Source organism: Macaca mulatta, chromosome 15, assembly GCF_049350105.2.
Source record: "Macaca mulatta isolate MMU2019108-1 chromosome 15, T2T-MMU8v2.0, whole genome shotgun sequence".
In the NCBI taxonomy this organism is placed as follows: Eukaryota; Metazoa; Chordata; class Mammalia; order Primates; family Cercopithecidae; genus Macaca; species Macaca mulatta.
This window is the reverse complement of record NC_133420.1, coordinates 23,715,373-23,858,873: the sequence shown is the minus strand read 5'-3', so window position 1 is coordinate 23,858,873 and position 143,501 is coordinate 23,715,373. Positions and strand designations below refer to the sequence as shown.

Here is a 143,501-nt window from a genome sequence, read left to right as displayed (position 1 = left end):
GAACGTAGTGGAGGATAGATATTGCAAGACACCCAGCAGGCTCAGCCATGCTTGGCTATTTGGTTTTGAGCAAGCCACAGATTTAACCAAAATAAGAGAATCAGGCCAGGTGACCTCCTTCCAAAGTCCTTTTGGGTTCTAAAGTTCTATAATTCAGTGGCTTATCGATTTTATAATTCCTTTAAACCTAGGTGAATCTGATGTCATTCAAATGAAATGAGACCTCTGTGCCAAGTACGCCCATAATCAATTGTTGGAATGTAAACCTTCTGGTGAAAAGGAAGGATTTAGGAACTTTGCCTTCTCGACTGTTGTCAAAATAGGCTAAGCAGATCTAGCAGATAAAAGTCCAACCGTAGAGGTGATACCACCTGCATTGACACTTTGATGCTCCTCAGTTTCCAAGCTTGCTCTTGCTCTTTTATACCTGTTTGTTTTTTCTGCTTGGAATTTTAGGGAGCTGTGTTTATCAGGGGAAAAACAGCAACCCCAGGGAGCTCTATTGCCCCCCAATTATACAGTGTGAAATGGCAGAACAAACGATCTGTGTGTCAGGATTCAGTGGTCTGTTGTTCCTGATACATTAAATTGTGTACATTTAAGTGGTTTTAGCTGATGGACATTTGGATTTTCTTTTTTTTTTTTTGTTTTTTTTTTGAGTCTAGCTCTGTTACCAGGCTGGAGTGCTGTGGTGTGATCTCGGCTCACTGCAGCCTCTGCCTACTGGGTTCAAGCGATTGTCTTGCCTCAGTCTCACGAGTAGCTGGGACAACAGGCATGTGCCACCACACCCAGCTAATTTTTGCATTTTTAATAGAGACAGGGTTTCACCATGTTGGCCAGGATGGTCTCGATCTCTTGACCTTGTGATCCGCCCACCTCGGCCTCCCAAAGCGCTGGGATTACAGGCGTGAGCCACCGCGCCCAGCCTGGATTGTTTTCTTTTTTTTTTTTTTTTTTTTGAGACGGAGTCTCGCTCTGTCGCCCAGGCTGGAGTGCAGTGGCGCGATCTCGGCTCACTGCAAGCTCCGCCTCCCGGGTTCACGCCATTCTCCTGCCTCAGCCTCCCGAGTAGCTGGGACTACAGGCGCCCACAACCGCGCCCGGCTAATTTTTTGTATTTTTAGTAGAGACGGGGTTTCACCGTGGTCTCGATCTCCTGACCTTGTGATCCGCCCGCCTCGGCCTCCCAAAGTGCTGGGATTACAGGCGTGAGCCACTGCGCCCGGCCTGTTTTCTCCTTTTGGTTATTGTGACTCTGGAGCCAGATGGACCTAGGTTGCTAATTGAGTGAACTTGGAGAATGTTATTTAAATTTTCTGAGCCTTGGTTTCCTCTTCTTTAATAAGAGGATAATAATACCCACCTTACAAAGATAAAATAAAATGAAGAATGTAAGGTTCTTGCTCTATGTTTGATTTTCAATGATTGGGAATATTATTCTGCTAAATTGTCCAACTGATAAAGACAGGAACCACACCAGGTTTGTCCATACCTAGTTCTCAACATCTAGTACAGAGCCTAGCATGCAGACAGTGACCAGTAAATATATTTTGAAAAAATAACTAAACAACCACAAAACCCTTATTCTGAGGCACATTCCTCAAGAATAATAAGCCACGGAACAAGATTTGGGAAGTGCTTGCTTAAATTTGAACTTAGTATATTCAGCTGGTGCATTTGCTCACCTTCTATTTTTTATACATTTTTAAAAATTGTGGTAAAACGTGCATAACAGAAAGTTGACCACTGTAACCAGTTTTAAAGTGTACATTTCAATGGCATTAAGTACATTCACATTGTTATACATCCATCACCACCATCCTCCTCCAGAACTTTTTTCTTTTTTTTTTTCTTTTTTTTTTTTGAGATGGAGTCTTGCTCTGTCACCCAGGCTGGAGTGCAGTGGCCGGATCTCAGCTCACTGCAAGCTCTCCCTCCCAGGTTTACGCCATTCTCCTGCCTCAGCCTCCCAAGTAGCTGGGACTACAGGCGCCCACCACCTCGCCCGGCTAGTTTTTTGTATTTTTAGTAGAGATGGGGTTTCACCATGTTAGCCAGGATGGTCTCGATCTCCTGACCTCGTGATCCGCCCGTCTCGGCCTCCCAAAGTGCTGGGATTACAGGCTTGAGCCACCACGCCCGGCCTCAGAACTTTTTTCATCTTCCCAAATTGAAGCTTTGTATCCATTAAACAGCACAAAAACTCCCCCTCCCATTCTCCCTTCCCCTCCACTTTATCCCTGGCAACCACTATTCTAGTTTCAGCCTGCCTGTGAATTTGACCACTCTCATATGACCTCATATAAGTGGAATCGTACATTATTTGTTTGTGACTGGCTTATTTCACTTAGCATAATGTCTTCAATGTCCATTCAAGTTGAAGTGTATGTCAGAATTTCCTTCTTTTTTTTTTTTTGAGACGGGGTCTTGCTCTGCCCAGGCTGGAGTGCAGTGGCACCATCTCGGCTCACTGCAAGCTCCACCTCCCGAGTTCATGCCATTCTCCTGCCTCAGCCTCCCGAGTAGCTGGGACTACAGGCGCCCGCCACCACGCCTGGCTAATTTTTTGTCTTTTTAGTAGAGATGGGGTTTCACTCTGTTAGCCAGGATGGTCTCCATCTCCTGACCTAGTGATCCGCCCGCCTCGGCCTCCCAAAGTGCTGGGATTACAGGCATGAGCCACCACGCCCGGCCCCTTTTTAAGGAATAGTAGTCGATGGTATGTGTATATCGCGCTGTGTTTCTCCATTCATCTGCCAATGGACACTTGGGTTGTTTCTACCTTTTGGCTCTTGTGAATAAAGCTGCTATGAATGTGAGTGTACAAATATCTTTTCAAGACCCTGCTTTCAGTTCTTTTGGATAGTACTCATAAGTGCAATTGCTGGATCATGTGGCAATTCTTTTCAAATTTTCCAAGGAACTATTCTACTGTTTTCCATAGCAGTTGCCCCATTTTACATTTCCATCAGCAGTGCACCAGGGTTTCAGTTTCTCTACTTCCTCATCAACACTTGTTATTTTGGGGGTTGGAGTTTCTTTTTTCTTTTTTCCTAATAGCTATCCTAATGGGTGTGAGGTGGTATCTCACTGTGGTTTTAATTTGCATTTCTCTAATGATTAGTGATTTGAGCATCGTTTTGTGTGCTTGTTGTCCACTTGTGTATCTTCTGTGGGGAAATGTCTATTCAAATCTTTTGCCCATTTTGCAATCAGATTGGGTTTTTTGTTGTTAAGTTGTAGGAGTTATTGATATATTTTGGATGTTAATTCCTTATCAGATATATGATTTGTAATATTTTCTCCCATTCAGTGTATTGGTTTTTCACTCTATTGATAGTGTTCTTTGGTGCAGAAAGCCTTTTAATTTTGATGTAGTTCAGCTTATTTTTTCTTTTGTTGCTGTTGCCTTTGGTGTCATATCCAAGAAATCACTGCCAAATCCAATGTCATGAAGTCTCTTCCTTTTCTCCTAAGAGATTTTATCATTTTAACTCTTACATTTAGGTATTTCCATTTTGAGTAAATTTTTTTGTGTATGGGATAAGGTAAGAATCATTATCTCTTTTTGAGAACTAAGTATGAGTACCTGAGCCTTTCCTCATTTGTGATCAGTAATCCCAGCCTGGACACTCACCTGTTCTCTGGATAGATGTTCATTATTTTATTATTGTTAATAATACTGTTGTATTAGGCTGTTCTCATACTGCTGATAAAGACATGTCCAAGACTGGGCAATTTACAACAGAAAGAGGTTTAATGGACTTACAGTTCCACGTGACTGGGGAAGCCTCACAACTATAGTGGAAGGCAAGGAGGAGCGAGTCACATCTTACATGGATGGCAGCAGGCAAAAAGAGAGAGCTCATGCAGGGAAATTCCCCTTTATAAAACCATCAGATCTCATGAGACTTATTCACTATCATGAGAACACCAGGGGAAAGACCTGCCCCCATGGTTCAATTACCTCCCACCAGGTCCCTCCCACAACACATGGGAATTCAAGATGAGATTTGGGTGGGGACACAGTCAAACCATATCAACTACCTTGCAAATACTTAATAGTTTATATTTTCCCAACTACTCAATAATCAGGGATTGCTATTGTCCTTGCTTTAAAAGTGAAAAATGCCGGCCAGAAATGCTGGCTCATGCCTATAATCCCAGTGCTTTGGGAGGCCAAGGTGGAAGGATCACTCTAGGCCAGGAGTTTGAAACCAGCCTGGGCAACATAGCCAGACCTCATTTTTTTTTTTTTTTTGAGACGGAGTCTTGCTCTGTCGCCCAGGCTGGAGTGCAGTGGCCAGATCTCAGCTCACTGCAAGCTCCGCCTCCCGGGTTCACGCCATTCTCCTGCCTCAGCCTCCCGAGTAGCTGGAACTACAGGCGCCCGCCACCTCGCCCGGCTAGTTTTTTGTATTTTTTTAGTAGAGACTGGGTTTCACCATGTTAGCTAGGATGGTCTTGATCTTGTGACCTCTTGATCCGCCCGTCTCGGACTCCCAAAGTGCTGGGATTACAGGCTTGAGCCACCGCGCCCGGCCAACAAGACCTCATTTTTACAAAACATAATTAAAAATAAAATTAGCCGGGCATGGTGGTGCACACCTTTCATCCCAGCTACTCTGAAGACTGAGGTGGAAGGATCACTTGAGCCCAGGAGTTCAAGGTTACAGTGAGCTATGATCCTGCCACTGCTCCCTAGCTTGGACAACAGGCTAAATAAAATAAAACAAAATGATTCCGATACACAGCAGGCTTGAATGACTTACCTGAGATCTAATGGCCAGCAAGACACCAAAACTTAGCTCAGATGGCCTAACTCCCGATTCTGGGATCATTGGTTAGTTCCCTAAGATACAATGTTTTATCTTGCTGTGATTTTCCTTTACTGATTTATTCATTAATTCATCAAACATTATTTTTCTTAGTAATAACTATATTGTTAGTATAACTAGTACTATATTGTTAAAAAAAATACAAAACAAGAATAAATAGCACATGTAATTTCTTTGCAGTCCCCTCTTCTCCTGACTATACATGGACTTATTTTGGGGTTTTTTTTTTATTGTTTTTTTTGAGACAGAGTCTCACTCTGTCACCCAGGCTGGAGTGCAGTGGCATGCTCTCAGCTCACTGCAACCTCCGCCTCCCAGGCTCAAGCAATTCTTGTGCCTCAGCCTCCCTGATAGCTGGGATTACAGGTGCATAACACCACGCCCAGCTAATTTTTGTATTTTTAGTAGAGATGGGATTTCCCCATGTTGGCCAGGCTGGTCTTGAACTCCTGACCTCAGGTGATCTGCCCACCTCAGCCTCCCAAATTGCTGGGATTACAGGCGTGAGCCACCACACTTGGCCTATACATGGATTTAAAGTGATATACTTAAGTCTCTTCTCATGGAAGCTAAGAGAATGGGCTCTGGAGCCAGACTGCCTGGCTGTGTGTGTGACCTTGGGAAAATTATTAACCTCTCTCAGACTGAGTTTTCTTATTTGTAAAATGGAAAGAATCGTCCCTTCCTCATAGAATCATTATGAAAGTTAAATGTGTTAACGCATGGGAAGTACATGATTAATCTTATTACAATGGCTCAATGTTAACTATTATATATTTATCTTCTTACCAACCAACCAACCAACCAATAAAAGCCGAATTCTAAGAATGGCCAGAGAGAATTCATGGTTTAAAGCCTTGGTTTCCCTATTTAGCTGTGTGTACCAGTATCATCTGTGATGCTTATCTGTAACATGGAGTCTAGAGTCCTGGTCTTAGAAATTCTACTTCAGAAGGGAGATCAGAAGCACTGTGTTTTAACAAGTTCCACAAGTGATACAGACCCACAAACAGGTGTGAAACCACTGACTTAAGCCTGACCCAGATGCCAGTATGAATGGCATTCCCATGAGTACCCACAGGGCCTCAGCAGCCTGCTTGCTTCTCCCCCGCATTCCACCAGCCTTCAGCTCTGAATCCTGCATCCCACTGGCTTAGGCTGGCTTCCTGAGGGGCAGTCAGTGGACCTTAGGTTGCATTTGGTTGGCTGAACTAGGAAACCCAAGCAAGGTGTCATGAACAATTCATTCACCCTTTTTCCAAGTCCCTCCTGTGTGCCAGGTCCTGTGATTAGAACTCTTTCTTGCTCCCAATGGTGGCACATTTCTCTTTCCAGCCTGGCAGCGTAGCATTCAGCAGACATTTCCAATGGGCTCACTCTGCGCTTGGTGCCTCATGCTCGGTGTTGGGGACACAGTTCAGCCACAGTTCAGAACCTGGCCTGGTGTAGCCTCTTCAGCCACCTTGCTTACCTACTATGGCTCAGGCTGGACACCCTGTAAAAGGACCTCTGTGTGCTTGAACTTGCTTCTGTGCCTCCTACCTTGCCATTCCTTCTCCCCTCATCTCTAGGATTTGATACATGCCTTGTTTTCCCAGCCCTGACCTTGAATCTTCCCAACTCACTTTGGGTATTAATTCTACTTGTCAGGACTTCTAGGACCCCCTCCCCTGGGGCTGTTCCCATTTCCACCTGTTTGGCTCAGTCTTTTAGGCAAGACCCAAGTCTAAACTCCAGAGACCCTGTTCTCTTCCATTTTGAAAATAGTCACCATATGGCTCTAACATTTTGGAAGTGAGTTGGACTTTGGACTCTCTGCTAAAGTTTTTCTTTATACTTTTTTCATGGACTCACGCATGCACACACGCACGTATATCTTATTTATTTTAATGACCCCTTCTAGACAGATACCTCACATAACAATTTTTGTGTTTTAATTGTTAGTAGAAATTTTAGTTGTCTGAATTCTAAAGCTTTTTTTTTTTTTTTTGAGATGGAGTCTTGCTCTGTCACCCAGGCTGGGGTGCAGTGGTATGGTCTTGGCTACTGCAACCTTCGTATCCCAGGTTCAAGCGATACTCCTGCCTCAGCCTACTGAGTAGCTGGGATTATAGGCACCTGCCACCATGCCCGGCTAATTCTTGTATTTTCAGTAGAGATGGAGTTTTGCCATGTTGGCCAGGCTGGTCTCGAACTCCTGACCTCAGGTGATCCACCCACCTCAGCCTCCCAAAGTGCTGGGATTATAGGCATGAGCCACCATGCCCAGTGAATTCTAAAGCTTTTATGCCAGTATTTCTCCTATGTCGCAAATCAAGGCACACAAAATGAATGACAGTGATTGACTTACCTTAGCATCTGAGTGGAGAGTAAGAGTCTATGACTTTTAATGGCAAAAACTGCAATTACCTTTGCACCAACCTAGTACTTCATGGGATGGCGGTGAGGATAAAATGCTTATATCTGTAAACACTGAGGGCCCAGCAATAATAAATATTTGATAAATGAATAATTATCATAGGTACAGCTGGTGACTACTATGTGTTTTACTCACAGTATCTTCAATCTTGACAATGCTCCTGGAAGGTTGGTACTATGATACACACTTCCAGAGAAGAGAGATGATCCCTGCTATCAACCCCACTTCATGTCACCCAACCAAAAGTGGTAAGAGCTGAGACTTGTGCTAAGACCTGATTCCCAAGCTGTCTCTCCTCTTCTTCCAAAACAAGTTCTACCAAGCTCCCGTCTCTCTCTCTCTCCACTCAGCTAAAAATATCCTGAACAGCATCCTCATTAGCTAATATGCATAAATTATTTTTTGCTTTTTGCAAATAATTGGCTCATTCTAAGGCAGGCACAGTGGCTCACACCTGTAATCCCAGCACTTTGGGAAGCTGAGGTGGGTGGATCACCTGAGGTCAGGAGTTCGAGACCAGCCTGACCAACATGGTGAAACCCCGTCTCCAAAAAAAAAAAAATTAGCCGGGCATGGTGGCAGGCGCCTGTAATCCCAGCTACTCGGGAGGCTGAGGCAGGAGAATCACTTGTCCCCAGGAGGCAGAGGTTGCAGTGAGCCAAGATTATGCCATTGCACTCCAGCCTGGGTAACAAAAGCAAGACTCTGTCTCAAAAAAGAAAACAAAAAAACACCTTGCTGAAAATAATTGGCTCATTTCGAGATCATAGAAGTGCTTGCCTTATAGGGTTGTGGTGAGGATTAAATGAGATCATCCATGGGGCCTGACATGTAGTATGTGGCCCCTCAAAAGCTGGGAGCTCCCATGATGTTGGGTATGAAGTAAACCACTCACATTTGCAGGTGAGGCAGGATAGCCTAGTGGTTAAGAGCATAAGGTTTGGAGCTGGAAAGTTCTTGGCTCACCCCAGCAGGTACCATGTTCTGGTTCTGTGACAGCCTCCTTCTCTCTCTAAGACTCTGGTAGTAAAAAAGATATAATACATATAAGGAACTCTGGAATGAACAGTGGCTGCATTCACAGCAAGCCTCCCCAACCAGATCATCCCTCTAATAGCCGTCGGAGTAATTGATTTCTGCTTCTAGGGCAAATGCACGCAGACACCATCGAGTGTTTTTCTTGGGGTAGAGCACGTGTGCTCCAGGGCAGCTAAAGCCAAACTGTCTGCCCCAACTTCTCCTGCTGGTTATGTGGCCAATGACAGCTTAATGGACTCTTTACCCTTGAATGCTAAGGGGAAAATAACTCACGGCCTTATAACATATGAATATGATGTGGGTTTTTTTTCTTGAGCAATGCAGAGAGAGAGCCAGAAACATATGTAGACTTGAACCTCCCTTTTCCTGGCCCTGTCTGTATGGGAGACAGATTTAGCCATTGTAATTACCCATATCATTCATGGTTGTAAAATATAGCCACATCCGTGTGTGTGTGTGTGTGTGTGTGTGTTTTCCTGAATGATCTGAGGCTAACAAAACAGAGTATGTAGTCAGCTTATTATGTGAGGACTGCGAATGCATCTAAATTATTGATTTTCCAGAGACAAGCCATTCCTCTTGGAATAAATGGATGGATGTGCACACACACACACATACACATGCACGCACACACACACACACAGACTTCGTTGTTAAGAGGAAGCTAGTCAAAGATCGACCTGTGCAACTTTTAGAAAGCTGTACAGGCACAGTGGCTCACACCTGTAATCCCAGCATTTTGGGAGGCTGAGGCAGGTGGATCACTTAAGGTCAGAAGTTCGAGACCAGCCTGGCCAACATGGGGAAACCCTGTCTCTACCAAAAATACAAAGAAAGTTGGCCAGACGTGGTGGTGTGTGCCTGTGGTCCCAGATACTCAGGAGGCTAAAGCACAAGAATCTCTTGAGCCCGGGAGACAGAGGTTGCAGTGAGCCAAGACTGCACCACTGCGCTCCAGCCTGGGCAATAAAGGGAGACTCTCTCTCAAAAAAAAAAAAAAAAAAAAAAAAAAAGAAGAAGAAGCAGCAAGAAAGCTGTGCTTTCCTGACCAGACAAGCAGGGAATCTCCTCTGTGGGAAGCTAAAAATGTCCTCAGCTGCACAGTCTGAGGGAGGAGACAGTGAGTGGCAGCCACGGAGGCCTCCTTGAGGCTAAGACGGGAGGACGAGGCAGGGGATGAGGGCAAAGGGGGTGGGTGGGACATTGGTGAGACCATAGACTTGAGAAGTCAGGCTGGACTGACCTGGGTTCAAATCCACCATCCTGACTTGGGGCAAGCCTCTTCCTCATCTTGGAGCCTCAGTTTCCCCAGCTGTGACATGTACCTTGTATGGTGCTATGAGGACTGATGATAAACCAGGCTCAGGCCAGGCAAGACGTGAGGCACAGTGCCAGGCCCAGGGCGGTGCTGGGTACAAAGTGGCTCTTCTCCCTTGGGAGGAGATTCAGGCCAGGCAGGAGGTGTGCAGCATCCCAGGTTCCAGGCAGTGCCAGGAATGTCCGCTGCAGCCACCCAGAGCCTCACGGAGTAGGAAGTGTGCGGAAGCCCGTGGCTCTCCATCTGGTTAATGTTCGCTTGTGTTTCCTAGTGGAGAGCATCACTTTTTTCACCTCACCTGGTTTGTTTACCCAAACAAGCTGCTCATTAACAACATGAATTGCATTTTCTGCAATTCTGTTGACAGCACAAACGTCTGCAGTCAGCTTGGGAGTTTGGTGGGAACTGTCGCTGGATAGCGCGGCCCAGCCAACACAGCTTTTGAAGAAAGAAATCAAGGCTGCGCTGGGGTCTGGGGGAGGTGCATGGTGGCCTGGCTGAGGTCTGCTGGCAAGTCTGGCCCCAGGTCTCCAGCCTCTGAATGGAGACAGGGCCCTGGGCCCTCCCAGGAGAGGTTAGGGACTTGGCAAAAAACAAAAACAGACAGGAGATTTTCAAGTGTGGGACATAGGGGTGGGGATGGATACAGATGTGACAGAGATGAAACCCTAGACAGAGGTGCAGACCTGGGGAGGCCTAGCCTCCAGCAGAGAGACCCTGAGGGTCTTCCCTCATGGGCCTGGCAAAGCCTACGTTCAGCTGCCTTCAGCACCCCCCAGCAACAAGAAGTGGATGAGACAAATAATTATTCCAACTGGGTGCAGTGGCTCATGCCTGTAATTCCAACATTTTGGGAGGCTGAGGCAGGCAGCAGATGGCTTGAGCTCAGGAGTTTGAGACCAGCCTGGGCAAAATGGCAATACCCCATTTCCACCAAAAAAAAAAAAAAAAAAAACCACAAAAAAAATTAGCCAAGCATAGGGATGCACACCTGTGGTCCCAGCTACTCAGGATGCTGAGGTGGGAGGATTGCTTGAGCCCAGGAGGTCAAGGCTCCAATGAACTGAGATCACACTACTGCATTCCAGCCTAGGTGACTGGATAATAAGTTATTATTATTAATAATAATATTATTACTTTCCTTGGTTTTGCCCCAAAAGATTGAGCTCAATCTGATTTGCCAAAGCCCTGCCATCTCATCTCAGCTGCTCAAAAAGAAAAACAAGGCCTGGTGCAATGGCTCATACTTGTAGTTCCAACGCTTTGGGAGACCAAGGCGGGAGGATTGCTTGAGGGCAGGAATTCGAGACCAATGTGGGCAACATAGCAAGACCTTGTCTCTACAAACACACACACGCGCACACACAAAATATTGTTTTAATTAGCTGGGCGTGGTGTTGCATACCTGCAGTCCTAGCTACTGGGGAGGCTGAGGTCGGGGGATGGCTTGAGCCCAGGAGTTTGAGGCTGCAGCAAGCTATGATTGTGCTACTGCACTCCAGCCTGGGCAACAGAGCAAGACTCTGTCAGAAGGAAGGGAAGGGGAGGGGAGGAGAGGGGAGGGGAGGGGAGGGGACGGGAGATGAGGTTTTGAATGCATGTGTTTGTTTATTTTACATTATTGCCCTCAGAATGCTTTCTCTTCTGCCTGTTTCCTCATTCAATACATTTCTATTGAAGGCTAATTGCACAGCAATGGGAGCTGAGGGATATTAAAGTGAAAAAACACACACCCTCCCCTCATGGCATTTACAGTCTAGCAAAGGGATGATATTAAATAGCATAACATTCACAATAGCAAAGACTTAGAACCAACCCAAATGTCCATCAATGATAGACTGGATTAAGAAAATGTGGCACATATATACCATGGAATACTATGCAGCCATAAAAAAGGATGAGTTCATGTCCTTTGTAGGGACATGGATGAAGCTGGAAATCATCATTCTGAGCAAACTATGGCAAGGACAGAAAACCAAACACGGCATGTCCTCACTCATAAGTGGGAACTGAACAATGAGAACACTTGGACACAGGGTGGGGAACATCACACACTGGGGCCTGTCATGGGGTGGGGGGAGGGATAGCATTAGGAGGAATACCAAATGTAAATGATGAGTTAATGGGTGCAGCACACAAATATGGCACATGTATACATATGTAACAAACCTGCACGTCTATATACCTTAGAACTTAAAGTGTAATAAAATAAAAAATAAATAAATAAACTAATTAAATAGTGTAACAAATAATCACAGTTGCAAGTCCTGATGAATCAGAGAAGAGAGAAATCCAGGATGTGAAGGAAACTCGTAACTGGGGACCTGACTTCTGGCAGTGATTGTCAATGGTGTTGGAGAGAAAAGAAATATCTTTCCTTCCCATCACCGAGTTCATAACTGAGGCACCTATAACAAAAGACAGATTAACTACAGAAAATCACACAAATGTATTTAACATATTTTATATGGGCTGGGCACGGTGGCTCACGCCTGTAATCCCAGCACTTTAGGAGGCCGAGGCGGGTGGATCACGAAGTCAGGAGATCCAGACCATCCTGGCTAACACGGTGAAACCCTGTCTCTACTAAAAACACAAAAAATTAGCCTGGTGTGGTGGCGGGCGCCTATAGTCCCAGCTACTCGGGAGGCCGAGGCAGGAGAATGGCGTGAACCCGGGAGGCGGAGCTTGCAGTGAGCTGAGATTGCGCCACTGCACTCCAGCCTGGGTGACAGAGCCAGACTCCTCAAAAAAAAAAAAAAAAAAAAAATTAGCCGGGCATGGTGGTGGGCGCCTGTAATCCCAGCTACTTGGGAGGCTGAGAAAGGAGAATCGCTTGAACCCAAGAGGCAGAGGTTGCAGCGAGCCAAGATTGCCCCACTACATTCCAGCCTGGCGACAGAGCGAGACTCTGTCTAAAAAAAAAAAAAAAAAAAAAAAAAAATATATATATATATATATATATATATATATGTTTTATGTGACACAGAGGCCTTCATAACAAAACAGAGACCCAAAGAAACAGACTTGTATCTGTACACTTAGTTTTGACAAAGAGTAGACAGTTGAGAAGAAGCACGGTTAGAGAACAAGCATATGATCTCATGGTAGTCACTGGAGGAATCTGAGCAAGGCCTGTTTGTTCAGATTTTTCTTGGTATCTCTGTGTCTTTAGAGATAAACACGTTCCTTTCCTCCCGTTGCAGGGAGGGCACTCTCGGATGACGTTTTTATGGCCTGCTTCAGGGAAAAGGGCGAGGGGAACGGCGGAGTGATCTTCCTGCTTTTGCTGTTTTCTCGAATGCCAAGGTTTGGGGTAGCGTGTCCTGAAACCCCATCAGTGTCTTCTAGAAAAGGTGAGGTTTACGCTGACATCCTAATGAAGAGAAGTCATCTCGCTGAAGAGCAGCAAAGGAAAATGGATCCATGTGTTTGGTTTCAGATTTCATAAAGACACCAGAGAAAGTCTGTGTCCCTCTTCTGTCTGGGGGCGCAGCTTGTGTGGTACCGGGAAAATAGATAGTACCTACCTTTTTGTTTGCTCCAGGAGGCAGGGACCCAGCCACGTGCCTGGTGTATGGTAAATGTTCAATAGATAAACATACTTGTTCATTGAAAATGAAAAAAGCAGGAGTTGGGGTGGGGATTCCATGGAGAGAACAGCATATGGAAAAATGAAATACGCACCCACCCCTCCCCTCCTCTGTGCCTGAATATTAACAATCAACCAACAAATAATACTATTTAACATGTACCTACGATGGTTCTCTCTCTCTCCATCTCTCTCTATACACACACACATACATAAAATATACACACACACCCCCCACATATATATACACATACACTTTTCTTCAGAGTTCAGACTCACAGCTAGGAAGAACTAAATTCTGAATTCTTCTGCTCTTCCATGAGGTTAATTCACAATGTGCTCATGTCCCACCCCCAGCCCTGGCAGGCCAGGTTCTTAACTCAGCTCTTATCTCAAGAATGAGAAGAGCGAGGTCCCTCATGCCTGTAATCCCAGTACTTTGGGAGGCCAGAGCAGGGGAACTGCTTGAGGCCAGGAGTTCCAGACCAGTGTGAGCAACATGGAAAAACCCTGTCTCTACAAAAAATACAAAGAAATTAGCCTGGTGTGATGGCACACACATGTAGTCCCTGTAGCTCGGGAGGCTGAGGCGGGAGGATCACCTGAGCCCAGGGAGGTTGAGGCTGCAGTGAGCTGTGATCGTGCCACTGCACTCCAGCCTGAGGGACAGACTGTATCGAAAAAAAAAAAAGAATAAGTGATGCCAGTCATTAGATTTTTTTTTTTTTTTTTTTTTTTTTGAGATGGAGTCTCACTCTGTCACCCAGGCTGGCATGCAGTGGCGCGATCTTGGCTCACTGCAACCTCTGTCTCCTGGGTTCAAGCGATTCTCGTACCTCAGCCTCCAGAGTAGCTGGGATTATAGGCGCACGCCACCATGCCCATGTAATTTTTTTTTTATTTTTAGTAGAGACTGGGTTTCACCATGTTGGCCAGGCTGGTCTTGAGCTCCTGACCTCAGGTGATCCACCTGCCTTGGCCTCTCAAAGTGCTGGGATTACAGGTGTGAGCCACCTCACCCAGCCCAGTTGTCAGATTTTATTAACTTGTTTAATCTTCACACCCAGCCCTTGAGGAAGATACTTGATCATCTCCCTTTTACAGATGAGGAAACTGAGGCACCAAGCTATTAGGTGACTAGTGGACAACAGTACCCATCAAACCTCCTTCACTCTTGACCCTCCTCAATTATTTCTGGTTGATACCTTCTATGCACCAGACACTGTGTACACGTTGTTTCACTTAATACTCACATGGACCACCAGGTGGGAAGTGGTTCTTATACCCATTTTACAGAGGAGAAAACTGAGGCTGAGAGAGAGAAGTGATTCATTCCAGGCTTCTGGGTTAGAGAAGATTTTGAACCCAGGTCTACTTGATTACAAAGCCCATGTGCTCACCCCGGCTGCCAAGTCAGACAAGATTCTAGTGCAAAGAACACAGAATTCAGGGAAAAAAATTGCCAGCTCCTTCTTTCTTGTCTCCCATTTGCCCATTCTGCTATCTCTTGCAATCCTTACCCAGGTATATATGCATATATATTATATCTATAGTTGTATTATCACCCTCCATACAGCTGGGAAATGCTAAGAAAATTGGACAAAGAGCATTCAGCCTAGCCTCAATCTCCTCACTAGAAAAATGGAGATAAAATACTCCAAATCCCAGGATTAGGCCAGGCACAGTGGCTCATGCCTGTATCCCAGCACTTTGGGAGGCTGAGGCAGGCAGATCACTTGAGGTCAGGAGTTCGAGACCAGCCAACATGGTAAAACTCTGTCTGTACTAAGAATACAAAAAGATGAGCTGGGGGTGCTGGTGCATGCCTATAATCCTAGCTACTCGGGAGGCTGAGTTGGGAGGATCGCTTGAACCTGGGAGGTAGAGGTTACAGTGAGCCGAGATTGTGCCACTGCACTCCAGCCTGGGTGACAGAGCAAGACTCCGCTACAAAAAAAAAAAAACCTCCTATTATTATTTTGCAGATTAAATGAGATCATGTCTGTGTAATACTGGGCACATGGAGGCACTTTGAAAATCCTCCTTCTCTCCCTTTTCCCAACTCATTCTTTCCAGCCAGTCAGACCTTCTTGGTTTGTGTGAGTGAGTCTTTATGGTTTTGATGGGCACTAATTCCCATCAGCAGTCAATGCAGGATGCCCCTGGAAGGTCGAAACACTGCCCTCTGTTCCAGCTATCTCCTGGCATTGTAAGGTGCTGTGTACACCTATGGCCTTGTACAAATAATCACTAATAGCAGTAATCAACTCTCCAGCCTTCGCTTGCCGCCAAACATGACATATTCTGACATGTCTCCCTAGAAAGGCAAGCCTGTGGCTGCACAGACACGGGAAGTCATTTTCCAAATGGGTATTTTCTTCAGAAGAAACTGATTTAGCCTCATTTCCAGTAGGCTGCATTCCTGAGGTCTCTAAGCACAGAGGGGCCGACTGGCTGGGGTTTATCCTGGACTCAAGTGGGGTCAATGTCCAAGAGAAAGGAGACCCTCAACTCCAAGAAGCATGCGTTCTACTCCAATGAAGCAAGAATATCATCATCCTAACTACCTAGCTAGAGACACCTTACCTAGCTAGAGATGACGGCAGAGGTATTTTTGGAAGAAAGTCTCCTAAAACAGGAAGCAATCAGCCACCAGTTAAAACAAGCTAAGTAAGCCCAAACATTCTCAAGTCTGATAATGAACATTTTGCAGCCTTTTCAGAAAGCAATACATTATATGTGTCAAAAGCCTTTAAAAAGTGCATGCCCTTTGACATAGCCATTTCCCCTCCAGAATCTATCTGACGTTAACAATCAACAATGTGAACAAAATAAATGCATAGAGATGGCCACTGCAGCACTACTTATATATGACAATTTTTTCTTGAACACCTACTGTGTGCCAGCCAGTTGTCCATGGCACTGTCCCGAGATAGTTTAGACCTTAGCATGCCCAGGGCTGTTCAATTCCTTTTCTTTCTTGGGGAAGTGATATGGCAGGATAAAATAAGCCTAACAATGGAAAACACCTGGATGTTTAAATCATTTATTCTTTCTTTTACTCACTCACCATTCATTTTGCAAATATTTATTTTTTTAATTAATTTTTTTTTTTTTTTTGAGACGGAGTTTCGCTCTTGTTGCCCAGGCTGGAGTGCAGTGGCACGATCTCGGCGCACTGCAACCTTTGCTTCCTGGGTTCAAGCAATTCTCCTGCCTCAGCCTCCCAAGTAGCTGGAATTACAGGCATGCGCCACCACGCCCAGTTAATTTTTTGTATTTTTAGTAGAGACGGGGTTTTGCCATTTTAGGCAGGCTGGTCTCGAACTCCTGTGCCCGGCCTCCACAAATATTTATTAAAAGCCCCTATATTGGTCAGGCACCATGGCTCATGCCTGTAATCCCAGCACTTTGGGAAGCTGAGGTAGAAGGATCCTTGAGGTCAGGAATTTGAGACCAGCCTGGGTGACATAGTGAGACCCTACAAAAATAAAAAAATAGCTGGACATGGTGGTATGCACCTGTAGTTCCAGCTACTCATGAGGCTGAGGCAGGAGAATAGATTGAGCCCAGGGTTCAAGGTTGCAGTGAGCCATGATTGTGCCACTGCATTCCAGCCTGGGTGACACAGTAAGAACCTGTCTGTCAAAAAATAATAATAATAAAATAAGTGTTCTCAAAAAATAATAATAAAACAAATGTTTCATTATTATATTATTTGTTTGATTCTGTGTTCTATATGTAGACATAGAATTACCGTTGACCACACAAGTCTACTCCTGGATATATACCCAAAGTAATTCAAAGCAGGTATTCAAACAAATATTTATACACTTTTTTTTTTTTTTGAGATTAGGAGCAGAGGTCTAATAGGCAGAAGAAGAGAGAAAGAAAAAGAAAGGAAAACAGCTCTCTCTCTAGTGAGAGAGAGGGGACTTTCAAGAGGAAAAGGCCCAAATACTTATACACGTATGTTCATATCAGCATTATTTATAATAGCTAAAAAGTGGAAATATCATATCCATCAACAGATGAAGTGGCTGGGCTTGATGGCTCACACCCATAATTCCAGTACTTTGGAGGGCTGAAGCAGGTGGATTGCTTGAGCTCAGGAGTTCGAGATCAGCCTGGGCAACATGGCACAAACCCCATCTCTACATAAAATGCAAAAATTCACCGGGTGTGGTAATGTGCAACTATAGTCCCAGCTACTCGGGAGGCTGAGGTGGGAGGATCACTTGAGCCTGGGAGGTCGAGGCTACAGTGAGCCGAGATGGCACCACTGCCCTCCAGCCTGGGCGACAGAGTGAGACCCTGCCTCAAAACAAAAACAACAACAAAACAGATGAATGGATAAACAAAATGTGGTACGTGTGTATGAAAACATTATCCAGCCATAAAAAGGAATGAAGGCTGGGCGCGGTGGCTCAAGTCTGTAGTCCCAGCACTTTGGGAGGCCGAGACAGGTGGATCACGAGGTCAGGAGATCGAGACCATCCTGGCTAACATGGTGAAACCCCGTCTCTACTAAAAAATACAAAAAACTAGCCGGGCGAGGTGGCGGGCGCCTGTAGCCCCAGCTACTCGGGAGGCTGAGACAGGAGAATGGCATAAACCCGGGAGGTGGAGCTTGCAGTGAGCTGAGATCTGGCCACTGCACTCCAGCCTGGGCGACTGAGCGAGACTCCGTCTCAAAAAAAAAAAAAAAAAAAAAGGAATGAAGTACTGATCTATGCTCCAATGTGGATGAGCCTGAAAACATGCTAAGTGAAAGAAGCCAGACACAAAAGGTCACATAATGTATGCTTCCATTCACAGGGAACGTCCAGAAAAGGTAAATCCATAGAGGAAGAAAGCACATTGGTGATGACCAGGGGCTGAGGGAGGAGGGAATGAGGAGTGACTACTTAATGGGGACAGGGTTTCCTTTTGGGTGGTAAAAATGTTTTGGAACCAGATAGAGGTGATAATTGAACAACATTGCGAATGTACTAAATGTCACTGCGTCGTACACTTTAAAATGGTTAATTTTATGTTAGGTGAATCTCGTCTCAGTTTGTAAAAAATTTCCATGTGCTAGGAATATGTTCTAAGATCGAGACAAAATCTCTGCCTCCACGGAGCCTGGGCAGGCAGTCAATAAGTAAGTAAACAAACAATTAAAAAAAAAAAAAGATAATTTCAGCTTGTGATGAGGATAACACAGGGTAAGGAACTAGAAAAGGCTGGGCGCTCCGGGGAGGGCTTTCTGAAGAGGTGGCATTTAACAAAGATCTAAATGAGGAGAGAAATGGAATGATGCAGATATCTAGTGGGGAGAACATTCCAGGCAGGGGGAAGAGCAGGCACAAAGGTGCTGGCGCAAGGATGAGCTTGGCAAGTTCTAGCTAAGCAAAGAAACTGGAGCAGCTGTGGTGGGAGCAGAGGGAATGAGGGAGGTCCTGGAAAGGAAAAGTGTTTCTAGTCCACCTGGGATGCTTTCTCTGAACAGAATCCCCATTTGTAAAAACGGTACCAGACTCTCCACCTTGAAGGTCAGTTGCAAGGATAAGAAAAGGTCCCAGACTTCACTTCTTGTGAGAACAAGTACATTGCTACCCAAAATCTGATGGGTTTGAGTCTTCTCTTTCTTGATTCCAAAAGCCCAGACTTCCACAGTCCTGAGCAATTCTGGGGTTCTCAGGGGTTGCTTACATGTGTCCCCATCACAGACCTGGGCATTGCTGACTCCTCATAGGGCCCCACACCTGCATAGAGAGGCACTTCAGATGGGCCCCTGGGCCTGCTGCTTGGGCCACCATCTAGGGGCCAGGGGTCTAGGCGTCAGGGCATCTGGAAAGCTGGAAGCCCCGCTTGTCACCCTTGTGAGGTGGCAGTACTTCTCCTGTGCTGTGCTGGGTTGGTGGGGATGGCGCCCCACAGAAAGGCAGTTTGAGCCCTGGATTTCACATAATTCAGTGATGTACTTATGTTCTTTCTTTTTGTTGTTGTTGTTTTATTTTTTAAAGACAGTCTCTTTCTGTTGCCTAGGCTGGAGTACAGTGGCACGATCTCAGCTCACTGCAACCTCCGTCTCCCAGGTTCCAGAGATTCTCCCGCCTCAGCCTCCCGAGTAGCTGGGATTACAGGCGTGCACCACCACAACTGGCTAATTTTTTTGGATTTTTTGTAAGGATAAGGCTTCACCATATTGTCCAGGCTGGTCTGGAACTCCTGACCTCAAGTGACCTACTTACCTTGACCTCCCAAAGTGCTAGGATTACAGGCGTGAGCCACCATGCCTGCCTTACTTAGGTTCTTTCAGAGCCCTTTGCTCCCTGGGGCACACAACCCACTCCCCTACCATGGTGGTGGGGTCCCAGGATGAATTTCACTAGTGCCTTATTGTGGGATCTAAAACCACGGATCCCCTCACAGCTCACCCTCCTTGTCAGGTCTCCCTCATGATGCCGGCAGCTTGATGGTAAATCCCTTCAGGGCCTTTCTCCTTAATCCTGCAGTGCAGCTCTTGCAGGGTCTCCACCACCTGTGCCTATCTTGCCGGGGTGTGTCCAGACATCAGTGGTGGCCAGGCTTCAGTGTGAGATAGATGTTCCCCATTTACTCCCAGGGGGCCAGGCTCCGTGACTGCTGGCTGAGCACAGTCAATGCGTAGGACCACCAGAAGACCACAGGGCTGTTGGTGGGGGAGAGGGGACGTAAATCCCTGCTCACTGTGGCTTGGCAGAGGCTGCCTTCTCCCTGTGGCCACAGCTCCCATTGGTGGCACCTGTTCTCAGCTACGACTCTCATCAAATTCCAGTATCCTCCCCCTCTTCTTGCCTTTTCACATCTAAGAATAGTAACGGTTCCCTGCTGTTGCTCATTCTTGGGTGCTTCGCCATCCCTTAACCCTGCCCACTCTTGGAAATTGTGCTTCATGAAACTCTTTAAGTGTCTTCTTTGGAACGTGTTCCCTCTCTTCCCTGGACCCTGACTAAAACAAAAGATTGTTCCCAGGAGCTCCTCAGCTCCTGTGCAATCAGTGACTGTAAGCAAACAACTCACCAACTCAAGCCCCATTTTCAGTCCAGACAAGCCGCCTTGCTACTTGCAGAAATGAAGAGTGAGTGCTTTTGGAACCAGGTTAGAGATGAAGAAAGGCTAAGAATAAGCACTTGGAAAGACATCTGAGGATGAGCTCCTTTCACAGCAAGCAAGGCTTTGGAATGATAGTGAATTTTGTTATGACTGGGGAATGCAGGGCTGCAGCACAGCTCACAGACATCTCAGCCTGGTTTCTTGGTCCTCTAGTTCCAACTTGCACAGACGTTCTGTGCAAGAGGAAAGGCTAGAATGACTGCAGCTAAAATCCCAGATCTGATTGGGGAAAATATGACAGAATACTAGCAAGTTGGAAAGGCCCAAGTTAAATAGTTTGATTTCTCTCAGCTTTTCAGAGAGAAAAAAGAAGCAAAGGTGAGATGTTTATTTTCAAAGCAAGCAACATATTTCTTATGACAATATCTCCATTTAATGGCCCTATCATGTCTAATAACTTAAGAGATAAAATACGTTTCTTTGATCTTAGCTAGTCAAGAAGAGTGACAGCTGGCACTCTGCAAAAAATTTAGTGCCTTGTCTAATTGTGTTGATTTCTCATTATTGGAAAGTCTCACAACCAGTAAAGGATTTGTTTATCAAACTGTTAACCATTTCCTAGCTCCTCCCCCTCACACCCACGTGGAACTGAAAAACTTTCCGGACTAGAGTCAAAGTTGAGCATGACTTGGCTGTAGTCTGCAACTTACATCAGGGGCTCTAGGGAGCTTTGCTGAGCAAGAAGTGAGTCCTCTGCATCACTGCATGCATCTCCTCTTCCAGCTTGGGGTGGTAATGCCCATTTGATGAGAGCATTCACTGGACTGATTTTTAATTGATGTTTGTGGTTTATATTTAGCCAGCAGAGGTCACAGAGTATTTGTTGCATATCAGGCTCGATACTAAAGTCTGAACAACAGAAATGCATCAGTCTTGTTCCCTGCTGAGAAGGACTCACTATCTAGTAGGAGGGACAGGCACAAAAACAATTGCAGTGCTATGCGATTAGAATCCTAACTCAGTCGGCGGGGCGTGGTGCCTCACGCCTTAATCCCAGCACTTTGGGAGGCTGAGGCAGGTGGATCATCTGAAGTCAGGAGTTTGAGACCAGCCTGACCAACATAGTGAAACCCCGTCTCTACTAAAAATACAAAAATTAGCTGGGCGTGGCGGCAGCTGCTGTAATCCCAGCTAATTGGGAGGCTGAGGCAGGAGAATCACGTGAACCCAGGTGGTGGAGTCTGCAGTGAGCCGAGATCGTGCCATTGCATTCCAGCCTAGGCGACAGAGCGAGACTCTGTCTCAAAAAAAAAAAAAAAAAGAAAAAGAAAAAGAAAAAAGAATTCTAACTCAGTCATTTCCTCCCTGGGTGACCTTGGGGGTGTCACTTTCTTTCCCAGTGCCTCAGTTTCCCCAAAGCAAAATCAGTCTCCTCACACAGCAATAGTTTGTAAACTTTAGGTTACATTAGAATCACCTGGAGGCCTTTGTGAAAACACAGGTTGCAGAGCCACAGAGTCTGGGATTCAGTAGGTCTGGGGCGAAGCCTGAGAATATGCATTTCAAACGAGCTCCCAGAAGATGCTGATGCTGGTGGGAGGATCACACTTTGAGAACCATGCTCGTAGGCTGATGAGGAGGACTCTGTGTGCTAAGGTGAGAAAAAGGCCCAGGGCAGCACCTGCCTGGATTCTGCTCAGTACATTTTCTCTAGAAACCACAGACCTACAGGGCACAGTGGGAGCCCACAGGGCTCAGGGAGAAGAGGTCTTCTTAGGGAGGTGATTTGGCAACAGAAGCCTGAGGGAAGAAGTGGACAGCACAGTTCATCTGGGGGCCAGCCAGCCTTCTGCTGAGGAAGACTGTTTAGCATTTGTCTCTTGAGGCAGTGGCTCTCAACATCTTTACTGTGAACCCTCGGAAGAAACATGTTTTACATCATGACCCTGAACACACACATGCCTATGGGTTACAACGGAAACACAAAACAGGACTTTTCCTTTCTCTGAGATACACTCTAAGACTGTCTGTGTTATTTGACTTTAAAAATATTGATTGCGCAACTCAGCGAGATTAGCTAGCTTAAATTCTGTGATAGATGACACGAAGGGTGCATCTCAGTCGGGTTCAGAGAGGCGTTTAAATCAGAATTGGGGCTGGGGTAGGAGGAGGCAGGGAAGATTTCTTGTAATAACTAACCCTGTGAAATGCTCACTGTGAGTTGGGCTCAGTTATAAAGTCAATCTAAGTTCCAGATGAATAGACACACACACACACACACACACACACACACACGTGCATTTATTCATTTATGCCTCACACCAACTCTCTGAGATAGAAATTATCACAGCCCAGGCGCGGTGCCTCACGCCTGTAATCCCAGCACTTTGGGAGGCCAAGGCAGGTAGATCACCTGAGGTCAGGAGATTGAGACCATCCTGGCTAACACGGTGAAATCCCGTCTCTACTAAAAATACAAAAAAATTAGCCGTGCATGGTGGCGGGCACCTATAGTCCCAGCTACTCGGGAGGCTGAGGCAGGAGAATGGTGTGAACCTGGGAGGCGGAGCTTGCAGTGAGCCAAGATTGTGCCACTGCACTCCAGCCTGGGCGACTGAGCAAGACTCCGTCTCAAAAAAAAAAAGAAATTATCATTATCTCTAGCCCCATTTTACAGAGGAAGTTAAGTGACCTGCTCAAGGTCATACAGTCAGTAGGTGGCAGAGCTTTGACTATATAACTTAAGAACCCCAGCCCAGGTTCTGTGCTCTCAGCCACTATGGTGCACTGACACTCTGCTAATAGATTGCGACCCACAGACTAGAAATCTTTCCGTAGAGAATCTACTCATGGCCCATCTGTTGGGTCAACAAACATTTAGAGAGTTTCCAAGTGCCAAAGTCCTCCATGTTGGCCCAGAGCTAAATAAATTGATTAATTTCTGGCCAGGCATAGTGTCTCAAGTCTGTAATTCCAACACTTTGGGAGGCCAAAGCAGGAGGATTGCTTGAGGCCTCAGGAGTTTGAGACCAGCCTGGGCAACATAGAGAGACCCTGTTTCTAAAAAAAAGAAAAAAAAAATTAGACAGGCGTGGTGGCACATACCTGTAGTCCCAGCTACTCAGGAAGCTGAAGTGGGAGGATCACTTGAGCCCAGGAGGTCAAGGCTGCAGTGAGCTATGATCATGCCACTGCACTCCAGCCTGGGTGACAGAACGAGACCCTGTCTCTAAATAAATAAATAAATAAATAAATTCTTTTTAAACATTTTATTTATTTTTGAGACAGAGTCTCGCTCTGTCACCCAGGCTAGAGTGCAGTGGCACAACCTTGGCTTACTGCAACCTCCACCTCCTGGGTTCAGGTGATTCTCCTGCCTCAGCCTCTGAGTAGCTGGGATTACAGGCATGCACCACCATGCCTGGCTAATTTTTGTTATTTTCAGTAGAGACGGTGTTTCACCATGTTGGCCAGGCTGGTCTCGAACTCCTGACCTTGCGTGATCCACCCACCTCAGCCTCCCAAAGTGCTGGGATTCCAGGCATGAGCTACCATGCCCAACTCTCCTTCTCTCTCTCTCTCTCTCTCTCTTTTTTTTTTTTTTTTTTGAGATGGATTCTTACTTTGTCACCCAGGGTAGAGTGCAGTGACACCGATCTCGGCTCAATGCAACCTCTGCCTCCTGGGTTCAAGCTATTCTCCTGCCTCAGCCTCCTGAGTAGCTGGGACTACAGGTGTGCACCACCACACTTGGATAATTTTTGTGTTTTTAGTAGAGATGGAGTTTCGCCATATTGCCCAGGCTGGTCTCGAACTCCTGACCTCAAGTGATCCACCTGCCTCCGCCTTCCAAAGTGCTGGGATTACAGGCGTGAGCCATCATGCCAAGCCAAATTAATTAATTTCTTACTAGAGTACATGCAAATTAGTTAAATTCGTTAATTCACTTGGTCACACACTCAACATATGGTCACCAGCACCTGCTCTGTGGCTGACCCTGGGCTGCATCAGCCATACCTGAACTTGACATCCAGAGTTTGAGGGTCTAGGCAGGATCAGGGGCACTCTTTATGTTTTGCATGTATGAACTGGCTGATCTGTCTAGATACTTTCTTTTTTCCCCAAAGAAACAGAACACCAGGACCCCCTCTACTTGTTTCTCCCTCCCTGGAGCTTGGACACATAAAATGCTGGGCAAGCAGAGATGATGTATGTGGTGGATCATTTGGGTGATTGGTTTGGTCGCAGCTGCCTCACTGTGTTCTCTGGCCAGAGGAAGTCACCAAGAAACATCTGTTAGGTGACTTATGTGGTCCTGTCTTTGGCCCCCATCCTGCTGACTCCTCACCTCTCTAAGGATGCTCTGCCACAAGCTTTGCTGCCAGGGAGTAGGCACTCTAGTCTGACCATGTGGAGAATCCCCTCTGCCAGCATCTAAGCCAGAGCTTAGCTTGATCCCTTCACAAGACTCCCAAGTTGCACACACAGCAGCCTGAGTCTCTTCCTCATGGAACTGATTGCCTGGACTTTGACTGTGGTTCGAGTGGATCATTCCGAGTTAGTATTCTGCAGCTGTAAAGCCACTTCTCCATGCTTTAGTCGTTTCCCGCCCTGAGCTCCTTATTCACTGCATGCTGATCTGACTCAGAACACTGGATTTCTTTCTGATGATTTCTTTATGAATGGTAAAGACTTGGGCTTTGGGTCAGACAGACCTGGAGTTGAATTCTAACTCTACCACCTACTGACTGTGTGACCTTAATCACGTGAGCCTCAGTTTCCTCAACAGAAAATAAAGATGAAAGAGTGGGTGTAAAGATCAACAGATGCTAAGGAGACATGATGACTAAATGCAACGCTGCATCCTGGATTGAATCGTGGAAAAGAAAAAAGACTTTGGTGAGAAAAGGGACAAGATATGAATGAAGACTGTAGTTTAGTTACTAGTATCATACCAATATTAATTTTTTAGTTTTGACCAATGTACTTTGCTTATGCCAGATGTTAACCTTAGGAGAAGCTGGCTGTAGGGTATACAAGAGCTCTCTGTGCTATCTTTCCAATTTTTTTGTAGATCTAAAATTATTTCAAAATGAAAAGTAAAAATGAAATTAGGCCAGGTATGGTGACTCACGCCTGTAGTCCCAGCATTTTGGGAGGCAGAGGCGGGCAAATTGTTTGAGCTCAGGAGTTCGAGACCAACTTGGGCAACATAACAAGACCCCTTCTCTACAAAAAGAACCCAACCAACCAACGAAACAAAAATTAGTGGGGTGTGGTGGTGTGCACCTGTAGCCATAGCTACTCAGGAGGCTGAGGTGGGAGGATTGCTTGAACCTGGGAGGCAGAGATTGCAGTGAGCTGTGATGGTGCCACTGCATCCCAGCCTGGGTGACAGAGTGAGATCCTGTCTCAAAAAGAAAGAAAGAGGTTGGGGGAACAAGGATGCATATAAACTTCTGAGCTTAGCTCAATATCTGGACCAAGTATATTCTTTAAAAATGTGAGTTATTATTATGGTGATGATGATCTCATTTATTCCTCAAAACAACCGTATGAAGGAGGCTCCATGTTGCAGATTTGGAAATGAAGGCACAGAGAGGTGAAATACTCACCCAAGCTCACACAGCTAGGAAGTGGCAGCTCCCAGATTCAAACCCAGCTACAATCGAGTTCTGCCAGCCACGCTGTTACCCCTCTGCCTTCCTCTCTGCAGTGCTATTGTTATAATAAACGAGGATAAGTCTAACAAACGAGGATAAGTCGTGAGGGGGAGAGGGACAGCAGGGTTTGAAACAAATAGAGTTTAGACCCAGAAAGACCTGGGTTCAAGAGCTACCTCTGCTGTGAACCGTGGGCAAGTTCTCTAACCTCTCTGAACCCCAGATCCTTCATCATCATCAACATAGAAATCAACTCTGAGGTATAACTGAGATGGTAGAAAAGGGGCCAATACACAGAAGGAGCTCAGTTAATACTAGTTCCTGTTCTGCGTATTTGATCACCTCATTTGCACAGCTCAGGGAAATGAAGAGGGGTTCTCACCTGGCTATCAGACCCTGTCACTTACTCACAGCCTTGGGCAAGTGGCTTCACATCTCTGACTGCCAGGTTGCTCAAGTATAAACTGAAGATAAAAGCCCCGGCTTCAGAGGATTTTTGAGGGCATAAGGGATCTATCAGAAAAGCCCTCCGTACGATCCCTGACACTGTACTGCTAAGTGCTCAGTGAATGGCAGACACCACTCGACACTACACATATTTCTGAATCTCCCTCCTCCTATGCTCACAGTAGGGTTGTCCTTCTTGGCCCCCAGGTGGTTGGGAGGAGTCATGTGACATTTTCTGGCCCATGAATTGTAAGCAAAAAGTGACATGTATCGCTTCCAAGCCAGAGCACATAATTATCACTGGGAAGCCATCCAAATTCCTCTTTCCCATTGGATACAGTGATCAGAAACAAGATGGTGGCTGTTCCCTCAGTCTGGGCCCCTGTGTGACAACAGTGAAAAGCATCTCTTTGTTAACCCATGATGGACCTGGAACAGGAGTGAGAAGTCAACATTTTTATGTGTTAAGCCACTGAAGTTATAGGTTGCTTATTGTTAGAGCAAAACCTTGCTTATTCTGACCCATTTAACAGTTATATTTTATAACTATTATCATTTTTACTTCCTAGAATTCTAAAAAAGAGGTAAGAAAGTAACACGTTTTATCATCTCAACAAGCCTGTGGTTTATCTCCATTTTACAAATGCAGACATGACGTCAAAGACACTTGTCCAAGGTCACATAGCTGGAAAGAAACTGGGTCTGGACTTGAACCTGGCTTCAAATCTTCAAATCTGCGTATTTATAGCTGAGTTTCTTGCCACAAGCTGTACCATTCAAGATGATGTTAGGTTAGAAACTTGGACCCTTGAGAGGTTTCTGGGAAGGGAACTGTGGTAAAGAGAGGTGATGACAAGGTTGAACTTTACTTTGTTCTCTTTCCATCTCTGCCTCTCACATCTTGCATGGCTCTTTCATAATTTTAATATCTGAAACCTCACACCGACCATGGAAGTGATGTTAATGTTTTCGGGAAACATGTGCTGGACATATGATTTCAGTTTAAACTCGGGTGCTTTGTAATATCCTTATTTTTTCAACCAGACAGACGCTTCTCTGCCCTGCAGCTCCATCGGGTGTTGTGTCTTCACTGTGAGTTTATTTTATCCAAAGCCTCTTACTCTTTCCATGGCCCCAGATAAGTTAATCACCTCTGCAAACTTTGTCTGTGAAGTGGGTTCACAAAACCTACCTCCCAAGTGTAATGCGAAAGATGGGCATCAGTGGAAAGCATTTTGCAATTTCTGTGGAGCACTGTACATGGGTTGGTGATTACCTAGCACATTACTTATTTATTCAATGGCAAACATTTATTGAGCATCTACTGTATATTGTACTGGGGGACTAAAGATAAGAAATGTATGAGATTCTGTGCATGTCCTCAAGGAGGCAGTGTGTTGTCATCGTTAAGAGTACAGGTGATGGAGTCAGAAAAACCTGGGTTCCATTTCTTACTCTGGCACCGCTCGTGCCCTGAGTCTTTTTTCTTCAACGGCAAAATGGTGATGATGTTAATATTTACTCAAAGCACTGCTGTAAAGTTCAAATGAGATGATGCATGGAAGTGTAGTTTCTGATGGGTGGTGAACATCAAATAGGGCCATTGTAATTAATCTATGACTGAGGACATAGTAGGAGCTCTATGAATATTTGTGAAGGAAAAAATGGAAAGATGCAAATGAATGAGCAAAAGTCTTGGCTTCCATTGAGAGATCTGGCCAAGCTGACCTTGAAATGAGCCAAAGTGAGGCCCCTGGGCCTAGACCCAAAGGAAGGCTTTGCAGCCTTGAGCCTCTCCAACTACCGAAGTACCCCTCAGGTGTCAGGAGTCCTGAAGCTTCCAGGATGTTTTTGGCTCTACCTAATGTGTAAGAAAACGCACTGTAGACAGCATTCCCCATTTGGGCAAGCAAGTGTTAACATCACCAGGAAATGAGAAGCAAACAAGAGGATGCCAATGTCATGCAGAAATGTGGGGTTAAACAACTCCATGGCATGAGACCTCCACTTTCCAGCTCCTGTTAGAAGGAGCTGCCTCTTTCTTTCTGTGCTTAGGTTGAGTATGACTGCAACTTCTGGTTTTAGAAGACAAGCTTCTGGCTGGGCGTGATGGCTCATGCCTGTAATCCCAGCACTTTGGGAGGCCGAGGCAAGTGGATCATTTGAGGTCAGGAGTTCGAGACCAGCCTGGTCAACATGGTGAAACCCCGTCTTTACTAAAAATAAAAAAATTAGCTGTGCATGGTGTCGGTGTTGCGTGCCTGCAATCCCAGCTACTCGGGAGGCTGAGGCAGGAGAATTGCTTGAACCCAGGAGGCAGAGCTTGCAGTGAGTCAAGATCGCACCACTGCACTCCAGCCCGGGTGATAGAGTGAGACTCAGTCTCAAAAAAAAGGAAAAGAAAACAAGCTTCTATCCAGGGGGAGATGGCACATGTAGGTGACCAGGGATTTGGGGGCATGCAGATCCAGGTTTGAATCCTGGCACACTACTTTCCTTCTGAAAGATCATGGCAGGACACACCGGCCCTCTGAGGCTTGGACCCCTTTGTCAAGCGACAATGATACTACCTCTTTCACTGAGTTTGGTCGTGTTGTTATTGATAGCTAACATTTATCGAGTACTTTTAATGTGCATTTCCTGCATCCCTGACAGTAACCCTGACAGGGGTTATGATTATCCTTGGTTGGCAGATTGGGAAACTGAGGCTCAAAGAAGTTACATAACTTGCCCATAGCCAGAAAGGGGCTGAGCTGGCATCTGAACTCAGGTCCGTCTGACACTAACGCTAATACTTTCTCCATTGAACACGCTTAGCTCATATTTCTTCCACTTTGAATATCTCGAAATCTGAGAAGACGTGGGGGGAAGAAACCCAATTTTTTAAACCAATTTGAATAATTAAATTTGGCAGCAAAAATCTCAGTACCGGAAGTACATTCACCATGCCATTGCTGAATCTGTTTAATGTATTTTAAACCAGCTGAGCTCCGTGAGTTGGGAAATGGAGCTGGCATTTAAATTTTAAAACTAGCAATGAGGAGTCCATCTCTATGGTGTTAGAGGAAGTCTGCACTAAACCTTTGCTTCCCACGAGAGTTGTGGTGAGGTCACCCTCACCTCTGAACTCATCTGGGGCCCTTGGAAGACAACAACATCCAGAGAGAAGACACGAAGGCAGAAAAGACTTCGCGTCTCAAGCCATTTTATTTCCATAACAAGAATGTTTCATCTTCAAAGCCCTTTACAAGCCATAATTAATCTTCACAACACCTGAGTGAGCTGGGTGCATATCATTACCTGGGTTTTATAGGCCCAGGTGGCCTAAGGGAGGCCTTTGGACAGTAAGTGACTCGTGGATACCAGCCTCAAGAGGAACGATTGGGCCACCCCACCTTAGCCTGGCAGGCCCACTCCTGCATTGCCCAATTGCACTCCATCTCTGGATGTTTCCTGATGTGAAGGAAGATGGGTAGGATGGGGAAGAGGCAGAAGAACTGGGAACACACGCAAAATGTAAAGCCTGGTGTTAGTGCCACTTAATGCATTTGATTTTACTGGAATTATGAATTAAGTTTATTTAAATAACCGTTAATAATAACTCATATTTATATATGCATATTGAGCATTTTCAAGGCCCTTTTACATGTGGTAATCCTTTGCAATAGTCATTTTGTTCTCTCTCTCTCTCTACATATATATATATTTTGTTTGTTTGTTTGTTTGTTTGTTTGTTTGTTTTATGAGACACAGTTTCACTCTGTCATCCAGGCTGGAGTGCAGTGGCACAATCTTGGCCCACTGCAACCTCTACCTCTCGGGTTCAAGCGATTCTCGTGCCTCAGCCTCTTGAGTAGCTGGGATTACAGGCGTGTACCACCATGCCAGGCACATTTTTGTATTTTCAGTAGAGACAGAGTTTCACCATGTTGGCCAGGCTGGTCTCGAACTCCTGACGTCAAGTGATCCACCTGCCTTGGCCTTGGCCTCCCAAAATGGTGGGTTTACAGGTGTTAGCCACCGTTCCCAGCCTCCATGTATATATGAGCACCTACTTTGTGCCAGGGTGGGTGTGAGGGCTGAGGATGGAGAATGAAGAAGGCAGACAAGGGCCTACTCTCACTGGCCCTTCTAGTGTGAGAAGCCTCCACCTATAAGATAGGGTCCTTATTCCCTGCCCACCCCTCTTTCCTTCCTTCCTTCCTTCCTTCCTTCCTTCCTTCCTTCCTTCCTTCCTTCCTTCCTTCCTTCCTTCCTTCCTTCCTTCCTTCTTTCCTTCTTTCTTTCTTTCTCTCTCTCTTTCTCTTTCTTTCTTTCTTTCTTTCCTTTTTTTTAGATGGAGTCTCACTGTGTAGCCCAGGCTGGAGTGCAGTGGCGTGATCTCAGCTCACTGCAAGCTCCACCTCCCGGGTTCACGCCATTCTCCTGTTTCAGCCTCCTGAGTCCCGAGTAGCTGAACTATAGGCGCCCACCACCATGCCCGGCTAATTTTTTGTATTTTTAGTAGAGACGGGGTTTCACCGTGTTAGCCAGGATGGTCTCGATCTCCTGACCTCATGATCCGCCCGCCTCGGCCTCCCAAAGTGCTGGGATTACAGGCGTGAGCCACTGCACCCAGCCCCCCCCTTTCTTTTAACAGACGACAGAACAGAGGTTTAAGGTCACACAGTGAACAGGTGATGGAAGCTGAACTCAATTCCAGGTTCAGTTGATTGTGAAGTTTGGGTTCTAGCCAAGTAAAAATATGTTCATTGCAATATTATTTAAAATGACCAAATGTATCCATTGGTAGGGACATCGATAAATGAAATGTGGGAAAGGCATGAAATGAAATATTGTGCCAGTCAAAGGGAATGACTTACGTCTACTTACAGATAATGCCAAAGCTCAAAAGTGGAATTAGATGAATAACATGATCTCACTTCCATAGATTTTAAAATGCACACTCAAAGTGATGCTATATATTTACATATATAAGGATATTTGGCCGGCGTGGTGGCTCATGCCTGTAATCCCAGCGCTTTGGGAGGCTGAGGCAGGTGGATCACTTGAGATCAGGAGTTCAAGACCAGCCTGACCATCATGGTGAAGCCCTGTTTCTTCTAAAAATACAAAAAAGTATCCGGGCATGGTGGTGTAGGCCTGTAATCCCAGTTATTCAGGAGGCTGAGGCAGGAGAATAGCGTGAACCTGGGAGGTAGAGGTTGTAGTGAGCCAAGATCATGCCATTGCCCTCCAGCCTGGGTGACAGAGGGAGACTCCATCTCAAAAAAAAAAAAAAAAAATTACATATGTAAGGATATAGAAGATGGATTGAGCCGGGTACAGTGGCTCTCACCTGTAATCCCAGACCTTTGGGAGGCCAAGGCAGGCAGATCACCTGAGGTCAGGAGTTCGAGACCAGCCTGACCAACATGGAGAAACCCGTCTCTACTAAAAATACAAAATTAGCCAGGCATGGTGGCACATACCTGTAATCCCAGCCACTTGGGAGGCTGAGGCCAGAGAATTGCTTGAACCTGGGAGGCAGAGGTTGAAGTAAGCTGAGATTACAACACTGTACTCCAGCCTGGGCAACAAGAGCGAAACTCTGTCTCAAAAAAAAAAAAAAAAAAAAAAAAGAAGAAGAAGATGGATTGCAAGGCCACACATTAGGTACATAAAAGTAGATGGCTTGGGGGTAGAGACAGGGTTATGAATTAAGAGCAGGAGGCCGTTAATTTGGTGCGGGGGTAGGGGGCTCATGCTAGATGAAGACAATGAGGCGCCACAAACCAAGGACCTGGCTGGCGGACTCAATTCGTGTATGCGCCTTCCCAAGGCCCCTCTAAAACTAATAACAACACAAAGCACACACATCCTTTGCTCTTTTACAGGCTACATTCTCTCCCTTCAATCTCAGTGTTGAAATTGCCTGTCGAACTTGAACCAGCCAAAAAATCTAAATGAAAAACAGGAACAAAAAGAGCAAAATTTGAAACCAACTTGAGAAGTGAACAGTGTCTGTTTGGGCTGCACATGGGTGCTGTCGAGTGTGCATGACAGACGTAGTGGAGCGGAGATCGGGAGCAGCTGAGCTGTGAGCCCTTCCGTGGCCTGGCCTGCCTCATGGACCAGGTCAGCCACGATGCCTTAGAGGCCGCAGGGCAGTGGTGGAAATCGTGGTTGGAGGTTGTCCACAGAACCTTGCTTCCTGACTTCTCAAAGCCACACTTGCCTGCGTCTTTGTTGGTTTCCTGCCACGACATGATCGATTACAGATACATTTTTCTAGAAGTTGAGTTGTGCCAGGCAAACTATGCCAAAGCAGCCTCATTTCCATGTGTGGTCTGGGTGGATTGGGGGAGGCTGCAGGCAGAGCAACGCCGGATTTCAGCGAGGCACTTAGAGGAGCATCTCGTGTTGAAGGTCTCCCTAAAACGCAAAGCTGACCTGGTCCTTCCCTTGCTAAAACCGACAGCTTCATCTTGCCTGCCAGATAGACTGGGAACTCCTTAGCTATGCATGCAAGTCCGTCAGTGTACCTGATCTCTGCCAAACCTCCCAGCTCCCCACCCTGTTGCTCTCCCAGTAGCCTCTCTGTCTGCCAGCTAGGCAGAACCACTGCAGACCCACAATATAGTCCCCCCAACCTTTTTTTTTTCTTTTTTTGAGACAGTCTCGATCTGTTGCCAGGCTAGAGTGCAACGGCGTGACCTTGGCTCACTGCAACCTCCGACTCCCTGGTTCAAGCGATTCTCCTGACTCAGCCTCCCGAGCAGCTGGGACTACAGGCATGCGCCACCATGCCCAGCTAATTTTTGTATTTTTGGTAGAGATGGGGTTTCACCATGTTGGCCAGGATGGTCTTGATCTCCTGACCTCGTGATCTGCCCGCTTCAGCCTCCCAAAGTGCTGAGATTACAGGCGTGAGCCACGGCACCCAGCCCTACAGTTCCCATTTTTATTCCTCTGAGTTCTGCGTAGGCTGCCACTGCCAGCCAGAATGCCCTTCCTTGCCTTGGTCCCACAGTTACTCTTTACTCAGCTTCCAGACTCAGCTGAACTGTCACCTCCCCATGAAGCTTCCCAGACCTTTCCCCTTCTTCCGCCCCACCCAACCAGGAAGAACTGACACATGGACTGAATAAGTTACGACATGCCAAGTGCTTAGCACAGTAGCTTGGGGTTAGATGTGGCTTGAAAGTCAGAATTTTTCAGATTTTATAAAAGATAGAAAGTTCATATAGCATGTGTTGTGAAAGAGCTCGAGCAGACTATGGAGCAGGTCTCCAGAACAAAGCTCATCAATGCTGCTGCAGGAAATACATGAATAGTCGCACACTAGATGAAGACTATAAATAGTTTCAGTCAGGTCAGGGAGGGGTTTGCCACTGAATTTGTGAAAGAAAATGTTGGCGTTGTTTTCCAGGGCATTTAGAATTTTGGAATTGTGGGTCCGTACTATCAATATTATTAAGTCCATCCTTTGTTCTACTAATGTAAAAATAATTCTTAGGACTAATGTAAGCACTTAACATTCACTAAGCATTATGCAAAGCAATTGGCATGAATGATCTCATCCTTTTTTTTTTTTTTAAAGATAGGGTCTTGCTCTGTCACACAGGCTGGAGTGCAGTGGAACAGATGATCATGGCTCACTGTAGCCTCTACCTCCTGGGCTCAAGCAATGCTCCTGCCTCAGCCCTCTGGAGTAGCTGGGACTACAGGTGCACCCCACCACATCTGACTAACTTTTGTATTTTCTATAGAGATAGGGTTTCACCATATTGCCCAGGCTGGTTTCAAACTCCTGGACTCAAGAGATATGCCCTTCTTGGTCTCCCAAAGTGCTGGGATTACAGGCGTGAGCCACCTCACCCGGCCTCTGATCTCATTCTTATGCCATTGTGAGGTGCAAAGTGATAACCTGCAGAAGTAAGTGGGAGAACTGGGACTTGAACTCACAGCTTTTCTGATGCCAAAGTCCACACTTGTAGCCACAACCCTATACTGCAGTCCCTCATTGTGCTTTATACATCTTGGCACTTACCTCCTTTGGCTGTGATTCATTCTTTATGAGTTTGTTTCCCCAACTTGGTGGTGAGTTCCTCAACTGTGGGGACCCGAGCTGATCCATCTCTACCTGTGAATGAATCAATGAAGTTCATTTGCACAGGATGGTGAATCGTTGTGTGCCTAATAGGACTGTCACAGCCATGCATCGCGTGTTAATGAGTAGACTGATACCAACACATGTTGATTCACCAACATTAATTGCACAACTGCCTACTAACCGCCCTAGAGGCAGACAGAGAAATCAAGCTAGATTCCCTGTCCTCAAGGGCTCCACAGTCTAGGAGGAGAGATAGTAGACATCTCCATACCACAGTAACATGAGGCTAAGGTAAGCAAAAGAACTGGCTACATAATGCTTGGAAACTGAAGAGAGGTGAGCCAGTCCTTCAGGGGATCACAGAAGGTTTCCTAGATACAGTCATTCGTTCTTGCTGTAGAATACCATCCCAAGATGTAGTGGCTTAAAATAACAAGTTCTTTAACTCCTAAATCTCCAGGTTAGCTAGGCAGTTCTGCTGACTCAAGCCAAGCTTGGCTGATCTTTTCTGGGTTCACTCAGGCATCCATGGTCAGTTCATGAATGGGCTGGGGCTGGCTGGTCTAGGATGGACTTGGCCGGACAACTCAGTAATCCTCCATAGGTTTCTCCTCCAGAGGGCTAGTCCCAGCTATGCACATGGCAGAAGCAGGGGAGGAGGAAACAATAGAGATTGAAGAACTATGCAGAGCTCCTTGAGGCCCAAATTCCTACCTTGGGCCAGTTGGGAGGACTAACTGAGATGATGCAGGAAGGGTGTCAGGCACAGACAGAATCAACTCTCAGTGGGCACAATGGTCACTATAAGCCCTGGCAATGAGGTTAGGTTTTTTTCTTTTTTGGAGAAATATAACAAGTGCATGGATTAGAAGATTCAATATTATATTAATTTTCCCCAAATTAATCATCTATTGACTCAATAGAATCACAGATAAAAATATAGTAGTTTAAGTTGTTGTTGAACTTGGCAAAGTGATTCTAAAGTTTAAAAGGAACTGGAAAGGTCCAAGAAAGTTCAGACCCCCTTTTTAAAAAAATTGTGATAAGGCCAGGCACCGTGGCTCATGCCTATAATCCCAGCACTTTGGGAGGTCAAGGTGGGCAGATCACTTGAGATCAGGAGTTCGAGACCAGCCTGGCTAACACGGCGAAAACCCCGTCTCTTCCAAAAATACAAAAATTAGTCGGCCATGTGGTGGTGCATGCCTGTAGTCCCAGCTACTCAGGAGGCTAAAGCAGGAAAATCGCTTGAACCCCAGAGGTAGCAGTTGCAGTGAGCCAAGATCAGGCCGCTGCACTCCAGCCTGGATGATAGAGCAAGACTCTGTCTAAAAAAAAATAATTGGCCGGGCGCGGTGGCTCAAGCCTGTAATCCCAGCACTTTGGGAGGCCGAGACGGGCGGATCACGAGGTCAGGAGATCGAGACCATCCTGGCTAACACAATGAAACCCCGTCTCCACTAAAAATACAAAAAAATTAGCCGGGCGTGGTGGCGGCGCCTGTAGTCCCAGCTACTCCGGAGGCTGAGGCAGGAGAATGGCGGGAACCCGGGAGGCGGAGCTTGCAGTGAGCCGAGATCGCGCCACTGCACTCCAACCTGGGCGACAGAGCGAGACTCCGCCTCAAAAAAAAAAAAAAAAAAAAAAAAAAATTGTGATAAAATACACATAACATAAAATTTGCTAGTTTAACAGTTTTTAAGTGTACAGTTCAATGTCATTAAGTACATTCACATTGTTGTATAACCAGAACTCTCTAGAATTCTTTTCATCTTGCAAAACTAAAACTCTGTCCCCGTTAAACAATAACCCACCATTCCCCCCTCCCTTCAGCTCCTGGCAACCACCATTCTGCTTTCTCTCTATGGATTTGACTACTCCAGGTATCTCATGTATTTGAATACAGTATTTGTTTTTTTGTGCCTGGCTTATTTCATTTAGCATAATGCCCTCAAGGTTCATTGATGTTGAGGCATGTGTCAGAATTGCCTTCCTTTTTAGAACTGAATAACTTTCTATTGTGGGTATAGACCACATTTTATTTATCTATTCATCACTCTATGGCCACTTGTTTTTTTTTCTACCTTTTGGTTATTGTGAATAATGCTGTTGTAAACGTGGGTGTACAAATAGCTTTTTCCTTATTTCATTTTATTTATTAATTTTTTGGAATGGAGTCTCACTCTGTCACCCAGGCTAGAGTGCAGTGGCACGATCTCAGCTCACTGCAACCTCTGCCTCCGGGGTTCAAGCCATTCTCCTGCCTTAGCCTCCGTAGTAGCTGGGGTTACAGATGTGTGCCACCATGCCAGCTAAGTTTTGTATTTTCAGTAGAGACGGGGTTTTACCATGTTAACCAGGCTGGTCTCGAACTCCTGACCTCAAGTGATCCGCCAGCCTCTGCCTCCCAAAGTGCTGGGATTCCAGACTTGAGCCACTGTGACCAGCCTCTTCCCTCCCTCCCTCCCTCCCTCCCTTCCTCCCTTCTTCCTTCCTTCCTTCCTTCCTTCCTTCCTTCCTTCCTCTTTCTCTATTTTTTTCTCTCTTGCTTTCTTTTTGTGACAGTCTCGCTCTGTTGCCCAGGCTGGAGTGCAGTGATGTGATCTCGGCTCATTGTAACCTCTGCCTCCCGGGTTCAAGCAATTCTTGTGCCTCAGCCTCCTGAGTATCTGGGACTACAGATGCATGCCACCACATCTGACTAATTTTGGTATTTTTAGTAGAGATGGGGTTTCATCATATTGGCCAGGCTGGTCTTGAACTCCTGGCCTCAACTGATCCACCCACCTTGGCCTCCCAAAGTGCTGGGATTACAGGCATGAGCCATCGCACCTGGCCCAAATATCTTTTCAAGACTCTGCTTTCAATTCTTTTGGATATACGGTGTACTCGAAAGTGGAATTGCTGGAGCATATGGTAATTCTATGATTAATTTTTTGAGGAACTGCCATACTATTTTCCATAGCAGCCGCACCATTTTACATTCTTAAGAGCAGGGCGCAAGGGTTACAATTTCTCCACATCCTCACCAACACTTGTTATTTTCTGTTTTTCTGAAAGTACTGATCCTAATGGGCGTGAGGTGGTATTTCATCGTGGTTTTGATTTGTATTTCCCTAATGATTAGTGACATTGAGCATCTTCTCATGTGCTTCTCTGCCGTTTGTATATCTTGTTGGAGAACCATCTATTCAAGTCCTTTGACATTTTTCAATCTGGTTGTTTTTTACTTTTCTAACTAAATTTTTCATTGAAGTGTCACATACCTACAGAAAAATGCACAAATCCCAAGTCATTAGCCTTGTGAATTTTCTCCGGGTGAACATACTCAGGTAACCATCACCCACGTCAAGATTACCAGCATGCAGCCAGGCATGGAGGTTCATGCCTGTAATCCCAGCACTTTGGGAGGCCAAGGCTGGCGGATCACCTGAGGTCAGGAGTTTGAGATCAGCCTGGCTAACTTGGTGAAACCCCGAGCCACCACGCTGGGCCCAAACATCTTTTCAAGACCTTGCTCTACTAAAAATACAAAATTAGCCAGGCATGGTGGTGTACACCTGTAATCCCAGCTACTCGGGAGGCTGAGGCAAGAGATTGGGAGGCAGAGGTTGCAGTGAGCTGCGATTGTGCCACTGCACTCCAGTCTGGGCAACAGATTGAAACACCATCTCAAAAAAATAAATAAATAAATAAAAGAAGAAGAAAGAAAGAAAGAAAGATTGCAACATGCCAAAGCACTCTTTGCTGCCCTTTGCTTCCTCCTCCAAGGCCACCACTTTTCTGACCTGTAACATCATAGACTCATAGACTCATTTTGTTTCTCAATTTTATATAAATGGAATCAAACAGCATTACATCTGGCATCTTTTACTCAACATTATAGTCGTAAGATTTATTTATGTTGTTGCTTGCAGCAATGATTTATTCTTTCTCATTGTTATATGACAGTGCATTACATAAATTTATTATAATTTATTTATCCATTCTACTCTTAATGAATATTTGGATCACTTCCATTTGTGCAAATACAAAAAAAGTTGCCATGAACATTGTTTTTCTTTTATTGTGGCAAAACATATGTGAGATAAAATTATCATTTCAGCCATTTTAAAGTGTACAGTTCAGTTGCATTAAGTACATTCCCATTGTGCTATCCTCACCATTATCCATCTCCAGAAAGTGTCACCATTCCAAATTGAAACTCTGTACCCATTAAATAATATTAATAACTCCCCATTCTCATCTTCTTCAACCCCTGGTAACCACTATTCTACTTTCTGTCTCTATGAGTCTTTGAACATTCTTGTCCACACCCTTTGGTGCGTATGTGCCCAATTTTCTTTCTTTCTTTTTTTTTGAGATGGAGTCGCCCAGGCTGGAGTGCAATGTTGCAATCTCAGCTCACTGCAGCCTCTGCCTCCCAGGTTCAAGTGATTCTCCCGCCTCAGCCTCCCAAGTAGCTGGGATTACAGGCACATGCCACCAGGCCCAGCTAATTTTTGTATTTTTAGTAGAGATGGGTTTTCACCACGTTGACCAGGCTGGTCTTGAACTCCTGACCTCAGGAGATCCGCCTGCCTTGGCCTCCTGAAGCGCTGGGATTACGGGCATGAGCCACCGCACCTGGCCTGCCCACTTTTCTTTTGGGTGAATAATTAGTAATTAAATGGCTAATTCAAGTATGCATATAATCAGCTTTTGAAGATAATACCAAATAGTTTTCTAGAACAGTTGTACTAATTTACTCTCCCACCAGCAAAACATGAGTTCCATTGGTTCACATCCTCACCAAGACTTGGTATTGCCAGATTTTTAAATCTTAGCCATTCAGGTGGATGTGAGGTGATATCTTACTGTGGGTGTGACTTTCATCTCCATGATTTCTAATAATGTTGAGTACTTTTCAGATGTGTATTGTCCATTTGGATTTCTGCTTTTATCAAGTGCCAGTCAAGATTTTGGCCCAGCTTTTAATTAGATTTTCTGTCTTTTTCTTTTTCTTTCTTTCTTTTTTTTTTAATGGAGTTTCACTCTTGTTGCCCAGGTTGGAGTGCAATGGAGCGATCTTGGCTCACTGGAACCCTGCCTCTCAGGTTCAAGCAATTCTCCTGTCTCAGCCTCCTGAGTAACTAGCATTACAGGTGCCCGCCAGTATGCCTGGCTAAGTTTTGGTATTTTGAGTAGAGATAGGGGTTCAACCATGTCGGCCAGGCTGGTCTCGAACTCCTGACCTCAGGTGATCTGCCTGCCTTGGCCTCCCAAAAAGCTGGGATTACAGGCATGAGCCACCATGCCCGGCCGATTTTCTGTCTTTTTCTTATTGATTTGTAGAGTTCTTTATATATACTGGCTATAAAGCCTTTCTTGGATAAATACATTGCACACACTCTCTAGATTTGCAGTTTACTTTTTGTTTGTTTGTTTTGTTTTGTTTGTTTTTTCGAGATGGAGTCTCGCTCTGTCATCCAGGCTGGAGTGCAGTGGCACCATCTCGGCTCACTGCAAGCTCCACCTCCCAGGTTCACGCCATTCTCCTGCCTCAGCCTCCCAAGTAACTGGGACTACAAGTGGCCGCCCCCACGCCTGGCTAATTTTTTGTATTTTTAGTAGAGATGGGGTTTCACCACGTTAGCCAGGATGGTCTCGATCTCCTGACCTCATGATCCACCCACCTCGGCCTCCCAAAGTGTTGAAATTACAGGCCTGAGCCACTGAGCCTGGCCGGTTTGCGGTTTACTTTTTTATTCTTTGCGATATCTCTTTTTGTTGTTTTCTCTGTTTTTTGTTTTTTGAGACAGGGTTACATTGTGTTGCCCAGGCTGAAGTGCAGTGGTGCCATCATTGCTCACTGCAGCCTTGAACTCCCGGGCTCAAGTGATCCTCCTGCCTCAGCCTCCCAAGTAGCTGGGACTACAGGCATGTGCTACCTCACTGAGTTATTTTTTTATTTGTAGAGATGGGGTCTCCCTATGTTGCCCAGGCTGGTCTCAAACGCCTGGGCTCAAGCAGTCCTCCCGCCTCAGCCTCCTAGAGTGCTGGGCCTGCAGGTGTGAGCCACCATATCTGGACTGTGTTATCTTTTAATTAACAGAAGTTCTTCGTTTTGATAAAGTTTCATCAATCAATATTTTTCTTTATGGTTAAAGTTTTTGGGTCCTGTTTAAGAACCCAAAATCTTGGCCTTCCTCATGGCCTCCTGGCCCTGTTTTCTTATAGATGTTTCACTGAGGGTTTTTTTGTTTGTTTGTTTTTGAGATGGAGCCTCGCTCTGTCACCCAGGCTGGAGTGCAGTGGCACAGTCTCGGCTCACTGCAGCCTCCGCCTCCTGGGTTCAAGCGATTCTCCTGTCTCAGCCTCCCGAGTAGCTGGGATTACAGGCACACACCACCACGCCCGGCTAATTTTTGAATTAGAATAGTAGAGAATAGTAGAGACGGGGTTTACCATGTTGACCAGGTTGGTCTCAAACTCCTGACCTCAGGTGAACCGCCAGCCTCAGCCTCCCAAAGTGCTGGGATTCAGGTGTGAGCCACTGTGCCCGGCCCAATGTTTCACTGTTTTATCTTCTAGATCTGAGTGAAGTATCTTCCCCTGTGAATTTGCTGACACCCTCTGAGCCCAGCCCCACTCTTTCTCATATACAAAGCACTGTGATGCCCATCACCTTTCTTCCGTATGCTGTGCAGCTGGTGAGGAAGAAAGTCCATCTTCCTCTCAGAACTCAGGATTGTAGGCAAAGTGAGCAGGGAGGCACTGGCTGCACGTGTAGCCCGTTCGGGGCTGGGATCCTCTCAAGGGAGAGCCCGAGGCTGGTTTTCCTCAAAGGCACACCCTGTCCCCACTCCAACATGGCTTATCCAAGGGAGTGGTCAGGGCTCCTCCTAGGACGTGCAGGGCCTGCGTAGATGCAAGTCTTGAAGCTCCTCGGGGCATTTGGTTAAGGGGATAAATGGATGCTAAAGTCCATGCAGATCAAGCCTTAGTTCTGTGTCCCACCTAGATGGCACAGGCAGCCTGGCCAGTCCCAGCCAGGGGAGGGGGCTTAGGAAATTTCCAGGCACTCCAAAGCATGGGGCTCCACTGAGGAGCAGGGTCTAAGCGTGGTTCTGGCTATGGTCATGCCAGGGTGTGATCAGGGTGTCAGGGTGCCCTGAGAGGCCTTCCCTGATCTAGCCTCACACTCCAGTTCCCTGTCTTGTCTCCTTCTTCTGCTCTCCTTCCTGTAGGTTCTGTGTTAAACCTGCAAGTTCCCCTGTCTGGCTGAATTCTCGGTCTATCGGCTTTCTAGCTTCTAGCTGTGCTGCAGAGTCACAGCCTCATTTCCATTCCTCCTCTGGATGAATGGTACCTCCTCTCTTCCCCTCCCCTGCCTTCCCCTCTACTCCCCGCCCCTCCCTCTCCATCTCCATCTCACGTTCTTCTCATGACTCCTCTTTCATTCTCCCTCCCTTTCACCTTCCTTCTTTCCTCCCTCATTCATCTCTCTTCTTTTCCCACTGTTCTCCTCCCTCTCTGCCCCACCAGATGCACGCACACATATGCACGTGAACCTGCACTCACACACTCATACACACCCTTTGAGCCCTGAAGCCCCCAGAACCCTCTCAGCTCAGTCCCTCTCCCAGGCAGGCAGGGGGGCGTGCAGACCATATGTGGTGCCAGGAATGAGTAGGAGCCAGGCGGATGTGGCGTGGCAGCCTGGTAACCATTCGTTTCCACCTGGTCCTCATGCTGCTAACATGTTGGAGCATCTCGACGCTTTAACCCTCTTGCTGCCAGCTGCACGGTCCTGAAGGAAGAGATGGGAGGAGAAGAGTAAGGGAGAAGCTTCGGGGTCCCATTGTTTGTTTGCCCAGTCACTCAGTCACCATTGACTGTGCCCTTACCTGTCCTCCGCAGGGCTGGGCGGGGTGCCGGGGAGGTAGAGGTGAGGTAGCCTTGGTCAGCCTGAGAGGAGAAGCTCACAGTCCAGCGAGGGAGATGCACAGCAACACAGTTCCAATCCAGCCTGATAGAGCAGCGATGGGGGGAGGAGGTGGAGCTGCAACGCCAAGGAGGGCACCTAGTCCAGCATCGGGGCAGGCGAGGCTTGGCCAGGAAGTGTTGCCAGAGCTGAGCTGTGAAGTAAACATGAAGGTCAGGTAGGAGCTAGGTGGGCAAAGCAGGGGGGCAGAACATTCTAAGCAAAGGGAGCAGCAGGTGGAAAGACAGACGCTTAAGAGAGCCTGCTGTAGCCAGGAAACTGCGTTCAAGTGGCTGTGGCAGTGTGTGTGAATGTGAGTGTGTGTGAGTGCAACTGCACGTGTGTGAGAGAATGTGTGAGTGTGTGTGAAAGAATGTGTGAGTGCATGCAAGTGAAAGAAGGTGAGTGTGTGTGAGTGTGCGTGAGAAAATGTGTGAGTGAATGAGTGTGAGTGCATGTGAGTGTGTGTGAGCGTGTGTGAGAACGTGAGAGTGCATGTGAGTGAATGTGTGTGAGTGCCTGTGAGTGAATGTGAGTGCGAGTGAGAGAATGTGAGTGTGAGTACATGTTAGAGAATGTGACTGTGTGAGTACATGTGAGAGAATGTGACTGTGTGAGTGCATGTGAGAGAATGTGAATGGGTGTGTGGGTGTGTGAGAGAATGTGAGTGTGTGAGTGCATGTGTGAGAGAATGTGAGTGTGTGAGAGAATGTGAATGTGTGAGTGCATGAGAATGTGTGTGTGAGTGAATGTGTGAATGTGTGTGAGTGCATGTGAGAATGTGTGAGTGCATGTGAGAGAATGAGTGCAAGTGAGAGAATGTGAATGTGTGAATGTGCATGTGAGAGAATGTGAGTGTGAGTGTGTGAGAGAGAATGTGCGCGTGTGTGAGTGCAAATGCATGTCTGTGTGTGAATGTGTGACTGTGACTGTGAATGTGTGTCAGTGTGTGTGTTAGTGTGTGAGAATGTGTGTCTGCGAGTGAATGTGAGTGCATGTGTGTGACCCCCAATGTGTGTGACCCCCCCAATGTGAGTGTGTGACACTCCCAATGTGTGTGTGAGTGCAAGTGAGTGTGTATGGGTGTGCAAGTGTGTGTGAGTGTGACTCTGTGTGTGTGCGAGTGTGTGAGTGTGCGTGTGTGAATGCACAAGTGCATGTGTGCGAGTGTGTGTGAATGTGTGAGTGCACGTGTGTGCATAAGTGTGAATGCATGTGTGTGTGTACGAGTGTGAGTCTGTGAATGCGTGAGTGCATGTGTGTGAGTGTGCAAGTGTGTGTGACTATGTGAATGGGCGAGTGCGTTGAGTGTGTGTGGGTGTGTGTGTTTGGAGTAGGGGTGGAGGATATGATAGGAAACGAGACTAGAGAGGAAGCCAAGGGCCAGGTGACACTCAGGACCTTGAATGCAGGCTAAATAGCCAGAACTTTATCCCTGAAGGTGATGAGGAGCTATTAAAGGCCATTAACCAGAGAATGATAGAGTCAGGTTTGTGCTCAGAAAAAGCCCATGACTTCAGGGTAAAAGAGGAATGGGAAGGGGAGGGGTGAGTGGCAGGGGACCAGAAAGGAGTCCCTGTCTCTCTCTAACGTCCCTCCCCTCTCCAGCGGGGACCATGGGAGCCCCTCCCATTAGCCTCTACCTGCGCTCAGGCTTGATGTGCCCGAGGCCAGCTAATTACTGGGTACCTACATTTCCTTCTCCTTGAAGACCATCAGAGCAAGCCCAGAGGGGCGGCCCCAAGCTGGGCTTTTCTGGCCGGTAACTGCAGCCTCCACCTGCTAGGTTTCTGGGCCTGTCCTGACCAGGGTGGGCGGCGCAGGAAATGGGCAGCGGTCCCACACCTTGGGCAGGTGGGGCCCAGAAATCGTTTTGCAGTCACCCATCTGGTACCCGCGTGTCTGGGGGAAGCTTTAGCGCCCCAGGTCCCTGCTATGCTCAGCTTGGGAGCTGCTGACTGAGACTGACCTTGGGAAGATTCAGAGGGACAGCAGGACCTGACTCCTGTCTTACACCGTCAGCTTCTCCTGCGTGGGCTTAGGCAAACCGCTGCACCTCTGGGCCGCTTTTCTTCTCTGTAAAATTAGATTCTAGTGTTTACCTTGAAGACTTGGGAGGTTCACAGGAGAGGACTTAAGCATTTTGCACAAAGCCAGTCACCTGTGGGCACTAAATGAATGGGGCTATGACTGTCATCCTCATTTTCCCTGGTGGCCCTGGTTGGAGTCCTTACAAGTTGTGTGACCTTGGGTAAGTTACCCTCAGTGGGACTCAGTTTCTTCACTTGTAAAATGGCCATATAACGCCAGCATGTATTGTGGGGAATTGTGAGTTAATTCAGGTAAAGGGCTTACAACAGTGCCTGATGTATGGTAAACACACAATCATAGATTTTTACTTGAGTTTCTCATAAGAATTGTTTTTTCTCTGATTTGGAATTCACCACGGAAGCCAGAAACCCTTAAGTAGTGCCCTGAGAACTAGCTTAGGCCCAAGAAACCCTGGGCCTCCATGTAACACAACAATTTTAGTGATACAAAGTGCTAGCGTATGCCGGGTGTGATGGTTTATGTAATCCCAGCACTTTGGGAGGCCGAGGTGGGAGGATCGCTTGAGCTCAGGAGCTCGAGATGAGCCCGAACAACATGGCAAAACCCCATCTCTACAAAAAATTAGCCAGGCACGGCAGCACATGCCTGTAGTCCTAGCTACTCAGGAGGCTGACGAAGGATCACTTGAGCCTGGGAGGTCAAAGCTGCAGTGAGCTGTGGTGGCGCGCCTGCACTCCAGCCTGAGCAGCAGAGGGAGACCCTGTCTTGCAAAAAAAAAAAAAAAAAAAAAGAAAAGAAAAAAGAAAAAAACCTAGCAACTATCGGTTGAAGACTTACTGTGTGTTGATCCTAAGCTTTACAGATTAGCTGGGGCTCTGCTGTGGATAAACTGGCCACGTCATTTCCTGCTTCCATAGCTGGCCAACTTCAGTGAGTGCTGCTGCCCCTTCCTCTCCCAAAAATTGATGACAGATTGAACCAAGCTGAAATCCAGCACACAGCTCTGGGCAGTGGGCATTGGTACGCAGGATATGTCCTTGGAGGGCTGGAGAGCCCTCTTGCCTTCCCACTATCCTAGTCCTGAGGTCCCAGCACGGCTTGACACAAATCCCCAGTGTGTGTTGGAAAGTCCTAGAAAGTGTCTGAGGACTGAGGTCAGCTGTGCCCACTGAATTTTCCCCTTTCTGCACCTCAAGGCCAGGGCTTTCTCCAGCTTTCACTTCCCACCCTTTTCTTCAAGCCAGAGCCCTGGACATTATCTCAAGTGGTTTTAACTGGTCCATAGCTTAAGCCAGCCTCACTGCCTTTTCCCTTACCACAAGGCATTAGACGGGGAAGTGTGCCTGGTGGATTTCACAGTCAATTATACCAAGATGATTTGGGAAGTGAGACGTGGATTTTGTTCAGTGAATTGTTCAGCTGAGCTTCACACCTGGTGACAGCCATAAGCCACTTTTTGGTAGGAGGAGGCCGTTCATGTATTCAGTTGCCAAACTCTGATACCTTCTCCATGCCAGAGGGGGATGCTGAGGGAAGCACACTGAAATTACTGCTTCTTATTGACGAGCAGACATGTTACTGAATTTTCTTAGGTAGATGATGTAAGCAAACTTCATTTCTCTGCAGGAAGAGCCAAGAGCAAAATTATTTCTCCTGTTCCAACAATTCCATATGATGCTTCCAGGTCTGGCAAAAGCACTCCCTCTGTTTAGAACCCACCGAGTAGTTGCTTTCCAAGAGAATTCTAATGTCGCATTTCATTGAATCAGCAAACACTCCTATCAGAAAGAGATCATTATGTCTGTCCTACAGGTGAGAAAACTGAGGCCCACGGACCTACCCAGATCACCAGCCAGAGAATGGCAGAGCTGGGATTGGGCCCACCTTTTCCCAGCGTTGAAGTTCACGCTCCATTCACTGCTCCATGCTGACCTCCAAGAACCTGCCATTCTCTAATTACTGTGATTCTTTCCCGTTTGAGAGTCTAGCCCCCAGTGGAAGAAACTTCGTCTTCAAGAAGGAAGGTCTGGCTCTTTGAACAGCCCTGATTCCAGATGGCTGAAGAGTCTCAAAAATAATCAGCATTAGTTTTTTCCCCCCAAATCTTTACTTTTTTTCTTTTTGCTAAGGTAATGCATGTCTATTTTTAACAATTCAAACATTATTTGAATGTTTTTAAAATGAGAGTCGCAGGTATTCCCCTCCCCCCAAATAGCAGCTGTTGACAATATGAGACATATTCTTCCAGTCTTCTCCCATGCAAATATTAATAACGCACATAAAAATCATAATAATTGTTCGGATGACTAAATCAAATATGCTATACACCTTTCTAAAAATTGAACACTGGCCAGGTGCAGCGGTTCACACTTGTAATCCCAATACTTTGGGACGTCCAGGCGAGTGGATTGCTTGAACCCAGGAATTTGAGACCAGCCTGGCCAATATGGTGAAACCCTGCCTCTACAAAAAATGAGAAGGACTTGTTGATGCATGCCTGTAGTCCTAGCTACTCTGGAGGCTCAGGTAGGGGGATTGCTTGAGCCTGGAAAATCAAAGCTGCCATGAGCTGTGATTGCACCACTGCACTCCAGCCTGGGCGACAGAGCAAGACCCTATTTCAAAAATAAACACAAATGCAAATAAAAATGTAACACCATACTGAGGATATCTTTCACTGTTGATTCATATAATCTTCCTTCTTTTTCTTCTTCCTGTTTTGAGACAGGATCTCCCTCTGTCACCCAGGCAGGAGTGCAGTGGTGCGACCTTGGCTCACTTCAAACTCTGCCTCCCAGATTCAAGCTATCCTCTGATCTCAGCCTCTCAAGTAGCTGGGACTACAGGCACATGCCACCACACCTGGCTAATTTTTGTAATTTTTTGTAGAGATGGCGTTTTGCCATGTTGCCCAGGCTGGTCTCGAACTCCTGAGCTCGAGCGATCTGCCTGCCTCAGCCTCCCAAAGTGCTGAGACTACAGGTGTGAGCCACTGTGCCTGGCCTGCCTTCTTTTAAATAAGTACATGGTAAATCAAAGTATGAATGCACCACAATTTTCCTTGCTACTCTCCTGGGGATGGATATTTGGGCTGCTGCCTTTTTTTCACTTGCAAAAAACATTGCTAGAAGAATTTGTGAGCCCTGTCCCACCCTACCCCGTGCTCCTCACTTGAGGTACTTTGAGTCATTTCAACTAAGGATTTCCATTAATGCCCGTTCAATGTCTCTCTCCTCTATGAAGTTCTGTCATTTCTAAGGGAGCCCAAGGGAGCATGTCTGTGTGTTCAGGGAAATATCTCAGGACCTGGTTCGGTCCCTGGCACTCAGTAGATCTCAAGAGATCATTCTGCATGAACAACTGAAAGAACCATTTACTGAATGGATGTGTGTGTGCTCATGTTCGTGTCTGCCCGGCATGTGCCTATAAAGAGAAACACCGGACCAAAAGGTATGCATAATTGGAAGTGTTTTTTCCAGCCTGCAAAGTTGCCTCCTGAAAAGAGCGAAGAGACGTGAGGGAATGAGAGGGCACGGAAGACATTTTTAGGGGACGTGAGAGCGCCGAGTCGTATTCCATTTGGTCTCATCAAGGTTGTGGGGGCCCCGTGGGAAATGTTCCCACTCTGCCCTTGAGGAGTTCCCACCTGCTACAGGACAGAAGAGAAAAAAGAGAGACGAACTTGCTTTACCCCAGCAGGGGTGACAGCTCCACCCCAATCCCAGTAGGTGCCGGCTGTTCCCGGCTAGGCCCCACCCCACCTCCAGCCCCTTGGCTTCCCAGCTGCCAGTCTTCTCCCATGCAAATATTAATAACACACATAAAAATCATAAGAATTGTTAGAATTACTAAATCAAATATGCTATACATCTTCCTAAAAATTTAACACTGGCCAGGCGCAGTGGCTCACACTTGTAATCCCAACACTTTGGGAGGCCAAGGGGGGTAGATCACTTGAACCCAGGAGTCTGAGACCAGCCCGGCCAATATGGTGAAACCCTGCCCCTACAAAACATTTTGTAACAGCAAAACGGCAGTCAAAGACAAAGCCTTTGAAGTCTGTGTCTGCTCTGCCAGCCTTCGGATGGCCGCCGCATGCCCTCTCCTCAAAGGCAGAACAGAAGCAACACCCAGGCCGGCTTTTAAAACTGTTGATTACGCCATAGCTGCCCAGGGCTGGAAGCTCGGGCATTGAACAGGGGTTAGGTGCCTGGAGCCAACAGTCAGCTGAGCAAAGAGATGGCCCTGTAGGCCCCCTCTGCTGTCATAGCGAGTGCTGTCTTCTGACCTAAAGGTGGCTCCATGGGGTTCCACGTGCATTTGTGCATTGAGAACAGAAGTGTCCCAGAGGTATGGCTGTCTCACACCCTGCTCTACAGATGTCCACCCCTAACCTTCAGAGAAGCCATGAGAAGGGCAGGAAGCTCGAGGTCTATGGCTTGGTCGGTGGACAGGAAACAGCTGAATCTCCCCTCATTTAGGCTGCACTCCTCTTAGGTGATAGTCACATCTTACCTTTCACTCATTCATTCAACAGCTATGCACTGAGCATCTGCTATGTGCCAGGGTTCCAGCAGGCCACGTGGGGTCTGTGTATGAAGCTCTCGTGAACTTGACATTTTAGAAGAGGCAGACTATCGGCACATAAGCAAATACACGAGTTAAGTAACGTCAGATGGAAAGTGCTTTGAACAGAATCAAACAGACAGTGCAATAAAGAGGTCAGTACAGAGCTCCTTCTGACTGGAAGGCCTCCCCAAGGAGGTAGCATTTGAGCTGGGGCTAGAATGAGGAGAGGAAGCCAGCCCAGGGATGAACTGGAAACAGAATGTTCCCGGAGGAGGGCATGACAGGTGCAAAGGCCCTGACGCAAGAATGGACTTGGTGCCTTTGATGAACTGAACGATGGTCAGAACTGGAACACAATGGGTACGGGCCAGATCAGGCAGGGCCATGTAGACTGTGGGAAACAGTTTGGACTTTTTTTTTTTTTTTTTTTTTTTTTTTTTTGAGACAGTGTCTCGGTCTGTCGCCTAGGCTGGAGTGCAGTGGCGCAATCTCGGCTCACTGCAAACTCTGCCTTGCAGGTTCAAGAGATTCTCATGCCTCAGCTTCCCAAGTAGCTTGGGATTGCAGGCATGCACTACCACGCCCGACTAATTTTTTGTATTTTTAGTAGAGACACGGTTTTGCCATGTTGCCCAGGCTGGTCTCGAACTCCTGACCTCAGGCAATCTGCCTGCCTTGGCCTATCAAAGTGCTGGGATTACAGACATGAGCCACTAGGTCCGACCAAGAGTTTGGACTTTGAAGTACAGCAGGAGACCATTGGCTACACGGTGTGCCAGTTATTGTGAGACATCCATTCATTTATTTGCTCACTCAGTCTCAGTCAGTCAGTCAGCCCATCAGTTAACGATCCTTTTCTGAGCACAAGTGCAGGTACTGGGGACATAGAGATAAATGAGACACAGTCCCCAGTCCTCAAAAAGCTCATAGTCGAGTGGCCAAAGTTAGTGTGGACACACACTTAAAGGCCAAAGTGACAAGTAGAGGGTCATTCAAGGTGCTGGGAATCAGAGCAGGGAGCATTTGTTTCTAAGTGGGAGGACCAGGAAAGGTCTTCAAGAATACGTTATATTTGTGCTGGATCTTGAAACACCAAGCACTGTGCTGGCACATCGAGGTGCTTAGTAAATATTTGTTAAATGAAAGAAGTAAGGGAGGGAGGAAGAGAAGGAAGAAGGAAAGATGGGAATTTGCCAAGTGCTGAAGAGTTTTGGTGACGTGAGACAGTGTGGAGAAGGAGTAACTGATCCTATCTGGAGTCACAGGAGGCTTCTCCGAGGTGTCATGTGAGCAGAACACAACCCACCTCCTGCTCTGGAACTCCTACTGTGCGAGGCACATAGTAGCTGCATAGTAAATATCAACAGGTGTGGTGGTATTTAATGCTATTTGCTCGTTTTCATCTCTCTGCTTTCCAGGCACTTGCTAGGATTGCACTTCTCTGCCACTTGTAAAGTTAGGTGTAGTCACATGACTTGCCTTGGCCAGTGACATATGAGCAAAAGTGACATGGGTAACCTCTGAACATGTTTTGAGAACTAGTGAGTAATTTATCATGTCCTGTTTGGAGGCCAGTATAGAGAAGATGTCCCCTGCCAGTCTTTGATGGGCATACAGTAGGAGCCATTGACATTCTGGGGTGGTTGTTACTGCAGCAGTATCTGTCCTATCCTGACTTATGGAACGAGTGAGTCAGTGGAGCCCAGGGAGGATTTTTGAGTTAAGGTAGGGGCATGAGGCCCCTTTGGAAGTCACAGGTGTGGTGAGGCTGCCACGGAATGAATCATCCTGAAGCCTATTAAAAATATTTCTTGAGAAAAGAATCTTGGGGCCCTAGTCTTTGTTCAGCCAAAGGGAGCTGGAGTGTGCCTCTGGCATGCTGACCTTTCCCACAGGCCCTTGCCTTCTTCTTTCCCAGTGGCAGCATTTTGAACCTCCTGTTATCACGTCTGTAGCTCTTGTTCATTCCACTGGGTCATTCATTCGTTCCCAAATATTTCTCATAACCTGCTCTGTGCTGGACCTTGTGCTTGGGGCTGGGGAGACCAAGGTGGATGAAACTGGGCACCAGGTGTCAGGAAGCTCAGAGCCTAGAGAACAACACAGACATAGAAACAAATGCACTGCAATACAAATGGGTGGGCGCATGCACACACACACATGTGCACATACACACACACACACACACACACACACACACACAGAGGTGCCCCAAGTAGGAGAGATTGAGTTGGCGTGTCTGATACTTGAGCTAGCTGCTGGAGTTCATCAAATGGGAAAGGCAGGAAGGATGTCCCAGGCAGCTGTCTAGGGTTATGAAAGAGAAGTGGGGCCGGGTGCAGTGGCTCAGGCCTGTAATCCCAGCATTTTGGGAGGCTGAGGTAGGTGGATCACTTGAGGTCACGAGTTCGAGACCAGCCTGGGCAACAAGGTGAAACCCCATCTCTACCAAAAAATACAAAAATTAGCCAGGCATGGTGGAATGCACCTGTAATTCCAGCTACTTGGAAGGCAGAGATTTCAGTGAGCTGAGATTGTACCACTGCACTCTAGCCTGGGTGACAGAGTGAGACCTTGTCTCAAAAAAAAAAAGAGAGAAGTGATTCTCTCAGGTGGACTGAGTGGCAAGGGTAGAGCTAGGGGATTAGGTGTGGAGATCTCATGAAGGACCTAGGATGCCAGGCTGAGGGATCTGGACTTTGTCCTAATGTCAGCAGGGAGCCAGCAAATGTCTTTGGGTAGAGGAGGGCCCGGGTGAGAGCTGAGTTTTGGCCGTGGGAAATACCAGGTTGCCAGTCTCCAGCTGGATGACTTGGCAAGTGATGTAACTTCTGTGTGCCTCAGTTTCTTCATCTGTAAAATCTCATAATGTAGGAAAGGGGAATATGTCAAGGAAAGCATTTGGCAAGGTGCCTAGCACCAGCGTAAGGGTCGGCAAATGGTAGCTGTGATTATTATTAGCAAAATGTAACATCATGGGGAACAAGAGTGGTGTTGAAGGGCACTGGGAAGGAAGGGATGTCACATTTATCCAGACACCTTGCAAACTCTTTGGGCCCTTCAGCTTGCATCCTATATGCCTCGAATCTTTGCAAAAGTCAGCACCTCTCTGTGTCCTGAAGGGTAGACTAGCCAGGCGGATGGAAGGTTCGCAGCAGGCACATCTTCATGAGCACAAGGTCATGGGTCTGTGTCACTGTGGTGATAAACCCCGGGACCAGGGATGGGCAGCTTTGATGTGCAGCTACAAAGGCCCAGCTGCCCCTGCAGAGATGCCAGGTCTTCACAGGTGATGACACCCCACCCATTTTGAAGGATGTGTTTAATAAGGGCTGTTGGAGAGGCCACGCTGTGCTCTGGAAAGTCTCGAAGGCCGCCTCTGGAGTAGGTCTGGTTAATATGGGTACAGAATAGACAGAGCACTACTCACACCCAAATCCTTCAGATAATTGGGATAAATTTTCCTTTAGGCAAAGAGGAAGGACGTTAGCTTTGGTTGTGTGCCTACTATGTGCTGAGACTTGCACACCTAGAATCTCACCAAATCCTCCCAGCGCCCTTGTAGGTTGGTCTTACTGTGCGTGACCTGCAGGTGAGCACTGGACGCTCTGAAGGGCCAGCCACTCGTCACATGGTCTAAGGAGAGGGCTCAGGTGGCAAGCAAGTTCCACCTGACCCTGAAATCCAATGACTCTTGTTTCTATGGACTTAGGGGGAACATGTGTTGTGTTTATTTTTTTTTCTTTATGTTTTTATTAAGAGGCAGCATCTCACCCTGTCCTGCAGGATTCTCCCCTCTACCCAAATCTCTGCCTGCGAAATGCTTACTTTTCCTGCTTGGCAAACCTCAAGCATCACCTCTCTGAGAAGCCACCCTCGGGTCTCCCCACCTGGCCACTGTCTGCTGTGGCCCATTTGGTGCCTTTCCCTCCCATTGGACTGTAAAGTCCTTGAAGACAAAAGTGCTTCTGCGCCTCAAACTTCTAGTTCTGGAGGCTCACAGATTTCCTAAGCAGATGCTAATCTCCGCACATGGTATTTTCCTCAGTAGGAGGGGCTTGAGGGGTAAGGTCAGGGCACAGGCCTCCAGGCAGTAATAGGACCTGACTAAGGCCCACTCAAGCCCCCGTCATGACCCAGGTGCAGTGCCAGGCACGTGACATAGACTCTCTCATGCACTCCAAACACCTTGTGAGGAAGGTTCTTCTGTGATATCTACTTTGCCCAGGAGAAATCTGAGTCTTGGGGAGCCCAAGGCCTTTCCAGCTGCTTAATGGCAAATCCCTGATTGCTAACTGAATCTGAATATATTTTTACAGATTTATTTAATCACTCAATATGTCCTCAGGGTCTGCCCTGTGCCAGGTTCTGTTTTAGGCACTGGAAACACAGCCATGAATAGTAGGTGAGTCCTGTGTGAGCGTGTGGGTGTGAGTTTGAGTGTGCGTGAGTGTCAGTGTGTGTGTGTGAGTGTGGTAGAGGGGGCCGGAGGTGAACAGGCTGAGGATCAGGAAAGGCTTCCAGGAGAAAGTTAAGCTGAGACCCAAGAAATGAGTCGGGGTTAGGTCAGCAAAGTTGGGCGGGGTTAGAAAGGCCAGAGGAGGGGAGCAGCAGAGACCAAGGCCTGAGTGGGAGTGAGCACAGGGACTGGGAAGAGTTGGAGGGGATTGGGCAGAGGATGTCGAGAGATGGGGCTGGAGGCATGCTCAGATCAGATCCCAAAGCCCTTCCTGAGAAGAGTCACCTACACAGGTTGTTAATGACCCAGCAATCCAGGGCAGGAAAAAAAGGTTTTCTTCATATTTGATAACATGGAGATTTCCTGTGCCCACAGCCCTGCCAAGTATATCTCCACGAGAAGACAGAGAAGGGGTCCCCTAAGGCAGGGAGGGAGGCAATCCTGGCTCTCAGAGAGCTCTGCGGTGGAGTATCTGCTGGGTTCTCAGCCAGAAGTCAGACACCCTGGGTTTTTTTAGACCTTGGGTGCCAATCTGCTGTGTGGGCCTGGGCAAGTTGCTTTGCCTCTCTGAGCCAAAGATTATTCTGTGTGAAATGAAGAGACAAATCCCTATGTAAGTGTCCCAGAAAAACCTGCCCCTTCATTTCCTCCTGGAAAAAGGAGTTTATTTTTGCCCAAGAGGGCCAACTCAGGGTAGAATAAAACATTTATTGGATGTGCTTGGATTCCTTGCAACTCCCAGCAGGCAGTTAAATGCAGGGCGGAGAAGCTGTCCCAGGAACTTACAAGATGAAAGGGTGTCCTCTGTAAGGACGGCTCCCCACTGGCCCTCTTTGCCAGCCTCCAGGCTGCCTCTCCACTCTGCATAGAGGTCAAGCATGCCAAGGGCTTCGGTTTTTTTCCCACTTCTTCACTCTGCCTGTGTGCCAAGGAGAGTCTAACAAGCCCGGTGCCGCCTGCCCATCTCTAGATGTATGTTTCTGAGCCAGTCTGATCCCTGGCTGAGCACAGCGGTTAAGGGCATGGATTCGAGCTACTTCCTAGCTGTAAGGCTTGCGGGGAGTATCTGTGAGACTCAGTTTCCTCATCTGGAAAAGGGAGAAATAATGACCACTGTGACTGTTGCAAAAGACTAAACAGATGACAAATGGAACGTGTTCAGTAAGTTGCCTGACACATGGGGAGCACGCAAATAAAGATTAAAAAAAATAAAGTTTAAAAAATGTAGCATGGTTTTTTGTTTTTGTTTTTTTAGTCTAGGAAGAATTTTTATTAGAAGTAGGAAAAAACATCAGGTTCTTTTATTGTGGGAAAAATACACATAACATGGAAATAACCAGCTTAACCATTTTTAAATGTACATTTCAGTGACGTTAAGTACATTCACATGTGCAACCATCACCACCGTCCATCTCTAAAACTTTTTCATCTTCCCAACTGAACCTCTAAACCCAATAAACAATAACTTCTTGCCCCTCCCTTCCCTCTAGTCTATGTCAACCACCATTCTTTTTTTTTTTTTTTTTTTTTTGAGACGGAGTCTTGCTCTGTCTCTCAGGCTGGAGTGCAGTGGCACAATCTCGGCTCACTGCAAGCTCTGCCTCCCGGGTTCACGCCATTCTCCTGGCTCAGCCTCCCCAGTAGCTGGAACTACAGGCGCCCGCCACCACACCCGGCTAATTTTTTGTATTTTTGGTAGAGATGGGGTTTCACCGTGTTAGCCAGAATGGTCTCGATCTCCTGACCTCGTGATCCGCCCGCCTCGGCCTCCCAAAGTGCTGGGATTACAGGTGTGAGCCACCGTGCCTGGCCTTCAACCACCATTCTTTCTTCTGTTTCTATGAATTTGGCTATTCTAGGTATCTCGCATAAGTGAAATCATACAGTATTTGCCTTCTTGTGACTAGCTTATTTTACTTAGCGTGATGTCCTCAGGGTTAACCCATGATGTAGCATCTGTCAGAATTTCCTTCCTTTGTAAGGCCAAATAATATTCCCTTGTATGTACAGACCACATCATGTTTCTCCATTCATCCATCAATGGACACTTGTATTGCTTCCACTTTTGGGCTACTGTGAATAATGCTACTACTATGAATATAAGTATGCAAATATCTGTTTGAGCCTCTGCTTTCTGTCCTTTTGCATAAATGTCTAAGAGTGAAACTGCTGGTTCATATGGTGAATCTGGGTTTAATTTTTATATTACTCATATAGTAAATGTTAAAGCCTCCATTTCTTCAGCTTAAACAGGGGCCCATGGCAAATGGGGACTTCTCCTCCATCCCTCCTCCCTTGTCCAGCACGGAGTCAATACAGGCTCTGTCCACCTCTAGACTCTGGTGCCTAACCCAAGGCTCCTCTGAGCTGTGCTGGCCTCCATGGCGGTGGGTGTAGTTGGTGTGTTCCTGGCCCAGTGCAGACACACAGCATCCAGCCATCCCTAGTGGGGCAGTTCCTGCCTCTGGTTCCCCCTTCGAAAAAGAATCCAGGTACTACCTCCTGTTTCATGGAGCTGTCTGGATGAAGCACCACTTCCAGGGAGCACCACTACCTTGGAGTAGCACCACTACCTTGGAGTAGCACCACTACCTTGGAGTAGCACCACATGGAAGAATTACCTCTGCCTGCTGCCAGCCCGGGGACCCCAGCCCTAGGGCACCATTGTCTTCACAGCTTCACTGGTCCTTCACAGTCTGCACCCAGGCAGGTTGGTGTCCTGGTTACAACATCTTTGGGATCAGATAGATCTGGACTTGAGACCAGGCTCTGGCAGTTGCCAGCTGTGTGAGTTTGAGAAAGCCACATCTCTCCTCTATGCCTGCTTCCTGATCTACAGAAGGGGATAATAGCTGACTCTGTGAATAGGAAAATTAAGCGAATGCATGGAAATCCCTGAGCCCTCTGTCTGGCACAGAGCAGACAGTCAGTGATTAGAGTTTTCAAGACCATGTCATTACCTGGTTAGGCACAAGAGTGAAGGAGGCAGAGCTTCCAGGACTGAGGGTGGAAAGGAGTTGAGATGGTGAGGTACTTCTAAGCAGGGTTTTCAGGGTCCTAGCTGAGGACACTTGAGAGAGGATTCTGGGTCGGCCAAGCCAAACCCTTCCCCTCCCCATGGCTCTATCTTCATTGAAATTTCCTTTCCTTACTATGAGTTGAAGGTAGGGAAGGAAGCACACATTTGTGAAATATCACTGTGTGCCTTATGGGAAAAAAATGTCAGCCATTACAGCTTAGTTAATCCTTTCATAATCGAATAGAAGAGTGTTTATGAGAAAATTGTTTTCTCATAATGTTTTTAGCCACTAAACTATTACTAAAGGGCACTTCCAGAAAGCAGTAATATGGAGGTTGCTTCTTATATCTTCCTTTAAATCCTTGTATTTGAACAGGGCTTTAATGCTCACACAATTTTTTCACATGGTGCATTGATCATCTCGACCCACTTTACAGATGGGGAAACAGAGGCTCTGAGAAGTGAGAAGGGTGCCACAGAGAACTGGAGTTGGAAATAGCTCTTTCTCTTTTAGGCAGTCCTCACTGAGCACCGGTCATGTGCCAGGCACTGAGCTAGGGACAGGGTCTGGGAGATGGTGATGATGTGGGCTCACAGTCCTCCTCCTTCTTATATGATATGGTTTGGCTGTGTGTCCCCACCCAAATCTCACCTTGACTTGTAGAAATACCCACGTGTCAAGGGCAGGACCAGGTGGAGATACGTGAATCATGGGGGCAGTTTCCCCCATGTTGTTCTCGTGATAGTGACTGAGTTCTCACGAGATCTGATGGTTTTATAAGGGGCTTTCCGCCTTTGCTCGGCACTTCTCCTTCCTGCCACCATGTAAAGAAAGACATGTTTGCTTCCCCTTCTGCCATGATTGTAAGTTTCCTGAGGCCTCCCCAGCCATGAGGAACTGTGAGTCAATTAAAACTCTTTCCTTTGTAAATTACCCAGTCTCGGGCAGTTCTTCGTAGCAACATGAGAATTGACTAAGACACTACACTTGTAGGATTTCTTCTGTCCTTGGGCTAGGAGTAGATAACTTTCCCAGCAAGGTCAGATGCACTGCATCCCATACACTCTCTACCCCACATGCTGCTCTAGAGTGATTCCTAGGGCTCCTAAGTCACAGTCAGCTGCAGCTTGGCCTGGGGCGAGGCTGGTGGGTACTTTACTGCCTCCCTCAGAGCCATCCCCACTGCAACCCTTGGCTTTCTGGTTGTCACCTTGTAAAACAGGACGATTCCAAAACTCTTTCTATTTCTGCCTCTAATTGTCCCTAGCATTGTCATCACCTGCTACCCTACTATCGAATCCTCCCCCTTGCTGCTCTGTATGGCTGAAAGGCTACATGTGAAATTCGAGTGTAGATCAGCCCTCCAAACTTGGCAGGGCACATGTCCCCTCACACATCACTGCCCTCTCCACTTCATTCCAACCACTACTGACCCAGGTCTCCCTTCTCCTGAGGTGACACTGTTGGTTTTTTAGAACCAGGGACAGGTGTTTCTATTTTTCCATGTCTCCTCTCATCTTGGAAACCCATCCTGCCACAGTCATTTGGGATACTTATTACACTAAATGTGCTTGTCTGATTCCCCTACAGAACAGTAAGTTCCATGAGAGTAGCTATACCTCTCTGTCTCTCTCTGTCTTATCCACTATCATTCTGCCTGAGCCAAACTCAGTGCCTGGCAAAGTAGGCGCTCAAAGAAAAAGGAGCTGTATTTCCCAACATAACGTGTGGCTCTTCCTCCCTCAAACCATCTGCCAACTGGACAGGTGGGCCTTCCACTGTTTACCATTGTCTCATGTAACTTGGAATAGGCAGAACAGGACCTAACAGAGGACCTCAGGCACCTCACTACAGGAGACAGAGACCTATCAGTTAATTCCCTTCCCTTATGGGCAGTCAATTTCCTAATCATCTTTGAATCCATCACACATTTTCTCTGTCCTGTTTACAAGAAGACCATCACAAGCTGGCCTCATTCTGATCACTCGTCATGCCATTCCTAAGTCTACCCATCCAGTGACCCTAACAAAGAAAGAAATGAGGCTGATCTGGCATGACATGTTCTTAAGGAATCAGTGTGGGGTCCCGGGAATTACTTTCCTTTCTAGGTGCTCTGCAAGCCCCGAGTTTGCTGGAAGCTTGCCCAGAGTGATGTTAAGCTCACCACCCCATGTGTTTGCAGAATCTCTTGGCTTCCAGATTTTGAAAATGCAAAGCACCCTTGTCCATTCCTTAGGCTCTTGGCTATCTCTGGTTCGCCTAGATTCCCTAGGGAATCCTGTGCACAAGTTCTCTTGATGCCCTAAAATGGACTGTTCCCAGCCCAGAGGTTTCCATTTCTGTGCCTCCCAGTGCCCTCTCAGAATTGCCTCACCTTCCCTGGCCTCCTGTTCCCTTTCCTAATGTTCACTCTAGTCTTGTGGTCTGGTGGTCATTTTCCTTGCTAGTTGTGGTGGGTTGAATGGTGACCCCCAAAAAGAGATATCCGTGTCCTGGAATCTGTGAATGTAACTTCATTTAGAAAAAAAGAGTCTTTGCAGAAGTAATTAAGGATCTTGAAATGAGATCCTCCTAGATTACACAGGCAGGCCCAAAATCGAATAACAAGTGGTCTTATAAGAGACCGACAAGGAGAAGACACAGATACAGAGGAGAAGAAAGCCACATGAAGATGGAAGCAGAAATTAGAGGGTTGCAGCTACAAGCCAGTGAACACGTGGAGCCACCAGAAGTTGGAGGAGGAATTCTTTGTTGAGAATTCTCTCTTACAAGGCCAGGTGTGGTGGCTCATGCCTGTAATCCCAGCACTTCGGGAGGCCAAGGCGGGAGGATCACTTGAGCTCAGGAGTTCGAGACCAGCCTTGGCAACATGGTGAAACTCTGTCTCTACTCAAAGTACAAAAATAAAAATTAGGCAGGTGTGGTGGTAGGTGCCTGTAATCCCAGCTACTCAGGAGGCTGAGGCAGGAGAATCACGTGAACCGGGGAGGTGGAGGTTGCAGCGAGCTGAGATCACACCACTGCACTTCAGCCCGGGCAATAAGAGTAAGGCTCTGTCTCAGAAAGAAAGGAAAAAAAAAAAAAAAGAATTCTCCTTCACAGCCTTCAGAAGTAAGGCTCTACTGACACCCTGACTTTGGACTCCTGGCCTCCAGAACCATGAGAAAATAAATTTCTCTTGTTTTCAACCACCCGATTTATGGCGATTTGTTATGAAATCCTACGGAAGTGAATCCAGCGGTGGAGAGGGGAGCTCCTAGCTCTGCCTCCTCTTGGTCACAAGCCTTCTTTGGGATGACCATGTCGGCCTCCCCACTGGCTTGGCTGCCTCCAACCTCACTCCCTCCAGTCCCTCTGCTGCACCACGGCTGCCAGAGTGACATTGCTAAAACACATGACGGCGTTGCATTCCTGTTTGAAACCTGTATCAGCTAGAACGCTTTCTGTTCCAAGTGACAGAAAACCCAACCTAAACTGGCTTAAACAAAAAGGAATTTATTGGATCACAAATCCAAAAAGGCCAGAGACTAGGGCTGGCTTCATCTCGGTTGGATTTGGGGCTCAAAAGATGTCACTGGAATTCATTTCACTCCACTGTGCTGCCTTCTGCTGTGTTGGCTTCGGTCTCAGAAGCCCCATGGTTGTGAGGTGGTGACAGCGGCCCCAGCCCCTACATCCTGTCAGATTAGAGACCAGCAGAATGGATCAAAGACCTCTCCCAGGTCCTCAAGCCAAAGCCCAGATGGGCTCCCATTGGGCCAGATTGCCAGTCCCTCAGCCAATCACTGTGGCCACAGCAGTGGAAAGCATGGATTGGCTTAGGTTTGGGTCACATGTCACTTCTCCTGGAGTCCTAGGGGAACTGCCTCTACCAGAACCGCTGGACTGGGAGGAAAGAAGAGGAGGAAAGGAGTAGGACACAATCCCCAAAGTCCCACCCTAAATATAGTAAACGCATGCAGAGCAGCCAGGAAAAAAACCCAGCATGTCCCTCAAATGCTCTTCCATCATCCCTGCCAAGGTTCATCAAGATCTAAGTCCCTGGTCTTCAGCCTCACCTCCAACTTGCTTGACAGCCCCAGGCATATCCTGTCTTTTCCTGCCTATGTGCCTTTGCATGGTCACCTTTGCCTGGACCACTCTTTTCCCCTCCCCGAGCCCTGATCTGACTAGTTTCTACTCCTGCTTCACTGGACGCTTTCTCTCCACTTTGGGCCCAGAGCATCCTTCACCCCTTCGACAGAACTTGACTGCTAACGAGTCTGGCTCCTCCACTGAACTCTGCACTTCGTAAGGGCAGAGACTTACTTTATTTTTATTTTTAACAAACACATAAAGCCCTTTCCAAGGGTCAACCACCATTTAAGCTCTTTACAAGCATTAACTCATTTAATCCTCATCATAAATATATGAAGTAGGTTCTATTATTAACCCTACTTGTAAAGATGGGGAAACTGAGGTACAGAAAGGTCATATCTGATTTATCTGTATATTTCTTTTTTATTTTATTTTATTTTTTTGACAGAGTCTCTTGCTGTATCACCCAGGCTTGAGTGGAGTGTAGTAGTGTGATCACAGCTCACTGTAACCTCAAACTCCTGGGCTCGAGTGATCCTCTCGCCTCAGCCTCCCCAGTAGCTGGGACTACAGGGTCGTCTTTGTATTTCCCAGATCCAGCCCAGGGCTAAGCACCTGGTAGGTACTCAAAAAATACTTATCTTTCAGATTGTCTCTCCTGGTCTCTGCCCCTAGTCCTACCAGGATGGCTGCATCTTCCAATCTCCCCATTTCCCACAGTTGCCCAGATTCTGGATCTTCCCAGACTGGTAAGGGAGTGTTGCTAAGGCCACCTCAACCGGAGCAACTCTGGCACAGCATCTGGTGTCCAGGCCAGCAACCCAAAGGCTGGCACAGAGGCCTGTGACATGAGGAAGGAGCCCCATCTGGACCCTTTAGGCCTATGAAAGCCCTGTTGTGGGAGGATGAGCCCAGGAGCCCTCCAGGTGGCCCTCTGCCTCAGTACTCATGATCACTCCCCCTGTGTTGCTGAGCCCAGTCCAGGGATCCCGTTCTGACAGTCAATTACCTGCAGACTGCTGAGGACCGCTATGTCCTCAGAATCCTAACCTGAAAGCTCCCAAGCTTTAACTGGTTCCAGATGAAAATGTCCATGTATAGTCCTCACAGGAGCGATGATTGAATGACGACTACTCACAGCCTCCGCTTCTGCAGATTGGCCTGACTCTCTCTTCTGCCTCCCTCTCCTCACTCAGCTGGTTTCCTGTCCCTCCTCCATCACTATCAGAGCTGCCTCGCTTTCCCTCCCTCAGCAGCTCCTTTCTCTGTCTGTCCCTGTCTGACTGTCCATCTCTGGCCTTAGCCAGATTCCTCTCCCTCACTTCTCTTCTGCCTGTCTCTTTTCTTTCTTCTTTTCTATTTTCTTTTCTCTTTTCTTTTCTTTTCTCTTTTCTTTTCTTTTCTCTTTTCTTTTCTTTCTTTCTTCTTTTTCTTTCTTTCCTTTCTTCTTTCTTTCTTTTTTTTTTTTTTTTTTTTGAGACGGAGTCTCGCTCTGTTGCCCAGCCTGGAGTGCAGTGGCGCGATCTCAGCTCACTGCAAGCTCCGCCTCCCGGGTCCACGCCATTCTCCTGCCTCAGCCTCCCGAGTAGCTGGGACTACAGGCCCCCGCCACCTCGCCCGGCTAATTTTTTGTATTTTTAGTAGAGACGGGGTTTCACTGTGGTCTCGATCTCCTGACCTTGTGATCCGCCCGCCTCGGCCTCCCAAAGTGCTGAGATTACAGGCGTGAGCCACCGCGCCCGGCCCTTTCTTTCTTTTTCTTTCTTTCCTTTCTTCCTTTCTTTTCTTCTATTTTGAGATAGAGTCTTGTTCTGTTGCCCAGGCTGGAGTGCAATGGCGCGATCTTGGCTCACTGCAACCTCCGCCTCCTGGGTTCAAGCAATTCTCCTGCCTCAGTCTCCCGAGTAGCTGGGATTATAGGCGTGTGCTATCACACCCAGCTAATTTTTGTATTTTTAGTAGACACGCGGTTTCACCATGTTAGCCAGGCTGTTCTCGAACTCCTAACCTCAAGTGTTTCACCTGCCTTGGCCTCCCAAAGTGCTGGGATTATAGGTGTGAGCCACTGTGCCCAACTCTCCTTCTCTCTCTCTCTCTCTCTCTCTTTTTTGAGATGGAGTCTCACTTTGTTACACAGGCAGTGCAGTGGTACCGATCTTGGCTCACTGCAACCTCTGCCTCCTAGGTTCAAGCGATTCTCCTGCCTCAGCCTCTTGAGTAGCTGGTACTACAGGTGTGCGCCACCATGCCCGGCTAATTCTTTTGTATTTTTAATAGAGACAGCGTTTCACCATGTTAGCCAGGCTGATCTCAAACTCCTGACCTCAGGTTATCCACCCTTCTCAGCCTCCTTAAGTGCTGGGATTACAGGCGTGAGCCACTACACCCAGCTCTCGTTGTCTCTTAATGCTTGACTGTTCTCTACTGTGCCCCCTGCAGTGCATCTGCCTGTTTATGTTCCCTGGATATCGGGCTGTCTGTCTGTCTTCCAGCTGCCTTCACCCCCATCCTTGGTTACCTGGGCTGTCCAGTAACGAGCCTGGGACCTCTTTCCCATCAGAGTGAGAGGACCCCTCCGTAGCAGGGCAGCCTCAGAGACCCCCATCCATGACTCTCTTCCATTCTCTGAGCCTCCTCCTGGATCCCTTTACTCCTTGGGGTCCCTCTGCCCAGCCCAGGAGGCAGGAACCCTCAGAGCCACATGGGCAGGGTGGCTGTTTGCTGCCCCGAGGACCAGGTCTCGGCAGCCTCCGTTAATGAGCGTGCCTTTGGTGACACATTCATTATTCCTGTTCGGTCGCTTCGAGTCAAAACTGATTAGTTACACTTACCGCCGCAAAGATGTAATGATTTTATTGTTTATCTTCAATTTATTTTGATTAACATCTCCGTTCTTTTCATTGCAAGTGCAATTAGGTGCAATCTAACAGCGACTACTTTAATTTTGTTGAAATTAAGATGAATAAGTGACGGCTTATGGTGCTTTGTTTAACAAATAAATCATAGTTAAGAGGAGTGTATTAGTAATAAATGAAAAAAGACAGCTTAATTAAAATGCATGGAGCCAGCCTCTTGATGTACATCCAAAATCCAAATCTGAATTCCAAAAATCAGAGGGAGCTGAGGGTTAGGAAGACCCTTGCTGCCTCTCGAAACGGTGAACAGAGGAGACAGACAGTGTGGCTTAGTTTTGAGACTGCTGTGCAGAGAAGAGCAAGGAGTACATCATGATCCTCATGAGATGGTCGCATCTTATCCACAAAAGCCACCCGGAACCCAGGTAGAAGCAGATTTGGGAGGATACAGGAAGAGAGGCCTTATCCCCCCTGGGGCCGGGGGGTGGGGGGGACTGGCTGCCAAGCCCACATCCTGAATTCTTCCTGGGAACCCGTTTCGGGCAGGGGACAGGGCCCCCCACCCCTACATCGGGGGATCAGCCCATTTGCCCTATTGAGGAGCTCAGTGCCAAGCCCAAAACCCTAGGGCAAGTCTCGCAGTGCGATCTCCTCCCCGCTGGGCTGAGAGGGACTTCCCCATCTCTTGATTTGGAAACAAAGTGCAAAAAGTCAGCCCTGGAAAGTTTCCCGTGTGAAGTTTAAAAGCGCCTGTGCTGAAGAGGCCGACTTTGAAGCAGCTTGCCGGGGCCCCTCGGCAGGCTCCTGCGAGTCAGAGGGCCGGCCTCGCCTCAGATCCGTTGCGCCTGCCTCTGCAGGGCTGGGAAATGGGAATTGTTTTTAAGTTGAAAAATTACTCATGGAGCTCACTCCTTTGCCACTGCTCTTCTTTTGTTCTCAGTCATCGCCTTCCTCTGCCTTCTCCTCCTCTTTTGCTCCCTCCTTTTAGCAAAGAGGAGCAGGCGGACCGGGGTTCAAATCCGGGAGCAGGCTCTTACTGGCTGTGTGACCTAAAGCCAGTGACGCAACCCCTCTGGACCCTAGCGCTTTAACAGAAAAGCGGGGTCAATGGTGCCCTTGAGGCGGAGCGCTGTGGAGGCTGGCCCAGGGAACTGCACAAAAGTGCCCAGCACCCGCCTGGCCCCAGGAGGAGGAACCCCAGAAGCATCAGCTCCCTCCCACTACAGAGCCCTTTGCCTCCTCCTCACAGAGCTTCAGAGGCAGGTCTCCTCCCCCTTTCCTGTGGCTCTCTGAGCTACTGAGTCTTCATCCTTCTGTGTTTAAACTCCGCTTTTCTTTTTCATCCTCCAAATACATGTTTCCGAGTGTCCACCTTGGTGCCACACACACAGTGCCACACCCTAATGATGGTGCCAGGTGAGAAAACACACGACACACCTGCCCTCAAAGAGCTTCCAGCCTCATGCCTCAGGTCCCCCGTGGGACTTCTTCATCATGGTTATTGCAGCCCTGTGTGCTCAAAAGTGTCTTCCCAGAAAAAGGAGTGCTTTGTGAGGACAGGGCCATGCCCAGCACAGGGCCTGGCACACAGCAGGGGCTCAGTGGCCAAGGATGATGCCTCCTGTGGGCCTGATTTAAGGGCACAGAGAGAAACCAAGCCTGAGCATGTGCTGCCAGGGAGGCCACCCTCGGGTGGGGGCATGGATGCCATAGTAGACATGGGTGCACAGTGCTGGGACATAGCAGAGGAGGGAAGAAGAGATGGCAGCCCCCAGGAATAACCAAAAGCAAAGAATGAGTCTGCATATTGGCCTGGCTTCTTCCTTCCAGCTCAGAAATCGGGACTCATGTGACTGAGAGTTCACAAGAGCAGTTTCTATGCGCTGAGGCAGGGACTTCCCAGCACAGCCTACAAGACACTGCGTGCCCACGCCTGGCCCCGCCCACCTATGCAGCCTCATCCGGCTCCCCACCCCACACCAGCCACTCAGGCTTTCCCACTGGCCTTGCTCCCTCACGCCAGGAACGCTCTCCCTCCACCACCTGTTTTAGCATCCCCTGCCCACTTCCTACCAACCTTGATCCTGGTGCCCCAACTGACTTCAGGTCTCAGTTTTGATGTCATCACACTTTGGGAAAGGCCTTCCTGAGCCCCAGACCAGGTTAGTTTCCCTGGATAGCTGGTCTCATCGTACTCTCTATATTCCATGGCACTTGTATAACTGTCATAAAATTGTGTAATTGCTGTCCACAGTCTGTCTGCCACCTAGAATGAAAGTTGCCTGAAGGCAGAGGCCATGCCTGCCTCGTGAATTGCTGTCTCCTCAGTGCCAAGCAAAAAGCTTGAATAAAAGCTGGATAGAATAAATAACTTATGGACTGGGCACTTTATGGATTCCACAAATGACCCCAGTGGCAATCCTGAAAAGGAGGTAGTTATTGCTCCCATTTCACAGATGAAGAAGCTGAAACTTGGAGCAGTGTGACTTACGCAAGCAAGTGGTCTTGAACTCACATCTCTCTGACTCTGAAGTCCAGGGAAACATCCTTGAAGCTTAAAAGTCAATCATGGTGTGATGGGGAATGGGGAGGGAAGGAGGGAGGATAGATTTTACTCCTGCTTGGGTCTAAGGACAGGGAGAGAGCATTGCCCCTCTGCTTGGTGTCAACCAGGAAGGAACCAGCAAGTGACAGGGCCTATCAGATCCAACTCAGGTTGTGCCCAGTCAAAACCTGAGGACAGGGGAAGAGCAACCACGGTCACTTTTCAGGAGGGGCTTTAGGGATCCTGGAGGAAACCACTATTGACTATTCCCGCGGAACTGGCCTCTGATACTGGCCTCTGATACTTGTCCTCGAGGTTGAGGAAAGGTGTTTTGTGGGGCATATATGGCACCCAGCGAGCCCTGGGTGGCCGCTGCATTTGAGGAGGCGTGAACTTCAACAGGGGACCAGAGGCATGGGGCACCTTCCGCGTCCCCCATCGCCACCCCACCTAGAGCTGCTCAGCAACTCCTTTTAGAGATAGGAAACTGCAGCCCCGGCGGGGAGTGACTTGAAGCCGGGAAATGGCTTCAGTTGCATTCTGGGGGCCGCTGTTCCAAGGAGAGACAGAGAAAGAGATAGCAAGTCCCCCAGAGCAAGGCGAGAAAGGGGGGAGAGTGAGGGGAGGTAGAAGGAAGCCGGAGAGGGAGGGAGGAAGTGGTGAGAGCAGCCGAGGAGAGAGGGGTAAGAGAAAAAGAGAGAGTCAGTGAGGAAGAGAGCCAGGGACAGCCAGAGAGGCCGGGAAAGGCGAGGAAGGAGGCAGAGAAACGCCGCGGAGACCGGGAGATGGAGAGAGACAGGGGGAGGCGGGCGGGGACGGCTGGGGGTACCGGTCGCCGGAGCTGGTGACAGCCACGGAGCAGGGGGCGGGGGACGCCGAGCGCTAGCGGGCGCGGGACGGCGGCGGGAGGGGCGGGGGGGCCGGGGACGCGGGGGACGCCGCGCCGCCCCCTCCCGGCGCTCACCGCCTCCCCCGCCACCGCCCCCGGCCGCACGCGCCCGCAGCCTAATGACCGCAGCCAGCCCGCGCCGCGGCCCGCGCCCACTGCAGGCGGCCGGCAGCTGGCAGCGCGGGGCGAGCGGGGAGCCGCGCGCCGCAGCCCGGGTGGCAGCTCCCGGCTCCCGGCCGGCCCTGATTGATTTGTCAGCCGAGGCGAGAAAACGGCCCCTCTGATCCGCGCGCCCCGTCCTCGGCTCCCCGGGCGCCGGGCCTCCCTCCTGCGCGCCTCGCCCGGCTCCCGGCCGGCCCCGCAGGCTGGAGCACCCCGCCGGCCCCAGGAGGGAGCCCTCCACCCCCCAGCCCGGGCCCCGGCGCCCCTCCCCGGCCCTGCCCTCCGCGCACCTCCTCAGGCTCGGCCCGGCCCGCCCGAGGGCCCTGGGGCTGCCGACGGCCCCCTCACCCCCACTGGGCACCGTGCCCGCGCCCCCAGCCCTCACCCTGCCGCTCCCCCCAAGCCCGGCACCTCCACCCCCCGCCCCCCGGCCCTGGCCCGGGGCCGCCCGCAGAGCCGGCCACACCCGCTGCGGAGGACTCGCCAAGGTAAGGAAGCGCCTCGGCGCGCCCCGGGGGCCTGGAGGGCTGCGCGGGATGCCGGCAGGGCCACTGCAGGCACCCGCGGACCCGGACCGGGAACCACCGCTGCCACCAAGCCGGGAGCACGCTAGGGCCCCGTCTGGGCCGGGAGGGCTTTGGGCGAGTTGGGCTTGTCAAAGGGAGGACCCGGTGGGAAGTGGCTGGCAGTTGCCGCTCTGTCTGGAGCGTGGGGGAATGTCACTCTCAGGTACAGAGATCTTCTGTCCAGGTCTTTTTCTCTTTTAAGGAATTCTCTTCCTCTGTCACTATCCTCTTCGAATCCCTAACATTTTATAGACATTATTTTCCTGTGTCTCTTTTGAGGAATCACCTCTTTGCCTCCCTTCTTTTCAAGCAGGAGTCTTTTCATTCCTCTTTCCCAGTTAAGCACATCGTCTCCCTCCCCCAATTTAGAAAGATTTTCTTCCTCTTTCTCACTCCCCAGTTTCAAAGGAAATTCTCTGTCCCCACAATTTGCAAGCACCTTCTGTGGCTCACTTTCCCATTTCCAAGGCTAGACCCATTCCTGTGCTGCCCTTCACCCCCCCAATCCTGGCTGTGCAGATCAATTTGTCTTCAGCTGGAGGGATCTACCTTGTGTTTTTCTAGTGCACGGGCCAGCTATGGGGACTCCTCACCCAAAGCAAGGCACCAGCAATCCCTGGCAGCCCGCAGGAAAGGGGCAGCTGCCCAGCCGAAGCCCAGGTGCATGGGGCATTTGTTTCCACGGGGCAAAGAAGGAAGACTTTACCCTGAAACAAAGAATTGAGACCAACCGAGACTGTCCCAGCCTCTTCGTTGGCAGAGGAATCTCAGCTTCTGGACTGAGGGGCTACATCTATCCCCCTCCCCCACCTCTTTAACTTTAAAATAGTTTAATGAACACAGAGAGAGAAATCATTTTTTTTTTCTGCGTGGTGAGCAGTCTACAAAGAGAAATGGGAAAGGAGGGAGAGAGCCTTAACTCTGATCCCCGCAATTAGTTCCCTGGGATTGTTGGTGGGGGGAGCAACCCGGGAGCCTCAGTTCTTCAGATACAAAAGCATTTAGATCGCTTTAGACCGGTTAATCCTGAGTCTGGCTCGGGTCTCTTTTGTTTCCCAACTCCATTGTGGGTTTTGTGCAGTTTCTCTCTGTTCGCGTGATTGACTAGCCAATAGATGGTAATTATCCAAATGTCCCCTCTGTCCTTTGACTGACTTCTCTGTATTATGGGCAACTGTCATGCATTCTGTCATTCCATATCATATTACACATATTATCATATGAAGCCTCCCCCCACCCTTTAAAGGAGGGAGCCTCAGCCCAGATGCTGCTGCTTTTAAAAGGAAGGGCCCCGAATAATTTGTGCGGGGAACGGTCGGGAATACAGAGCAGGGGACTCCCGAGATGGGAGGTTCTGCAGGTAATTTGTTTGGTTGGGGGTAGGGGTGGCCTCTGAGGTTGGGGTTATAAGAACTGTGCTATGGGCTTGGAGCAGGCTTATGCCAGCTTGTATTCCTCTGGCCGGGATCTTGGAGTAGTTTGGATGGATCTGGGATACCTTCTGGAGAAACTTGGAATCCATTTTTTGACCCCAGAATATCAGAAAAATCTGCAGGATCGGGTCCTTTGGGAGTAATTAGTTCTTAGCGACACATGCTCAAGACAACGACCCTTGGGAATCCCAAAATATATCTCTTCTACCTGTGGCCCTTCACAGGATAAGTCCTTTGGACTCTTGCCCCGGTTTGCTGCCAAGCAGGCTGGGGATGGAGGAGCCAGCTGTGTCTGTTTCAAACCCCCACAAGCTGACGCTGAAGCTCTGAGAAGGGACAAGCTTTTCCAGTGATACTTTTGCACATATCAACTTAGTGCCCCTTGGTGCAGTTGTGCTTGCCATCACTTAAGAGGGAGGCAGGATTTATAACAAGGAGGCTTTGCAGAGAGAGACTCTGGGGTCCTCTGAATCTGTGGGCAGGACTAGCCTTTCTTTTGCTAAAATGTGAAAAAAGTGTTTTATTATTGCAATGGATATGAACTGCCGCCCAGATGTACAGCCTCACAGGCAGTTAATTACCTCGTTCTTCATCAAATATATGAGCAATAAATTCTCCAGGAAGGGAAGTGTGTGTGTGTGTGTGTGTGTGTGTGTGTGTGTGTGTGTGTGTAGATAAATAGGTGGATAGATAGATAAATGCAGGAGAGAGAAAAACACACTCTTTTAAGACCACGGAAAGAGACGGACTATTTTATGGGAAGCTTGATACACTGCTGCAAGATGCTTTGAATTTTTCAATGATCAAATATACATGATCAAGCTGTGCATGTTAGGGTGCGAGTGCACCAACGGTCAATGGCTATTGATCAGGCTGTTAAGTATTTCTGTTCAGTTTTATAAATATAGATGGATCCCAGATGATTTAAACAATTGGATACTTAAGAAACTAGCCTTCTACATTTCTTTGGAGAAGGGGAAATGGCTGGTCAGTTACATAAACCCAAACCATTGTTCACCCCCATACTTCCTCCCTACCCCCAAAATACCTTGGAAAGGCATTTTACAAATGTGAGACTCATTTGCAAGAGTGTTCAAAAATAGAGTAAAAATATTCCAAATGTTTTGTTTGGGGTCTGCCATTAATAGTCACCTTACCTGAGCCTAGCCTTATTTACAGGCTGGGAGTTTACTCTCTCTCTCTCTCTCTCTCACACACACACACACACACACACACACACACACACACACACACACAATTTTGCAACCACAATTTTGACCCAGACTCAGAGAGATGGGGAGGGTGTCATTTCTGGGAGTGGGATCTAAGGTCCCTAAAACCCTTCTGGTTAGGAACCCACATGACCCTTCCCAATGAACTAATTTCTCACCAGTCTAAAGATCTATTTAGAAAGGTGTGGAGGGGGTGAAGGATGGAGATTTAAAGGTAACCTCTAATTGGTCTGGAAAAATTCGGCTGATGACACTTTGAAAACGTCTCTGTTTCTTTTTCATTCTTTCTCTCTCCACCGCCCCCAATCCCTTTTCTATTTTTCTCTGATATTACCTTCTAGAAATTAAAAGTGGACTTGAAAGAAAGGAACAATGAAAAACAGTGAGTGGGAGGAGAGAAAGCGAACTTTTTATTTTTATTTTTATTTTGTGGTGCATGGCAATCTTAATTACAACCACCCAATTAGCTATTTTGTATTTTGTAAAAGGATTCAAGAAATCAGCCTTCTCCCAGATCGGTAAAACTTAAGCATACAGACAATTAATAGTTATGTTTTGTTTCCACATCTTAAAAAAACAAAGTGTAGATTTTTAATTTTTCTATCTGCAGACCAGTCTTTACCAGCTAAGTGCCCCTCACTGGTGGAGCTGAGGCATCCCTATTGATAAAACCCCGTGGAAATTGAACCAAAATTGGCATCCCTCAAAAAAGTTGATCCACCTAGAAACGGATGAATCAGTCCTGATTGGGTGGACATGCCCTTTCACCTCATTGTGTCTGACCTATCACTTAATTAATCTCTCCCAGAGCAGAGCTGTTGACAATACCAAAGATAAGCAGTATTTTGAACAAAGCAGGAAGCTTTTAAAAGAACAAGCCACAGTGAGGTTTGAGCCTCTTAAAGATGTGTAAATCATCAGCATTAGGATGTAGAGTTCCTTTATAACGTAGCTGAAGCTCAGAGATGATCCCATCTTTACTAGAAACTTTCTGTGCCTTTCTTTAGCCATGGATGTCTCTAGACATTGATATTCTGCCTCTCCCCTCTGCTGCTGGTTCCCTTTCTCCTGTCTCTCCCTTTCTTTGGATTCATACTCTCCATGGCTCCTTTCCTGAAAATTGTCCTCTGCTTTCCAGCCTTGCCTTTGGCTCTTCAGATCCTTTTTATAGTGTTAGGGCTATTGAGGTGGTCAGTTTCTAAGGCTTTGGGGGACAAACTATTGACTGCATCTGCTGGTACCTATGAAGGAGGACATTTGTGCTGCAGGCACCTTGGTGACACCCAGGGAATAGTTCATTAATTAAAAGACTTGCTAATTGCTGCTTGAATTACTGTGCAGAAAGAGTGAAATGAGTTTGTAAAAGATGACAATTTGGGGAATGCATTTTTTTTTGTTTAAAATATTTTTATAAACAGGTCTTAGAAAATGTGTTGCTTTTACTGTTGACTCTATCGTCAACAATTCAACTGAGCTTCAATTAATGATAATATATGGTCTGGGATCCTTCGCTGGGCCTGATTGATGGAAGAGCTTTGTTGAATTTGGTGCAGGTGGCACTGTTTAATAAGCACAGGAAAGAGTGAATAATGTAGTGCTCGCAAAGAGAAGTAAATGCAAAATAGATCGCTCTAATTATGGCAGCCCCCAGAAATGGAGACGCAAGCTGAAATGGCCAAGTAGCTGGGAAATTCCAAATAGTGTCGATTGTCCCCTGCCTTTTTACTTTCGAGGGCTGACACGGTAACTTAAAAGTAAATTTGGGTGAGCTCATCTGACTCAACACAAGCACAAATTCAAAACCTGAGTCTGATGACCTATCAATGTTTGCCTTCACTGTCTAGAATCCATTACCAGATAGTAAAATTCAGCACTGAAACAGGGCCATCTGAGCACTTCTTCCTGCAAGAGATCGGCACAAGCTCATTACAACTAGCATTCATATTTTATTGCAAAGTGTCAGGAGATTTTGTTTTTGTTTTTGTTTTGTTTTGTTTGAATTTCTTTATGCTTGAGAAAATTAGCCTATAGGAAATCAAAGTGTGAATACTTAAGCAAACAGAATTTCTCATATACCTGCAAGGGCTTGTGATGATTTTCATTCATGCAAAGATAATCAATGGGACATTAGTTGTTTTAATTAGTGGAAGAATAAAAATGTTGGGGAGGGGTGCCAAGGGACTGAGCTTCAGCTGAAGCATATGTGGGAAATGACTCATTCCTCACCTAAAGAGACAATGCCAACTTCCCAAAAGCAGTAGAGATTTGCTAATCAAACCAGTGGAAAGTTGGACTCGGGCACGGGAGGGGTCCTGCTGAAAGTGCAGGGTGGGAGATGGTGGCCACACTGGGCATTTTTCCTCCCCTGCAATCTCACTGTTGCCCTCAGAAAACTACCACGTCCTACATCATCTTCTAGGAGAGGAATTGTCTTACTTCCTAGGAAGTTGCACTTTGTGCTGGGAGCCTAGTATGCTTTGTGATGATAAAATAGTGCCAGTGGCTGGGAAGCTCAAATCAACATTCTTTAGCCTGGACTAAGGAGAGGCTGGGGCTGAATGGGTGTGCTAGACATGGAGTGATCTGTAAAGCAGTGGCTCCAGCAAGTGGGTAGAGACCCTCGTCCTCTGATTGAGGACCCAAGGAGGAGCCAAGTCCAGCATCTTTAGCTAAAAACTCCTTTTTGTTATGTAGAAATGTTTACCAAACCCACCTCCTGTCTAGTCAGTGCTGGCTGGGCAATCCAGTCGATTGGTGTTAGTGTATGGGAAGCTCATAAAAGGTTTATGGGGAAACTTGTGCTTAGAAATGGAGTTTAGCAGTGTCCTGCTGTCAGAAAAGGATGGCAGAGATGCCTTTGAATGAAGAAGGGCTGTGATAGGAAAAATGCTTGGTCTCAAGTGCTTGGAAATATGAGTTGTCAGCCAGTCAAGAGTTCATCTGCTTCCTCTTCTACCCCCGTCCCCACTTTTTCTATACAAAATCTTTCGGATTCTCCTTTAAGCAAAATGTGGTTTCCTATGTGAGAAAATTTGTTGCGGGGTTTTGTTTGTTTGTTTGCTTTTTGTTATTTTGTTTTTTGTTTTTTGTTTTTTTGTGTGTGTGTGTGTGCTTCAACCTGAAAGGCTTGCAGAGCAACCAGGTTAGCAAAATAGCCCTTCCAGGACTGGATATTACTCTGGGCTAGATTAAAAAGAAATGATTGTCAATAAATGACTGTAGTTATACCAGTTGGGGAAAAAATGGCATTTTTGCAACATTTACTTTTTTTTTGGTTTTGCTTCCAGGGAAATTTACATCCTTGCGTGGAAATTAGCCATGAGGGGATGCAATTAGCTATAGTGTATTTTGTTACAATTATTCTTTAAGAAAAATCTGATCTGACAGATTTATACTGTTGACAATGTGATTTAAGCAGGGCCTAGATACAAACTTTCCCCACCCTAATCAATAATGGTAAATCCTTTTGCTGAGGTGAACAATCTCTGACCTAGTATTCATATTTCTTTTACCAATTCCCTGTAATAAAATTGAACATTTTGTCACCACTTTGAGAAACACTGCCAAACACCTTAAAACACATGTCACATGCCAGCAGCCCCTCATTTCCCTCCTCCGGGAGTTTCTACATCTGGAATCATAATCACAGATAAAAACCTTGACAAAATTGCATCTGAGCACATTCCTCTCCACAGCCTTTACTTTCTCATAACATTTAATACAATATTAATACCTGCTACCGAAAAGCAGGAGGGAGGAAAAGGGCTGCCAACCTCCACGTTTCCTGATGCATCATGTTCAAACCTGAAATTCACACTTCGTGTTTCATTTTAAGTTCAGTGCATTTAACAGGGCCCTAGAGAGAGAGCCCTGGTTAGTTCCCCAACCTGCTCAGCTGACGCCCAGGGAGGCGGTTTCAGAATTGTTCAGATTGCTGCAGGGAGAAGAGGAGGAGGAATTGGGCTCCTCTCTGCCTGCAACAGGCCAAGCTACTTATCTATTCTAGTGTCACAGACACGGGGTTCCTCTTCGGAAACAACTAAGGCTCCACTAATTTTTATTGTCGATAGCGGTGATAAGCAGATTTTCTGTATAGTGTGACCAAGGCAATGAGCTGATTTCATAAAGAAGGAGATAGCTATGCCTGAACTGATTTGCTGCTGACTGACAGCCTCTCATATCAATATAAAACACTCCCTGCTTTGCTGAATGAGGCCCACAAGCCTGGGAAAGGTGTGTGGGGGGGTCCTCATTGAAGATACAGGGCTTTTCTGCTCTCCCTGTGACTCAGCCTCACCCCACCCTTTCTTGGAGATAACTGTAACCCTGCATTCCTGTGCAGTGGCAAGGAATCACCCTTCCTCTGCCTTACAAACAGGAGACAGAGGTTAGAGAGAAGGGGAAAGTGCAGGAAGCATATCCCACTGGGGGTTTCCTGGGGGCATGTATGATACTCTGGAGATGGACTTTTGCATGTTGGTGGCTTTGTTCAGTCCCTGCCACTCTAACCAGAATTGGGGTTGAGACAGACTAGGATTGTCCCCTCCCTTTACAAAATGTAAACCTCCAGGTTTCTGGAAGGTTTAAATCGGTAACATCTCTAACACCAGCCTCAGTGTAGAGGGAACACACACACACACACACACACACACACACACACCCCTGAGCATTTCCACTTTGGTGAGGAAGGAGTATAATTTGCTGAATGGTGCAAGCAAGCCAGGAGGACAGAAGATGCTACACTTTACTCTGGGAATAGAGGCGGGCAACTGGCCCTGTGACTGCAGCCAACAGCTTTAAGAACACAGTCCTTTCTGCTTCAAGGTTAGGGAGACATTCTCGCCTCTTTCTTCTTTGCAGTTATTATTCAAGAGGCTTCCCCCGACCCCAGTCCCTAGCACCATCCTCAGAGCTTCAGACCATACATTGGCAGTAAGCAAAGGGGGCCCCAGGCAGGCGGGTCTGGGGCCAAGGAGGGCGGCTCCCCTGCGCGGATCCTTCCCTGGTGGCTCCCAAATCCGGCGTTTTCTCTGCCGCCTCTCCCTCGGGGGAGACTCGGAAAGGCTGCAAAAATCTGGGCGCCCGCTCGCTCGCTTGTCAAGAAGCAAACTGTCTTCACATTCTCCAAGAGCAACATCCCTGCCTAGGAAGAGGAAGGAAGAGGCAAAATAAATAAAACCAGTTAATGTTGTAGTTAACTTGCAAATCAAGTAAATCTGTTGGTGCCGTATTTGAGAAATAAACCATCACAGCGTCACAGCAAACACACACTTCTGAACGTCTTCATTTTGATTTAATGGTATATCAGCGTCAACTATCGCTTCCTCTGCTGGTACACACGGCCTGATGCCGCGGGAGGAGGGTGCCCATGTTTATCACCGAGTGAGATGACTAATTACACCTTGTCAATCACCGGCTATGAAGACATAAAACCAGCGCGCACAATGAAGTAGTTGCCTGCAGCGTCAATTAGTTGGCGATTCTGAGGTTATTGCGTGGCCCTGCTTTGGCCGCCTCTAATAACGGGACAGAGCGCCGGGAACCGCGCACTGATCAATCACCCTCCTTCCGCGGCCGCCCGGCTCCCTCCCTTCTCCCCCGCCCGGTCTGGCCTCACTTTCTCCGCGCGGCTTGCGCTTCCTCCCTTCGCGGCCCCGGCTCCGTGGCGCCAGCAGCCCCGGGAACCCCGGGAAGTTTGCGCGCGGCAGCTCCGCAGCCGGCAGCCGGGAGCCCCGCAGCCTTCGGGGAGCGCCGGGGCTGGTGGCCCCTTTGTTGGAGGAGGCGTGGAGGGAGCGCTTTTGTTCTGAGTTAGTCACGGTGGCCGGCTGGAGGCTGCTACCTCATTATGCGCCGGGTCTGCTTGTCTGCGAGGAAGCAGATGGTGGGGAGGTAGGCAGCGGCGAGAGTGGCCAGACCTGAATTCCGTTCACCTGTCACCTCCCACAGAAGGCAGGTTCGGGGGACTTAGGGATTCGTTGCCACTTTCGGGGGCAGGGGGAGGTCCAGGGGCTGCCGTTTCCGGCGCCTGCGAAGGCTCCTTACCTGTCGGTGCCCGCTCCCCCCACCCCCTGCCTTTCCCTTGGCTGCAGCTTCTCGCACCGCGTAAATGTCACTCACGTGTCAGGATGTGTGTTTACAGCCTGTTCCTCTCCTTGTTTAGTCTCCGCGGACAGGGCTCAGCGGTTGCGTGACGTTCCCCGCCACTGGGGGAGATTAGCAAAGTTACCGGCCTCTGGACCCCGGGGCCCAGGCGCCCAGATCCCGCCCCGCGGCAGGAGATGCATTTGAGCCTCTTAAAGACCGAGCGCGTCCCAGCCTGATGCAGAGGGATGAATAGACAAGCGAACCGGGCGGGAATACCGACTGCCTGTGTATCTGGGGTCGGCCCAGCGTTGGACGTGGGCTGCTGGTCCGAGAGGTGGCGACGGAATCGCGTGTACGGGGGAGTGGAAAGTCGCACAGTGTGTTTCCACGTTTCTTGAGCAGCCCGCGACAAGAGTTGCTGAGTACCCCACCCCCCGCCCCCAGATCCTAAGGCAGCCCCTCGAGCTTTCAAAACGTATTGTATCCAGCCCTCCCGGGAGCGGAGTTACACCAAGGACAAACACTCTAGCGTCGTTACAAATTTTTTCTACCCCTTGGGCGACCTCCAGATGAACCCTGGTGACTCTTAGATTGGATTTTCATTCCTTACTTTCTTTGAAAGAAAGTGCCCCAGATGCGTCAATAAAACATGCCTATGTATCCGTGTAGGCGTCCGCGTGCCTGCGCGCCGGCCATGTGCAGGCGCCGAAGCACACGTCTGTGTGAATACACGGGCACGCGCGTCTTTGGGTTTAGTGGTCCTTCCCTCGCGTTGGGGCATCTGTACACATGCAGCACATACACATATAATTGTAACTTCAAGTTTTTTCAAATATGCAAAACGACCTCGTAGGAGCACTTGCAGTGATTTAAGTAGAATCGCCTGAGCACGCAAGTGCAGGTATAACGTGCAATTTACCATTTTGCAGTTGCATCCTTCTTCCCAGCTCTGGACACTTTACACCTGATGCGCATGTGTAAGACCCTAGCGCTATAGTGGTGCTGGCTGTGATTTTGCCAACAGAAATAAAATTCGTGCTCGCTGTGTTTTTGCCAACAGAGATGAACATGTATATTTGCACACATGAACACAAGTTCATGTGCTTGGGCATTACACGCATACATATATTTGTGCACACATATATTTGTGTGTGAAAGTTACACACGCGAAAAACATGATTTCATCCTCAACTCTGTACCCTGTGAGGTAAACCGCAGGTCCTGACTATCCCCTTACCTGTCCTGGCAACAAGTCATTTCAGACTGACACCCGCCTTGTCCCTATTAGACAGAGCCAAACCTGCTTCCGAAGCAGACCCAGATGGGACTCTGTAACTGACGTGTTTATTCAGTTTTTGTCTACAATCATTTTATTTCCTAAATCCCTCCCCACCAGACACCTGGGCATTTCCCTCCAGTCCCCAGGAGACTCTAGGGTGAGCATGAAGCCTGGAGGCTGGGGGTGGCAGTTGGGATTTACCTAGCACGCTAGGTTGTTGGCCCCTGGTGAGGTGGTGCAGCCAGGCGGATAAGGAGGACTGGCGCCATCAGCGGGGTCTGAGACAAGGTGTGCCCAGTGGGCAGAGAATGGGCCTGTGGTTTTTAAGAACCTCACTGATATTGAATGTATCTTGGAGTGAGAAAGTTTTTAATGGAAAAGGAGAGGGCGTGATGAAATAATTTGCTAAGTGCCTACTATGGTCCAGGCATTTTACATCCACAGTCTCTTTCATTCAACACATCCATGCGGAGGAGAGCTTCTTGTCTCCTATTATAAAGGTCAGAAACAGGCTAAGGGAGGAGAAGTCACTAAGTTTACAGTGCATGTAAGTGGAAGAGCTAGGACTCGAACCCTAGCCTTTCTGAGTTCCTAAAGCCATGCTCGCCCCCACTCTTCCAGGCTGGGGAGAGAACGGGAAGAGCGAGAAACTACACGCTGGGCTGCAGACTGGGCCCTAGCGGGCTTGGAGCGTGGATATGCTGGCTGGCCCCCCTCCCCTGGAGTCACAGCTCTCGCCGGTCTCGCCTCTCAGGCTCAGCCGGATACCCAGGAGGCTTGCGCGGCCGCCTGTAGTCCGCTGTGCAGAGCCCGGGCCGAAGGCGGAGCTCGATGGAAAACGGCCGAAGGCTCTTGCAACTCTGCCCCAGGCCTGCCTTCCCGGGCCTCCCAGGCGGGTGCCGGAGGCCGCGGCTCCAGGCCGAGGGGAGACCGCAGTGAGACAAGCATCCCCTTGCTGCGCCTTCTTAGGATAGAGGGTTTAATTTTCCTTTCTGAAGATATCGCAGGAAGCTGTTCGTATCTTAAAAACTCCAAACCCCGCGCTCTCCCTCCTCCCTGTCTTCCCCCCACTCCGCCCTCCAGCCTCGCCCACCAGCTCCCACCATCTCGACTCTCCTCTGCTCCTCTTGCCTCTCCCCTCCCTCTGGGGTCTCCCGCCTTCCCGGAGCACGCGCTGCCAGGGCCTGGGGCGCCGAGCGGCCAATGGCACGGCGGCAGGACGTGATGTCAGGCGCGGCTGTAGAAAAGGCGCGGAGGCTTGCGCTGGCGCGGACTGCTGAGCCGGGGCTGGGCTAGGCGCGCGCTTGGAGAGCATTGCGCGCGGCTGGGCCCGCGGCCGGCGGCTCCTCCTCCCACTCTGCTCCTCCTCTTTTTTCTCCTCCTCCACCTCCTCCTCCGCCGCCTCCTCCTCCTCTTCCTCCTCCTCTTCAATTCTCCCGGTGGCTCGGCTCGGCTCGCAGGCTTCAGAGAAACCCCTACTCCAGTCGCCGACTCAGCGCCCAAGAGGGTCGCCTTGGGCTGGGGGCGCACCCCAGGGAGGGGAGGGGTCCAGGCAACTGGGCCGCCGCGGGCACCTAGCAGCTTCTGGGTGAACCCCGACCCCAGCCGTCGCCGCCTTGGGCAGAGTTTGCGCCCCTGCTTTGCGCCCCGGGCGCCGAAGCCGGGCGGGCGATGCCCGCGGCGTGAAAGCGCCCGCGGCGGGCGCCGACCTCTGCCCTAGTCTCCTGCTCCCCCCGCCCCGCTTGCCCCGTGCCCTTGTGACCCTGGCTTTGGCGCCGTCGCCCAGGCGCCCCGCAATGTAGCTGCCCCCGCGCCTCGGCTGGAGGCGTCCTGCCCCGCGGGCGCCCGGGGCCCGGAGCCCGGCCTGGGGGCGCAGCCGAGCTCGGGCGGGGCCGGGGCCGCGGTGGCGATGCACCGGGCCCGTTAGCACCAGGAGCGCCAGGCAGCTGAGGCGGGGGGCAAGCCCTCCCTCGGAGGAGCCGCGCCCCCGGCCCCGCCGGTCCCGCCGCGATGCTGTTCCACAGTCTGTCGGGCCCCGAGGTGCACGGGGTCATCGACGAGATGGACCGTAGGGCCAAGAGCGAGGCTCCCGCCATCAGCTCCGCCATCGACCGCGGCGACACCGAGACGGTAGGCGCGCGGTTGTGGGGTCGGGGTTGAGAGCTGGGATGGGGCCGGGCCAGTCAGCGCCTCTGCTCCCCGAAGTTTGGGGAGCGTCCTTCGTGCGGCACGGGACTGGGTGCTGGGGATCCTCGGTCAGAATGCAAGGCCAGTGGCTCCCGGTTCAGGGGAAACCCGGCTGCTGGGACGGAGAAGGGAAACAAGGTTGAAACCGAAATCTCCGCCCTGGCGGGTAGAGGAGAGCGTTTCTTCGGAAGTGGAAGCCAAGTCCCATCCGCGGCCCAGGGCAGCTTCCTTCTCACCTTGCCGGGCGCCGGGGTCGACAGCCCCGCGCTCTCCTCAACCTCTCGGCTCCGGTTGCTGGCGGCGCCGCGGGCGGCGCCAGGGAAAGGCGAACCAGCCGGGAGCACTGGGGCTGCAGCCGGCTTGGGCCGCTCTCGGCTTTCCGGCAATCGGGGATCTCCCTCAACCCCCTGCGCGGTTTCGGAGACCGAAGCCTTCGGGGCCAACATTTGTCGTTGTTCGCGTCCCCAGACCTTTGACTGGTCAGACTTAGCCAGGTCAGGGCTGGGAGTTCAGGCTCTGGCCTGGCCCTCGCCAAAGGAGACTCCATTCGGATCTCTACACCTGGCTCCGCGGGCCTAGCCCCAAATAGCCAGTTCCTCGCCTCAGACCTCCCTGGGGGCCAGAGGAGCAGACACTGCCCAAGTAGCGGGCCCAGAAGTGACCTTTAGGAGGCCGCGGAGGTGGGGAGCACGGGAGAAGCTTCTCTGCTTCGGGAGCAGGACCAGCGGCCCCAGTGGCCTCCCAGCCTCCGAGCCCTTCTTCGGTTAGACCTTCTCTGCTGGTCAGTTTGGATAGGGGAGGATTTGGGTTGAACCTGTCCTTCACCCAGGGACTTTGAGGGTGTCCCTGCACCCCATTCACCTCATCCCTGAACCCAAGAGGGCCCCAGCCTGTGTGGCAGAGGAGCCAGAAGTTGGCTGACTTGTCCTGGCCTTAACCTCTGGCCTAAGGATCCAGGGATCACTGAAGCTGGGGCCCAGGAACTCTGCTGTCTCTCCAAAGAGGAGTCTGTGTGGAGGGTAACTTAATGGTCACCTTAGCCCCCGCCCCCCGGCTCATTTAAGAAACAGTTTGGGGAAAGCTCTTGGAGGGCTTGACTGGAGTAGCTGTCCTGGTCCCTAAACACAGCCGGAGCATTTTGGGGGAAAGGACAGGGAGGACTGGAAGGGAGAGAGGTAAGCAGGAGAGCCATTTAGGCCAGGATCCCGGCCTGGGCCGGTAGCAGGCTAGGGCTGCGCTGGCGGGCCTGGGTTCTAAACCGCCCAGAAATGAAAATGGGCCTTTTGGGGTGGGGGGAAGCCCGCCGCATGCCCTGGCAGCCCCCTCCGCGTTCAGGGCTAGCCGAGGCCACAGAGGGAGCTGTGGGTGCCAGTTTCGCGGCGGCGGAGGGGCCGCTGGCTGACGCAGGCGCTGCCGTCTTCCGCCTCCCTCCCTTCGCAGACCATGCCGTCCATCAGCAGTGACCGCGCAGCGCTGTGCGCTGGCTGCGGGGGCAAGATCTCGGACCGCTACTACCTGCTGGCGGTGGACAAGCAGTGGCACATGCGCTGCCTCAAGTGCTGCGAGTGCAAGCTCAACCTGGAGTCGGAGCTCACCTGTTTCAGCAAAGACGGTAGCATCTACTGCAAGGAAGACTACTACAGGTAGCCCCCCACCCAACTGCCCCTCAGGACCCCTCCCCCCAGTTTCAGGCACAATCTTACAGTTTGGCCCTCTCCTTTCCCTTTAGTCCCAGGAGAGGGTTCACTACTCAGGACTCCCCACCGCCCCGCCCCAGCTTCTCCAAGCCAGCACAAATTGGGTGATAACCTTTTAAAGCAGCAATTTGGGGAGCTCTTGGAAAGGTCTACAAAGTAAGAGAACCCGAAAAAGAGCAGAAGCTGCCCGCCCCCTCGGAGCTCAGACCACAAAAAAGCTTGAGTTGGGATCCTTGCTCCCCTCTCTCTTTGAAGTTTCTTGAGTTAATCTGAGGTTATAGAAACAGGCACCCCTAAACCTAGGCAGCCCAAGCTGGACAGAAACACAGTTGGAAGGAGAGCTGTGGGAGTGGGTGCATTTCCAGGTCTTTTGAGAAAATGGGAGTGAAAGCTGGCCAAGATCAAAGAACCAGAATCACTAGCAGACTCCAAGTTCCCTGTTTCTCCTTCTCCCCAGTTTTAGGGTTAAGATCTATGTATATTCTCTCTGTTGTCTCTCTTTCCCTGTCTCTGTGTTTCTTCCAAATTACAAAAGTCAGTAGGATTCCCAGGCGCTGGTTTGGAGGGAGGAGTAAAGGTTGAGAAAGGGATAAGTGGTGTCTCCCTCCACTCCCAGGTAAAGGCTTTCCTAGGGCTTGCGGAGACTCTGGGTGAAGTAGAAGTCTTTGTAGGCATGAGTGTGTCAAGGGAAACTATTTTAGGGCAGGACCAGGCCTGGGTCAAAATCTAGTTCTCTCTCCCCCGCCCCATCCTCCAAATAAAGGCCGGGTTATCCATCTTGAGGAGGGGATTGCCCACCGCAGTAGCAGCGGCACCTGGAGGAGGAAAAGGGGGGTACCCAACCGTGTGTTCCCACAGCCCCTCCCTCCATGGTCCCTACAGGCGGTTCTCTGTGCAGCGCTGCGCCCGCTGCCACCTGGGCATCTCGGCCTCGGAGATGGTGATGCGCGCTCGGGACTTGGTTTATCACCTCAACTGCTTCACGTGCACCACGTGTAACAAGATGCTGACCACGGGCGATCACTTCGGCATGAAGGACAGCCTGGTCTACTGCCGCTTGCACTTCGAGGCGCTGCTGCAGGGCGAGTACCCCGCACACTTCAACCACGCTGACGTGGCAGCGGCGGCCGCTGCAGCCGCGGCAGCCAAGAGCGCGGGGCTAGGCGCAGCAGGGGCCAACCCTCTGGGTCTTCCCTACTACAATGGTGTGGGCACTGTGCAGAAGGGGCGGCCGAGGAAGCGCAAGAGCCCGGGCCCTGGTGCAGATCTGGCGGCCTACAACGCTGGTGAGTGCGTGGCGCGCGGAACGCCCCCGTAGGGTTGGGGGAAAGTGCGCGGCCTCGACGGCCGGGAGCTGGAGTGAATGTATGCTGGGCAAATAGCGAGCCTTAAGCACCGGAAGGCCTTGCAGAAGGGACGTTAGCCCCCTGGGCTTCCAGCCTGTGCGTCCTCGGCTGGAGCGGGAGGAGAGGGTGCAGTGGTCCCTTGCTGCCCCGGGTGCAGGGCCTTGTCTCTGATACATTGTATTTTTTGGAGATGGCTTTTTGGTTGGGGCCTTTGCCCCACTTTGCTGGGCAGGAAGTGTAGGGATGGAGAAAGCAAGGCGGCGCTGACACCAAACAGGCTTCGGGTTGGCGCGGCTGAGAGTGGGGAGCTGCGGCGACGAAGGCAGGGCGGCGAAGGAAAAAGGCAGGGCGGCGAGGGTCCCGAGAGAGGGCTGGTTGTGACCAGGGGCGCCGAGCTCGGCCTGGTGTGCCGCCTGACGGCGTGAAATGTCCCAAGGGCGGCAGGCTTGGGGATCTCGGGCTTGGAGAACTCAGGAAAGCAAAGGCTGCGGGTCCTTTTGCTCGGCCCGATCCTCCTTTAAAGCCAGGTCTCAGTTTTCCCGGGCTCCTTCCTCCGAGTTTCCTGGCGCCTGCTGGGGTGAGGGCCGCGACCCTCGGAAGCGGGCGCCCGGGCGGGACGAGACCCGAGCAGGCCTGGCCTCGCGCCGGGGTGGAGTGGGGTGGGGTGAGGTGGGGGGCTCGGTTCGGATTTCCGGCATCTTTGAACCTCAGGCCATTCCCGGAGAAGCTCTGCCCCCTCCCGCGCCCCTCCCTGCTCAGGACAGCTGCAGAGGTTCTGAGTCCCGGCAAATGAGCCGTCAACATCTGCCCGAAGTCTGCAAGGCCCGGAAAGGTTTATGACTCTCCGGGCTTCCGAACTAGAGTTTATTTGCAATTATTTTCTTTCTTTCGTTTGCAACAGAATTAGATTTGGAGATTTTGTGTCCTTCCTCCTTTTCCCTTTAGTTAATGCACAAGTGGAAAAAACAAAAACAAAAACAAACCCAAGACTGTCCAGAGGGGGCTACGGCGGGAAGAAGTCAGTTATTTTCATCTTAAAGAATCTGAGTTGAATATGGAGGGAAATGAGGGGCGGATGGGGGTGTCCCCGTTCGCTCCAACGAAATCGCTTGTTGGAGGATCATGGGGCGTGTGTCTGCGTGCGGAACTGGGAGGAAAACGCAGTCCCCAGTTTGGTGAATGGTGAAGCAGCAGTAGGCCGGTCGGTGGCGCGGATCTAAGATTTGCTGACGGCACTAGCACAGATGTGGCTCTCTGGAACTTCCATCCCTAATCTCCTACCACCCCGAAAAAAAAAGACAAAACCGAGTTCAGACCGGCTCCCCCCAAACCAAGCCGCTTCTATTTATCAAGTGGGGTCAACTTCCACTCGGAAGCACCTCGCGGGGCTCGGCTCCAGGGCACCTGGTGGCTGGGGAGCTGTATTGTTTTCCTGGGCACTCAGGTTCGGCGCCAGGTTTAGGGTTGTGCAAAAAGAGAGTAGAAGGTACAGAGAGTTATTTCTGCTTTTTGCTGTTCAGCCGCCGTTTCCCCCAGCGAGATGGGCTGGAGGCTGAATTTCAAGCCTTGTTTAACCTCTACAAGAGACACCCTCCATTCAGCCATCTCACTTTCTCTCTGGCCTCCCTCTCTCTTTTTTTCCTTTCCGCTCCCTCCGTCCTTTCTCTCTATCTCTGTCTCTGTGTGTGCCCCTGTTTGTTTCCGTGCCCTCCTCTCCGACCTTGCCCGGGGCTCCTAGTCCTGGGAGAAACGGCATTCGGTGCGCCAGCCGTGGCTATGCGGCTGACTCTTTCGGGGCTCACGGGACTACGCTGGGGAAAGGGGGGACCTCCCCGGCCTCTTGGGGCCCAGCCCAGCCTTCCTAGGTCTGGCGTCCGCCCTTCTCTCCCCTACCGCACTGGCAGGAGAGAAATAGCCGCAGTGTGGGCCGCGGGGCAGTTAGGACTGGAAAGCGGGGACCCTGGAGGGTGCGATCGTGGACGGTGTGCGGGCGTGGGTCTTGTGCGTGTGCGTGCAGCGTTCCGACCGCGGGGACACGAGCTTGTTTGTGGCAGTGTCCCACATCCAGTGGCCCAGTCACGCGGACCCCTTGCAAAGCCTCTTGCTCTGGGAACAGTCCCTCCAAGGCGCGGCGTCACCTTACTGAAGGGCGGCGAGCTGGGGGCCTAGTGGGGAGGGGGCGCCGTCGGGGCGGCCAGCGCTGGGCTTACAGCAGAGCCGCGGGCCGCGGGGTCGGAAAGTCCTTCCGGGGCGGGGCCGCAGCGGCCTCTTCCCGCAGCCCCTCAGGCCCGGCCCGTGTGGAACGGAAACCTCCCCCCACCCCGGGCGGCAATGCCAGCGGGCTGGGGGCGCGGGAACGGCGGCAGGAGCGGACGAGGGGCCTGGGCCGCGCACTTTGCGCCTGGGTTTGCGCGCCGCGGCCGCGGGAGTCCCGCGCGGACCGGCCGGACGCCCGGCCTCCCCCAGCCCCAGCTTTTTGTGTGTGTGTGCCTGGCGGCGTAATTACTGATTTGATTCCAATCCATTATTTAGACAATTGAACCTACAATCTCGTCTTTAGTAAAATGAGGCGAAGTCAGATTTGATTACAGGTTCAGTCCCAGCGACAAGAGCTCGAAACCCGATGGGTTAATAACAGATCACGAGTAAATTATTCATGATTTTACGAGCTCTTTAGCTCCATTGAATCGGCCTAATTGAGAGGAAAAAAAAAAAAAAAAGGAGAGAGAAAGCCCGGGTCCTCCCCCTCCCCTCGGCCCCTCGCTCCTCCCCGGATCCGATCCTGGGGAATCTCGACCCGCCCCCGGCACTGGAGGCGGGAGTGAGGGGGTTCGGGGCGCCGGCCAAACCTGGGCCCCACGTCTGCCTCCCCCGCCGCCGCCCCCTGCCCTCGCCTCTGGCCGGCCTCGGCCTGGCTACTTAGGACCGACTCCTTTCCTTTTTTCTCCACTCCTCTTCTTTCCCCTTTTCACCACTCCCCCGCCAGTAACGGCTTCAGAAAAGGCCTCCCCGGCAGGGACCAGGTCTCCTGGAGCCTCGGGATTCAGCTCGGCCACCGGACCCTCGCCACAAGCTGCGCCTGTTTCCGGGACTCGCTTTCCCCTCCGCTCTCACTGTCTATTTCTTGCTGTCTTTGGAGCTGTCGCTCTCCCGTTCTCCCGGCTCCTTCGCTTTCTTTTCCTCTGTCTCTCCTCTCTTTTTCCTGGCTCTGTCCATCTTCCGTCCCTACCCCCTCTCTCTTTCTCTTCCTCCATTCTCCCTTTCTGTGTTTGTCTTTTCTCTCCTTTCTCTGCCCTTTCTGTCCCCCTCCCCCACACCACTACCCCACCTAGGCGGCACTCAGGGCAGGTCCCTTGGGCCCATGGGGGCGCCGGGGTCCCCACGGAGCTCATTAACAGCAGCCAGGCCCAGGCGGGGGCTCGGTGGAGGGATGGGCCCAAAGATACCCCGTAGGGAGGCCTGCCCCACCCCCAGTGGAGCTGGGGACTGGGGGAAAGAAAAGGGTTGCTCACCTCAGCGGGTTCCAAGCAGTTCTGGTGGATCAGGTTCAGAGGCATCCTCTGATCCCCTTTAAATTGCCGGACCCCCCGCTCTTCACTCTGGGCGTGCTCTCTGTGGGAATGCAGCCCCGGGGGTGAGGGTTCCTGAGTGCGGGTGGAAAGAGGCCCCTAGGAGGTGTAGCCCCTAGCTAACAGCTCCAAAGGCAGGGGCAAGACCTGTATCTTGCAAATTCTCTCTGCAAGGGACTGTTCCCTACCCGGGCAGGGGAAGGGGGAGGTCACCCGCAGAGTAAAAGTTCTTTGGAGGTAGTGTGGCCAGACAAAATGCAGGATCCCCAGTTAAATTTGAATTTTGGGTAAATAACAAATACATTTTTAGTGTAAGTGTTCCTGGCAATATTTGCATTTTGGAAAAATAACGAATAAATTTGAAATGTGTAGTATAAGTGTCCCGTGTAATATTTGAGTTTTAGGTAAATGACAATTTTTTAGCATAGCTGTGTCACCTGTAGTATTTGAATTTTAGGTAAACAACAAGTACATTTTTAGTATAGGCATGTCCTTTGCAATATTTAGGACGTGCTTACACTAAAACATTATTTATTATTTTTCTGAAATTTATATTTAACTGGGCAACCTGTATTTTCATTTACTAAATCTAGAGCTCTGTTATGGGTATGTAATAAGGACATAAGATACCTTCTCAGTTCCCCACTTTAGGCGGACTGAATGTACACCCCTTTTGAGGCTTGCCCCAAGGCAAGACCTTAAGTGTGGCATGGCTCTGGAGATGAGGAGGGGACCTTGGGAGGGGTCCTGCAGGTCCCCATCAGCTGCCAAGTGGCTGAGCAATTTTCTGAGACCCAGGGTTTTACCCATATTCCCCACCCCCAATGCCAGCCAGACATTGGCAGCCTGGCCCCCATGAGGCCCCTTGTGGATAGGGACAGGCTCCCTCCTCCCTTCGTGGTGTAGTGGAAGAAAACAAGGAGAACTCCAGTGCTCAATCTAGGCTCAACACATCAAGATCAATCTAGCCTGTTACCGGTGGTGTGGCTGTGTGCAAGTTGCTTCATTTCCCTTAGCTTTAGTTTCCACATCTCTAAAATGGGAATAGCCACCTCTCTGAGCGGTAGTGATGTACAGTGACATTTGTAAAGCCAAACACACACCACAAGTGTCTACTACATGTTTATTTCTGCCTCGGACTTCCTTCACCTTCCACTGCGGCACTCTCTGTGGACTGCGCAGATCTCTGAACTTCCCCGAGCCTAACTTGATCCATTTGTTCAACGGGGAAACCATCTTACAGGGTAGTGATGAGGATTAAACTGCAAAATGCAGTTTCCAACCTTTGGCCCAGTGCCCGAGGCCCGGGGTCTTTCAGTACTTTTGGATGTGGCAAAACGAGCGTGAGTCTCTGTCTCAGCAATTTCTAGATGCCAGTCCCAGGCACGGTAGGGGGAGACGGCGGAAAGCACTCATCCTTAGAGTGCCTTGGGAAACCGGAGGAGTGCAGGCCCAGAGACCTTGTCCTGCTGTGTCAGAAGTCAAGTGACTTCCCTTGCTAAGCCTCAGTTTCAACATCTGTAAAAATGGGAAAAAAACTACCTGGTGCTCCTAGGATTGTTTTAACTACCTAAAGAAAATGTGCCTGGAAAGCCCTTTAACACATCACCTGGAGTTCATTCAGCCATCAACAAGTTATAGCAGTTGTTGCTGCTGCTGCTGCTACTTTTGTTTTTATTATCATAACATAATGGCTCAGAATGATTTTTGGATTCTCCCAGAGCCGGGATTCAGTGCTGCAGTTCCTAGCAGAGTGATCCTGGGTGGATCACTCTCTCTGAGCCTCAGAGTGTCTCCATCTATAAAATGGGGGTAATGTCCCCAGTTCGTTGTGCCGCAGACATGCAGCAGGGTTAAGGATAGAAATGTTTGGCCGCGGGTGGGACGAGGGTGGATTTGGCATGGGGGGCGGGTCAGGAAGTTCACCCACCAGCTCTGTGTCTGCTCCCTAGCGCTAAGCTGCAACGAAAACGACGCAGAGCACCTGGACCGTGACCAGCCATACCCGAGCAGCCAGAAGACCAAGCGCATGCGCACGTCCTTCAAACACCACCAGCTTCGGACCATGAAGTCTTACTTTGCCATTAACCACAACCCCGACGCCAAGGACTTGAAGCAGCTCGCGCAAAAGACGGGCCTCACCAAGCGGGTCCTCCAGGTCAGCCAGGGCCAGGGGTGGGGGCATCTGTGACCACCGGGGACCGGGGTGGAACCCTGCACCCCCCGCCGTGGGCCTCGGAAGGACCTTCCACCATGTGTCTGCTTCTCTGTGTGTTTATCTTCCTCATTCTCTTTCTTCACCTCTCCAGCCTCTTTCTATCTGTATTTCAGTCTTTCTTCCTTACTTTGGCTTTTCTCTTTTTCAGTTTTTACCTCTCTGTTTTTCTGTTTGTGTATGGCTCCATCCTCTTTGTCTCCATACTCGGTCTCTTTTCTTTCTTGTAGACCATTCTTAGTTTCTGTTTGTTATTCAAGTGACACTCATTTTACACATGTTCATGTCATAAAAGATTCAAACATTTCAGATAAATCTAGAGGCCGCCCCACCCCATCCCAGGACGTCCACCCAAGGTGACTATCGTTAGCTCCTGCTTCTTGCTTCTCACCCACTCTAGTTTCTCTTCTCTTGCTGTCTGCCTCTGTCTCACTCCCCCCTCTCTCTTCCTTCAGGCATCTCTCTAGATTTATCTTCTGCCTCCCAGACTCTCCTGGAAGCAAGGTTTGGTGGTGGGGATGTATGTGGGCAGATTCCGCGGGTGGGCAGGTGGGGGTGGGGCTGCCCAGAGGACATGGTGGGGTGGGGAGTGGCTGGGTGCCTGTGAAACTGAGCAGAACTGCACTTACATGTGTGGGTAACTTCTTAATAGAGAAGATCCAGAACTTTCACCAGATTTCCACACCCTCAGAGATGTTAAGAACCCTAGTCTGGAGGCACAGGAGGAGGTCTCAGGCTTCTGCATGACCCAAAGATGTGGCAGAGTCGTGAGCCACACCTCAAACCGTCAGCTCCTCCTTTTACTCATTTTAGGGCCTTAGGCAAGTCACTTGACTTTTTGTAGCCTGTTTCCTCATACATGAAATGGATACAATAAATTATGCAGCGGAGTTGTCCAAGGAGCCACTGAAATGACGTGCCTGTGGTGCGACCTGACGCTTGCTCAGTGGATGGTAGCCAATAATAGCATTAACTAGATTCATTAGCTGGCATGAATTCACTAGTATGAGCAATTATTCTGGTAGCTGGACCTCAGTTTCCCCATTCGTACAAAGAGAAGGCAAGACAATGCCTCCTTCCTTTATAGCAAGTTTAACCAATTTATTCTTCAGAACGTGTGGTTATAGTGCCAGCGACACACATTTTGAGGGTAGAAAACCGAGGGAGGAAGTAACCGGACAGTCTCACAACAGGAGGGAAGGTGGTGGGATTCGAGTCCAGGCCAGTCTGACCCACCCTCCAGCCCCAGGTCTCCGGGATTGAGGGCTGGGAGGTGACAGAGGGGGGATGACGAAGATGGAGGGCTGCGCAGCCGTCCTAAGACAGTTCTTGTGAGTTTGTCAGAAACTTAAAAAAAATTAAAAAAGAAAAAAAGGCCTTTTATGGGGCCGGTTGAGGCTGTGACGCGGCGCAACCGCAGCTGCAGCTGCGGGGGGAGCCAGGAGTTGGGGCCCCTAGGCTGCCGAGGCGCCCCCTTGCGCAGCGCTGCCCACGGGGAGCGGGCGACGGGCTTCCTGCGAGGGAGGACTGAGTGACGTAGCAGAGGGAGGGAGCGCCGGCCAATGGGATGCTGATGCGCCTCTCTGGGCCCGCCCCTCCCTCAGGGTCCGTTTTGCTTTCGAGTCCCACTGGCCTGGGCTCCTGGTGAAATGGAGAACATGGCTACACTCGCTGGGGTAGCAGGTCTCTCTCGTCTGTTTCCTTCGTTCTTTGCCTTCTTGGGGTTAGGTCAAGGACCCTCTTTGGCGCCCCCTCCCTTCAGCCGTGGGTGAGTTCGGACTGAGGACTTGGGGTTGCGCTGCCTTTTCTCTGGTTAGTAGGACCCTTCGTCCTTCCCCAATCCAGTTGCTCTGTGGCAGGGGTGTCCAATCTTTTGGCTTCCCTGGGCCACGTTGGAAGAAGAAGAATTGTTCTGGGCCACACATAAAATACACTAACATGAACGATAGTTGTTGAGCTAAAATAATAATAATAATAATAATAATAATAATATTTTAAGAAAGTTTACGAATTTGTGTCGGGCCACATTCAAAGCCCTCCTGGGCATAGACAAGCTTGCTCTATGGAGTGGCGCCAGGAGAGGGAGGGCAGTTCTACGAATTAATGCCTGAGCTGGGGATGGAACCGGGTTCAGGAAGACCTGGGCTGGGTTCTCTGGCTGTGTGTCTTGGACAAATTAGTTACCCTCTCTGAGCCATAGATTTCTTATCTGTAGAAAGGGCACCATTAGGGCGCACACCTCTCTCGGTTATTCAGATTAAATGAAATGAAGAGTAAGTACCCATAGTTGAATCAGAATCTCCAGTGAGAGCCAGTCTTTGTTGGCCCTGGGGAGGCAGGAGGCTTGGTCACCTGACTTAGGAACAAATCAGATTTCCAGGAGAGGTACCTCTTATTCTTTCATCTGATGAAATATGTATTGGCACCAGGCCCTGGGAACACAGAGACGAACAAACCATGGTCCTGGCCCTGAGGAAATTCACCTGTTAGGTATAGAGACAGACCCATGTACAGTTTCCTCATGGTGTGATCTGTTGGGGCACCTACTGAGGGAGCCCAGAGGAAGGACCAACTACGCTGTGTGCCAGGCATCATGATCCCTCTTCCCCCACCATCCAGATGAGAACGTGGAGGCCCAAATGATCTCCACTTGCCCCAAATCACACTTTGCTAGTTACCTGCAGAGCTGGATCAAAATCCAGGCCTGCCTGATCAATGGACATAGTTCTTTCTTCTTTGAGCCAATCTGGCAATGACTGTCTGAGTGTGAGTTTCATTTAGGGTCTGTATATTGGGGGTGAGGCATACGTGTAGCACTGTTCTCCGTTTTTCCCAGACCACATTTGCATAAATCCCAAATATTCCTTATTGCACATGGTGATGCAGCAGTTTACAAAGCATTATCTTTCCAGTCACGTGTCTACCTTACCTTAAGATTTTTCTGCCCATTTTACAGATGAGAAGCTTAAGACCTAGTAAGATGAGGTGATTTGCTGCTGATTACAGGAGCCAGGCATTGGCAGGGTAGGGCTTGCCCTCAGGTGCCCCGACTGCTGACGGGGAATCTGGGGAACATGGGATGGGAGCAGTTTTAGGTGAGGCAGTTGGTAGTATGGCTTTGAAAGGTAACAGACTGGTTTTAATCCTCTCTGAACCTGATTCCTTATCTTTGAAATGGGGATGAGAAGGATACCTTACTGGTGGTTGCACAGAGTAAATAAGATGACGTACTGTGTAATTTGCAGAGTATAGAGTCAGGACCCAGGCATGCTGATCTCATTCACTCATTACGCAGTACAGTTCAGTCTCATGCGCTCATGTACACGGTACAGTTCAGTCTGCAACCCTCTTTGCACACATTTTAAAAATGTGATTATCTTCATTTTGGAGATGATGAAACTGAGGTTCTGAGAGTCTAGAACCCTGGCCCTAAGTCTCACAGCTAGTCAGTCATGAAGCCAGGAGTCAAGTTCAGATTGGTCTGATTCCCAAGCTCTTTCCAATATTGCACATGGGGGGATTGTGACTTTTCTCCTATTGGATCTGGCTGCAGAGTGCAGCAGAACAGTGGGAGAGGAGGGAAGGCGTAGGTCACAGATGCCATGTCTTGGTAGGGAAGCAGAAACCTCTAGTAACGTGCTCATCACATAAAAGGTGCTCACATTTGCCATCAGCAGCAGCATGGCAGCCACAATACTCACTATCAGTGGGCGAGGTGACTAGGAGACAGAATGTCCACTTAGACGGAGGTCCTATAAGACTTTAAGCCTAACAAATGTATGGAGATCATTTCTCACCACATAGAAGTCGCTCTGCGTTGCTTTTCTTCCTTCCTGTGGAAGGGCCAGGGAGGCAGAATATTAAGATGCCCTAAGCTTGGGGAAGCGGGTGATGAGCTGATTGATTTGGGTGGGTGGAGGTCTCCGTAGGGGTTCCCTGGTATGCCTTTGGAAGAAAATACATTTTAACCACCAACAGTTTAAAAACCATCTTTCATGCTGGGTGCGGTGGCTCACGCCTGTAATCCCAGTACTTTGGGAGGCTGAAGTTGGCATATCACTTGAGTTCAGGCGTTCGAGACCAGCCTGGCCAACATGGTGAAACCCCGTTCCCTACTAAAAACACAAAAATTAGCCAGGCGTGGTGGCACACACCTGTAGTCCTAGCTACTCAGGAGGCTGAAGCAGGAGAATCACTTGAACAACCCGGGAGGTGGAGGTTGCAGTAAGCTGAGATTGTGCCACTGCACTCCAGCCTGGGCAACAGAGCAAGACTCTGTCTCTAAGATAAATAAATAAATAGCATCTTTCAGGTGACTAGTTAGTTATAATTAACCTGTGTGAGAATTTAGAAGTTGAGAACTCTAGCTTTCCTCTGGCCACTCACCTGTTTGACAGATATATTGACTGCCATGTGCCAGGCAGGCTGGAGGCACTGAGGATTCAGCGGGGAACAAGACAATGAACAAGACTGGCCGGGCATGGTGGCTCACGCCTGTCATCCCATTACTTTGGGAGGCCAAGGCAGGTGGATCACTTGAGGTCGGGAGTTCAAGACCAGCCTGGCCAACATGGTAAAACCCATCTCTACTAAAAATACAAAAATTAGCTGGGCACAGTGGCACGTGCCTGTAATCCCAGCTACTTGGGAGGCTGAGGCAGTAGGATCGCTTGAGCCCAGGAGGTAGAGGTTGCAGTGAGCCGAGATTGCACCATTGCACTCCAACTGGGGGTGACAGAGCAAGACTCTGTCAAAAAAAAAAAAAAAAAAAGATGGTGAACAAGACCCCATTGGAACATCCACCCAGAGGGCATTGTGGAGCAAGGTGTGGGATAAACAATTGACAAGGTACTAAGATTAATCTCTGTGTTTTTCTTTTAAATGATTCTAAGATCATATAGGTTTGGGAAAGGCTCAAGGTTGACTATGTCTTTCTCTTGGAGATCAGAGCATGTTAGCATTAATACAGGCATTGAGAAATCTGGAACAGACTCAACTTTGTCTAATCTAACATTTCCCAAATTTTATTTGGCCATAGAATTCTTATTTAACTCTTGAAAAGAAATAAAATGGTGGACGTGCGAGGTAGGAAAAATGCAAGGGTACAACGAGAGACCTGACCTGCTGAAGGAGGTAGTCAGGGAAGGCTTCCCTGAGGAGGAGGTGTGGTTTATATCAGGGCAAGTCACTTCATTACTTTGAACCGCCATTTCCCCACCTGTAAAGTCATCTTTTTCTTGCCTGTCCATCACCCAGGTCAGTGATGAGTGTCCAATCTAGTCCTGGATGGCCTAAGCTGTATGGAGTTTCACAGACGATTTGGCCTGAACCTCTCATTTCAAAGGAGAGGAAATCAAGAATCGGAAAGGTGGAGTGACTCTCCCAAGAACCACAGCAAAGTGGTTATAGGCCTGGGACTGGAACCAAGGGTTTCTGATGTCCAGTTCAGTGGTTATTACTTTTGGTTCTTTAAAGAAAACTTCTTTAAAAGTTTACAAAATGCCGGGCGTGGTGGCTCACGCCTGTAATCCCAGCACTTTGGGAGGCCGAGACGGGTGGATCACGAGGTCAGGAGATTGAGACCATCCTGGCTAACATGGTGAAACCCCGTCTCTACTAAAAAATACAAAAAAGTAGCCGGGCGAGGTGACGGGCGCCTGTAGTTCCAGCCACTCAGGAGGCTGAGGCAGGAGAATGGCGTAAACCTGGGAGGCGGAGCTTGCAGTAAGCTGAGATCTGGCCACTGCACTCCAGCCTGGGTGACAGAGCAAGACTCCGTCTCAAAAAAAAAAAAAAAAAAAAAAGTTTACAAAATGCTAGAACTGCCATACCAACAGTTTAGAAAACTAGGAAAAACAGGAAAAAAAAAGAAAAAAAAAGCCTTACCCTTCTAAGAGCACAGGAATCCAATAATTAAAGTGTGTAATTTAGAGGTTAAGTAGTGGCTAAGGGCATAGAACCAGTCTGTTGGAATTCACATCTCAATTCTGGCTGTGCAGTAAGAGGCACACAGTCTCTACTCCTGCAAATTGGCAATAATATTCACATCTACCTCATAGGGTCATTATAAGGACCAAATGAGTTAATGTGTAAAATGCTTAGGACTTTGCTTATAAAATGCCCTGTGCTGGCTGGGTGTGGTGTCTTCCGCCTGTAATCCCAGCACTTTGGGAGACAGAGGTGGGCAGATTGCTTGAGCCCAGGAGTTTGAGACCGGCATGGGCAACATAGTGATATTCCATCTCTACCAAAAAATATAAGAATTAGCCAGGAGTGATGGCATGTTCCCATAGTCCCAGCTACTCGGGAAGCTGAGGCAGGAGGTGGAGACTGCAGTGAGCTTTAATCGCACCACACTGCACTCCAGCCTGGGCAACAGAGTGAGACCCTGTCTCAAAAAAAGAAAAGGAAAGAGGCCAGGCGCGGTGGCTCACGCCTGTAATCCCAGCACTTTGAGAGGCTAAGGCAGGTGGATCACTTGAGGTCAGGAGTTCGAGACCAGCCTGGCCAACATGGAGAAACCCCACCTCTGCTAAAAATACAAAAATTATCCGGATGTGGTGGCACATGCCTGTAATCCCAGCTACTCAGGAGGCTGAGGCAGGAGAATCACTTGAGCTCAGGAGAGGGAGGTTGCAGTGAGGCAGATCGTGCCATCGAACTCTGGCCTGGGCAACAGAGCTAGACTCTGTCTGGGGGAAAAAAATAAAAAGGCCGGGTGCGGTGGCTCACACCTGTAATCCTAGCACTTTGGGAGGCCAAGGTGGGCAGATCACAAGGTCAGGGGATGGAGACCATCCTGGCTAATACAGTGAAACCTGTCTCTACTAAAAAATGTAAAAAATTAGCCGGGCATGGTGGCTCATGCCTGTATTCCCACCTACTTGGGAGGCTGAGGCAGGAGAATAGGTTGAACCTGGGAGGCAAAGGTTGCAGTGAGCTGAGATCGTACTGTACTCCAGCCTGGGCGACAGAGCGAGACTTCATCTCAAAAAAAAAAAAAAAAAAAAAAAAAGATGTCTGGTACTTCATGGGGAATAGTATTCATCATTATTATTTTCTTTATGAAGGGACAATACCAGAGGACATAATTTTTTTATCCTTTTTTTCCACCTAACAGCCATCACAAGACATTTCCCCTGTGGCATCTTGGAGTGGCTGTGTCATGACTCCCACTTGCCGCATCTGAGTGGACACTTTGGATGCAGCCATTAGTTTGATGTTATTAAAAATGCCATGATGGGCATGAAGCTTTCACCTTTTGGCTGATTTCCTTAGCATCCCAGGTGGGGATTTGCTGGGGGCAAAATGGGTTTCCCACTGGCCCTCCTGGCTTTCTTGATGAAAGAATTCTGGGGAAGGAGGTTTGTGAGGCAAAACACAGCTTGCATGGCCAGGTAGTGCCTGGGAAGGGGGCAAGAAGCAACATGTGCTTCTTCATCTACCCAGGACTTATTGGAGGTCTACTGTGCACCAGGCTCGGGCACCCCTGGCCTGGTGTTAGTTGCGTCCTGATGATTCTCTGTGTGAACTTGGCCTTGTTGTCCCAGACACACAGTCCAGAGAACTTGAGGCATGTGAAAAGAGAGGCCTGTCAGTTTCAGAAGATGGGTAGGTGGGGCAGATCGCACCCTGTTGCTTGTGGCTGCCTAAGAATCCCAGCTGGTCAGAACCCTGAGAGCCATATGATGTGGTCTAACCCTCTTGTTGTACAAGTGAGGAAACTGAGGCAGGTCCAGAGGTGAGGGACAAACCCGAGGTCACGTGGCAGTCCCAGGACTGGAAGCTGCTCTTTCCACTGCACCATAGTTGCTTCTCTGTTTATTCATTCATTTATTCACTCATTCACGGGCTTGCTACCTCCGTCAGGACCATGTGGCAGGGAGAGCATGGACTCTTTTAGGGCAAATGGTCCTAAGTCTCAGGTTGCCCTTTGTGTGACCTTTGGCAAGTGACTTCACCACTCTGACCCTCTCTGGTTTTTAAATCTATACAGTGAGGGCAGGCGCGGTGGCTCACGCCTGTAATCCCAGAACTTTGGGAGGCCGAGCTGGGCGGATCACCTGAGGTCAGGAGTTTGAGACCAGCCTGGCTAACATGGTGAAACTCCGTCTCTACTTAAAATACAAAAAGTTAGCCGGGCATGGTGGCAGGTGCCTGTAATCCCAGCTACTTGGGAGGCTGAGGCAGGAGAATCGCTTGAACTCGGGAGGTGGAGATTGCAGTGAGCCGAGATCACACCACTGCACTCCAGCTTGGGGATGACAGAGCAAGACTCCATCTCAAAAAAAAAAAAAGAAAAAACAAAATTAGTCAGGTGTGGTGGCGGGCACCTGTAATCCCAGCCACTCGGGAGACTGAGGCAGGAGAGAATCACTTGAACCTGGGAGGCAGAGGTTGAAATGAGCCGAGATCGCGCCACTGCACTCCAGCCTGGGTGACAGAGCAAGACTCTGTCTCAAACAATAATAATAATAATAACAGTAAATAAATAAATCTATAAAATGAGAATAATAATAATCAAACCCACCTACTTGGCTTTTCATGGGAATAACCTGTCACAGTGCATGCTGGAGGGTGGCATGGGGCCTGGCACGTAGTAAAAGGTACATACATGTCAGCCATTCCTATGACTACATATTACTGATTCTTAATCCCTGCCAGTGTCTGCCATGTGCCGGGGGATATGAAGATAGCATAGACAGGGTCCCTGCCCCCATCCACCTCTCAGGAGTGGGCTTTTTGAAATACCTGGGAGAGAATTCTAGTGAAGCCCTGCCTTAACACGAAGAACAAACCCCACACAACCCCAGAGCAGACTGGCTTTTAATCAAGTTGTTGAATTTTCGTCCACCAGATTCCCAGCGCCTCAGCTCTGGAAAGCAGAGAAGGCAGTTGTGGACGATGGTGTCATTGTTTACAAGCCCACTGTTAGGGGCAACAGCCTGAGAAATAGCAAACAGCCAGCAACCAACCGGGTCCAGCCCTGCCTGAGGTCTTGCAGCCCGGGATGGATGAGCAAATGAGCATGCAGCAAAGCACCCTCCACCCTCGACCCAGGCTCCCCGCTCCAGCTACTGCTCAGAGAGTCAGACGCACAGAGCACAGGCTGCTCACGGGTCACACGCACACAGGCCAGGACAGTGGCAAAGCGGCGGCACGAAGCATGACTCTGGGGAAGTCACTTCCTCCCTCTGAGAGCCTCTGGGAGCTTTCCCCATCCATTTTCTTCATCAGCTCTTCCTTAGGCCACCAGGACACAGTCTCTCCCCTACAGATTTCTGCTGGCCGGGAAAGGGAAGGATCCCCCAACCCCAGGGAGAGCATGTCGAGGGTGGTCTGAGAAGCACTGTACTTACTTGCCAGCCCCCAGAAGGGGTGACGGGCTTTCTTTGGGCAGAGAGCCAGGGAAAATGTGCCTTCTTCCTGGGAAGATCCAGCGCTGAGGAGGGAGCTTGGCTTCGCCACTTCACAGGGTCTGGATCTCCCACTTTACTCCAAGATTCTCGTGGATGTGCTTTTAATTGAGCCCAAATTGTGTTAGGCCACCAGAAACGGGGATTGGAGGCCACAGGCCCCTGCAGCCGGGGTGGTCCCAAGGGGTGGGTGGGGCCAGGAGTCAGCCCTCCCTCTCCTGCCAGAGACACTGGGAAGACAAGGCAGATGCAGGACATCTGGAAATGCGCAACTGGACACCCCAGAATCTGCAGAGTGCCCTGAGGCCCTTTGTTTTATGGGGAGGCTTCTGGCGAGTGTTTTCCTCACGCAAAGGGAAGTGAAGGGGCCCTGTCTTTCGGGCCTTTTTCCTTGGAAGGTTCAACACCCCCCCCCCCCAACAGTGGCCTGGATTTCCTAAGCCCCTCCCAAAGTACTGCGTGGACCTCTGGGTACAGCGGCTCTCTGTGTTTGTGCTGTTAGATGGGTGGTTGTACTTGGGTACTGGCTGTGTAGATGAATTTCTTTTTTCTTTGTCTATTTTTGAGATGGAGTCTTGCTCTGTGGCCCAGGCTGGAGTGCAGTGGCGTGATCTCGGCTCACTGCATCCTCCGCCTCCCGGGTTCAAGCAGTTCTTCTGTCTCAGCCTCCCAAGTAGCTGAGATTACAGGAGCGCACCATCACGCCCAGCTAATTTTTAATATTTTTTAGTAGAGATGGGCTTTCACCATGTTGGCCAGGCTGGTCTCGAACTCCTGATCTCAAGTGATCCACCTGCCTCGGCCTCCCAAAGTGCTGGGATTACAGGCTTGAGCCACCATGCCGGGCCTTAGATGAATTTCAGTGTGTCTTCCTGAATGCATACAGGCATGTGTGCAGAGATATGGGAGTGGACGCGTGTGTGTCTGTGCCCAAGGAAAAATGAAAGTAATCCCATGTTCTCTCACTGACATTCTTTTCGCACCGAGCTCAGCCCCAGCTCCGAGCCCTGCCGCACGTCCCTCATAAGCCGGTACGGGATGCAGCAGGTCAGGAGAGAGACTCTGTGGGTTTCCACTTCCCTGGCCTCGCTTTAATTTGGCTGCTGTTCCCACGCTGCCTACCTCCACCCACCTCCACCCTGAGACCTGGGACCCGGTGGCCCAGGGTACCTGGTGGCTTCTCCAACTGATGATGGAGAATAGGTTCTGTGTCTTTCACTTCCTCTTAGTAACTCATTATTATTGCCTGATTCTCATGTGTTCTTTATCCCATTCCCAGACTTACTGACCACGAAACATTTAAAACATTTTACCAACAAGAACTTGTGGGGTTTATTGTCTGCTGAAAGGCAACTGCCAAAAAAGGAAAAAGAAAAAAAAAAAAAAAAAAAGGAATGTCTCAAACAACCATTAGGAAAAGGATCAAGATTTGTCTGGTGTGTGTGTTTGCTGTGTCTGATAGAAATGCAACTCGAGGCACACATTTAATTTTAAGTTTTAAATGTTCTAGTAGCCTCCTTGAAGAAATGAAGAGAGACAAGTAAAATTAATTTTAATAATGGATTTTGTTTAACTCAGTATAGCCAAACTATTATCATTTCGACATGTAATCAATATAAAAATTATTGCGATATTCTACCTGCTTTTTTTTTTCATATTCGGCCGCCAGATAGGTTGTGTGTTTTCACCTGCAGACTGGTTGAATTTGGTCTAATGCCATTTTAAGTGCTCAGCCACCATACGTGACTCGTGGCTGTGACATTCAGGAGTAAAGCTCAGCTCTGGAACCTCCTATCAGAAAGAGAAGCCCAGCCATAGCCCATTAGATAAAGTGAAATTTTTGTTTTATTTTATGAAGAGCAAAATATGGGTCAGGTGCAGTGGCTCACACTTGTAATCCCAACCCTTTAGGAGGCTGAGGCAGGAGGATTGCTTGAAACCTGGAGTTTGAGACCAACCTGGGCAACGTTGCAAGACCCCGTCTCTACAAAAAATAAATTAAAAAGTTAGCGGGGCCGGTGATGCTCACCTGTATAGCCCAGCTACCCGGGAGGCTGAGGCGGGAGGATCGTTTGAGCCCGGGAGTTTGAAGCTGCAGTGAGCTGAGACTGTGTCACTGCACTTCAGTACGGGAGACAGAGCCAGACCCTGTCTCCAAACAGAAACAAAAACAAAAAAACCCAAAAAGCAAAACATCGCCAACCTGACTTTTTGGATCCTCTTCGCAAAAGGCAGATTAGTGTCCCCAGAGGCAGCAGAGCTCTGAGTGAAGCAGTCGGGGGTATGCTCTGCCTGCCTTCTGCTCAATAGTCCTTCCCTGTCGTCCCCTGCAGGTCTGGTTCCAGAACGCCCGAGCCAAGTTCAGGCGCAACCTCTTACGGCAGGAAAACACGGGCGTGGACAAGTCGACAGACACGGCGCTGCAGACAGGGACGCCATCGGGCCCGGCCTCGGAGCTCTCCAACGCCTCCCTCAGCCCCTCCAGCACGCCCACCACCCTGACAGACTTGACTAGCCCCACCCTGCCAACTGTGACGTCCGTCTTAACTTCTGTGCCTGGCAACCTGGAGGGCCATGAGCCTCACAGCCCCTCACAAACGACTCTTACCAACCTTTTCTAATGACTCGCACCCTCCCACCCCACAATTTCTTTAAAAAAGAAATTATCTTTAGTTGAATTCCAAGTGTATTTTAAAATAGAGGCTTTGAGCAACTAACTAACCACATTTTAGGATCTCGCCTGGAAACAGAGGAAAAAAAAAACAAGTGTGCACCCAGCTAATGCAGCGGTGTGGACCGACAACTTGGAAGATCTACCTGCAACACAACATTTGTGTCACTGTACAGTTTTGTGGACTGAGCGAGGAAAAACAACAAATAATTTAAGTTGGCTAGAGCTTCTGTATTTTCAAAGACTGCCACGTGCCTTAGGAATACTGTTTTATCTCCATACTTTGGATGACTTGTTCATTTTTCTCTCCCTCTTTTTCTCTGTATATTTATGACCAGAGCAAAAATGTAAAAAACAAAAAACAACAAAAAAAAGTTTGTTACTTTGAATAGTCCTAAAAAGAAAAAAAGAAAAAAAAAAAAAAAGGAAAAATCAAACCCCCTCCAACGGTCGCTTTGTTGTTTTAGAATTTTAAGGTGGAAGTCTGTTCGAATATCAGAATTTGTAAAATCTAACCAGTAATAAAACCACTTATCGAAACTACTTGGTCCTGCTGCCATTTGGTTGGGTGTGAAATTCACAGGACCTAAGAGTTTTACCGAAGCCCAGAGATAAATTCTAGGTCTTCACGTCTTCATCACATATTCCTGGGGCTCCTGTCTTATGCCAGGCTTTGGACAGATTATGGAGATGCAGAGACAGATCCAGTTCCTGCTCTCAAGGAATCAGAGTGGTGACACAGGACAGACAAAAGATAACAGGGTGTGATATGTCCTCAAGTGGAGGATATGCAAAGTCTTTCTTTCTTTCTTTCTTTCTTTCTTTCTTTCTTTCTTTCTTTCTTTCTTTCTTTCTTTCTTTCTTTCTTTCTCTCTCTCTCTCTCTCTCTCTCTCTCTCTCTCTCTCTCTCTCTTTCTTTCTTTCTTTCTTTCTTTCTTTCTTTCTTTCTTTCTTTCTTTCTTTCAAATATTTAATGAGCATACCCTGCCAGATGCTCGTGATGCAGAAGTCGGAGGCTCTTCTCTGCTCCTGGCTGGGCTGGAAGGCATGTCAGGCCATGAGGCAGGCCTCCTGAAAAACCTGCAGCTTTTCCCTATGAGTAGTGAACGCAGTTACCAAAGGGCAGCTTAAGCTCCAGTTTTCCTAATGACACAAAATCTGAAAATCGCCAGAGAGGGCAAAAGCAAATGAATTCTGTTCCTTTCCTAAAATTTCAGGGAACCTCAGAAACCCAGAGAAAAGACACACCCCAGAGAGGAGGGAGGGTTGGAGCCAGGCAGTATGAGGTTAGAATTCGTACTATTGAGCCGGGTGAGCTGAAGGAAGTCATTTCATTTCTTTGGGCGTCAGTTTCCTCAGCTATGAGATGAAGGAATGACCCTTGCGCGGCAGTTGTAGTGGGGGCAAAGGTAAGATGTGTTGAAGGGCCCAGCAGAAGGCCTGACATAGAGTAGGGCTCGATGCATTGTAGTAAATGACAGATAGGTGATGTGAGGACTCCGCAGGTGGAGAGCAGGAATGTGTGTATCCAGGCATCCTCTGGCATTGCTGAATGCACCAAGCAGGTGTGGTGTCTGTCCCCCAGACATCTGACACCCCTCATTTCTCACTGTGAGCCCTGCTTCGGAGTACTCTGCTACCAGCTTCATTGGATATCAGCCATTACCCACCCAAATGTCCCTGCAATGACTCCACCAACTTGATCATCCAGATGGAAAATCATGGCCACTGTCAGGAGGAAACAGCCAGGCAAGAGTGGCAGAAGCACCATCCAGTCCAGGACTGGAGTCTCTCTCTCCTCCTCCCTCTGCCATCATTGTTGGGACAGGGTGGAGGGAGGGAGTGGGCAGGAATGAGCTGAGTGTGCTTCAAGCCCAGACTGACTCACTTTCTGAAATGTTTTTTAAAAACCCCAAGTGCATTGCGTGCGCGCGCGCACGCGTGCACACACACACACACCCCAACCAAAAAAACTATTGTTGTTGTTATAATGTCTGGCAAACAGTAGGAGCCCAATAAAATTTTTGTAAACTTTTATGTTGCATGTAATAGTGTACACACATTTGTAATGAACAGCCTGTAGTGTCTTTCAAACGAACACACCCATTTAACTACCACCCAAATCAAGGTGTAGGACACTTTCACCACCCAAAAGTCTCCCTCAGGGCCGCTTCCTTCAATCTCTCCCAAGATAGCTCCTATTTTAAAAAATCTGTTTCTGATCGATACATTTTTCGCTGAATGAATTCAGGAGACTTAGCAAGATTAGCCAACGTACAGCTAGTGGTGGAAGAGCTAAGATTGGAGCCAGGTCTGTGCCCTCGGATCAAAGGCTCTTACCCTCAAGCAGACACATGTTCATAGTCACTCATCCAAGCAAGGGGGTTAAGAACCTCAACTTTTCTACCTGCCAGATGGGGTCATGGAATCTGTCTGCCACTGATGACTCCGCGAGGGAATGCAAGCAGAGGGCCTGGACTGCAGACCGACAGACACCGTGACGCCAGTTACCCCCAGCAACTCATACGGGTGCCCACAGACACACACGCACGCATGCACATTCTTGAGGCATTCATGGATGGATAGACCCACAGGCTAAGGTCCTCACACAAAGCCACACACACACAGATGCTTGCAGACAGACATAAACAGGCCCAGACGCTCACCAATCTACCTAGACAGACACCCAGACCACCCCACACAGGGAGCCCCGCTCATAAACCTGGGTGTACACACATGCAGATACTCACAGGCACCCAGACGCCCCCGCGTAGCCCGCTGTGCCCCTTGCTCAGGCCCCAACAAAGCTGAGTCTGATTCCTATCTTGTCAGTCAGCACTGGCACCCATTTGGAGAGGGCCCTGGAATGATGCCCGGGGGTCTCCCGCCCCTGCAGAAGAGCATGTTGAGAAGCCAGGGCTGCTGTTGGGCCAGGGGTGGGGACGCCTTGGAGGGGGGCATTGCTCTCCACAGGCTCAGAGACTAAGACACACACAGACTTGGGAAGATAGGGACAGAGACGGGGACAGTGACAGAAAGCGACAGTGACAGAGATGCAAAGGCAGAGAGAGAGAGACATAGGCAGAGAGAGAGAGGCAGAAAGGCAATAGGGAGGGAGAGAGAGGAAGGGAACAAAACAGCAACACGGACAGTTATGAGGCAGAGACCCACAGGGGTGGAGACAGAGACGAAGAGAGTGTCAGAGACACGGGAGAGATGGTGAGACACAGAGAGAAAGATTGAGATTGAGAAGGACGACTTGGTAAAGGGAGACACTGGGACAGACTCAGAGGCTGAGAGAAACCAAGACTGAGAGACAGCAGGAGAAACAGAGACGGCTCCTGTGAGACTGGGAAGGGGAGATGCTGAGGGAGAGGGAGAGGTGAGCTCAAAAGCCAGACGGAGGCGGAGTGCAGTGGCTCACGCCTGTAATCCCGGTGCTTTGGGAGGCTGAGGTAGGCGGGTCATGAGGTCAAGAGATAGAGACCATCCTGGCCAACATGGTGAAATCCCATCTCTACTAAAAGTACAAAAATGAGCTAGGCATGGTGACAAGTGCCTAGAGTCTCAGCTACTCGGGAGGCTGAGGCAAGAGAATCGCTTGAACCCGGGAGGCAGAGGTTGCAGTGAGCAGAGATCATGCCACTGCACTCCAGCCTGGTGACAGAGCAAGACTAGGTCTCAAAAAAAAAAAAAAGAAAAAAAAAATGCCAGACAGATAAATCAGCGGCGACTCAGACTGAGTGACAGCAGGTAAGGGGAGGCAGGTGCTGAGGCTGGTAGGCCAGCTCTGTCCACCATAATGGGAGGGAGGGAGACAGTAGCGTCACCACAGCCACCTGCAGCTCTGAGGACCTATCCAAACCTCCCCACATACTGACTGTAGTGGGGATTGGGGGCCACCCAACCCTCTATAAATATGGACAAATACCTTGTTCTTGAGACCCACACCCAGGCCTGGCATTAGGCAGTCTTCAGGGCCGGGGGTCTCCACCCTAGCCCTACCCCACCCTGCCAAGTCTGCCTTCCTCCAGGGTGGGCAGGTCTGGAGCAGACGGAAGAGAGCTTCGCACTCTTCTCTGCTCTGAAAGAGTTTTGGCAAGGTACTCAGCCACTCTGAATCTCAGTCTCGTCATCTGTAAAATGGGACCAATGGTGTTCACTTGCAGGTTGCTGCGGGGATTCAGTGAAAGCCTGTGTACCTGCTTTATTCATGGTGTGACTAACTCCCAGGGGGGCCACAGTGATGGTGTGAGGCACTATCTCAAAGTTGAAAGAGATTCAAAGGAGGAGATGGGTTAGGTTGGGCTCTTGAATGAACAGAAGGTGATCAGATGGAGAAGTGAGCAAGGGAGGATTCCTGGCTGAGGAGCAGGCCAGATCACAGGCAAGAGGATATGCCGCAGGCTCAGGAGTGGAGGGCAGCTTCCCAGCTGTGGATGCCCTGGAGAGGTTGGTGAAGCTCAGCTCGAGGAGGACCTTATCTAAGGCTGGGGGATGTGATGAGGCCAGGGGCCTGAAGGTCCAGCAGGACTCCCCTGCTCTTTCTCGGGTGACAGAACCCCTCTCCTCCCCGTACTTATGCTGGAGTCCCACGTGGCAGCACTGGCTTCCTGGAGAGCAGTGTTTGCTGCTGTGGACTGCATGACCTGCTGGCAAGGATGGACAACTCCAGGCTACACCTGCCAGCCGCTGCCCCATGGAGGGCCACTGTGGGCTCTTTGGCTCCTGGAGACTCTGTGTGGTGTGACCTCGGCTCACTGCAACCTCTGCCTCCCGGGTTCAAGCAATTGTCCTGTCTCAGCCTCCCCAGTAGCTGGGATTACAGGCATGCACCACCACACCTGGCTGATTTCTATATTTTTAGTAGAGATGGAGTTTCACCATTTTGGCTGGGCTGGTCTCGAACTCCTGACCTCAAGTGATCTGCCTGCCTCGGCCTCCCAAAATGTTGGGATCACAGGCGTGAGCTACTGTGCCCGGCCTGCCAGCAGGCCCTTTATACCTTCCTTTTTACCCTGTGTCCCTCCCTCTCTCCTCAACCCAGTGCCGGGCACCCGAGACTGGTGATGTGGAGATGATTTGGCCAACAGCCCTTGCCTCTGGCTCCCAGGCTCTCTGGGAGACAGGTACGATAGCCAGCTAAGGTACAGCAGCAAGGAAGCCTGGGAGTTATGGGAGCCCAGGGTTGGAGAGTCTCATTCTGCAAATGGTGGAAATCCTATCTAACACTCTGCAACCAGCGTTGATTTCTTACAGTCATTATCTCATTGAATCCTTGCCTCTGGGAGGCAGGGATGAGCACTTTGTTTCACACAGAAGGAAGCCAAGGAGAAGCCACTTGCCCAGGACGACACAGTTCAGGGGCCACAGAGACATTTCCATGACAATTCAATTGAATTCAGCCAGCATGAGTCAATCTGTCCCTGGTGCCACGCATGGTGGCTAGGGGTACCTAGGCAATTGCAATCCTTGCTAGGGGCTGGCAGATGCAGACTAGGTGCGAGGACAGCTGGGACTGGGCGTTCAAGAAGTCAAGAAGCCCAGAAGAGGCTGCCAACACAGACTGGGGTTTGGGGGGACTTTTAGAGTTGGAAGAGCAAGCAATTGACCTAGAAGTGTTTGAGTCGGGAGGAGGGACGGGGGGAGAGGGGAGAGGGCAGAAGCACATGCTCAGGGTGTGGTATTTTTCCACTAGTGAACAGCACCCTTGTGGACAGGAGAAAGAGAATCACTGCCAATTCTTTGGAGCTGGAAGCAGCCGAGAAGAGCCTCTGGCTGGCGCTGCTCATCAGAACCACTCCGGCAGCGTTTCCACATTCCCCTGCTGGCTCACCACCACTTCCTGGGGAGGAGCGCAGGCTAGTGTGTCTTATAAAAAACTTGTTATTGTGGAAAATTTCAAACATATACAAAGTAAACAGAAGGGTACAATGAACCATCATGTACTCCCTGCTCAGCTTCCAATTATCAACATTCACTCAGTCTTTTTTTTTTTTTTTCTTTTTTTTTGAGACTGAGTCTTGCTCTGTCACCCTGGCTGGAGTGCAGTGGCATGATCTTGGCTCACTGCAACCTCTGCCTCCCGGGTTCAAGTGATTCTCCTGCCTCAGCCTCCCGCGCAGCTGGGATTACAGGTGTCTGCCACGACGCATGGCTATTTTTTTGTATTTTTAGTAGAGACGGGGTTTCACTGTGTTGGCCAGGCTGGTTTCGAACTCCTGACCTTGTGATCTGCCCGCCTCGGCCTCCCAAAGTGTTGGGATTACCGGCGTGAGCCACCACTCCTGACCAACATCCACTCACTCTTGTAACCTCTATACTCCACCCACTCCCTGCTTCCAACTTAATGATGATGATTGATGGCGATGACCTGTGCATTTTTTAAAAGTCCCTCAAGGATTCTGACAGGCACATCCTTCATCTTAGGGATGATCAGGGTAAGCTCAAAGAGGAGAAGGGGCTTACCTATGGGCACCTAGCTGGGATGCAGCAGACAGGGGGTTGTCTGGCTGAAGGACACTTAGTGAGTGCCAGGCCCTCTGCTGCGCAGGGGGGTCATGAGTGAATATGATGGTCCCCGCCTTCACGGAGCTCAGAGTCTACCAAGGAAGACAAATGCCAAACACCTTCAAAAGTACTTACTGATGTCTGTGATGAGGCCTGTGTGAGACCATAAGAGTGTAGACACCAGCAAGAAAAAGGAGAGCTTCTTGGAGAAAATTATCAATAACCAGCTAAGTGTATGGAAATTAACTCACAAGTGGGAGGAGAGGAGAAACGAGTAATAGTATGTGCAAAGGTCCTGAGGCCCAGAGGTCCACAGCTCTAAAAGGTAGCCAGCTGGCAGGAGCTGTCAGAGCAAGGGCCAAGATAGTGGGAGGTGGGGCTGAGGACACAGCCAGGGGCTTTCCAGGGAGTATATCTGGGTCTCAATTCCAAGAGCACCAGGAAGATAGAAATGAAGGCAGGGGAGGAGGGGGCAGGGGATGAATGTGAGGGGCCTCTTAAAGCTGCCAAGTAATGGGACATCTGGCTAGGTGGAGGCAGAGGGAATGGACCAGTTATGGGGGGAGGGAGAGCCAGGAGGGATCAGGATCCTAACCAGGTGGATGCTGTGGCCCTTCACTACAATGAGGAAAGTCATCAGCAAGAGGAAGGGGGAAGATGATTGGGGATTTGTGGTTTAGATTTGCTGAGTTTTTGACGTCTTTGAGACATCCAAGTACTGGCCTGGTCTTTCCCCTCAAGGGGCTCCCAGTCAGATGGAGGAGGCATGAAAGGGACCTGGGACACTTATCCAGTGCTTCTCTTCTTTGAATTTCCCAACTATCCTGAGCAAGCGTGTCCTCAAACTGGCATTTGAGGCTTGGTCACAAGTTAGTCCCTGCCCACTTCTCTGGTGCAGGACTTGGGACCTACCTACCCATCTTTGGGCTTAAAGCCAGTCAGGTGCACCAAACTCACCAATACTTTGCGTGCTGGGTGGGCTCTCCACCTGGGGGTCTTCCCAAAAACTTCTGCTCAAGTGTCCCCTCCTCTCTGGAACCTTCTCTGCTGTCACCTCCTCCCTCCTCACCACGCAGGGCTGAAGGGGGCAGGGGTGGATGTGAGGGGGTTCCTAAAGCCACCAGATAACGGGACATCTGGCGAGGTGGAGGCAGAGGGAATAACCCCAGTGGTACTTGTCTATTCTCCCTGCATCCCTACCCCAACATCAACAGGGCCACATGGGCCTGTGACTGCCCGGCTCAGTATGAATCTGTGGGTGCATATGTTTTGAAAGTATTTTATCCCCTCTCTTTCCTGCTACTGTAAGCTCCATGACTCAGCCTCTCCATCTTCATATTACTCCTGGCCCGGATGAATCCCTCCTAAATAGTTCCTAAGTCCTAGAGAGGGTAAATGTTAGCTTGAGCGTTCACTACGGTTGAAATCTAGTCCTTAGGGGTTGGGTGCTAGATTCTGTCCTGCCACTTACTGCTGTGGGATCCTGGGCAAAGTACTGAGCTTCCAGGATTTGTCGTCTGTAAAACGGGGGTAGTGATGCCACCTACTTTTTAGGGTTTTGTGAACGTTGAATGGTGTAACTCACGCAGCCATAGCGTTTAGCAGAGTGCCTGGCTCATCACAGTCCTCCGTTCCTGGGAGCTGTTGCTATTTATTCAGCTCCGTCTTTCCATTCAGGCCCCTCTAGCGTGTTTGCCCCTTGAAAAGAGGCGAGGGAGGGCTCCCACTCTGGGACGGCCGCAGTGGTTCTCAGAGCTTGGGGTGGGGGTGAGCTTGGGGTGGTTCCGGGCAGGGGGGTGGCCGCGGGCCTGGAGCTGTCAGAGGAGGCCCCTGGGGACTGGGAAACAGGGGCGGAAGCCAGAGCCGAGGTCGGATCCGGCGAGGTGGGCAGAGTAGACATCCTGCGGGGGCGCCCCCTGCCCGGACCGAGGCACGGTCCCGGGGGAGCCGGCCCGGGCACCGCGGCCATCGGAGCTGGGACGCCGGGTCTGGGGCGACAGAGCCACCGCAGGGGCCGGATGAGGGCGCCCCCTGGCGGGGCACCGCGGCATCGCCCCGGGTCTCTCCCTCTCGTCCTCTCCAGGCTGGGTGGGGTGTTCGCGGAGGAAATTCCCCTCAGGGAGGGGTGTCAGGGACTCCGGAGAGCTGTTTCGGGCTCCGGACGCTTTCCTGGGCTCCAAAACTGGGAGTAACGCTTTTGAGCCCTCACGTGTGCGTTAAGCCGTACTGCGTTAAGCAGGTGGCAGCCCACGGCACAGGCATTGGCGCGGTGGGTCCCCCAGGGTCCTCCCTCTCCCTTAGCCTCATTCCTTGGGCTTCTGGGCAGGGGTGTTGGGCTCAAGCCTGAGAGGATCCTCCAGTATGGAAGGGGTGAGGGTTGTGCAGTTCCACACCCCCATCCTGGGTGCCCCCAGGGTCTGCCTGCGGGGCCCTCGGAGGACTGGACCCTGTGTATGGCCTGTGATGAGTGGGGGTGGGGCTGCTGTGGGGCTGGGTGGAAGTCTGTGGTGTGTGCTGCTGTCAGCGAATCTGAGTGTGGCTGTGCTGCGGTGTTAGTGTGGGAGCGTCTGTATGTGTTGAGACGTGTGTTTTTGTGTACGTTTTTAGGGGGATGTGTACAAGTATGTCTGCAAGTGTGTCTGTGATCAGTGGTGTGTGTGTGTGTGTGTAATCAGATGTGTGTGTACTCAGATGTGTGTGTCTGTGTTCAGAGTTTTGTGTGAGTCCATGTGCTGATTGTTCAGGTGTACACAGCTGTTCAGGGTGGCTTTGGCTCGTGTGATGCAGGTTGGAGTGTGTGTTGGGGCTGAGGGGTGAGCTGGGCCTGTCTGAGGAGGGAGTGAAAGCCCTAATCAGTTTCCACCCACCAGAAGGGTGGCGGAACCCCTGTCCTGTCCGCTTCCCTCAGCACCGTCAGGCCCAATATTTTCCTTTCCTACCTCCCCTGACCCCCACCTGCACCAAAGGCCAGCTCTTTATGCCTCATTTTAGAGACAAGAAAGCCAGGCCGAAGTGCAGGGGCACTGGCCCAGGAACACTTGGCTGAAAAGCAGTGGAGCCAGGGTCTTGGCTGGACTCCCGACTCCAGCCCAAATTCTTTCCTCTCCCAGGAGGGCCCTGTGCAACCTTCGCCCAGCCTGAGGCTGGGGTGAGGACAGCTTTCTGGGCTGGGCCGCGTGGGGAGCAGGACACAAAAGGCCCAGTGTCTGCCCCTGCCTCCCCCTCCTGGCCCTGCCCTGCTCCAGGAGCCGGGTGGGTGTCCAACGCCAGACTGGGCAAAGAGGGGCACGTGATACTCATGCTCACGCGGGCACCCAGCCCCGGAACTGGACCCACCTGAGCCCTGCACGGTCCCATGGGCTGACTCTGGTTGGGTGTGACGAGGAAACAAAGCTCTGGCCACATTTTAGGATCCTGGCGCCAGCTCTCAAAGCGCTCCAGCTTGTCCTGCTCTGGGAAGGGATTGATGAGTAATTAAGATGATGATGATATCAACACAACATATTAAAAGAAACAGAATGATTGCTACTGTTTGCTGAGGCCTGACTATGTGCTGTTGCTAAGTTCTGGGAGGCAGTGATGCACGCTGGTTAGGACCTTGGACCACAGTGTCAGCCAGAGCCAGGATTATTTCCCAGCAATGTTGTCCAGCTGTGTTACCTCGGTCAAGTATATACTTTAAAGTATATACTTAAAAACCCTTCCTGCCATTGAATAAGTATAGCAAGTATTTGCTCTTATTTTCGCAATCTTCTTGGCTCCCTCCCTGTGGTGACCTGGGAGGTAGGTATTGTTATCCCCACTCTACAGATGAGAAAACTGAGGCTGAGCCATTTGCTATAGGTCACAAAACAAGGGGTGTCCAGGCTGGATTCTGATGCCAGGTCCTGTATCCCAGGCTGTATTCTCCCGCTGATGTTGATAGGTTAGGTCATTGCTGATAGTATTAACCCTCTAATAGTCCAGAAAGTACTTCTTCCATGTGCATTGACTTTGACTCTTATCAGAGTCTTTTTTTTTTTTTTTTTTTTTTTTTTTGAGACGGAGCTTCTCTCTTGTTGCCCAGGCTGGAGTGCAGTGGTGCAATCTCGGCTTGCCGAAACCTCCGCCTCCCCGGGTTCAAGTGATTCTCCTGCCTCAGCTTCCTGAGTAGCTGGGATTACAGGCATGTGCCACCACACCCCGATAATTTTTGTATTTTTAGCAGAGATGGGGTTTCTCCATGTTGGTCAGGCTGGTCTTGAGCTGCTGACCTCAGGTGATCTGCCCACCTCCGCCTTCCAAAGTGCTGGGATTACAGGCGTGAGACACTGCACCCAGCAACTCTCATTAGAGTCTTAAGATGAGTATTTAATATTAGCATCTCCCTTGGGTGAATGGGAGAAATTGAGGCCTAGAAAGAGATAGTGGCTTCTCCAAGGTGACACAGCAAGTAGATGGCAGAGTCAGCATTCTAGGTCTTTCCATTAATAAACAGCATGATTTTAGGCAATTATGGTTTGGGGGGTATGCCTACTGTGCTACTGTGTATTGGGCTGCTTGCTAACACTGTGCTCACATGATCCTTTGTGATTCTTATAACATCCTCTAGTCATTCCAAATTCTACTGGGTTTCTTCACTGGTCCTGGCTCTGTGTATACATGTATCTCCACTGCTCTCAACCTGGACCTCCAGAGGACCAGACCAAAATGTGGTTTACCATGGAGTGCCCAGGGCCAGCACTGGGCCTGGCACAAAGTAGGTGCCTAGGCTGGCAGGGAACACATGGTTCCACAGGCAAGAGAGGTTATCAAAAGAAGTGGGTTGATGGGAGGCTGGGTGTGGTGGCTCACACCTGTAATCCCAGAGTTTTAGGAGGCCAAGGCAGGAGGATCCCTTGTAGAACTTCGAGGCTCCAGGGAGCTGTGATTACACCACGGTGCTCTAGCCTGGTGGCAGACTGAGGCCCTGTCTCTAAAAAGGAAAAACAAGAAAAGAGGGGGTTGATGGGAACTGGCGAGGGAATATAACTGGACCACTGGACCAGTGGACTCAGGGTGGGAGGTTCACGAGGCCACCCTGAAAGGCACATGTCTGTGCTGAGACGGAAAGGCAGGTGGCCATGACATATTGACATTCTATGGAGACTCGGTCCTGTGGGATATTTTGTGCCAGACATTAGTTATGATTTAAGGGTGTAGTATTTATCTCTTTTAATCCTCGAAATGTCTCACTTAATTCTCAAAACTTGAGGTTGGTACAAATATTAGTCTCCTTTTACAGATGAAGAGATTTAGGTATAAGGTGTGAGATTATGCAGCTGGCAGAGTTGGGATATGAACCCCGGCCATCCGCCTCCCTCCAAGCAAAGATGGGTGTGGGGTGGGGGTGAGATGCACCCTCACTTGTCCCCTTTCATTCGTCCCGCAAATCTGTGAAGGTCTGCCTTAGCTCTCCTTCTATTTTTTCTTTTTTTCTTTTTTTGAAACAGAGTCTCACTTTGTGGCCCAGGCTGGAGGGCAGTGGCTCCATCTCGGCTCACTGCAGCCTACGCCTCCTGGATTCAAGCGATCCTCCCACCTCAGCCTCCTGAGTAGCTACCTCTCCTTAATTTTAAATGAGGAAAGCAGGCTCCGTGTAAAGAGGAGTTCTCCCCTAATTTTCTCTCAGCACAGGCCCAGTCCGAGGTGCCTTCCTGGTTCCCATCCCTCCCTCACAGCCGCCCCTGAGCAGGGCCGGGCATGCAGCAGGCGTTCATGGCGTGCTGCTGATGGATGCCTGGACCGGGTCCCCCGGGCTCTGAGCCCGGGGCGGGGGTGGGGCCATAGCTGGGCCCCGGGGGGTTGGGAGGGCGTGGAGGGGAGGGGCGCAGGAGGTGCGGGTTGGGGGTGCGCAGGCGGTGTGGCTGGGGGCTGGCAGGAGAAGGGTTAAGAACAAGCACTCATTAACTGACTCCTGCTTGCTGAGCGCACGTGCAGGGTGGTCTGGGCTTAGGGTTCAGGGAGCCTTTGGGTGGCCCCCTGAAAGCTGGTCTTCCAACACATGGGACCCCCGGAGTTCAGCCCGAGCCCCCGGGGAGCTGTCAGGACGGGTCCTCTCTGGGGTGAGCCAGCGTCTGGGGCCCGCGGCTCCCAACTAGCAGGCCGGGAAACGCCTGTTGCTGCTTTTGTTTTTCCATCAACAACCGGGCTTACGTAAACTCCTCGCCGGCTCGGGGCTGCCAGCGCGGGGGAGGCGGCCTAATCTGATAGGGGCTGTGCCAGGGCCGGGGTTCCCTGCGTGTCCCAGCACAGGCCCCGCGGAGAGCCCCCGCGGTGGGCTGGGGGCGGGGATTGGCACCCCCGGGGGTCCGTCCTCCCAGTCCCAGAGGGGACAGCTGGGTCCTCTCCCTGCAAGATATAACCAGGGGCAGTGGTCCTCAACCTCCCATCTGCAGGTGTCCAGCAGGAAAAGGACCCCTTCACCCCCGCCCACAGAGAGGGGTAAGGAACCTGCAGTGACACTGGGGTGGCTTCGTCACCTGGGTCCCCTGGCTTCCAACTCCAGCTTTGCGCTAGGCTAGTGGTGCTCAGAGTACAATGTGCTTCGAAAAAAGGGTCCAGGAATCAGCGCGGTGGGGGTGGGGGAGGGGGCGGCGGGAGAATCTTTTTGTTTTGAATTTTTTTCAAAATTCCGGAAGTGCACAATAGTACAATGAACTGGTACAGGCCCTTGCTAGATTCACCAACTGTCAACCTTCTGACGCTTTTGCACGCTTGCTGTCTCTCCCCATCCCCTCCCCACCTATATCCTTGAGGTGGACAATATTTTTGTCCCCATTTTACAGGTGGGAAAACTAAGGTTTAGATAGCGAATATAACTTGTCCAAGAAAGTATCGAAGCTGACCTAGACAATCTCAGATCTCAGATGAAAACTTTTACTCTTTTGCTTTCTTGGTGATTTTTCTGAGTTATATACATTTCTCTCTCTCTCTTTTTCTGAGCGGTTACCACATACACATAGTATGTGTAAAATAGGCAGTTTCCCTAGCCGGACATCCTAGTTCCTTACTTAAAAGCAGGCTCTGTTACCTGTTTCTTGCCCATCTTTCCAGAGACATTCTATGCCTGTAAAGACATGTCCATAAAGTATTTTTCACAAAATGGTGTGTGTGTGTGTGTGTGTGTGTGTGTTTGTTGTTGTTGTCGTTTTGAGAGAGGGTTTCTCACTGTACTCCCAGGGTGGAGTACAGTGACACCATCATGGCTCCCTGCAGCCTCCACCTCCCAGGCTCCAGGCGATCCTCCCACCTCAGCCTCCCTGGTAGCTGGGACCAGAGTGCACCACCATGCCCAGCTAACTTTTCTATTTTGTGTAGAAACGGGGTTTAGCCATACGTGTCAGGTTGGTCTTGAACTCCTGGGCTCAAGCAATCCTCCTGTCTCAGCCTCCCAAAGTGCTGGGATTACAAGTGTGAGCCACTGTAGCCAGCCTTACAAAATGGTATTGCGTTGGACAGATTTTTCTGTACTTTGCTTCCCCGCTGCCTGCCTCTTAACTATGGTATCACAGAGACTCCTCCATACTGGAAATATAAAATGCTCCTTTCTTTTAAACCAGTGCATAGTGTTCCACTGAACAGATGTTCCATAATTGATTTCACTGTGCCCTATGGACAGGAAATTAGGCTGTTTCCGATCTATTGTTATTATAAGCAAAACTGCAACACATATCCACATTCTTACATCAATTTGCACGTGTGCAAGTGTATTTGTATGGTAAATTCCTAGAAATGGAAATGCTGGGTTAAAGGGTATGCAGATTTTGAATTTACTTAGATATTGCCAAATCGCTCTTCAGGGAGGTTGCACCAATTTGCCCTCCCACTTGCAATGAATGAGAATGTCTGTTTCCCACACTCTTGCCAACACAGCGTGTTATCGAACCTTTTTATCTTTGTCAATCTGTTAGATATAAAATAATATCTCGTAGCTGTAATCTCATTTCTCCTACTACAAGAGAGGTTGACCATGTTTTCATATGACTGAGAATCATTTACATTTCCTTTCCTGGGAACTGTTTGTTTATATCCTTTGCCTATCTTTTAATTAGGTTGGTTTTTTTTTTCTTCCGGATATGCAGGAGCTCTTAATATCAGCCCTTTGTTGATAACATATGATATGTCTATACTATATGTGTCTTTTGACTTTATTTATATTATTTGTATGCAGAATTAAAAATAATTTTATGTGGCTAAATTTATCAATCTTTTTATTGCTGGATTCAGTTTTTTAAAATCCATACTTTAAAAGGCCTTCTTTACTATATGAATGTAAAGTACCCCTAGGTTTTCTTCATTCTAGAATTTGTTTTTGTGGAAGATGTGAGGTAGGGATTCTGCTCTTTCTCTCTGGGTGACTCTGGTTGTCCCAACACTATTGATGAAATAATCTATCTTTTTGTCATTGATTAGCAATGCCACTTTTATCATATACTAAATTCCTGTAACATATGCAGCATTTGAGTGCTTTAGCAGTTTCCCTGGGCTATCCTAACACATTCCCACAAACTGTGTAGTTGAAAACAACAGAAATTCATTCTCTCGAAGTTCAGGAGCCTGTAAATCTAAATTAAGGTGTCTGTAGGGCCACGTTTCTTCTGGTGATGCTGGTGAACAGACCATGCCACGCATGTCTCCTAACAGCCGGTGGTTGTTGGCATTCCTGAGGTTGTGGCAGCTTCACTCTAATCTCTGCCTCTGTCTTCACATGGCCTCCTCTCTGTGTTTATGTCTGTGTCCAAATTTCACTCATTTGTGAGGACACCAACCATTGGATTAAGGTCTAATCCAATATGACCTTCATCCAGTATGGCCTCATCATGCTTTAACTACATCTACAATGATGTTTCTAGTTAAGGGCATGTTTGCAGTACCAGGGGTTAGGACTTAAATGTATCTTTTATTGGAGGGGCACAATTCTACCTATTACAACTATGCATTCTTTTTTTTTTTCTTTCTTTTGAGATGGAGTCTCGCTCTGTCACCCAGGCTGGAGTGCAGTGTCTCTGCTCACTGCAACCTCCGCCTCCCGGGTTCAAGCAATTCTCCTGCCTCAGCCTCCTGAGTAGCTGGGATTACAGGCATGCTCTACCACGCCTGGCTAATTTTTGTATTTTTAGCGGGGATGGGGTTTCGCTGCCAGTTTGGTCTCCAACTTCCAGCCTCAGATGATCTGCCTGCCTCAGCCTCCCAAAGTGCTGGGATTACAGAAGTGAGCCACTGCACCTGGCCACTTTCAATTTTTCTATTCTGTTCCATTGATCCATCTGCCTAAAATGCGCCAATACCAGTATTTAAAATATCATAGATTGATCTTATGTTCTAATATGTGTTAGACTAGTACCCAGTCATTGCTCTTTTCTTTCAAAATTTTCTCATTTATATTTTCCTTGTTTATATCATATTCCTTGTTTATATGGAGTTTAGAACCAACTTATCGGCTTGCTTATTTTTAAAAATCCTATTGGCGTTTTTATCACAACACACACAACCATTTTATATGCTCAAGTTTTCATTTGTGTCCCTCAGCAATTTATTAGTGTTTGCTTCCAATAAACCTCATACATTTTATTTTTGTTGCATTGATTTCTAAACATTTTGTCTTTTTGGCTACTATCATAAACAGGAACTTCTCTTTCACTATCTCTTCTAACTGGTTCTTTACTTTGATGAGGACTATTAATGACAATATACTAATTTTGCAATCAACCACCATACTGAGTTCTTGTATTATTATGATGTATTTTTTCAGACAGGGTCTCACTCTGTTGCCCAGGCTGCAGTGCAATGGCATGGTCATACTCCCCGCAGCCATGAACTCATGGACTCAAGTAATCCTCCTGCCTCAGCCTCCTGAGTAGCTGGGACTACAGGCGTGCACCACCATGCCTCGCTAATTTTTTAATTGTTTGTGGAGATAGGGTCTTGCTATGTTGCCCAGGCTGGTCTTGAAATCCAGGCCTCAAGCAATCCTTCCATCTTGGCCTCCCAAAGTGCTAGGATTACAGGCATGAGCTACCATACAAGGCCTCTTATATTATGTATAATGGCTTTTCAGCGGATTCTGTAAATAATAACCCGTTTTTCCCCTCCTTTCTAATTCTTATACTTCTTATTTCTTTTCCTTGTCTAATTGTGTAGGCTGGTACTTTGTCAGAACAATGTTAAGTAATAGTGTTAAAAACAGATGGCCAGGCACGGTGGCTCATGCCTGTAATCCCAGCACTTTAGGAGGCTGAGGCAGGTGGATCACCTGAGGTCAGGAGTTCAAAGCCAATCTGGCCAACATGGTGAAACTCCGTCTCTACTAAAAAATACAAAAATTAGCCGGTCATGATGGTGGGCGCCTGCAATCCCAGCTACTCGGGAAGCTGAGGCAGGAGAATTGCTGGAACCCGGGAGGCAGAGGTTGCAGTGAGACGAGATCACGCCCCTGCACTCCAGCCTGGGCCGAAGACAGCGAGACTCCATCTCAAACAAACAAACAAACAAACAAACCACAAAACAAAACAAAAAATACAGACACATTTCCTTACTCTTGATCATAATGGGAATGCTTTCAGTGTTTCCTCTTTAAGCATGATGCTGGCTTTTAGGTTGAAATTAATATTTTATCGTGTTTAAACATTTTCCTATTTTATTAAGAAAGAAAAGCACTTTCTAAACTTTCTAGGCTGTCTCCTTCTCTGGCCTCCTCCACGTGCAACCCAGACCCTTCAGTACTGAGTTAGTCACTCACCTCCTCAGTGCACCGTGTTGTATAAGGCATTCTAGCCATTACCCCTTGCTAGTCCCTCTTCATGAAATACCCTTCTCCCAAGCTTCTCTCAGGCAAGGTGCAGATAAATATCATCTCCTCTGGGAAGCTTCCCAGGCAGTTCTTCCCTCGACCTTGTCTCCTCCGAGCCCTTCTCATGATGACCTCTATATAATTGCCTGCGTTCACCTCCGCTCTTCACACCAGCCTGTGAGCATCCTGGTGCGTGTGTGTGGGGATGGGGGTGACATGTCTGGGTTATTTCTGTGTGCTTGGATTAGGGCCCCGATAGAGTAAATACATCATCACGGTGGTTTTGGATGAATGAATACTAAATAAAAGCTAACATTTACCAAGTACTCAGTAAGTGCCAGGCTCCAGGGTAAGCACTTCCCACTCACTGTCTCATTTACTACAGCACCCTATGAGGTAGAGGTGTATTGTCTCCACCTTGAGATGAGCAAATTAAATCTCAGAGAGGTTAAGGAACATATGCAAGGTCACACAGCCAGGAAGTGAATCCAGGTTGGTCTGACTCCAGGGCTGAGAATTTAAGTCTCTAGGCCATTCTGAATGGCTACAAATGTTAGCTTTTATAGCCACTAATACGGTAAATGTATAAATGAACAAATGGTACACAGTGAGGCCTGGGGAAGTGGAGTGGTGCTGGGCTTGGACATGGCACCTGTCCAAGTGCCATGGAGAGGAGCCCTGAGATGGTGATTCTTTTTTTGTTGTTGTTGTTAAATACAAACCCTCGTGTCGAGGGCTGACTTTCAATAGATTGCAGTGAGGGAGCTGCTCTGCTACGTATGATGATGAGATGATGAATTTTTTTTGTTTTTAGATGGAGTCTTGCTTTGTTGCCAGCTGGAGTGTAGTGGCACGATCTCAGCTCACTGCAGCCTCCGCCTCCCTGGTTCAAGCGATGCTCCTGCCTTAGCCTCTCGAGTAGTTGGGACTACAGGCGTGCGCCACTCTGCCTGGGGAATTTTTGTATTTTAGTAGAGATGGGGGTTTCACCATGTTTGCCAGGCTGGTCTTGAACTCCTGACCTCAGGTGATCCACCCGCCTTGGTGTCCCAAAGCACTAGGATTACAGGCGTGAGCCAGCGTTCCCAGCTGAGATGATGTTTCTTAAGTGACCCAGAGGGTGGGGCAAGAAGTCGGGGCAGGGGTGGGATAATGGGACTATCTGATCTGGTTTGCTCAGGACTGAGGGTTTCCCTGGAATACTGGACTTTCTAGTGCTAAAGTTAGAAAAGCCCTGGCCAAACCTGGATGAGGTGGTCATGCAAGAGGTGCAGCCATCAGCCCCGGATTTCCCGTTTCTGTGAGCAAAGGCTTCTCATGGTCAGGACTAACTAGGGAGCGGGGAGGCAGCCCTAGCAGAGAGTGAGCTCCCTGTCATGCAAGGTATAAAAACAGGACAGGGGAACACTTTCACTTTCATATTTCCCCCTCATCTCTTTGGAATTCCTGGGTGATCTTAACTTGGGGTGTGGGCTCCCAGAATGGTTCTGCTTTGTTCCAAGCTGGAGGGCTCCTGGAAATGACTGAGACAGGCTGAAGGCCCAGTTGCTCACCTTTTGGTGGCTGAATGCTCCTCTGGATGGCCTAGGAGGTGTATAAGTGGGCAGAGTTGACAACATGTGTCATGTGAACCTCCTGCCAAGCCCAGGAGCTCCTCCTCCTAATAGCCCTCCTGAGGAAAGGACCCAGGAAAGGGGAACAGAAAACTGGGACTCAGAGGGGTGAATGAGGAGATAGGGTGGGCTGGGGAGCAGAAGCTTGAGTCGCCCAGCTCCATCAATTGAGTGGTGGATACCTGGGGACAGGAGCCACTCCGAGGCAGGAAAACCCACCTGGTCCATCTCCCAGTACCCCGAGTGGACTTTAAGCTCAGCAGAGTCCCCGGCACAGGCCCTGGAACTCTCCTGGCGGGGATCGCAGCAGCAGGATAGGCAAGTCTCGCAGGGGAGGGCTGGTCGGCGGGCAGGTCCCCAGCAGGGTGTCTCATCAGGGCCTGAAGTTTCTCCAGGTTGCAGCTGGGGATGGACACATAGGAATAAGAGAGAGAAATGGCTGGGGTTGGGGGTGGGGAGAGCTGGAATTTATTTAAAGGCCTCTGTACTTGTTGACTAACAGCGAGCTTGTATTTTGTTTCGTTTTGGCTGATATATACTTTACAGAATTATTTTTGAAAGTAGCATATAACATTTGATGATTTTTTACACACACATATATATATATATATATATATATACACCCATGTAACCACACCCACATCAAGGCATAGACATTTCCAGCGCCCCAGGAAGTTCCTTTTTACCCGTTCCTGGTCTATATCTGCCCTCAGAGATAACTATGGTCCTGTCTTTTATCTTCTTGAATAGTTTTGCCTGTTCTTGAACCTCATAGACATAGAATAATACAGCAAATGCTCTTTTGTGCCTGGCGTCTTTGACTCCGTGTTATTGATAGTGACAGGAGGCAGTCAAATGCCTAGGCAGATAGGGGTGGGTCTCCAGTGACACCTGACCTTCAAGCCAGAGACAGTCCTGGGTAAATCCTCAGACCGGATTGAAAACCCACCTTACCATTTGGCATGCTTTCATCTGATTGATCCCAGTCCTTCACTTATTTTACCTACCCTTTCCTAATTGGTTTTCTACACTGTCATGCCCACCTTTGAGTGGTGTCTTTGCTTTAACCTTTTTTGCATACTCAAAAACCAGTCATCATGCATTCCCTGCTATGATCCCATAAAAAGTTCTGGGCTCAGCCATATTGGGGACTTCCCCGCCTTTGGGCAGGAGAACCATCCCTCCTGTCACCTCTTGCTGAGAGCTTTCCTTTCACTTAATAAATTCTACTCCACTCACTCTCTGGTGTCTGCATGCCTAATTCCTCCTGGTCGTGAGACAAGACCCTGGACCTAGCCGAACTAAGGAGCAGAAAGACAGCATCATTATAATGGTGTGATTCACCCATGATGTTGCATGTATCAGTGGTTTGTTCCTTTTTTACTACTGTGTAGTTCTTCATTGTAGAAATGTGTTACGAATCATTGATCCGGTCTCCTGTTGATGGGCATTTGGGTTGTTTCCAGTTTGCCAGTTTGGGGCCATTATGAACAAGGCTGCTATGAACATGTGTGTCAGGCCTTTTGGTGGCACTCACATCTTGGGTGTATACCCAGGAGTGGAATTGCTAGGTCATAGCTGTGGTGTATATTTAACAAAGCCTGCACTTAGTACTTTCGTTATAAGAGAAACTTGGAAAAATCAACAAGTGATTTGTTATAACTTTAAAAGGAGTACATACAAAAAGTTGTTTGGGAGGTGAGCCCAGAGTTCTCTGGGGCCCCAATGGCAGCTTCTGGGGTGTGTGACTTGGATTACTGAGGGGAAGGTCAAGTTGGGCATGGGGCAGGGAGGGAATGGGCTACACCTGGGCCCTTTCAGGCCCCCTCCCAGGGAAGGGAGGGTAAGGTCTTCCAGGGTGCTCTCACCAGGGGGAGATCTGATAGGTGCTCCTATAAAGAGTTTGACTGGGGACCTCACTCTCCCCACCTGTGCAATGGGTTAGTGCATGGTGGACTCAATGGCTTCTGAGCCTCTGATGGCTTTGGGCATCTGCCTGGGAGCCTCCTCTTTCAGCCTCCTCTTTCAGCCCCTACATTACGGTCTGTGGCAATACTGACACTGGCGGGTTTTAAGGATCAGGGGAAGGTCCCCTGAGCCCCAAAGCTTCTGCCAGGGAGAACCCTGTGGATCAGGGCTCCAGAAACCTCCTCCCACCCCCAGCCTGGCCCCAGCTGTGCCTCAGGCTCTCTGAGAACTGGGGGGAGACAAGGGGAGCCAGGCTCAGCTTTTTTCATGAAGCCGGAGCAGCTGCTGCCCAGAGTTTGGGAAATTGTTGTTCTGCCAGTGGGGTTCCCCAAGGGAAATACCAGTGCCAGGGCCCTGAGCACAGCCGAGTGATCCAATCACCCACAATGATCTCAGGGCTTGCCTCCATGCCTCGTAGCTGAGCAGAAGCACTTAGCAGCCCAATCGAATACTTCTCAGTCTGGTGGAAATGCTCAGCAGTGTGTTTAAATGACTCAGCAGCCCAGCGGCAGTACTCAGAGGGCCAGCGAAGTTACTTACTGAAACTAGAGTAATGCTTATCGGTCTATGGTAGCATTCATTCACTTGGGGGAAAAAAACCCCAAAACTAAACCAATAACCACAGAATGGTTCTGAGTCCTTGTCTTGGCCCTCGCCCTTCTTTGCTGTGGTTTCCTTGTAGGAATGTCCACTGTCTTTGTGGTTTGTTGGGATAAGTCAATGCACTAATGTCTAGAAAGGGCTTCTCGTAGTGGTTGGCACGCAGTGGACTTTCAGCGATATTTACCGAGGGCCTGCTGTAAGCCAGATCCTATTGTTGCAATTACTGCGGCCCTTGGGGAGGCAGTCCTGGGAGGCGGAGCTTTGGGCAGGGACAGTTTCTATGAACAAAATGCATGAGCTTTGGTCATGACTTGAAACATTATGTGTGCCTTCAGAATTCTTTTATTTACTTATTTAATTTATTTTTTTTGAGACGGAGTCTCACTCTGTCACCCAGGCTAGAGTGCAATGGCATGATCTTGGCTCACTGTAACCTCCACCTCACAGGTTCAAGCGACTCTCCCTGCCTCAGCCTCCTGAGTAGCTGGAATTACAGACAGCTAATTTTTGTATTTTTAGTAGAGACAGGGTTTTGCCATTTAGCCAGGCTGGTCTTGAACTCTCAACCTCAGGTGATCCACCCGCCTCGGCCTCCCAAAGTGCAGGAATTACAGGTGTGAGCCACCGCACCCAGCTCAGAATCCTTTTAAAGTGTTCTCTCTGGTCCTCTGTCGGCTGTGTTTTAGAAAGCCCTGATTCACAGCCAGATTAATTCCTCCTGCCTCCCTACTCTCCCTTCTCAGCCTCACCCACTGTCGAGTTCTCTTCTGGATACTGGGCTTCAGAGATACTGGACTTGGACCCTGTGAAAACAGGTGATTAGAACACATTAGAAGATGTAGTGAGTCTACTGATAATATAAATACAAATAAGTTTCTGTCCACCCATTTGTCTGGTTCCACATCGTGAGCAAATAGCTGGAGGAATTACTTGAAGGGTATGTTTGGTTTGATCTGACTTGGTGGCTCAGGATATAAGGGGAGTAGGCCAAATAGATAGGCAGGGGTCCTCCAGGGTTTCTCAAATTGATGGCTGATGACAGGCTATTTATTTGTTGATTGTGAGACCGTGTATATTAAAATAGCATAGACAAAAAAAACAAGTGGATTTTAAATGTGAGCTCCAAATTGGTAGACAATATGGGTGTTAAGTTGTGATCAAGCTGCTGATGACTGGCAACTCCAGATAGCTTCTTAATGATGAGTAGATGTAGGCATTGATTTCTTTGACTATGGATAATGATCTCCCCAGCTATGCAGGAGAAGCCAGTTAGTAGCAATTACAAGAACCAGCATCAATTAAACACTTTCTTTGTGTGATGCACCATGCTAGGCACTTGAATGCATTTTGTCTCCCTGACTCCTCACAGTAACCTGGGGGTGGGAATGCTTATTAATTCAGAGGTTAAGTAACTTATCCACCTAGTCGGTGGCAGATCCAGGATTCAAACCCAGGTTTACCTGTCAGATGGCAAAATCCATGCTCTAAACCCCTTGTCTACACTGCATTCTGCCTCGGAACCCTGCACACTCATCAAAACTCCCTCTCCTTCTGTCTGAAACTATAAAGTGAGGAAATTAGGGTTGCTGGATATGAAATCAACCTAGAAAATCCACAGTGTCCTACCAGCAACGACCAATTAGAACATGTAAATGTAACAGAAAGAAAGAGGATATGAAAACTGTAAGGGCCTAGTAATCAACTAACAAAAGGTGTGTAACAACTCTACGGACAAAATACAAAGTATTATTGAAGAACACACACACACTCAAGAACAAATGAAGGTATGTACCATATTCATGGAAAAGAAGACTCAATATCATCAAATATACTTTAATTTTTCCCCAATTGATTCATAAAATCAGTGCAATCAACTAAAATTCCAATAAGATTTGTCATCAAATTTGTTAAGCTGATTCTAAAATTAACACAGAAGAATAAAAGGGCAAGAATAGTGAAGGCCAATCTGAGTTAGAACAAGGTAGAGGTCTTCACCAAACCAATATCCCTATTTATTTATTTATTTATTTATTTATTTATTTATTTGAGATGGAGTCTTGCTCTGTCGCCCAGACTGGAGTGCAGTGGCGCAATCTAGGCTCACTACAAGCTCCACCTCTCGGGTTCATGCCATTCTCCTGCCTCAGCCTCCCAAGTAGCTGGGACCATAGGCGCCCGCCACCACACCCGGCTAATTTTTTGTATTTTCAGTAGAGACAGGGTTTCACCGTGTTAGCCAGGATGGTCTCGATCTCCTGACCTCGTGATCTGCCCACCTCGGCCTCCCAAAGTGCTGGGATTATAGGCATGAGCCACCACACCCGGTTATTTATTTATTTATTTATTTATTTATTTATTATTGAGATAGATTTTAGCTCTTGTTGCCCAGGCTGGAGTGCAACGGCACGATCTCGGCTCACTGCAACCTCTACCTCCCGGGTTCAAGCGATTCTCCTACCTCAGCCTCCCAAGCAGCTGGGATTACAGGCACCTGCCACCAAGACCAGCTAATTTTTTTGTACTTTTAGTAGAGAGGGGGGTTTCACCATGTTGGCTAGGCTGGTTGTGAACTCCTGGCCTCAGGTGATCCACCTGCCTCAGTCTCCCAAAGTGCTGAGATTACAGGCATGAGCTACCACGCCCAGCCAATGTACTAATTTATGATAAAGCTTTGATAATAAACACATCCTGGTTGTTAACACAGCAATGGACAAATAATGGAACAGAAGAGGGAACCCAGAAATTGATCTAAGTTATATGGGACCTTGGTGTATGATCAAAAGGCATTACAAATCTGTGGAGGGGAAGCATGGACTATTCAAAAATGGGGTTTAGAAAAGTAGCTATCCCTATGGAAAAATGAACCTTAGATCCTGTCTCACGTCATACACAAAAATAAACTTGAGATAAATTAATGACTTAAATGTGAAAAACAGCTTACAGAAGAAAAGTTGGAAAATTTCCTTATGTCTTGGGATAGGGAAGGAGCCCTTAAGTCACAAAAGCTAGGCATCATAGGGGAAAATATGAAGTTTAAGCTCAGCCACATCAAATGTTTCTATACAATAGATAAACTACTTGCAAAGTTAAAATTCCAACAATAGTCTGTGGGAAGGCATTTGCAGCATATGTAACAGATACAGGGTTAACATCCAAAAGATTCAAAGAACTCCTATAAATCAATAAGAAAAAGACAAACAGCCCAGTAGAAAAATAGGCAGAGGACCTAAACACAAAAAAAGGAAACAGGGAGAGTGAATAAGCATAAGAATCAAAGATGCTTAACCTCTCTTCGTTGATGATTAAACAACAAAGAGAGGCCAGGCAAGGTGGCCCAACACTTTGGGAGGCCGAAGTGGGAGGACCACTTGAGCCCAGGAGTTTGAGACCAGCCTGGGCAACATAGTGGGACCTTGTCTCCAAAAAAATTTTTAAAAAGTAACCAGACATGGTGGTGCATGCCTGTAATTTCAGCTGCTTCGGAGGCTAAGGTGGGAGGATCACTTGAGCCCAGGAGGTTGAGGCTGTACTGAGCCGAGACCATGCCCCTGCACTCTAGCCCAGATGATAGAGTGAGACACTGTCTCAATAAAATGAACGAAAAACCCCCACAAAACAACAAAGAGATTCCATTTTATACCCCTCAGATTCACAAAAGTTGGAAGGTTTGACACTATTGAGTTGGTGAAGATGCTGGGAAAGGTGAACTACTACATTTGAAGATACTACAGGCCGGGCGCGGTGGCTCAAGCCTGTAATCCCAGCACTTTGGGAGGCCGAGACGGGCGGATCACAAGGTCAGGAGATCGAGACCATCCTGGCTAACCCGGTGAAACCCCGTCTCTACTAAAAAATACAAAAAACTAGCCGGGCGAGGTGGCGGGCGCCTGTAGTCCCAGCTACTGGGGAGGCTGAGGCAGGAGAATGGCGTAAACCCGGGAGGCGGAGCTTGCAGTGAGCTGAGATCCGGCCACTGCACTCCAGCCTGGGCGACAGAGCGAGACTCCGTCTCAAAAAAAAAAAAAAAAAAAAAAAAAGAAGATACTACAATTTGACAATACCTATAAAAGTCACTAATATGCATACCATGTGACCAGTAGTTCTGCTGCTAAGAATGACCTCTAAAGAAACCCTAGCACATTGGTCAAGGAAACATTATGGATGTTAAACTTGAAATAACCCACATGTCTATCAGCAGAAGAATTAAATAAATCTGTGTTACCTATTTATTTATTTATTTATTTTTATTTTTACTTTTTTTCGTTTTGAAATGGAGTTTTACTCTGTAGCCCAGGCTAGGGTGCAGTGGCGTCATCTCGGCTCACTGCAACCTCTGCCTCCCAGGTTCAAGTGATTCTCCTGCCTCAGCATCGCGAGAAACTGGGATTACAGGCGTGCACCACCACACCCAACTGATTTTTGTATTTTTTTAGTAGACAGAGGGTTTCACCATGTTGGCTAGGCTGACCTCAGGCAAACCACTTGCCTTGGCCTCCCAAAGTGCTGGGATTACAGGCATAAGCCACCGCACCTGGCTTGTGTTATCTATTTATAAAGTAGAACACCATATAGTAAACTAAATTGAGCTACATTGAGTTTTGTAATTGAGTTACATATTTGAACACTGGTTAATTATTTAAAAGTATAATTTTGATTTTTAAAAGTGTTACAAGTTGAACCATGTCCTCTATAAAGGCATATTAAAGTCCTAATTCCAGGTACCTAGGAATGTGGTCTTATGTGGAAAGAGGGTCTTGTTAGATGTATTCAGGTGAAGAGGAGGTCATTGGATTAGACCCTAATCCAATACGACTGATATCCTTATAAGAAGAGAGATGTTTAGAGACAGACACACACAGAGAGGAGAATGCTATGTGATGACAAAGGCAAGAATTGGAGTGATGCAACTCCAAGCCAAGGGATGACGAGGATTTCCGGCCACCACCAGAAATCAGAAGAGGCAAGGAAGGATTTTACCCAGAGTCTCAGAGAGCACATGGCCCCGGTGACACCTTGCCTTCAGACTTCTAACTCCTAGAACTGGGACAGGATAAATTTCTGTTATTTGAAGCCACCTGGTTTGTGATACTGTGTTACGGCATCCCTAAGAAACTAATACAAAAGTGAGTTGAAAGATTACAATCTGACACTGTATTAGTCTGTTCTCATATTGCTATAAGGAAATACCCGAGACTGGGCAATTTATAAAGGAAAGTGGTTTAATTGACTCACAGTTCAGCATGGCTGGAGAGGCCTCATGAAACTTATGGTCATGGCAGACGGGGAAGCAAGGCACCTTCTTCGCAAGGTGGCAGGAAGGAGAAGTGTCGAGTGATGCAGGAAGAGCCCCTTATAAAGCCATTGGATCTCATGGTAACTCATTCCCTATCATGAGAACAACATGGGGGAACCACCCCTACAATTCAATTATCTCCACCTGGTCTTTCCCTTGACATGTGGGGATTACAGTTCAAGCCGAGATTTGGGTGAGGACACAAAACTTAACCATATCAGACACCATTTATGTAAAATTTTAAAGCACACAAATAGCAGTATTATATGTTGTTTATGGTTTTAATGAACTTAGTTAGAGGCTGGGTGCGGTGGCTCATGCCTGTAATGCCAGCACTTTGGATGGCGAAGGCGGGGGGAGGATTGCTTGAGCCCAGGAGTTCAAGATTAGCCTGGGCAACATAGTGAGACTCCTGTCTCTACAAAAAATTAAAATATTAGGCAGGCATGGTGGTATGTGCCTGTCATCCCAGCTATTTTGGAGGCTGAAGCAGGAGGATCTCTTGAGCCCCGGAGATTGAGGCTGCAGTGAGCCATGATCGCACCATGGCACTCTAGCCTCTGCCTCTGCCTCTGTATAGAGAAGGGAAATGAAACAGAAGAGGGATAAAAAGGACTTCAATTAAAATATCTTCGGCAGGGCACAATGGCTCATGCCAGTAATCCCAGCACTTTGGGAGGCCGAGGCAGGCGGATCACCTGAGGTCAGGAGTTCAAGACCAGCCTGGCCAACATGGTGAAACCCCATCTCTACTAAAAATACAAAAATTAGCCAGATGTGGTGGTGTGTGCCTGTAGTCCCAGCTACTCAGGAGGCTGAGGCAGGAGAATCACTTGAACCCAGGAGGCAGAGGTTACAGTGAGCTGAGACTGTACCATGGCAGTCTGGGCAGCAGCGGGACATTCCGTTTCAAGAAAAAAAAAATCTTCAACATCTGTTTCTTTTATTTAAAAACGTCTAAAACAAAACTAACAAATTGTTAACATGTATTGACTCGGGTGGTGGGTGCCGGAGTCATTTGTTACACTCTATTCTCGATTCTCTGTTACTATATTTGCCTGTGACCATATAGGTATCTGTGTACAAAAGTGAATTTCCAATATTTGCCCAATGGGTGTGTGCATCTGTGTGTATTTCCCGTGTTCCTGCTGGCTCTGGCAGTCTTGTTGCTATCGGCTGTATAAACTCGTGTGGTGCCCCAGGCGAGGTGGGAGCAGCCTTTTTGGGTCTGCACCCAGAGACCATGGGTGAGGAGTAGAGCTAGATGGTGTACCAAAGTCCTGCTTTCTTCCTACCTCTTTCTGGCGCAGCTCTTGAGTTTCCTGGATAACACAAATACCACAGTGAGAGGCCATGGGGGCAGAGGCAAGGCCAGGGGCTGCCTCTTGACCAACTCCTCAGTCCCCTCTGAACAACTGGCTTCCTAGCAGCCAAGACCATCAATGGCAGAGGCACTGAGTTAAGAAAGCAGAAACGATCCAGGGGCAGGCAGGGAGAAAGCTGGGCTGGGCAGGCGAACACTGTCTCCTTTGGGGCCATAAGCAAGTGGCTCCCGTCTCTAAGCCGCACACTAGGTCAGGCAGATGACTGGGAACAGGTTGACCAAAGTCACACGTCACCACGTCACACTCCTGCATCCGTGGAAGGCATTGCTCAGCAATCACAGCACGTTTTCTGTCTGAGGTTCCATGCAGTTTCCAAGCCCTTCTCCAGCAGGTCTCAGAGACCTGTCCCACGGCCTCAGGGAAGAGGGAAACCTTCCTGGGCTGCAGAGCGAGGAGCACTCAGGGTCTTTCTGACTTGAATGCTTTTCCACTGTAACCTCCTGGGGGCAGAAAAAGACCCTGGTAGCCCTCAGTTACCTCATCTGGAAGATGGGGGTGAGGCTTCTCTGTGCCTTCCCACGCTGCTGTCAGACTAAAGGAGACAGGAGATACAAAACACACTGTCAGCCGATGGCACTGAGCCCGTGGGAGGGACGCATGTGTAGAGGCTGGCACAGTGACTGGGAGGTTCCTGGGTCTGTCCTCATTGTGTCTTCCCTGCCTTCCCCCTGAGGCTGGAAGCAGCAGCCAAGATGTCCTGGGCTCCAGCAGACACTGCTGCATCCATTCCATGTCATGCTCACTCGAACCCTGCAAGGTAAAAAATAAGAAGAAGAAGAACAAGAGTAATAACAAATACACAGAGCCCTTCACCTCCTGTGGGCATACATCCTCTAAGGATTTTACATTTATGAACTCATTTAACCCTCATAGGCACCTTAAGAAGTAGATACTATTAGTTCCCCATTTTGTGGATGAGAAAAACTAAAGCACAGAGAGGGTGAGTCACTTGCGCAAGCTCACACAGCTAGCCAATGTCAGAATGAAGGTTTGAACCCAGGTAGCCCTGAGTGTGAGCCTTTCCTGCCTTTCATAAGGCCAGTGTTGCCACTCCCATTTCACAGATGGGGAGGCTGAGCCTTGGAGAGGACAAGCGCCCATGTCTCCCAGGCCACGAGTGGGCGGTGGTGAGTTCAACCCTGCCTCTCCGTAGGCACCATCCCAATTTGCCCTGGGCCCTTCATGTTCTAGGGAAGAATTGCAGGACTCAGGGGCCCCAAATTGCAGGAATCATGGACACAATGCAGACCCACTGCCCTCTGGGAAAGGGTGAGGCTGCCTCCTGGAAGGTTGGACGTGTCTAGGGGGCCCATGTGGACAGCCTTTTTGGGGCAGAGGAGGGAACAGGGCCTGAGATCGCCAATGTGACTGGGCCCCTCCTTAGGATCTGGCAGGCCGACCACCTCTTGCCCTCTTGGACCAGAAGGGCAGGCGAGGTGGGGTCATTCCTGGGCTGTGCCCTATTTGTCTATGCACAAGCCTCCTCCCTGGACCCCAGATCTCGGCAGCTCCTCCCACAGGGTTATTTAGAGCTGTCTCTGCACAGAGCAGATGTCATAGGGCCATGGGGATGGCGGCCACACTGGAGGCACCAGGACTGGCTTCCGAGCCTCATACGCAACCCCCAAACTCACCCATACTCTCATGCAGTCATCCGCAGACACTCTCAGTCACCACATGACTGGCACACCCTCACCCTCAGTCTTGGATTCACATTCATAAACCCACTATTAGAGGCCACTACTGGGGCAGGAAGATCCTGGCTCAGGACCCGCCCAGGCCAGGGTTCAACACCAGGACTTCTCAGCTATGCGGCCTTGGACGAGACACTTGGTCTCTCTCAGCCTTATTCTCATCTGTGAAATGGGAATAATAAGGCCCGGCGCAGTGGCTCAGACCTGTACTCCCAGCACTTTGGGAGGCCAAGGTGGGCGTCATCTGAGGTCAGGAGTTTGAGACCATCCTGGCCAACATGGGCCCCTCCTTAGGATCCGGCAGGGCTGACCACCTCTTGTCCTCTTGGGCTGAAATGACCCCGCCTCTACTAAAAATTACCAAAAAAAAAAAAAAAAAAAAAATTAGCTGGGCATGGTGGCCCATGCCTGTAATCCCAGCTATTCAGGAGGCTGAGGCAGGAGAATTGCTTGAACCTGGAAGGCAGAGGTTGCAATGAGCCAAGACTGTGCCACCGCATGCCAGCCTTGGAGACAGAATGAGACTCCATATCAAAATGAATAAATAAATGAATAAATAAATAAATAGGGCATAATGACCCACTAGAAACCTCTCAGCGAACCTGATTGGTTCCAAGTCCTTGGTCAGGTAATCAAAAGATTGGCAGAAAAGGTAGCAAGACGCAATGGCTCACACCTGTAATACCATCACTTTGGGAGGCCGAGGTGAGAGGGTCACTTGAGGTCAGGAGTTCAAGACCAGCCAGGTCAACATGGTGAAACTCCGTCTCTACTAAAAATACAAAAATTAGCCGGGCGTGGTGGTGGATGCCTGTAATCCCAGCTACTTGGGGGGCTGAGGTGGGAGAATCGTTTGAACCCAGGATGCAGAGGTTGCAGTGAACTGAGATGGCGCCATAGCACTCCAGCCTGGGCGACAGAGCAAGAGTCTGTCTCAAAAAAAAAAAAAAAGGGTGGGGGGTGAATCTTAAAAAATAGATTCACAAATACCTTAACCATTTGGTGTAACATGAAACAATCCGTGCAGGCCAAAGCTGCTGCTTTGGGTTCAGGTCTCCTTGCTGGAGTTCTGCCTTGTTTGTTTTGACTGTACCCTTTGGCCTTGCTGACGATTTTCAGTCCTTTTTAAAATGATTTGTAAGTGGAATGCAAGGACACTGGCAAAGCAGTTTGAATCTGGAATTCCACATTGTTATTATCTTCCTCTCATCCCAAATCTCTCCCAAAACTAAATCTACAGATTTATTTTTAGCAATGCATCTCTATTGCATATTTCCAAAGCATTAGATTTAGTTTTTCTCAAAACATTACTTTCTTTTGCAGTCAGATTTCATTACTTTTTGTTTGTTTAGCTAAATATAATTATGACAATAGATACAAATTAACCAAAGCTTTTTGAGTACACACTTTCCTGATTCTGGGAGCTGACAGCTGAGTCAGTGGGAGGAGAGCTTGGGCAGGGTCGAGAATGCTCTAGAAGCTTAAGCCATCAGCATTTCTGGGCAGCATCTGTGTGCCTTGGCAGGGGCATGGAGGGCAGTCATTGGTCCAGCGAGTTGGTTAAGTGCAGGCTGGTTAAGATAACACCCGCCGGACCCACCTCACAAGGCTACTGGGAGGATCAGAAACAGCTTACATCTCTCACCCAGCAATGACCTGCTGCTCATGCTACTGCCAGGCATCCCAGGCCCCTTGCACATCTTTTCATAGCACTTGTCACCCCGGCCTGTGAGGGCTTCTTTTTTTGTTTGTTTTGTTTTTGTTTTTGTTTTTGAGACAGAGTCTTGCTCTGTCTCCCAGGCTGGAGTGCAGTGGCGCGGTCTCGGCTCACTGCAAGCTCCGCCTCCCAGGTTCGCGTCATTCTTCTGCCTCAGCCTCCCGAGTAGTTGGGACTACAGGAGCCCGCCACCTCGCCCAACTAATTTTTTGTGTTTTTAGTGGAGATGGAGGTTCACCACGTTAGCCAGGATGGTCTCGATCTCCCGACCTCGTGATCCGCCCGCCTCAGCCTCCCAAAGTGCTGGGATTACAGTCGTGAACCACCGCGCCTGGCTGAGGGCTTCTTGAGGGCAGAGACAGGGTGTCCTTCCTCTCCGTGTCCTCAGGGTTGGGTGCCGGGGTCTGCTGTGAGGTCTGGTACTTTACCACACACCTTGGGCTGCATACACCTGCACAGGTAGGGGAGGGAAGAGGCACTGGCCAATGCCAGGCACTCTTTCAGAGATCAGGTAAGGACCCTGCCTTCAACATCCCGTATTCAGTTCTCCTGTGAGTGCCCGCATGCTGGGGCCTGCAGCCCAGGTGGAATTGAGGCAGCTGTGGACTGAGCCAACCTCATGTCCCAGCCCTGAACGGAAGGAGGGAGGCAGCGGGGCCAGACCCTCCATCTGGCACCCCACAGTGGTCCCTGGGATTCATGTCTTTCTGTGACCTTCCAAGCTGACATGCCCCAGGGCCCCACTGGGTGACCCTGGGCAGATGCCCAGCAGGAAGAGAAGGTCTGGGGCAGGGCAGAGGGTCCCCTTATATTCAGCAGCCCCAGCCTCCAGGGTCCCTTTGCTGCCGAACAGGTGCTGGTATTGTTCCCTCCTCCTGCCCTAGACAGATGGGGATGTTTGCGCATTTGCGGTGAGGTAGGGAAGGGGAGGTGGGGAAAGGGCAGGGAGAGCTTTCACTCATTAGAGAGGGATGGCTACTCATTTGACCTCTTATTTTATTATGTATATTTTCCTCATTGTAAAAGTAAAATGCAGTTGCTAAGTGTATGAGAAGATGCACAACATCATTTGTCATTAGAGAAATGCAAATTAAAACCGCCACGAGAGGCTGGGCGTGGTGGCTCACGCCTGTAATCCCAGCACTTTGGCATGTTGAGGCAGGCAGATCACCTGAGGCCAGGAATTCGAGACCAGCCTAGCCAACATGGTGAAACCCCCTCTCTATTAAAAATACAAAAATTAGTTGGGCATGGTGCCAAGCACCTGTAATCCCAGCTCCTCGGGAGGCTGAGGTAGGAGAATTGCTTGAACCCGGGAGGAGGAGGCTGTAGTAAACTGAGATCGCACCACTGCACTCCAGCCTGGGCAACAGAGCGAGACCCTGTCTCAAAAAACAAAACAGCAGCCAAAAAAAAACAAAAAAACAAAAAAACAAAAAAACCACCATGAGATATTGCACACTCACTAGAAAGGTATAATAAATAAAACGGGCACGATGGCTCAAGCCTGTAATCCTAGCACTTTGGGAGGTCAAGGCAGGTGGATCACTTGAGGTCAGGAGTTCGAGACCAGCCTGGACAACACAGTGAAATCTTGTCTCTACTAAAAATAAAAAAATTAGGCTGGTCTAGGGGCGAGCACCTGTAATCTCAGCTACTTGGGAGGCTGAGGCAGTAGAATCGCTTGAACCTGGGAGGCAGAGCTTGCAGTGAGCCGAGATCGTGCCATTGCACTCCAGTCTGGGTGATAAGATTGAAACTCCATCTCAGAAAAACAAAAACAAATAAGACCACAATATTAGGAAGGATGTGGAGAGGTAGGAACCCTTGTGCATTACTCAGGGGGATGTATAAACTGAAGCAGCCACTTTGGAAAGCAAGTTGGCAGTTTCTCAAAAAACATAAAACTACCATACAACCCACCAAGTCCACTCTGAGGCATCTTCTACCCAAGAGGAGTGAAGACATGTTCACAAAAAGACTAGCATGTGAACATTCATAGCAGCATTGCTCATAATAGCCCTAAACTGAAACAATCTAAATCGTCCATCAACTGGCGAATGGGGATAGACAAAACTTGGTATATCCACACAATGGAATATTACTCAGCAATTAATGGGAACAAACCGCTGACTCATGCTATGGTAGGGACAAGCCTTTAGAAAGATGCCAGATACAAGAGGCCACATATTGTGTGATTCCGTTTCTAGGAAATGTCCGGAATTGGCAAATCCATAGAGACAGGAAGCTGATTGGTGGTCATGCATGGCTGGTGGTGGTAGGAATGGAGATTAACAGCCAACAGGCCAGAGGGGCCTTAAGCGGGGATAAAAATGTTCTAAAACTGATTTATGATGATGGTTGTACTGCTAGGTAAAGTTACTAAAGCCATTGGATTGCATATTAGAAGTGTGCAAATTTTATATGTAAAATGTATCTCAAAAAAGTCATTTCAAAAGATGAAGTGTATATTTACAATAAAAATGCTGACACGACATGGACCATATACTAGTCAACATGTGTTGGGTACTTACCCTATGTCAGGTGCTGCAGCTTAGAAGGTAGTTGTATTAACAAGTAGTTATAGTAAGGGAGTTAAATTAATTCCTATTTTATGGACGGTGAAGCTGAGATACAGAGAGCTTAAGAGACTAGGCTAATCCTGTTGAGGGGTGAAACAAGGGATTCAACTAATTGAGTTTGCCTGCTGCCCTTGTAGTGCCACTGACTAGCACAGTAACTTTGGCAAGCCATATGATAATCGCCTGCCTCCATTTCCTCTTCTGCAACGTGGAAGTAATGATATTTATCTCAGAGAATAATGATGGTTAAACGAGACAGTGGAACAAGATGTTGCAGAAAGTAGAGGTCCTCCTCATGCCCACTCTGCTGCTAGGCACAGCAAGATTGTCCTTGGCTGTCCCCTGAAGGTGTCCAAACTGCTGTCTAATCTGTAGGGGAGAAATGGGAGCCAGAGGTAGGGGGATAAGAGTTCACCTTCCCCATCTCTCTCTCTTTTTTTTATTTTGTTTGAGATGGAGTCTCACACTGTCGCCCAGGCTGGAGTGCAGTGGTACAGTCTCGGTTCACTGCAACCTCTGCCTCCCAAGTTCAAGCGATTTTCCTGCCTCAGCCTCCTGAGTTGCTGAGATTACAGGTACCCACCACCATGCCCAGCTAATTTTTTGTATTTTTAGTAGAGACGGGGTTTCACTATATTGGTCAGGCTAGTCTTGAACTCCTGACCTCGTGATCCTCCTGCCTTGGCCTCCCAAAGTGCTGGGATCACAGGCGTGAGTCACCACCCCCGGCCCTGGGTTACTCTTTGTCTGATGGGCCCAGAAGCAGCACACCTGGGTCTAGGGCCTTGTTGGATCTATGCGAATCCCAGTTCCTTCAGCCTCTGGGCCTCTCTCTCTCCCACAGACATCTGTAGAAGACAGGATGGTTGCTCCTAACTCTTTACTCGCTCTGTGTGTAATTGGATTACACAATCACACCCTTTGCCACATGACTTTGCAGTGCCTCCCAGTAGAGCAGGCAGTGTCCATCGCCACCTGATTTGGGATTTGGCCCTGTGACCTGCTTCAGCCAAGGAAAGGTTAGCAGTCATGATGCACCCAGAGCTTTAAAAGTACTTGTGTTGTTTTCTTGGCCTCTTGGGCATCTTACAGTGGTCATGAGAAGAGCATGCTCAGGGTAGCTGCTGCCCCCAAAATGAGAGCCATGTGGAGCTGACTTGAACCTGACCTGAAGCCTAGAGCCAAACCCAGCCAACCCCAGAAAATCCCATAGCACAGCCACAGGCTCATGAGTAAGAAGCAAGCACTTCTTATTTGCCATTGAGTTTGGGAACTGTTTGTTATGCAGTCAACAGCTGACTAGTGCATGACTCAAAACCATCCCTTTCACCACGAGGTCTTTGTACCACCACACTCCCTTCTCTAGGCTCTTCTACATCTAAAATAACTTCTTCTGGCCAGGTGTGGTGGCTCACACCTGTAATGCCAGCACTTTGGGAGGCTGAGGCAGATGGATCACCTGAAGTCAGGAGTTTGAGACCAGCCTGGTCAATATAACAAAACCCTGTCTCTACTAAACACACAAAAAATTAGCCAGGCAAGGTGGTGGGTTCCTGTAATCACAGCTACCTGGGAGGTTGAGGCAGAATTGCTTGAACCTGGGAGGTGGAGGTTCCAGTGAGCTGAGATCGCGCCACTGCACTCCAGCCTGGGTAACAGAGTGAGACTATCTCAAAACACAGAAACAAACAAAACAAACAAAAAACAAAATACAACCAAAAACAAACAAAAAATAGAATAATTTATTTTCGACAATCATGAACCCAGTACTAAAACTTCCACAATTTCTAACTCATGCTAAAGATGACCAGTTTAGCAGTTCCACAACCAACCAGACTCTAATTTTTGCTTTGGGCTTAGCTGTTCTACACAGTAATAACAATGGCTATTCTTCTTCAGGACTTTCTGGCATAAAAAGCCCTTTCCCAGCCATAATCACCACTGATGTTCACAAACAGCCTCATGAGGCAGGTCTTATCATCACCATCTTGCAGATTAGAAAATTAATATGACTTGATGAGGGCTCCAGGTGGTGCCTTGCAGGGTCTCTGAGAAGTGGTGGATGCTAGGTCTTCTTCATTAAGTCATCCATCCTATACATGCATTCTCCTCAATTCCATCTAAGTTCTCTTTCTGTCATCCACCCAGGTCCTTAAGGAAGCTGTGTCTTATCCAAGCCTCTTCCTTCTTTTCTATGCCGCAGGCAAATGGAGCCTTTCTTTCCCCGCCTCTTGGTTTTATCTTGCTCACCTCCATGACTTTCTCAACATGTTCTCTCTGCCTGGAATTTACTTCTTCCCCATCTCCATATGTCTAAATCCTGCCCATTTTTTTATTTTGGTAAAATGTACATAACATAAAATTTACCATCTTAACCATTTTTAAGTGTATAGTTCAGTAGCGTTGAGTACATTCACATTCTTGTGCAACGGATCTCTTGGAAAACTGAACCTCTTTTCATTTTGCCAAAGTAATGCCTCTGTGAACACTGAAAAGTTCCCCATTCTCCTCTCCCCAAGTCCCTGGCAGCGGCCATTTTACTTTCTGTGCCTACAAATTTCAGTAATCTAGGAACCTCATGTAAGTAGGATCACGTAGTATTTATTTTTTTGTGACTGGCTGTTTCCCGTAGCAGAATATCCTCCAAGTTCACCCATGTTGTAGCGTGGGTCAGGGGTTCCTTCATTTTTATTTTTATTTTTTGAGACAAGGTCTTACTCTCACCCAAGCTGGAGTGCAGTGGCGTGATAACAGCTCACTGCAGCCTTGACCTCCCAGGCTCCAGTGACCCTCCCACCTCAGCCTCCCGAGTAGCTGGAACTACAGGTGTGCACCATCATTCCTGGATAGTTTTTGCATTATTCCTAGAGAAAGGGTTTCACCATGTTGGCCAGGCTGGTCTCAAACTCCTGGGCTTAAACAATCCACCCACCTTGGCCTCCCAAAGTGCTGGGACTACAGGCATGAGGCACCGTGCCCAGCTCCCTTCATTTTTAAGGCTGAAGAATATTCCATTGTATGTATATACTACATTTTGTTTAGTCATTCAACTGTTGATGGATGCTTGGGTTGTTTTCACATTTTGGTTTGGTGAATAATACTGCTGTGAACATGAGTATACAGATATCTTTTTGAGACCCTGCTTTCAATTCTTTTGGGTACATAGCAAGAAGTGGAGTTGCTGGATGCTATGCTATTCTATTATTAGTTTTCTGAGGAACTGCCATACTCTTTTCCATGATGGCTACACCATTTCACATTCCCACCAACAGTGCACCAGTGTGCCACATCCTTGCCAACACTTGTTATTTTCTCTTTTGTTTCATTTTGAGGTTTTTTTTTTCTTTTGATAGTAGCCATTCTAATGGATGTGAGCAATCCAAGGGGGTTGTTGTGGGTTTTTTGTTTGTTTGTTTGTTTGTTTTTTACAGAGTTTCACTCTTGTCTCCCAGGTTGGAGTGCAATGACGCAGTCTCAGCTCACTGCAACCTCTGCCTCCTGGGTTCAAGTGATTCTCCTGTCTCAGCCTCCTGAGTAGCGGGGATTACAGGTGCCCACCACCACGCCAGGCTAATTTTTGTATTTTTAGTAGAGACGGGGTTTCACCATGTTTAACAGGCTAGTCTCGAACTCCTGACCTCAAGTGATCCACCCTCCTTGGCCTCCTGAAGTGTTGGGATTACAGGCGTGAGCCAGCGCGCCCAGGCCCCATTGTGGTTTTGATTTGCATTTCCCTAATAAATCCTACTCATTTTTCAAAGCCCAGTCCAGACATTACCTCCTTCATATAGTTCTCCCGTATCTTGCTGCCCTCATATGATTCCTCTAAGAGTGTGATATATATGTATAATCATTCTCCTTCTTCCTCTCTTTCTCCTTCTTCCTTCCCTCTTCCTCCTCTTCCTCCCTTTCCTCCCCCTCCTTCTCCTTCTTCCTCCCCCTCCTTCTCCTTCTTTCTCCCTTCTCCTTGTTCTTTTTCTTCCTCCCTTTCTCCTCCTCCTCTTCTTTCTCCTCCTCCTTACTCCTCTCCTTTGCTTCTAGTGTCTATGGTTTGCATCTCTTTGAAGATCCTGATGATTTGCATTTTCTCTTGGAGTCATTCTTGACTATGTCTGTCTCCCCCACCAGACCGTCAGCTCTGAGAGGACAGGGATCTTAACTGAGTCACCTCTGGGTCTCCAGAATCCAACAGAGTGTCTTGCACAGACTGGGTTCCAAGAGTATTTTGAGTAATTGAATAAATGAATGGACTGGATACATGCCTGGACGGGCGGTAGAAGAGGGAAGCATGAATGAGTGGGTGGATGGAAGGGTAGATGAATAAGAAGGATGGAAGATAGAAGTGTGAATGATAAGAGGCTGTCTGGTTCTTCTCTGCCAAATTCTTGGGCCAAAAATGCTCTCCTGTCACTTCCAGACACCGAGAGACTTCATGATTCTACTTGTGGGAGCTCCAAAAACAGACCCTGTGAGGAACTCTCCTACTTCCTGTTGAACCTTCAAACCGTGCTTTTTTTTTCCCTCTTCTGATTCATGTCCCTGCTCAATGTTGCCAAGTGAGGGGGGGAAGAGCACCTGAAAACCAGCTGTCACTCTGCTTGCCAATCTGTTCACCCTGCTAAGAGCTTCAGCCATCACCAAGACGGAGGGCCCTTTCCTTTACACCACGATTCAACTGTGGCCAAGCTTAGGGGACTGCAAGGGCCCAGAGGGGTGCTTCTTCCTAGATGGGGTGAAGACACTCGTTAGGTAATAGGTGGCTCCCTCCCTACAGCTTCTCCCTTTCTGCCCTTATTCCTCTCATTCCCTTCATCTTCCTCTTCCTCTTGCTCCTAGCCATTTCCTCTTCCTTTTTTCACTCTTCCCCTTCGCTATTTGACTTGGTGAAAAGATTCAGGACTTTGGATTTAGAAAGACTTGACTTTTAAGCCAGCCGTGTCTTTGATCAAGACACTGCACCTCTCTGAGTCTCAGTTTCCCTGTCTGTAAAATGGAGCTAACAGTCCCCAACCATCAGGGTTGTCATGTGAATCAAATGACATCATGTGTTCAAAGCGCCTGGTAGCTATTGCTTTTATCAACACGATTGTCACCATTGGCTTTCTTACAATTTGCAAAATCTTGCAATGTCTACAACAACAACAACAAAAAAGCTGCAATTCCTATCATGATGCAAGCCTCCTATGCATCTACTGTGTTCCTTCTGCCCTTTTCCCGGAGCCCCTCTTCTCTTCTCCGTCTTTTTTTTTAATTGAACTTTTAACCTTATAAACCTATCTGTTAAATAAAATGCCAGGCATAGGTCCATGTTAGTCTCATCTAAGAAAAAAATAAGTCTTTCAGCTTCTAAATGCTTCATGTTACTTCACTCAACCAACATGGGTTGTTATTGTGAGAACATCAGGATCCATTCTTCTTTCTCAATAGGGTGCAGAAAGAGAGGTCAGCCCAAGATAATGTCACAAGGGCAAGGCTTGCGTTGGTCGCTTGTCTCTGCAGCTTCAGTGCCCAAGACAGGGCCTGGCATAGAGGGACTCCTACAAGGATTTGTCGAATGTGAAAGGTGTGGCCATGGGGCTGCAGCACCTGCGGTGGACACTCTGCTTCTCTCTTTAGGCTAACCCCAAGATCACCTGTAGACATCTCCCTATAAGCAGGAGCTCCCTGTATCTCCCCACCTGTGGAAGCTCTCTGGGGATGCTCGGCCCACCTGTGAGCCGTTGGGAGTTCTGGAGGGTTATTTCCCCAGAACAGTCCTCAGAAATAAAGGATGAGGCCAGAGGTGGTGGCTCATCCTTATAATTCCAGCACTTTGGGAGGCCAAGGCAGGATCACTTGAGGCCAGAAGTTCAAGACCAGCCTGGGCAACATGGAGAGACCCCCATCTCTACAATAAATAAGTAAGTAAATAAATAAATAATCTGGGCATGGTGACCTGTGCCTGTAGTCCCAGCTACTTGGGAGGCTGAGGTGGGAGGATTGTTTGAGCCCGGGAGGTTGAGGCTGCAGTGAGCAGTGATCGTGCCACTGCACTTGCTGAGCAACAAAGTGAGACCCTGTCTCAAAAAGAACAGGAACTAGTGAATAAATACCCCAGCTTCCTTGCTTATCAGCTGGACACTTTCGAGGCATGTCCTATGCAGTCTCTGGCGGATCCTCAGTGGTCTTAAGCCCCAGTTATCCACAGTGGTCACCCTGAATCACCATATCCTTTGTCAACTTTGTTCCTTTCCCAGTCTCACTTCTCTTTCTCACCATGCTTCCTGGCACCATCTCCCAAATAAATCATTTGAAACCAAATCACTGTCTTGAGGAGTCCAAACTAAGACAAATGACATGAACATTATGTTTTTTAGCACACGAATCACTCAGTGTAGGAAAGTTAATTTGTTTGAGTGGTTAGAAATCAGCCCATGGTTCTAGGAGACGAAAGTAGTTACGATGTTTTAACCCGACATTTGTAATCTCTCCACACTCTCTAAATGCACTAGAATTTCCCTGTATATAAGATTTCTAAACCGACCTGACTCCAATTATTAAGCACGACCTGACTCCAATTATCAAGCACGTTTCAAATAAATAACACAGGGTGACCTGAAACAACGTGTTTTCAACAAGTGATTGCACGAAGACCTGTGCGAATGGTACGTCCATTCAGTCACCACAGAATGTCCTGGAGAAGGCAAATTCTATAGTCAGATCAGCCTGGCTCAAATCCCAGTTCTCTTCCTTCCAGTGGGGCCTTGGGCAAACACATTACACCTCTCTGAGCCTCAGTATCCCTGTCTATTCAGAAAGAATGTAAATAATTTCAACCTTTCCAGGCTGTTGCGATAATCAGAGCAGATAATGGAAGAGAAAGCCCTTTGAAAGCTGCAAAGCAGGATTCCTGCATTTGTTGCAATGATGCTTGAGAGTCAAACTAAAAAGCAGAGCGCAGTGGGGAAGAACATGGGCTTTGGAATAGGGTTTGCCATCCACTGTTTGGGTGATTGATGAGAAGTCACTTTGCCTCCCTGAACCTCAGCTTCTCTCTTTATAAAATGGAGATAATTACCCTGGTCAGTGGATCTCAGACATTTGGTCTCTGAACCCCTCTACACTTATAAAATGTATTATAGGTCAAAGAGTTTGTATTCATGTTGTATATATTTATTGATATTTACAATATTAATAATTAAAACTAAAAACTTTAAAATATGTATTTATTGACCGGGTATGGTGACTCACCCCTGTAATCTCAACACTTTAGGAGGCCGAAGTGGGTGGATTACTAGAGGTCAGCAGTTCAAGACCAGCCTGGCCAACATGGTGAAACACCATCTCTACTAAAAATACAAAAAATAGCCACGTGTGGTGGTGCCTGTAGTCCCAGCTACTCGGGAGGCTCTGTCTCAAAAAAAAAAAAAAAAGCATTTATTTATTGAAAAAGAACAATCCATTACCTGCTAACATAAAAAGCCCAATTCTTATGAAAAACAACATTTTCCAAAACAATAGTTTAGTGAGAAGTGTGGTATTGTTTTACATTTTTGCAAATCTCTCTGATGTTTTGCTTAGTAGAAGAAAACTCCATTCTTATACTTGCTGTGGCATTCAGTCTGTTGTGATATGTTGTTTTGATTGAAGTATATGGAAAAAAATGTGGTCTCATGCAAATACGTAGTTGGAAAAGGGAGGAGTATTTTCCTAACTTTTTAAGACAGTTATGGATGTTATACTTTGATAGTACACCAACACTTGATAAGTAGCCTTTTCAACGTTAGTTGCAATGTAGACTCTGAATCCTATCAATAAACTTTTCATACTGTCCCATGAAATCCACTTTGCACTCTGAATGGATCTTTCACTTATGCATGATTTCACATCATGAATTGTCATTTGGAAAATACTAGTTTACTGAACTATGCAGATTTTCCAAATACTGACACATCCCAATAGACAATATTTTAAAAAATCACACTTGACAATATCTCATCAGTCTTTTTTTTTTTTTTTTTGAGACAGAGTCTCGCTTAGTCGCCCAGGCTGGAGTGCAATGGCGCGATCTCGGCTCACTGCAAGCTCCGCCTCCCGGGTTCACGCCATTCTCCTGCCTCAGCCTCCCGAGTAGCTGGGACTACAGGCGCCCGCCGCCTCGCCCGGCTAGTTTTTTGCATTTTTAGTAGAGACGGGGTTTCACCGTGTTAGCCAGGATGGTCTCGATCTCCTGACCTCGTGATCCGCCCGCCTCGGCCTCCCAAAGTGCTGGGATTACAGGCGTGAGCCACCGCGCCCGGCCCTCATCAGTCTTTAGGTATAAAGAAGTTATCAAACTCAGTTTTCTCTTGAAACCTCAAATTTTATTGTTGGCAATGAATACCAATAGTTGATTTCCTTAAAGTGACAGGCTCACTTCTTTGACTTTTGAGAAAATGTCTGCCAAATACCAAAGTTTGATTAACCCAAATTTATCTGTTAGTCATGCTTTCAAGCGCAAGTGTTGTTCTAGGAAAGAAGTGGGTGGTTCAGCTACAATTCAAATAATCACACAAGTGCTTTTTA

General features: G+C 48.8%; 1 protein-coding gene and 1 long non-coding RNA gene across 2 annotated transcripts; one reads left to right on the top strand and one right to left on the bottom strand.

Annotated features, from left to right (window-relative positions):
• Positions 1-75,044: 75,044 nt before the first annotated feature.
• On the bottom strand, positions 75,045-78,883 carry LOC106993611 (uncharacterized). The gene is made up of 2 exons (XR_001439886.3): positions 76,436-78,883; positions 75,045-75,461 (listed from the first exon to the last, which is right to left on the bottom strand). It is a non-coding gene; the product is annotated as an uncharacterized LOC106993611 (long non-coding RNA).
• A 778-nt stretch (positions 78,884-79,661) lies between these two features.
• LHX2 (LIM homeobox 2) lies at positions 79,662-101,177 on the top strand. The gene is given in 5 exon segments (NM_001261792.1): positions 79,662-79,811; positions 81,309-81,511; positions 82,448-82,851; positions 88,433-88,638; positions 100,445-101,177. Coding segments are annotated over 5 exon segments (1,221 nt in total). The 5' UTR covers positions 79,662-79,691; the 3' UTR covers positions 100,733-101,177.
• The last annotated feature ends 42,324 nt before the right edge of the window (positions 101,178-143,501 follow it).